We start from the raw sequence: 143,384 nt of genomic DNA, 5'->3' as shown, positions 1-143,384 counted from the left end.
CTTAACTCCGAATCCTCTTTCTTGTAAGGAGCACCCACCGGCACTGTTCTCCCGCCCGCTGTCCAGATTAGCAGTTCTTCACATGTCCCTGCAGTGACCACAGAAACACAGCTAGTCAGTTATTTCTTTTTGTCAGAGAGTGTGATGTCAGGGGGCAGCCCACCAGACCACCCTCACTCCTGACACCAGCTGCAAGTTCAGGGTCCCCAAGACCACACTGAGGTGAAACAGCTGCCTAGGAAGACTCACAGAACCTACTGGAAGCTCTCACATTCACGATCCCGGTTTAGGATTCAAATAAAGTAAGGTTCAAAGACACAAATTAAAATCAGCTGAGAGAAGAGGCACCTAAGGCAGAGTCTGGGAACGTTCCAGACTCAGAGGGCCAGGCTGTTCTCTCCTGGTCCGTCCGGGGCCGCATCCCTTTCCCAGCAACGACATGGGCTGACCACCCGTTGCGCTGCCCACCAGGAAGGCTCCCTCATGCTGGGGTGTCTCGTCTTATTCAGGCCCCACGGCGGCAGCCCACGCGGCTGACCTCAGTGTCCAGCAACTCTGGAAGTTGAGCTGACACCATGTGACTCAAAGCTCCTACCATAAATAACACGGTTCGGCGATCTGGCACGGCCCAAACCTCAGTCACACAGGGACACGCCTATCGGGCATGGCTTTGCGAGGGCTTAGAGCCGAGGGCAGCGGGCGCGCCTCTCTTTGGCAAGGTTAAATTATTCGCTACGTGGAGAATTTAAGGAAAATTCAAGGTTTTTTTCCAAGAATATATTTTCTGACGTAGGATATCTAGGAGCCCAACTCCAGCCACGGGGCCAGCGTGTGAACATCATTTTCCAAGCACATTGTTCCTTCAGAAAATATGATTTAAAAAGGAACTAGAGCTGGTTCAGAAGTCAGCCAAGAACTACAGTGTGAGCACAGGTTAGCATCCAACCCCACAGGCCCCAACGTGCAATTAGAGCTATTTCTTGCGACCAGATTAGAGACTCTAACTACGGAGGCAGAGTTTAGAGTGTCCATAGCCCGGGAGCCCGTCCAATAACTCGATTCCGGGGTCAGGCCTCTCCTACGGGGTGGCCCGCAGCCCCGTCTTCATCTTCCTTCTCCCACCTGGCCCTCCAGGGTCTTCTGGCTCCTTCTCTTCGTCGCTTTGACTGCCAAGGAAGCATGTGGTCTGTCCACCTGAAACTCCAGGTTTCGGTCCATTCGGACCATTTACCAGCGTGCTGAAATCTCAGAGGCTTCCATCCTATCCCAGTTATTTCACTTATCAGGTCTTTGGGTTGAAAGCAGCAGCAACTTAATTGTAATTAATCTGAGGAAAGGTTCTGGACACAGAGAACAGGGACACTACGTGGCTTCTGTGGCACAAACCGCCCCCCGTCCCCGGGCGCATCACTCTGTTACAGCAGCTCTGGCAAACTAATACACAGACGAAGTAAGTACTTCTTGTCATTTGAGGCTCATGTTTTATGGGTGCCTCGTCTGACTGGTCGAAGACCTGTAGCACTTTAAAAGAAGTGTCTCTTTTGCATGTGCAACTGCAGTCTCTTACATTTCATTGTCATGCATCAGCCTACACCTGTCGGTGTTTCTGTTCACATCACAGGTGTTATCCTGTGTGGCAGATAAATACAGCTACCACGAAACCCTAGACTCATTAGCCATGCATCAGGAATAAAGATCTTAATTTCAAATATTGTTCTTTACAGACCCAGAGCTCTATTTGATTCTTCTAATAGATTCCAATTTTATGCCAAAATACTCTATCTTTTTATTCACTTTGACCACCTTTTCTTTGATGTTTTTTAACCTATTAATCATGGTAATTTTGGACTCCTTACCTAATATATTATATAGGTCTATCACCTCTAAGTCCTTCTTTATTTTTTTTTTTTTAATCTCTTGATTACTAGTCACTTTTCCTGCTTACTTTCATGTCTAATCCTTGTTTATTACATGCTGGACATTTTAAGTGATACATTGCAGACTCTCTAAAGTATGTTATCTTCTTCCAGAGAGCGTTAAGTTTTTATCTAGCAGGTCAGGAAGTTTCTGGAGGATCAGCCTGATCCTCCCACTGCTGGGTTTAGTCTCCGTCAGGGTGGGTTTGTTCACTTTTGCCCTTCCTCCAAGCATCCAGCCCCTACGCCCCAGAGCTGCAAAACCACGGAAACTGCTAATTATGTATTTCAGCCTCCCTGCATGTTTTCCTCTGCTCCATCTCTCGCAGTCTCCCCCTGTGAGTGTGCAGTTTTATGAGTCAGCCGAAGGCCCACCGTAAATTTTTATGTAGGATTTGGGGGCCCTTCTGCAGTTCTCTCCTCTCCGATACACTCCCTTCAGATCCCAGTCACTATGGCAACTCCACATACAGTCCTTGTCTCCTTTCACAGCAAAAAATGCTGTCCTCTGCTTGGACGCTGGTGCCCCAGACAGCGGTCTGGAAATCGCAGGGGGCAGAAATCAGGGCAAACATAGAACACAGCTCCCCTTAGCTCAGAGGTCTCAGCCTCCCGTGGGCTACTGCCCGTGTCCTATAAATAACTATTTTCTACATTTTTCCGCATTTATCTATGTTTTGGTGGAAGGGAAATTATCTAACAAGCTCGTTAATCATGGCCAAAATTGAAAGTCTCAAATACAGTGTTCCGCCCTCATGATTTATTTCTCTGCTTTTCCATACCCCCCCCCTTTCCTCTTGTATCTTAGAACTATTGATATAACACAATAAAGGCGTATTTTCAGTAGATAACTTCACAGATAACCACGATCCTCCTAGAAGAAGCATCAGCAGCCATCGCCCCTGGGCACGAAATCTCTAGAACAGTGCCAGCAGGCATTCCAGTCCGTGAACACACACGCGTCTGGGTCTCTCACCCTCTGGGGACGCTGTGGAAGAAACATGCCTTCTAAACCCGCTTCCCAGCCGCCAGCTGACTCAAAGGCCACCTCATGGAAAGACAGAACGAGGCCACGGGTGAAGACGTGCTCTCCATACAACGCTTGGTGGAGGCGCAAAGCTGGCATCGGGTGAAGCTGCAGGTGCGGGGCTGGCGGGATCCCCGCAGTTGCCCGGCCCTTGCTATCCCTTTGCAAAGGCGCACTTTGGCCAGGCCCAGCCAATACGCTTCAGTTTGTTCCAGGAAAATGACTCTGCTTATTGACACCGTGCTGTGGTGGAAATTATGCATAACTGTTTCCATAATTACAGGCCCACGCTCCATGGATGTGAAGCAGAAGTGTTTTCGCGGCTCCGGGGCGGAAGCCTTCGCAGCTACAGGCTCGAGTCCTGCCCGTGCTCAGCTCCCTGTCTTTCCCGTTCGCCCAGAGCAGAGGTGCGGCGACCGACGTCGGGATGGGCCCCCCAAGGCTTCTGCGGCGAGGCTCCAGGAAGAAGGAAACCTGGGGCCAGGCCCATCCCTCGCCTGCTGCGAGCCATGCAGTCTTATGTCAGGCGTTTCATCCACAGCTCTGTTGACGTCACAGGTGTGTTATTAAAAAACTGTACAATTGTTAGACCCTCCAAGGTGCTGCGAAGCAAGACACTGAATAAACAGAGGATGTTTGCTTCGCCAAATGGCAGCATCTCAGCACCCAGAAGAAAGATGCCAAGCCGCCTGCTAAGGTTGTCCATGATCCGACGCCAACTGCCTCAAGACAAACGGTGTAACATCCTCGCTCCCCACCCCCAGTCTTCAGCATGGTCAGCTTAACACCCCCACTCCCCTAAGCGTACCTGCGTCTTTAGGTCTTCTTGCCCTTGCTCATGTCTTCGCTCCGCCAGCAAGATCTCTGCCTTCCACGCTCCGCCTTTGTTTTCGGGTCCTGTCTCCCCTGCTCCCTCCACCCTCACTCCCTCCAGGGAGACCCAGCCTAGCGTTCAAGCTCCGGTTTCATTAACAGAGCAGCTACTGCTGTTGGGCATTTACAAGGCGCCAGGAGCTCAGCGGAATGCTTTACATGACGTACTCTGCCTAGTTCTTCCAACATCGGCCAAGTGGGTTGCCTGAAGCCGGCGGGTTGAGGGAACACAAGCAAAGCTCAGAGCTTGCTCAGATCACAGAGCTAGAAATGAAGCCCACGCCTGTCTCTGTGTCACGCTGATGTGACCACCCACGAAAATGCGCTGCCACTGTTACTAACTGTCCACGGGGACTCTCGACTCCATACTACGGCAATTCCTCCCAGTCCAAGCCAAGGTCCCCCACGGTTCAGAGCCTGACATTTGTAATAGTGTCCTGGCTGCTGTTTGTTTTATATTCTGTTTGAATGTGTTATATTTTGAATGAATGTGTTTTGTTTCTTTCCCTAAGAGTATGATAAGCCTATTAAAGACACAGCATCCTGCAAACACATACAAACACTGGTCTTACTTTACAGTCGTGAGTATGTTTTTGCTTCCTCCTTATCACCTTGCGTATTTTTATGTCCAGTAATCTAGCCCAGCCAGTAAGTTGTTCCCATTTGTCAAGAGTCCAAATGCAGGGGGTTCGGTGACAGAGCATGAGGTGGAGCAGGCCACCACAGGCGCAATGAGAGGCAACATACTATGTCCAGGGCAGCAGGCTGTGATTCTGAAGTTGATAAGAGCTATCAGAACTTAAACAAAGCATTCCTTTTTTGTAACATAATAGAATGTTTGCCAAAAATATTAATATAAGACGGCATTCTGTATACAAATGAGTCATAATATATCCAAATCAACTACTGGTAGTTACTAATAGAAGTAAGTAGCGGTTACTTCTTTGTACAGAATATGTTTCCATATGCCATAACGCAAAGGTAGAATCAAGGATAAAATAAATTAACATTGTATTTTACATCTCAAGAATAAGGAACATCGGATCCATTCATGCAGAGCGATGTGGTAGATTAAGAAAACTATTTAGAAAATGCAGGAGGAAAAGCACCCTAGTCAGATAAACTTAGAAAATAAAGGGGAAATCTTTAGAGCTTGAATGAAGTAGGTCATTCCTTGAGGGGCAAGAGCGAATTATATAAGCGAGCGCTTACTGACAAAATGAAGTCAAACCCGAAGCCTGAAGATAATGACTGGCCCCCGGGGGACCCCGGTCCTGCGGGGACTCCTAGGGTTCCGACCGCAGTGAGGTTTTTCTCAAACGCAAGAGGAGCAAAGGTCTCACAGGGTTGCCTCCCGGTAGGTATGAAATTTCTCCAGGGCTCATTTTTCTCATTCCAAATTACTTGGCTCAGAACGCACAGCTCTCATCTGGCACCACGGGAACGGAATATGAAAGGAAATAAATTAGAGCGGCCAGCCACTCACTGGGCAGTGCCCTGGCCGGGGAGCCCACGCCACCCTCCAGTGACCGGCGTCGCGGGGGAGGAGGACTACGGCCGCTCGGTGATGCAGGCGTCAGCTCTGCGGGTCACTGCACACGGTCCACTGTTTCAGGGCGTGGGAGCCTACGGGGAATCCTTCCCTTGTTTACGAGTTTCTGTCCCCTGTGCAGACTGAGATAACACCCTCGTTCTTTCCTTCAAAAGGCTCCAGGATGACTGGTGAAAAGGCCCTTCCAGGAGCCAGGGCGCCAAGGTGTTTTGAATAACAAATCATTTCTTTGAAGTCTGCATCTGGCTACTACCCGGAACCTCAGCGGGCTTTCCTGACGTCCTCGGGCGCCTGGGAACCCCCAGGCTTCGCGGCCCCAGGCTCCCACCAGCGGCTGGCCTCTCCGGAGCCCACGGTTCTCCAGCCATGTGACTGTGCCATCAACTGCGTTGCGTAAAAGCGGCTGCAGGTACTGCGTCCAAGAGCCCGCGTTCAAATCTCAGTTCTGCCTTTCGTGAGCCTTGTGACCTTGGACAAACCAGGCATCTGTCGAACCTCAGCAACTTTCTCTGTAAAGGGAAAATAGCACCTGCCTGCGCGCATGCGCCGGACCACGGCGAGGCTCCCGCGAACGGGCCGCGCGGGGGCCATGCGCCCCGCCCCTGCGGCAGCTCCCGCGGCCTCCTCCCCGCCCCCGCCGGCAGGGGCCGCTGCGAAGACCTTTGCTCGTTTCCTTCCAGTCTTTTCCTGGACCATGTGTACATGTGTTTATGGACGTGTATAGATTTACTTTTTAAAGTATAGGTATTTTAGAGTGATATACGATACTTCCATATATCATGACATATGTGCCCGTAGGTTTATAAATGTTCTTCCAAAACATGGTCAGTAACAGCTTAATATAAATCCATCATATATCATACATGTATGAGGTATGATGTATACATGTGTGCATTTTCATGTTATCAAAATTATTTCCCAACATGGTGAATGTGCCTGCATTAAAATTAAGGTGGTTAACAATTCTACCTCATGCATGAGCTATTAGTTATTGGATCATTTGCTCTTTTTAACTCAGTAAGAATATTCATTTCCAGTTGGGTTTTTTGTTGTTGTTGTTGTTCTTTCGTTTCGTTTTGTTGTTTTTCTTGGTGAGGTGACTGGGTTTATTTGCCATCATAAACAAGATTGCGGTGAACATCTCTGTGATCTTCTCATGAGTCTCCAAGTCCGTGAAGGAGGCTTCTAGACCTGGCATCACTGGGTTTAAGTTCAGACCTCCCTAAGGCCCTCACTGACCCATGATCAGATTCTGTTCCTGAGCACCGTGCTGTTTAGACAAAGTGGGAGAAGGTCAATACTTATGGCAGCCACCTCATGAACAACTATTTTAATCATTAGCAGTCTCACAGGCAAAAACAGAACGTCTCTTCATTGCTTCATGATTATGAGCGAGTTGAAAATTTGGCGTGTTTATTGATTTTAGTTGCTCTGTCATGAATTCTCGCTTCCTGTCTTTGCTCCACTCTCAATATTTTCTTTATTGATTCGTAAGCATTATTTACACTTTAAGAAATTAATTTTTCAAGCTTGCTCGCTCTCTCGCTCTCTCTCTCTCTGCCTGTCTGCAATATGAGGGCAGAGCAAGCAGGCACCGTCTGCTTGAGCTCTCTCACTGGAATCCAGCCAAGCCGGTGCCCTGACCTTGGACTTCCAGTCCCCAGAACTAGGATAAAGTAAAGTCTTGTTCTTTAAGTCACCCGGCGATAGTTGGGGCAACCAGAACAGACTAACAGGATAAACTTCAGGGTCCTGCTGCGCACGGGCTTCCCCGATTAACCCCGGCAGCCACGACGCCCACAAGGAGAGTTCAGATCCGGTGAGGCCTGCAGACTTTCACACTCGTGCCCGGGGTGAGATGAGCTCCGCTTATGTGGCTTAAATGCTTTCTGAAATAATTGGCTGCAATAGAATTCTTGTTGTGTACACACCTCTTCCAAGGATGTTCTCGCTGATGTGCCCCACGTGGCTGACCCATCGTAACACGCATACACGGCACGGTCCGCCCCTACGCTGAGGGAAGATGGTTGTATCCAAATTCAAGACACCTCAGCTTTTATTCTGAACACAGTATTAAGAGGGGGAGATTTGATCACTGATATTCATGCACTTAACAAGTATCATTGCTCACCTATTAGATGCCAAGCTCTATGTTGAGTATTAAACAATAGTCTAAATAAACAGTTCCTGCCCTCTCGGAACCTGCCATCTAGTCTGGTGGATGGGCCCACCTCTTTTCTATAAGCAAGTATGGAAAACTACTTTTATATGCTTAAAAATAGATCTGCATGCAGCTTCATTCTGAGCCACAGGGAAGCAGTTAAGTGGCTCGCTCTTAACGCCTCCCTTTGATTTCCATCTCCGAAGTGTGTTGTCTCCTTCTCTCTCTCTCCCCCCACCCCCTTTCCCCCCATCTCTCTCCCCACTACCTGGAGGAAAGATCCCCCCAGGTGACTGCTTCCGTATTCAACTACAGAAGAGAATACTGAAGAGACAAGTGTTCGCTGTGCTTTAGCCAGAAGATCCTAAGAGTCCGCGGCCGATCGCTGCCGAGACCGATGCACGTCTGGCCCATCTGTGTGGCGGTCACCGCCTTCATCACCCAACCCTGAGTCCCCCGCGTGCAAGAGGCCTTGCTACGCAGCAGCGCCGTCATTTTATATTCGCGAATCCGGCAGAAGGTACCCGGCGTCCCGGGGTCCTGGCCGGACAGTACTGAGGGTAGCACAAGCCGACTGGGCGGAGGGGGCCGCTGGAGGCTCGTTCCCTGCTGAGGCCTGCGGCACAGCCAACAGGGCAAGGACAGGGACGGGGCCCTTGTTTCTAAGGGCCGACATCCTAGGCAACCTTCGTCGAGTCTTTGGCAGTTTGTACATCATTTTTCTTCTCTAAAATGGGAATAATGAAAGTTTCTCATCCCTAGATGTCCTGCTAAAAGTCTTGGAATTTTCAGAAGGAAGATCAGGCCATTTGAATCTTGTCAATATATTGTACCTTAAAATATGAGTATATTTATTTCAACAAAATAAAAGCTATAAATTATCGAACACTTGCTGAGTGTCATATCCTTTATTAAATTCTGTCTTATCCTAAATACAACCCTATGAGTGGATATTATTATTCTCTCTCTTGCACAGGCTAGAAAATCAAGGCATAAAGAGGACACACAGCCAGCAAACACTGGAGTCATGATTTTTACCAACACTTATTAGGACACAATGTTGCCTCTCTGGGTTTTCATTAGGGGCTTCCCCATATCCCCAGCCCCGATGCCAGCGCCCCCCACCCCCCGACCTGTTAGCGCTGCCCTAGAAGCAGACAGAGGTCACCCACTGCATCACACAGAAGCAACTGGATGAAGCTGTGTGGCACGTTGCTTGGAGTTAGACCGTGCGCTTCCGGTCACTCCTGCGGGGGCCTGGGCAATTTATCGGGCCTTTCCGCGTTTTATTTTCTCATCTGTAAAACAGACGTGATAGTAACAACATTGATTGCAGGGTTATCGTAAGTATTAAGTGAGATAAGCCCCATTAAGCACTCAGTGTCTATCATTTATGTCGGTGGCTTGTGTTAACACACGAAGACTGTGTCTTTTTAAGCTTTGTGTTCTCTGCCCTTACTTCATGCCTGGCTGCCGGCGGGTTCTCAGGAACTGTCTGATAAATCAATGAGTATAAGGTAGGCCGTGGGTCATTAACATGGGTCATTAACTGGGCCTACACCAGACCCAGGTTTATAGTAAACGTGAAGTTTGAGAGGTGACCAAGGTCAGCTACTCAGTCACCCAAAGGAGAGGTAGGAGATGCAGGCAGGGCAAACACGACCCTGAGGTGCAGAGCAAGATCAAGGTTAAGGTGGCAGAAGCTTAAGGAAGGACGCAGGGCACAGGAAGGCGGGGGTGCTGGTCCCCATAGCCAAAGCTGACTTGTCCGCCCTTCCGTCTGTGAACAAACATTGCTGGGCACTTTCTCTGTGTCCAGATCTGTGCGAGGCTCTGACACTGCAATAAAGAAGACCATTACAAGAACCTATTTTTCTCATTTTCTTGTCAAGTTCATTGCCTTATCACACTTATTTGAACTGCAAAGAAAGTTGCTACTGGAGTAGTTAGAGGGGGTCTCTCCTGCCTTAATGTTTATGTTTATATATTCATGGGACGGGTTGCCTTTTGCAGAATTTGTTCCCTACCAAAAACATAGAGAAGCGTCTTCCTAAGTCAGGAGCTCACCTCACTCCCTCTGAAAATACAGAAGGGGCACAGGGACAGACAGGGTGAGCAGGGGAAAGGGTCTGAGAAGAGGTATCTTCGGGGAAATGTAAGCTGAGAGCCTCCTCCCTACTGCCCATGGCAGGGGTGGGGGGTGGGGTCCAGCATCCCCTCTTTTCTCCCGCCCCCCGCCCCAGGGACTTCAGTGAGACCACTTGAAGAACTAGGTTTCCCTTTCCACAGACGCGCACAGAAGACAAAGAGCTGACTCGCACCAGCCAAGGGGAACCGTGGCCGCTCCTTCGCGGGCGGCCCTGCTGGGATCGAGCTGTCCTCCTGCAGTTCTATTGGGACAAGGGCCAAGGGAACATTTCTGGTGGATGGGATGCAAGTCCCTCAGTAGAGCGAGCTGGCGTGGTGTCCGAGCGGTCCCCTCGAGGCAGAGCCCCGGGGGGGCAACGGAATCCCCGGAAAAGAAGCAAGAAGTTACTTGGTTCCTGGGGACGGCCAAAGGGAGCTACCGGGGACCTGCAAGGACACAGAAATGGATCGGACAAGGACAACACACCTAAGAATGAGAGGTCCCGGGGAGGAGGGTCCCAGAAGAACTCACAAAAAGGCCCACCAGACAGAAAACTCTCTTAGAAACGTGCCCCGCCAGGACAGCCAGTGGATGACCTTCTCTATCCCCATTTCCTCTTGCCCTTTCACACCTCAGCAGGGTCAGGGACGAGCTCGAGGACCGGGATGAGAGGATGATGCAGGAGGAGGAAGCGGAGAGCAGAAAAAGATAAAAGCCTGCCCTGTCCTGCCTGTCACGCCAATCAACAGAGACCCGAGTTGGAAAAGGGAAAAACAGCTGATCCAGAACCCGGTTCACTTTGTAGAAACATCTTAGACTTGGCAACTCGGATTCTTTCACTGACACTAGGTAGTAGGTTTGCATCTTAAAAGAGATGGTAGGATGCGCTCACGCCTGAGTGGGAGCAGGAACACCGGGGAAGCTGCCCAAGGTCTGATTTGGCATCAAGGGACCATTACTCTCCCTGGACATCTGAAATAGGACTGAGGGGGACAACAGTAAAGTTACATTTCAATAATAATAATAAAGTTGCATGTCATGAGGCACGTGTTTCCACAAAGGCCTGAATCTCGTGATTAATCCATCTCGATCTCTCTCTCTCTTCCTTCCGTTTTCCTCCCTCCTTTCGTCTCTCCTGTCTGCACGCCTTTTTGTATGTCAAAGAAATTGAAAATAATTGTATTATAACATGCCAAGATAGGTAAATAACGTCCTCAACACAATCTAATTGGTCGCCTCTCTTAGTCAGCACCTTATGGCAAAGGGCAGATCTCACACCCAAAGCTCTGAGCCTAGAGAGAGCCTTGTACATTGTAGGTGCTCCATGAATACAAACTGTCACTGCTTTAAACAACGCTCCTTGGGCACTGCCAAGGGACAAGTCACCCTGAGCATCACTCCTTTTTTCTTTTTACACTTTGATCTGCCTATGCGACCTACAAAGAAATGTATTGTATTATGCATTCCTCTGTGATTCATACTTTTTGTTTGCAGATACCAAGCCCCATCCCAATCATTAAAAATAATAAATCACACTTGTACATTCCAAACTCTGAAGAAAGTTAAATATTGACAAATTTCTGCATGGCAGATAAAGAACAATTCATTGAGACGGGATCTAAAAGAATGATTCTTTATACATCTTTTTGAAAAACCTACCAGAAACTTGGCCTGAACATCATAGCAATAATTCATCTGACCGTAATGTTATCGCTGCTTTTAACTTCCTCAGATCCATGCAAGAATAAAACATAGCATGATCAACAAGAGCTGCTGGTCAAACAAATTTTCTTCTGGAGGCTAAACTTTTCCTACTGCCGATTGCAATCCCTTAGAAGACATAGTAGGCGGAGCAGAAATTGTTTCCCTTTTCCCTCTGCCCTTCCCTTCTCCAAAGTCAAACGGTAAAACATGTTGGAATTTTAGGCATCTAATGTTACCAGAAAATCCTAAATTTTCTGGATTCTTATGAAAACATGCACCCATGAAATCAAATACCCAAATGCTATGAACAATTTTATGAATCTTTGTGGTCTCCAAAGTACTTCCCTTATTCGTCAACTCTGCAAAAGCTGCCCGGTCTCCCTGAGCGAGGCTCTATCATCCTTAATTTATAGATCTGGAAACTGAAACACCAGGTCAACCGACTAATAGGGCTGGGTTATAACTCCAATCTTAGACTTCAGAACCCAAACCCTTTGTGCATTTCAGTAATTCATGCTTCTTTGGCCTCTTTAAAGAAAATACTTCCCGAGCCCTGGCTGGTGTGGCTCAATGTGTTGAGTGCCAGCTTGCAAACCAAAGGGTCACTGGTTTGATTCCCAGTCGGGGCACGTGCCTGGGTTGTGGGCCAGGTCCCCAGTAGGGGGCACGCGAGAGGCAACCACACATGGGTGCTTCTCCCCCTCTCTTTCTCCTTTCCTTCCCCTCTCTCTAAAAATAAATCTTTTTTAAAAAAAGAAAGAAAGAAAATACTTCCTGCTCTTGCCTGACAGTTGGTCACCCGTACGCAAGCAGAGCGATCCAACAGCCAGGACACCCGAGGAGGGCAGAGGCCCTGGTTCCTCTTTCATGGTCCCCGGACAGCCAGGAGAGACAGTCAATACTCGCTCGGGCTTTCCGGTTTCCTCGTGTGAAACAGGCCTTCGGGGAAGGCAGTGAGCATGGGAAGGGAGCTGTGGGGGTGGAAGGGGTAGCAGGTGGCGAGGGAACTTGAAAGGAAGAGAGCCGACTTGAGCATTTCCCGGAGTGTGGGTCAGCACAGACCTCAGCAGACAGCATGAGCAAATTCAGGGAGGCCATGAAGACGTGACCGGGAGATGGAGCAGAACACCCACAAGCATCTATCACTCCCTGCGACTCTAGCATCTGGCGGGGCTGGGCAGCTCCATACGCGGAGCCTGTCAATCAGTCAACAGCTCTGGGTGGACTCCCACCCTGGGCTGAGCAGGAGCCGGTGCAGGTGGGCTTATCTGGGAGGATAAGGGGTGGGAAGACGAAGCGGAAACATGCATGAGGGGCTTTGAGCTCTTTAAGGATAAACACCAATACTCTCAGGTGCCATCCACAATGTCTGTTTATGGTTCTAGATGAGAGAATTTAATTGTATATTATAAGTGAGCATGTTTTGCTTACCCCTGTGGAAACAGGGGCTGATAAACCAGCCTCGCCAGGTAGGCACAGTTGGTAATATCACTCTCACTAGAACACCAAGTTTTTTTTCTCAGACAGCTTTGTTTGCTGTCTCTCTGTGCAATACCTTAAATATTGCTCACCTTGAGCAGGCGCATGTGAGCTACGTCCCTCCTTCCCCCCCGCCCCCGCGACCTCCATTGAAGAGCCCCAGCCATGAACTTGTCTTCTTCCCTTATTAGTGACTTTTATTTCAACTGTCTTTCCCTTCCTGTTTATACTCACACCGTTCAACAGATACGCCCACAGTCAAAGAAGCTTAAGAAATTTTAAAAATTTGAACTCACAAACATAATAATCATGGGTGACGTTTCTCAAATAGTTCATTAATTGGCAAAAGATTAACAGAGTCTTGTAAATAAATATTTTTCCAAAGTGCATTTATATTTTTAAAGCATATTACCAAGTACTTTTCCAATTACCTAACATGTGGTTCATGGATATTATCTTCCTTTAAAGGACAGTTATGTAGGGAAAAAACAACGGAAGCCAAATTAATTCTCAACATCGTATGCATGTGTTTTCTATCACGCTGGCCTCCGCAACGCGATACAATGGATGCCACTAGATGAGCCCATGGCTTTCATGAAAGTGGGAGCGATATTATAATTTGAACTTCACCACAAAGATCATTCCCGGCTCTAATTACTTCTTGGCGTGGGGTGGTTTTGCATTTCCTCAGCATGCGGATAAGCCTGGCGATAGACACAGTTGGGGACTTGGACCGTTTTAACACCGCACTCCACAGAAAGGCCACTCAGCTCTGGCCGCCCATCAAAGTCCCAAGTAAGTCTTTACGAAACCAACACTGGGGGAAGCTTCGAACAGTCATTTCCTTTCTGCAGGGAATAACGTCTTGCTCCTAGAACTCTGTCCGCATACAAACTCCAAGTCACTTTTAATCCGCCACTCTCCCCGGAGCACGCCTCTCCTTCTGAGGCGCAGCGAGCTGGCAGAGAAACGGCGGTCCTCGCTCCGCCAGGCCCTGCCACCCCGCCCGGGGAAGCCCAGGCTGAAGGGCTTTTGCGGGACAAGCCCACAAGGACCAAGCCTGGCAAGGGCGTGCCAGCCCATTTCCCTGTGTTGGCGAAAGAGGAAGTTACTATCCTTGCAAATATTTTAAAATCTGTGCCTACTGTGGAGCCCGCGCTTCTTTCCCCAAAAGACTCAGAAAGGAACGATCGGGGTGCTTTGAATAAACTGAGTGTTAGGCCCGGGTGAGAACACTGTCCACCCTGAGTCTCCGCAGAAGTGATTTAGGGCCCCCCCAAAGGCAAAGGCGGGGGAATGTAGCAGAACACGTGGCCCATCACACACGTACACATACAGGCACGTGTGTACACGCACATACGCCTACAGCCAATGTAGCACACTCCTATTCATCTTTTAATTTTGAACTTTTATATATGAGTTCCTTTGGAAAAAAGATTATGCTGTCAAGAAAAAGAAATTGATTCCAGTTCAATCCCCTTATTTCATAAACAAGAAAACTAAGGTCTAAAGAGAGGGAGTGACGTTCCCAAACTGCAGCAATAACAAGCAAGCGAGGGCTGGAATCCCAGCCGGACAGAGACCTAGCCTCTTGTTAGTACTCTGTTCTTTTTCTTCACCTCAGCCAGTCAAAAGTTCACCAAATGTGTCCACCTCTGTGACCGACATTGCTTAACCAAAAGAAGGCAAAGGTACTATCATGCTATTAATTCCACCAAGCATATAGGTTGACTCAATGAAAATCAATAAAATTGAAGTTTCCTGTCTCACACATTTTTTGAAACCCTCCCAAAGCCCAAGGCAGAGTCTTCCTTTCCACCTTCCTCCCGATCGAGGGCACTTGAGTCCAGACGGGGGCCTCGCAGACGTGCAGCCCGGCACGCCTGCCCGGGCGATGTGAGTCAGCGGCCCAAGCGTGACCCAGACCCAGAGCAGATCTGTTTCCTGAATACGTTTCTGAAAAGTAAGCTTTTGAGGAGGAGGGATGGCTTAGGAAAACGATTACAGGACTAAGGCTTAGGAAAACAAAATCATATTTTTAGTTCATCCATATTGTCTGCCAATACGTTTTCTGAGCGCGGAAAAGAAAAGAACCTGCAGAAGTAAGCCCTGCATTCGGCGCCTATTTTTTTTTTCCTGGTGACTTTTGCCTCTTTGAGCAAAGAGCAGACATTTTGAAAGCCTTGTAGGGTAGAGGAAGAAACCTTCTCCAGTGAAACACCCCATATTTTGGGTTGTGATACCAAAGGGCTAAGACCTAAGAATAAAGATAAGCCAGAAATAGTTCAACCTTTGCTAGGACTGAAACACAGTTTCATATCATCTACTGTCTATAATTAGGAGATGATCTGGGGTTGCTAGTGTTCCTAGGCTCTTGCCAAAAAAAGAAAAAAAAGAAAAAGAAAAAGAGAAACCCTACAATTAATAAGACCTGGGATAACTATCATATGCTTCACATTAACTTCATAGTGTTTCATTACACATTGTTTAGCACAATCAAAAGTCAACAGACAATGGGATGAAAAACCAAGAGAATTAAGAGGACAGATTAGAGCTTTGGGAGATCAGATAATGAAGATTTTACAACCCAAACGTAAGCCTTCATTTATACTTCCAAAAAGACAGAAACAACCTTAAAAATTTTAACCAAGAAATGGAAACTTCAAAGCAAACCGAAACTCAGCACATAAAAAATACAAGAATTGATCATAAAAACTCAATGGATGAATCTAAAACTGATGATACAAAAATGAGGACAGAATTCGGACAGAATTCATGAACTAGAAGCAAAACTGGAATAACGCCATCAACGTGAAACCCAGAGGAAGAAAACACAGGAGGGAGGGCGGGAGAGGGGGCTACGGGGTCGGGGGTGGGGGGTGGAGTCTAACTACTTGGAGCTGAAGTCCCCGGAGAACACAGAGTAAAGTGGCAGAAAGGAGGAATCCCACCGCTGCCGAGGAAGTCACACGAGGGGAAAATAAAATGACAGAATTCTCAGCCATACCCCAAGGACTGTATAACTAGCCTAGCTGCCCTTTGCCAGAATTCAGAAGCGAACTGTGACAGTTATTCTCCTTAGTAAACAATTAACTAAAATAAATGAGTATTGAAGTGCATGATAGTTATATTGTTTTACTGTTTAGTCTTTCAATGTATTTTATATTTTTTCTTTAGTGCTTTTAAATAACATGTTTATTAGCCTCCCAAAATCCAAGGCAAACAGTATTGTACAGTTGCATGAGGCGAGCTTTTAAATACAAGTTCAGTTCCAAGGAACAAGACTCAGCAAATATTTGACATACTCTTCAAATAGTCTTATCAGACTCACTGTGACCAAGAGGTAGTTGAACTCTTGGGAGTTTTCGCCCAATGACGTGGCACTGGGTAATCAATTAGGAATAAAGGAAATACCAGGGAGAATTTTAAGCTGTAAAGTATATTCGAATTTCACAAAGATTCTCTCCCAAAAGCTTTTGATAAAAATGTTGCCATTCCCAAGCATTGCAGAAAGATGTCTCCTATAGAAGCCAATTAACCTGAGGCCCATTTGGATTCTACTTCATATCATATAAAATAAAACTGATTAGACTGGTAACTAGCAGCTCAGGCTCTTGAGGTTCAAGGAAATTGATGATAAATTGCTTAACTCATCGAACAATGAATGTCTCTGGCAACCTGCTGGGGGCCAAAGTCACCTGAAAGGATTCATTTACTTCTAAAAGGTGAGTCATTCACTACCCGCCCACTAGTCGAATTGGGTCAATACTGGTAAAACTTTTCCAATACTGTCTTAGTCATTTTCACTCCGCAACTGAGAGGAAGAAAAATCGATTTGATATACAGTGCTTCTAAATAATTGTGCTTTATCAAGCTTGACGAATTGTGCTCAAAACACACACACACACACACACACACACACACAAATGAGATTTCTTCACAATTCCAACACATTGTAAAAAGTCCCAGGATTCCACAACACAACTGGGTCCACCTGTCAACAGCAACAAGGGGTCCTTTTAGAGCATGTGGAACAGCCACTGTTGTGAAGAGGATGAAATTTAATGCTGAAATTATAGAGGCAACTCCATGATAACAATGATTTAGAAAATGATTCTCTTTCAGAAGCTGAACTATTTCTTGAAGGCCTGTCAGAGATCAAAGGGGAAAGAAAGTAGAATTCAGAACAAAGGAAAAACAAATAGCAAAGCTGGCCGCCAAGCGAAGTTTACACAGGACCGGCAGAGAGGAGATCAACAACGCCGCGACTAGGATTCCAGACGAGGTGCGGAAGTTGGAACAAAAGTCAAGCCAAGGAAGCAAAGCAGCCCCATTCAGAGTCTTCCCCACATCGGCACGAAACTGTCAGGTGAGCGAGGCTGTAGGGCAATCTGTCTCCTTCATGAAAGGACAACTGACTGGCAGCCTTGGTCTTTGGACAATGCCAATGTGGGTCACGAGGTCACTCTGCTGCTGTCAATCAAGAGGCCAGGTCTAGCCCTTAGACGTGGGCGGGACGATGTTTTCAGTGTTAGTTCTGTGGTTTTTGTGGAGCAGAATCCCTCCTTTGGTGCGGCGCTTTCTCAGTTGACAAAGGTGACCTGGCCAAGGTAAAGGGTAGACAAAGCAGGCGATGAGCAGCAGCATTTGCTGGGCTCCAGGGGACAGACTCGCTACAGCAAGCACCTGGTGCCGGTCTCCTGAGTGAAGGCGAGGAGAAGGGGGAACCACTCCCACGTCAGGGACACTGCGCAGGCGTCAGTTAGTAGAGGTCACCGAGTTCCACCGGTCCCCACGGCAGGGCCCCTTCTCTGCGGCTGCCTCCATCGGTGGGCCCCCACCCCCAACTCGAGCACGTTCAGGAAAGAGAGCTGGCAAATTCTCAAGATTGCCCATTCTACTTGTTCTTCTTTTTCTGTTTTTAATTTGGATAAGGAGTACAGTCACAGGCATAAATGGTTGACATTATAAAGACACTGGTAAAAGGCCCCCCTCCCGTCCCCCTGCCCAGTTCCACATGCCCGCCCCCAGCACCTCTGGGCCCCGCCCGGCATCGAAGGATCATCGTTCGAAAGTTCTGGGCTATTCTTCTAGGGATTTTACTCTGCAAAAGTGAAGGCAAATGTGTTTGTTCCAGTCCCACTTTTAAAGAATTCCACCTCTTAGAAAATACGTATTTGCTAGGATTCTAAGTGGCTTCCTGTTGCGAACAGAAAAGTTACAGCAATCATATCTGAAGACATGAAGCAGTGTTACCCTTGAACGTGTATGAGTTTGCTCACCGCACCGCACTCATTATAGATATTGCACCACATTCTTCTTATAACAATCCTGCCATGCTGGTACTATTTCCCCTTTATAAAGGCAATAAACCCTTGACACAGAAAAACCAGCAAATTGCAATACAGGTTAGCAAGACCGTCCTGTGGTCTCCAACTTCTTCCCTAATGCTCAGATCCACCCTGGTGGCTCACTCTCCTTCCTAAATTTTGCCACGACACCTGGGAGGGGACCACCTCTCGAGGACCTGACCTCACAGCGCCTTATCCCCCAGTGGAAAGAGCACAGACGTGGAGCCAGGCCAGTCAGGACTCACATCGAGTTTCCCCGCTCGCTCGCTCAGGGAACCTAGGCCCTCTCCTCACCTCTCTGAAAGCGAGAAGCGGGGGGGGGGGGACACAAAATGGGAGAAAGCGGACAGATTTTTGCAACCAAAACTGTAGGATTCTCAACCGTAAGCGAGCTCTCAACTCTGTTGCAATGGGACCATGTTAAAAAGTCCACTGGTGATCGATCCAAACCATTGTCATTTGTATTTGTTCTTACCTCGCGTCTCTCCCCGTCGTGATCCTACATGAACGTCAGATAAAGTCAGGAAGGCAAGTGTGGCAGAAGAGGAGACCGGTATTTGGTCTCTACCCCTGGCTCCTGACACAGGGCTCCGGAAACCCCTGGGACTTCCTGGGCAACAAAAGAAGGGCGGCAGCTGTCCTTTTGGAGCAGGTCCCTTAATGACAGATTCTCTGATTTTCCCTCGTCTGAGAGAGCCCCGATTTCCCCTCCACTCCTTCAAAAATGAACCACAATGACCACGTGACCAGCCAGCAGCTACATTGCGAGGCATGAATCCCGAGAAACGAGGACTTCTGGTCACAAAGACACCTGGACACAAACGTGGACAGCAGTTTCGCTGGTGATGGCCACAAGCCGGACGCACCACGTGGCACGCGGTGTGCCAGGCTGTACACTGGAGCCTCTTAGATCTTGCCTCCCACGTTCTCCCCACCTGAAAAATGACACGTTTGAGGGCAAAGGTCTCATATACCTGCGATGTGTGTCTAGAGTGTGAAAGAATGGCAGCTCTGCAGCCAGGCCATGTGGGCCGGGTGGTACGTGGTAGCTGGCAGGCCTGGGACAAGGGCCGGACGATTCCGTGTGGTTACGTCCTCACCTGGAATAACAATGACGATGAGGCACCCACCTGCGGAGCCCTTGGCACGGCTCCTGGCACACAGCAGGCTCACACCCCCAGCACCTGGCCCTCGGGCGCCGCCGGAGCCTGCCAGGTGCTCTCCTAACTGCTTGTTGAACGAATGAGTGTGGGAATAAAGGAATTATGAAGACTTTGAAATATTTCCCCCACCGCTGTTTAAGCCGTTGCCTTCCTTCTCTCCCTATCACTATAACCCTCACCAGGGCTGAATACGACCATTGCAGCCGAGTGCCCTGCGCCCTGCTTGGTGAAGCGCTTGTGTTTCCAACAAGCAGGACGCTTACTGTAAAGATGCTATAAAACGTCAGCACAGGAACCTCCTAGTAAACCCTGAGTGTGTCCCTAGGGGGCGCACCTGAGCCAGTGACAGAGGGGGCGCCGCCATTTCGACCCCTCCTCTCTAACCCCTTCCACCCCCCCCAGCCCCGGCCACCTCGTGCCCTTGAAGCTCCGGAGCTCACACGCCCGCGGCGGCCTCTCCACCTCCTCCAGCACACGGGTGCTCCTTCCCGCCCGAAGTCCCACTTCCCGGGGCCCCAGCCCCAGCTGCTGTAAATGAGACCAACCCTGTGCCGGAGCTGACACCTCTTCTTCTGCATATACCCTGTCAAGCGACGTGAGCACGTGTCATTCCCGGTTGGAGTTCATAAACCCCAGCCAAGAACTGGACCTCCTCCCTCCAATGGCCGCCACCAGACGGGGCGCGCAGGAGCTCTCCGGAACAGTGACCCGACGGGGCATAAACCTGACTTCCTTTTCAAAAAGTAAAAGCCTTTACTCTAAAAAGGAGTATACGTGTATTAATCCTGTAATTGAATCAAATAATTCTTAGCGCGAGGATACCACCCTCAAAGGACATGAATCTACTAAGCAGTTTTACTTACTTAATTTTCCACCTGGTGAAGTTTTCTGACAAGACTTTGGCAGGCGTTTCTAAATAGATATTTCCATCAGACTATTTCCACCTCTTTAATAGGCTAGGTCCTCTCTCATTAATAACTCCTCGCCGCCCAGTACGGGCCTGTGCAAGATTAGGGTCCCTTCCCCTGGCTGCCTTGAACGCTTAACCCTATGGCACACCCACCCCTATCTTACTGATTCCTCATCTCTCCACCACTCGAGCCGCAGAAATATAATCAAAGCCTTTGTTTTCTCTTTCCTTACATATTCGATATCAAGTCTGATCGTGTGAACACATTTTTTCAGTTGCAACCTGAGCAAATCCCACAGGCTTCCCCACCTCCTACTGCACAACCTCCAGCCCTGGGCCAGTTTCAGGTTCCCAAACTGCCACACAGCGGAGGCTGCTGACCGGCAGGTGGCTGGGGCCTCTCGGGACCTCTGAGCAAGGAAGTCGAAGCCTCTTGGGTTCATCAGTCTCTCTGGTTGCGGGGGGATCCTCAGGGGTGCTTCCAAGACTTCACCCTCAATATTCTTAGTGAAAGGGATTGTTCTATTTTCACTTATACTCTTCCCATATCAAAAGGCCAACACTACACTTTCCATGTTTAGAATCATTTTTTCTCTCATGGCTCAGGCTTTACGGCTCAGCCATGCATGGCGTCTGGCTCCTTTTGCTTTTAGGATGACGTTTCCACCCAGACCTGTACAAACAGTTCCAAATGCCCCGCGTCCCACCAGACAAGTCCAGCCAGAGCCCTGGAAGGAGCGAAGCCCAAGGTCAAGCTGACAGCGCCCTGCCTGTTAGGGCTGCGTGAAGAGAGGGGATGGAAGAGACGGTTGCGTTGAGCCCTTTTGTAGAATCTGACATTTCAAAAGAAAACATCTCAAAACAGGGATACCTTAGCCCGAGGAAAGGAAGGCCTCAGAGCAAAGCGTCCAGCTCGGGCGCAGCAGGGGAAGAAATGTTTTCAGAGATTTTCCCTGCACGTCGCTCTGTGAAGTCCCTGCCAGAGGCGGCCTCCTGCGGAAGCCCAGGCCTTGCTTGCCGGCACACGCGGAGGCTCCGAAGGGCCAGGGGCCCGGCAGGGAGCCGCGGCCCTGCCCTCGGCAGCCTGGGATGCTCAGCCACCTGCAGCTGGCAGCTCGCCCGCCGCCACCCCCGGCCGGAACCTGCACACAGGTTTCCTGCGGGAATGCGAGGATCCAAAACCACCCTGACATTTATGCTTTGCCGCTGATTTCCTCCAACAATCAGCCCACTGTTTTTCGGTCCGCCCTCGAGTTTCTTTCATTTCCATCCAAGCTTCCTTTTTGAAATAAAAGCTATTTCCAACCTGACTGCTTTTGCGTTCTACCTGAGCGGATTTGTGGAAATGCTTCCTCCAGATCTATTTTATGTTCAAAGCCATCCCCAGCTGCTCTCTGGTCGGCTTTTGGAAGCTCCTTTCGCAAGTGCGCAGGCAGCAGGTGCTGGTGCACGCGGCATGGAGTGTGTGTGTTCCGCGCGGGGCAGGAAGACCGGGGCGCAGCCTCCCCGCTCCTCGCACGGGTGTGGAAGTTTCGCTTCATTCACAGACGGAGAAACCTAGGCACCGAGGCGGAGCGATGTGCTCAGCGGGGCGCAGCTCTTAAGGCACAGGGCCCAGGTTCGGGCGCAGGTGTGCCGAGCGCCCCACCCAAAGCGCTCCGCGGGTGGCAGCAGAGCCCCACGCGCGGTCCTCTCCACACCAGGCAGCGTCCGCTGCGAAGGGTCACGGTCCGCTCCCGACACGCCCCGAGGGGGCGCCCTGGAGCCCCACGTGAGAACAGTGTTCCTGCCTTACGTTTGTCTGCAAATAGATGTCCCTGCTGCGTCATCTCATCGGTGTAATTTTTTTTGTTTTTCAGAGGTGCACGGTTCTAGCATTTATGCAAACTTTCTTACCAAGTCCTAGTCTGCCTCTCCTGGAAACTACTCGTTTGGGTGAAATCACTTGGGAATGTTTAGCCAAATTACAGCTATTGTTGAGGTATGAAATCAGGCTGAAAGATTTAAATCTGCAACCTCAACGCGCTCACTTCTGGATGGGAGGCTTCATTGCTACCTTCTGCCGTGAGCTGGGAAATTTCCTTGAGGTCAGATGGCTTGGTCATGACTGATGGTGAGGACAGTGAGCCTTAAAATCTACCGCAGTCTGATAAGCTGTAATGAAATGGGAAATTAATGTCGAAATGAGGTGGTAAACGCCAGTGAGACTTCTTAGGTGAAGGTTCCCTAGAGTCAAATATGTATATAGGACATGCATTGAATTCTGAGCATTTAATTTTCCCCGTGTGCTCTCCTGAATTTTGATTTGTATGTGCAGCTTTGCTAAAGAATTCTACAAAGAAATATTCAACCAGTGAGGTCAACTTATGAACTATCTGTGAAAAAAAAACAACTGAAATGTGTATGTAAGAATATAAATAGCTGAGTCAACACCACCTAGAGAAAACATAGCAGCTACGAACAAAAGCAACTAGGTGATTTTGAAATCTTACAGTCATTTGCAATATGTTACCTGGCTACGATGGCCTCCAAGAGCACCTCACATATAAAGGGCAAAGTGGCCGGGGCCTCAATTCATGTCACCTGCGTTGGGTTGACCATTGTTTAAACAGTTGAGTTCTACAAGCAAATAAAATGAGTTTTACTTAATTTTTAAATTTTTTTCTTTTTTACAGTGGGAGCAGATCTCTAGTATGGCCACACACCGTTCTCAGTAAAAAACACTCCCTGATTTTCTCAAAGTCCGCCATTGGGTGATGTTCTATCATCCTCACAACACGAAACACCAGTTCCTGCTTCTAGTACTAGACCCATTAGCAGCATCTGTCACTGGGTCCTTACTACATATTATCATTATTATTAATCTTTCATGACTGAATATGTGCTACCTGACATGCATGTGATCTGTACACCAACAATAGACTGTGTGGTTCTAGAAACAGGCTGATGATCCATTTTCAGGGTCTCCACAGTGGGTGGGTGCTCAGTGCAGAGCTTCTGACTTACCTCCCACTGTTTTTTTCCATTTTAACCAGGGTTATCTTCTACAATAAATGTGAAATATTCTCTTTAAAATATTCTGGTAATGTGGAAAGTTGAATCAGATCAGATTTTTTTTTTTTTAGTTCCTGTGGGGATCTCTGTATTGAAAATTGATAGGCGTGTCTATCTGGTACTGAGACACTGATGAGAATTGCACAAAATCTAAACATAATATGCAAGAATTATAGAAATAAAATGTAAGAACGGGCCTTGAGAGAGCATCAGACCTGTCTCTCAGACCACCTCTCAGATCATCAGAGAGATGATTATGCCTCATTAAGTAACCTTTTAACCGTGTTTCAAAATGTAGCATACACACTATGTCTAATGTTGCTTTTTATCCACTTATTATAAATATTATATTAATAATTCATTAAAAAGTCCAGTTTATCATTTCAACTGAAATGTTCCGGAGCGTGCTCACCGCTCTGGCGTTGCCAGAGAACACTGCGCTGCACATTTTGTTAATGCTCTGAATCTGCTAGGCAGCGGTTCCTGTCCTGCTCTGGCAGATCTACGCGATGTTCTCTAATTTTAGTATTCCATCTCCCTTCCCATGATCCAATGCCTTTTACATTTTTTTCACTTTGCTATTTTGATACAGAAATTCAGCGGCCATCCAGCATGTTGAATAATTCATAAAGCTAACGCAGGAAGAGATTGACAAGACTCTGTGGACTTTACCAGGAGTTCTGACTTCCTTCCGAGAACAGAGGAGAGGAACATTTATCAATCATAGCAGTGCCACACAAAAAAAGGCAAATCAACTGACAAAAAATGACAATTTTCCAGTTTTTAAAACGTTCCAACCTTTAACAACATAAGATCGTTGAACTTTGAATAAAATCGGAAAGCCTCCTCCTCTCTGCCTCCGTCGCGAACTCACACTCTATCCAACGGACCTTGACCCGCATATTCACGCAAAACCTCACCTGCAGAGGACAGTCCCCAAACCAGCGCTGTGAACGCGTGATAACGCAGATGAAAACTAGCGTTCAACTGGCACCCAAATCCCTAAAGAAAGCCATCACCCTCGAGTCCGGGCACCACGGCTCAGACAGGCTTAGGAACCTCCGCCCGCTAGAAATTTCTGAGGTGGGCCAGAGCCGGGAAGACTTCCACTCTGCGTGAGCCAACCTACCGGGCGCCGGTAAAGAAGGAAATCCGATTTGACAATTGAATTACCAAACCCTTGGCAAACAGAGACAAGGGCGTCTCAGCGGAGGAGAAATCGTGGTCCCCCCCCCACCTCCCCTCCCCCGCTTCCCCCCCAAAAAAATCCCAGCGAGCAGAGGAGGGTGGCATGGAACGGGAACGGGAAAAGAGTGGGGAAAAGGAGTAAGGAACTAGAAACGGGGAAAAGGGAACAGGCCAAGGCCAGGTCTGAGAACGTGGAAGCGGGTAGGACGGCCGGGGGGCAGGTCATTCCGCCCCCCAACTTCCTGAAAGCCCCCAGCCCCGCTCGCCCGCACACGGGCAGGCAGGCGCACAGCAGGCACGCGCCGAGGAGGTTGGGTTGCCGCTGGGCACTGACCACCGCCGTCCGCGCCGCACCCGTGCCGGCCGGAGCCAGAGAGGGCGGCCCAGGGAGGCGGCTGCGGGCCAGCGGGGCAGGGCAGGAGACGGGACGGAGACGGCAGGTCTGCCGCGGGGCCTGGGCGGCGCCGGAGCGCCCGCCAGCCTCTCCGTGCCCAGCACCTGCCTCCTCGGGAGATGGGCATCGTCCCAGGCGCAGGGCGCCACGGGGCCGCCACGACCGTGAGGGTCGGCTGTCCCAAGGCAGAGACGCCTGTCGGAGGCGGGCCCCACCGCTGCCCGCCTCGGGCTTAGTGAGAGAGAGACGAGCAGACGTTTCTCTTCCCCAAGTTTTACTCGGGCTTCTCTTTTAAGCACATCTGCCCAAAACTTACCAATATTGCTAGTTTTTCCTAAGACAAAAGCTAGAACTGAGAGAGTCCCAATATCATTTAAATGATTAAGTTTTTATGTTTCAGTACCCTCCAGTCTGGTGGGAAAGTAAGAGCTAAATAAACTACAGTAGCAATAACTCCCTCCGCCTCCAAAATCCAGATTTTAATGCAAACTGGGGGAGAAATTCCTCAGAGAACATGATCACAGACCACGGGGTCTTTGGGGACAAGGAGGCCTTCCCTGCTTCTCTGAGCAGAACCTGAGCCCTAATATACGAGTAGAGAAGATTCTGGGATCAGGCAGCTCAGTGAAATCAAACGTCTGTGAGGTGTGTGTGAGTGTGTCCAGAGAAAGAAAGAGAGAAGTATAGCAAAATGTTAGCAATTACTGAATGTAGGTGGAAATATATGGGTGTTTGTTATTCTTCCACCGTTTCTGTATGTTTAAAATTTTTTTATAATGTTGAAGAATCCACCTATACAACCTTACTATGTGATAACCTGAGCGTGCCCAGTCAAGTGATTATATTGCACTACAAGTGTTATCTTGTGACCTTTTTACACCAAACATGGACACTTTTCCATGTGAATAAATATATGTTTGCATTGTCCTTTTTAACTGTGCTCTATTGTATGGCTTTGCTTTCACTTTTTTAAACTCATTCTCACCAGCATGTGAGATACGTAAGGAGCTTCCATTTGTTTTTATGTTAAATAATGCAGCGATGAACATCCTACACACGTACCTTTGCTTGTGTGTGGTCATTTTCTTGGACAATCTCTAAAAGCAGACATATGGGGTCAAAGATGCATATTTTACACTGAGAAGCTACGGCTGTGAGGCTGCTCTCCGTACAGTCTGCCTGTGGTCTCTTCCCTCCCACTTCCTCACAGTCTTGCTGGACACCAGTTCTTACTGATCTTAGAAATGTTTTCCACTGATAAGACAGTAAGCGTCCTGCTATTCTGCATTTATTTCATCATTGGTGAGTTTAAACTTTACTTCATGTGTTTATTTATTGGTCTCTTTGTCTTTCGTGTTTCTCCTGGAGTACACATTAGTTCCATATTAATTTTATAAACCTTTTTGTGATACTTCTTTATAGTAAAGCCAGGTATATTTTGTCTTTCAGCTTTGCTTGTAGTGTTTTCTATCATGAAGGTATTTTCACGTTAACTAACCTATGATTTTTTCCTTTAGATGTCATTTTTAGAAAGTCCTTTCTTATCCCTAGATTATAAAAATCACGCTTAAATTTCCTTCCATTCTCACTCTGCTTTTTTTACATGTAAATTATAATCTACGTGGAACTTAATTTGACAGTATATAACCAGACTTTTTGTTTGCCCTGGATTTTCCCCAAACCAAGCAGAGTAAATATTTCTGTCCAGGTTCCTGTCTGGCCCCAAGTGTCCTTCACCAACCCTTCGGGATCATTAACTCCTCATCCTAATTCAGTTTGCTCTCTAGTCCTAAATCCCTTGCCCATGAGGGTCCATTGAATTCCAAAAGCGCTACTGATGCAAATAAATATTCACGCAGCGATATTTTAGGACATCTGTACCCATTTCTGAAGTTCTGAAAAATCATTTCAAAACCACCGCAGACCCTCTGAAGCATTGGCCTTCCTGCCGCCCCACCCCCAGGAAAGGGGCGAAGCGTCCCACTGACTTAGGAAGCGAGCGAAGCACAGGCCAGGTCCTCGGCAGCCAGGAGTTCACCGGAGTCGGCTGCTCCCGGGAGGGACGGCCCGGCCGCCCAGCCGCCCAGGCACCGGCCAGCGAGGAGCGTTTCCTTCACCAAGACCTTTCAGGCACCCTCTGATCACAGGCCTGACGTCAGGAAGACGGGGAAACCTGAAGCCAGAGCTAAAGAGAGAGATTGGTCCCGCCGTGTGACAATCGTCAGTCTCCTGGCTTTACTCAGGTCTCCCCGTCGAGCTCTCCCCATCGCTCAGTGAGGCCCATGGGTCCGGAGTCTGTGTGTTTGGTGAAACTGAAGCGAGAGGAGGCATATCCCTGCACCTTCAGAATTAAGTAGAAGGCCGCTTCTCTTTTTTAAGTAAAAACAGTTAATGAAGTACTATGAAAAACAGATTTCCATGAATCAGGAAGCATACACGTAAGGCATTTGCTGTTTCCCAATCACAGTGGTTCCATTTTCTCTCTCATCTGAAAATCAAGCACCTCAGCGTTTCACACCAGCGAGTCTGTTTTCCTTTGAACCAGCGACGTCAGGCCTAGGGTTAAAAACCGCTCTGTGCTGTTAATCACAATGCCAGCTCCTGGCTTCCCAGCAGGTCATGACCGGTCGCTGCAACCATGCCACCCACTCCCCTCCCCCAGCAACGCCTCCGGGGAGACAGACGTCATTCCTGCGCGTGTGCGTCTCCGGCTGCATGTTTCCCAGTCCCTGGAATGAAGATGAAGTCATCTGGTTAGACAGGTTCATCTCTTCCCAGTCCAGAAAAACCAGGCCAGCCCCTTCCCCAGGACCCCAGCGTGAGCTGCGGTCACTCAGAGATCGCTCGCGGAGCGGCGTGGCCTGGGGAACGGAGCCGGCAGGCAGGAGAGACGTCGCCGCACCCTGCTCGTCTGCTCGAGGAGGTAACCAGTTCAAAGCCTGCGACACTTCAGTGCTCAACCCCTACCGTCTACTTAGAGGCATGGAATACGCCATTCAAGCCAGGGTCTGCTGAGGACAGGAAAACGAGTGTCTAACAGGGTAGCTCGTGACTCTCTTTGGAAACTGAGGCCATCGGGGGGCCCCCTCCTCCCTGTGTACCTGAGCCGTTTTTTCTCTTTGGTCTCTGACTAAGCGGGAGCAGTCCGGGTCATGCTGAAGGACTGGCGGCGACGCGGAGAGAGCTGGGAGGCGCGTACCTGCCGAGGCGCTGCGAACAGCCTCGCGGGGTCCACCCTGCCTCAGACAGACAGCCTGCAAGCGTTGGCATGCCTCCCTGCGCCCGTCTGCCAGCCTCCACACATACTGTTTTGAAAGCACTTCCTCCAACTGCCGCTGAGTTGGCAGGGTGGACCCCGTGCATCACTTTTTCCATTCTCTCAGTCCGCTGCAGCACGCCGCTCTGTTGCCTGTCAACCTGCTGTGCTAGCCCCGAGCCTGCCCTTGGCCTCTGAGGAACTTGGGAGCTGGTGAAAAAGACAACGCCCTGGAAATGGTGCGTGTCATGCAGCCAGGCATCCCAACGCGCCCCACCTGGCCAGCCCACACCCCTGGCCTTGGGCCAGCGGCAGGAAGGGGCAGAGCAGAGGGCATGTGTTTAAACCAGATCCATTTACCCAGCATGCACCGGTCTCTTCACATGCCCCATGCACATGTGGTGCATAGCCAGATCCCCTTCTGGTCCTTGGGAAACCCAGGGGTCGTCTCTCGGGGACACCTCGTGAAATGTCCTTTGCTCCATTCCAAGGCGGGAATTGCAATTTTAGTCACCTTACAAATAGAAAGTGAAATCCACGGTTGTTATGGAGCACCGGCTCTTGGTCCAGCCCCCTCTGGGACACTCAGGATGGTGCAAATGTGGTTCCAGGCATGGCCACTGTCCCGGAGGGACTTAACACGCCGTGACGGAGACAGGACCGCACCCAGAGCCACATGAGAAAAACAGGCAGTAGTAAATTAAATGGTATCTTATTGCTCTACCTGGGTGATAGGGATTTCAAGGAAAGATGTGAGTGTGATGGACATGTTGGGCAATATTTTATGAAGGAGGCTGAACTCAAAGGGTGAATTGATAGTATTTTGCTTGGTAGAGAAAGTCAGGAAGTAAGGAAACTGAATGCATCATAGTGAAAGGCTTTGAGTCAAGGGACAATTGAGTAGGAAGCATCTTTTGCCAAAGAATACATTTATAATTATAATAGCAAGAGTTATCACTTAATGGATGTTTACTATGCATCAAGTACGTAATTATGTCATATATGACATAGCATACGATGGCATTTAATGTGCACAATAAGCCCAGGTGCCATTATTAGCCTCATTTAAAGATAATGAACCTGAAGTTCAAATGGATAGCAGTTTTCCCAACATCAGAGTGAGCAGCTAAATTCAAGCACAGCCCTGTTGGACTCCAGAACCAAGACATTGACCAGCTTTACCCAGACCTCATGTTAGATTAGCATCACTCAGAAAAAGTCCCAAGCATTGCATAGGAACAATGCTGACTCAAAGACCCTACCAAGGCCTTACAGATTTCCTGGCCTGTCATAGGAGAGACACAAATACTTCAGGCCTGCCTCCTTGTGACTCAGCCCAACCTCAACCTCTCACACTGCTCTGCTGGGGACAGAGTCCTGGCCCACTCACAGTGAGGCCGCCTTCCCACATAAACCCCCACGGTGCCCACCACGGATCCATGCGAGTCTGCTCTTGCTCCCGTCACGGTAATTTGTTCATTTATTCAATAAATATTTATTGAGTGTTCATTGTGTGCTCGTCCCTGTTCTGCCACACAAGTGCGATGAGGGAACGACACTCTCTCCTTTTCTCCCCCTGCCTGTCTTTCCCCACCCTCCTCCACAGTGGGCACTGGGGCACGTTGCCTAATCTAATAACAGGAAAGCAATGTATGAAAGGTGATCGGTGTTTGTGAGAGAGGATTGTTGGCTTGGGGGAGTTGCAGTCTAACAACCGCAAGGTTATTCCATAGTTTTCCTAGGACCGAACCCAAAACGAATCCCACAGGCCTTGAATGTGTCTTGGGAGGAGCAGGGCAGAGCCAGGAATGATGGCGGAGGGATGTACATGGGAGCTGGAAGCTGGAGGGCCAGACGGAGACTTCCAGGGTCTACCCGTTTTAGTTCTCCATTGCCACATTAAAAGTCACCTCCAAAACTTTGTGACTTAAAACAACAATAGTCATGTACATGCCTCCGGGTTTCTGGGGCGGGGGCACACACAGGGTGGGGCGGGCTCGAGTCTTGTCTCTGCCCACAGTGTCTGAGCCTCAGCCGAAAGACGCGGCGGTCAGGGGCTGGAACACCCCCACGTGGCTTCTCCAAGTGGCCAGGCCTCCTCACAACGTCGTGGCTGGGTCCCACAGGAAAGCATCATGAGAGAGAGAGAATGAGAGAGAGACAGAGGGGACGGGCCAGGGCCGCATCCCTTAGGACCTCTGCTCAGAGGCCACAGAGCATCGCTTCCGCCACACTTGACCAGGCCCTCCGTTCACAGGACGGGGACCTAAGGCTCACCTCTTGGCAGACCCCCACCCTAGGTCGTGCAAGTCACCCTGTAAGACGAGGGCACATGGAACTGGATAAATGTATCTGTGTGGCCGTCTTTCTAAATTACAGCCTCCATACAACCTATAGCAGACCTGAATGGGCGACCAGATGATTCCGTGTGTCCAGTAACTAGGTGTTTGTTCACTCTCCACTGAACTCTACGGCTGTGGGGCATTTTTTGGTGGTAGACTATGTTCACCTGCCATCCACTGGCCGTATCACGGTGCTGGGTCACTCTGTCATGAGCGTCCCTCCTCTGGAAACCAGGGTCCCAAGCTGGAGTTGGCCAGAAGGGGAACACGTGTGAGATCGTGTGGGTGGAAGTGAAGGAGTGGGCACGGCTCTGGGCACGTCGCTGGAGGGCGACGGAGCGAGGGGCAGCGTGGCCGGGCGGGCCCAGCCCGCCTCTGCTCCCCACCCCCAGCCCCAGCTCTGCGCCCCCTGCAGACCCCCCAGGGTCGGCGCCCGGTTCCTGCCCCCACTCCCGCGTCAGCAGCCAGGCTGACTTCTCAGATTTTCCTACCACGCCAGCGTCTCCACCTGCACGGGCGCTTTGAGAGGAAGGGTGAGTCACTTCTCTCCTCCTCCAGCTTCCCCTCTTTGAAGTTCGCGGCCCCCACAGCCCCCAGGTCTTAAGGTCTGGTGCCCACAACACAGTTCTGCGCTGGGAGCCTTCCCATGGCCCTGCCTCTCTGGCTGGACCGACTCACAGGGCTCCGCATAGAACATCCTGGAAGCGTCTGGATCGGGCAGAGCAACAGATCCATTGCCTGCCTGCCTGCCCGGACGTGTGGACACTGGGGTACAGAAGGGGTTTCTTCACATCATGAGGGCCCATGCCCCGTGGTGGAGGTGGCCCTCGGCCTACAAGGCGCCCCGAGGGAGGCCGGGAAGGCGCTGCACCCCCAGCCCGCGACTGCACAGGTGGGGAGAGGTAGTTCTCTTCTCCTGTTAAAATGCCAGTGCCCTAGAACTGGAGGCCTGCGGAGCAGGAAAACACAGGCTCCTGGGGGCGGAAGTATTTCTTGGCAATGGGCTCATCCAGAACAACACTGCTACTCATCAGCCGTGAGCCCGAAAGGTCACAAAAGCCACACCTTCGTCCACACAGCCATCTAATACCCAAGAGAAACGACACACTCCAGCCCTTGAGGGAAAGGCGCGCCTAACACAACAAGGACAACAGAGAGCGTCTGTGAGAAAGAGCTTCCTCGGCAACGCCAAGAGCACAGAAACAGAGCGGCTTCTGTCCCGAGGCCGGCGTCCCCTGGAGGGACACACTCACCTCCGTCCGCCCGTCTTGCCCACCTGGCCCCCCTGCTTCAGGCCGCACCCCTCGGATCCCTGTCCACAGGCATCAGCTGGAGCTGCCGCCTTCTGGATGTCCCCCTGGCACCCTGTCTCATTGTTCCCTCCTCATAGTAACGTAGCAAGTGTCCGGCACATGCTCAGACCTCAGGCTGGGACCAGAGGAGCTGCGTCTTTGCCCTTCTCCTGCAGAGGTAGAAATGCTCTTCGTTGCAAAATAAAACGTCCAAGGGGTCAGGACCAAGCCTTAGCCTTAGATTTCCTGGAAGCATCCGTGCGCCCCTGAGCCAGGCCCTCGGGCCGTCCTCTGCCCCGGCGGAGCTCCCAGGAGAGGCGAGGCGCCTCTCGCACGGCGGCCTCCCATTCTTCTTGTCTCCTTGCCTTCTCCCCGCAGCCGCAGCTTGGCGGAATTGCCCTGCGACGTGGGCTGGGGGCGGGCGGCATTTGTTACATGAAACCATGCAGGAGAGTGACGCACCTTAGACGTGGGCCTGTCCAAGGGATCAGAACAGAGAAGGTCAAGGATAAAAAAGTCCCAAGTGCTCACACCCACTACTGTTTATCTGCCCTGACGTCCCGCCCGGTCACACACACTCAGCGGCAGCTGTGAGCCTCAGAGCCAAACAATGCCACCCCGACGCCGAGTTCACCGAATGCCCTGGGCGTCCAGGGCCGTAGCGGTGCATGCTCTGCAGCTCAGCTGGCAAGGCAGACCCATGGTCCTCATGAATGTGCAGAATCAAGGGCTGATTTTATGTAACTAGGAACTAAACAGAAGAGGGAGTGGCCGTTCTCAAGGGGGAGGGGGTAATTTGCCCCCCAGGGTATAGTTGGTGAGCTCTGAAGACCTTGTTGGTCACCACGTCCCGAGGGGGGAAGAAGGGCTGCCTCTGGTGCCTGGTGGGGTGCTGCTAGCCCCCCGCCGTGCACGGGGCAGTCCTCCTAACAAATCGTGCCTGGCCCCAAAGGCCAGTGTTTCCCAGAGGAAGAAATCCCAGGCTCCTGCCACCCCTAGAATGAACTCCCATTGTTCCCACCAGCGTGAGCCCTCACACTCAGGGTATCACTTCCAGTCAGACGTGGAGCCCCCCTCGCCTCCCTAAGCCCCGCTCCACCCATGGCACCCACAGATCGCACACGGGAGAAGACGTCAGAAACACCCGCTCGGCGTACAAAGGAGGGAAGCACCTCCGTCCGGGGAAGCGAACCAGGCAGCCCCGGGACGCAACGGGGACACAGAGCCTCCCAGGCCCGGTGCGGTGGCGGCGGGCGTGGCGGCCAGAGCGTTGGGGCTCCGCACACCGGGCAGCAGGCGGGGGAGGGACCGAGGTTCGCCGCCCGAAAGCAGGGGTGAGAGTAAGGTGAGGAAAGCGGCTGCAAGCAGTTCTCAGCAGCAGGAAGCAGGAGGTCCTCGGAGGCAGGAAACGCGCACAGGCCCTTGAGCAGCCGCCAGTGCCTGAACCGGTGGCAGCCTAGGTGTCGCCTTGGGACTGGAAACAAGCCACCAGCGCGGGCCCGGTGCTGGTCTAAGAACTCAGTGACCGTGCTTAAGGTACAAAAAACTTTATCTGCGAGTTCCAAAGCACAGGAAGAAAATTCCCATTTAAAAAGTTACTTATCAAAAGTTCCCTCTAGATCAGTGGATCTCAGTTGGGGACAACTTTGTCCCTGGGGGCGGGAGGCAAGGGGGGGGCATTTTGGCAACGGGGGGAGACACTCCTCGTTGTCTCGGGGGGTGGGGCTCAGGTGCTGCTGGCAGAAGGTAGAAGCCAGGGATGCGGCTAAAAACCTCACGGTGCCCAGGAGAATGAGGAGGGGTTTGGCCCGCAGTGCTGAGAGTGCTGAGCAACCCTGCTCTATATTTGTTTCATAGTTGAAACAAATGCCGAGGAAATTCTGAAGTCCTCAAAGTCCTCAAAGAAGTAACCGAGGCAATAACATTCATTTTAAACAGAGAGAGATTTTGAAACAAGCTCCGGGAAGAGAAGCAAGGGAGTGTAAATGAATGTATTCAAATCTTAGACATGAAAAATACCACCCCTGTTAGCTAACAACTCAAACACGATAAAATCCAGGCAGCACAGGACATTAATAAATTAGTACATAGTATGAATGCCTCACAAAAATTGAGAACAGCTTGATGAAAATGTTTTTTAAACTATGGAAGAGTAATTAAAGGACTTAAATGATCATTGAGAGCCTCCAGCTCCTAACAGTGGTCGCAGGAGGGCCACTCCTGTGTCAGAGGGACACCCCGATGCCACACTCACAGGGGAGGCTGGGCCCAACGGTGTAAATATCAGGAAGGCGGCGCCGACTCACTGAAGGAGCGCTCGGAGCGCAAGCAGGACCAACTACGATAAATGTGTATCTAGACGCTCGGAGTAAATCGGCAGAATACGAACACGGGAAGACAAAACCTTTCCAGAACCTCCAAAGGAGAAAAGAGAATATCCAAAAAGTAACAGCTGTCCATATTTTTTTTTAAATGCTTTCATTGTCAATAGATTTCTCATTAGCAGCAACAGATGCCAGAAAATAATGGAATGATAATCTTCTGACACCTTAGGGAGGATAATGCTCCACCTCAAATTGCCTGCTGGTCAAACAATCTCTCCGGAGTAGGAGCAGGACAGAAACACTTTCAGACCCAACCAGAGCACCCACGGGCTGTACCACAAACGCGCCGCCGCCGCCGCGCCGGGCCTGAGGAGGCCGGAGCCTCGCAGAAGGAGCTCTGGGTCCGAAGGAAACAGGCCCAGGGCGACAAGGTGCACCCAGCCCGGCAGCTCCCGAGAGGACAGCAAAGGGGGTAGGGGGCTGAGCCACTTGACAGGGGTGACCCAGCAGGAACCTGTCAAGGGGCGGAGAGGCAAGGAAGCAAAATGAAAAGAAATCGAGCTTCTCCCCGCAGAGACAGCATACAGCTTTTTGGAGATTGTTTTGGGGCCCAAAACTCCCTGAGAAAATGTTATTATTATTGTTTGCTCTTTCCTATCACAGCAGCCTAGTGGGAAAGAGACCGAGTCAGCTAGAAAAACACAATGCAGCCTTCTGTTCCAGGGGAAGTAGGGGGAAAAAAGGCGGCCCAAGGTTGCCTCCTCTCTGCCCACTCCCAGGGCGTTTCAGACCATTGTCGGGCTGAGCGGCCGCCCCCGGTTGCCATGGCATCGGAGGGAGCTGAATCCTCTGACGAACAAAATTGTTTCCATTTGAGGATGTTCTCACACCCCATCAGGACTGCTTTCAAGAGATCCGTGTCTTTTTAAAATAGAAACGAGACGTATTTTATTGCCTTCTTCTGATGGATGATAGGGCACGTTTGGCTTGTTTAAAAATTAGAAAATGCAGAAAAGTATTTTTAAAATGACATGAAACTGCCCTCTGAGCCCTTTGCCTAAGGACGACCAGGGCTCGCGCTTCGGCATCTTTGTTCCAGCTCCTGCCCCTGTGTGTATTTTCTTATTTCACATGTCAGAACTGAAACCTTATCACAGGTACGTCACAGGCACACTCTACCAGAGCAGGGCTATAAAACCCAGAGGTGCAAACGGAGCTTTAGCATTTTCTTTCATTTCTATCTGGCCCATTCTTATCAAAAGAAAAATTTAATGAGACGGCAGTCTGGTCTTCACGCCCTCAGGAATCTCCCAGGTTGAGGGAGGTGAGTGGCTGTATTAAGAAATGCCCAGCAGGGCCGCGCACTTGTCATTACTTCAGAGCACCGAACAGAGAGTACAGAGAGCTTCGTACCTTGTCCTGGGTCTGCGTGAAGACGATAAATAGTGACGTGCTCTCTGCCGGTGCCAGAGTGTTTTACAGTTAGAAGTTCATTAGCCCATTCATTCTTGCAAAACAGATGCAGATTATCGGACTTGTCTCCCCGGCCAGGAAGCCGGAGGGGGGCAGGGAAGCAGGCGCGAGGACGGTGGCTCCAGCGGAAACGGTCCCGGCATCACACCGAGCGAACGCCGATGAAGCCCCGTGATTTAGTGGATCTGTGGCCTTGGATATGGTATTAAGATCCCCGAAGCGTCCATTTCCTTATCGCTCATAATTTGGATTGAAAAACTACCCAGCCACAGGATGGCACGAAGAATTTAATGAGACGGCATATGGCAAAAAAATGCCTTACTAAGCACTTGACACACAGTCGGCTCCCAGTAAATATTGATACTCTTCTTTTTCAACGGCAACTGAAGCCAACCCTAAAACCTTGCCTCGGATTCGGCAAGCAGGGGTGTTAACATTGTTTACTGCATGAGTGACCCGTGACTCTGCGTTGCTTATCGGTTCTATTGTACGTGAACAAACATTTCCTGGTAGCCCTGCCTCCAGCCCCCTCTTAATGAAAGTTATGTGAGGCGGAAAGTTGTCCAATGACACTTCAGCGTCAGGAAGAACAGGCGTGTCCGTATTCCCATCGGGGTCCTTCTTCCGAATTCCCAGCTCAGGAGAGGAAACGAGTTAATTTGTGCACCATCCGAACCAAACAAGAAGAAAAGGCTTCCCTGGCCGCTATTGAGAAAGCTCCTTAGCTCTTCTACCAGGGCTTCCAGAGTCAAAATCAACAAGAAAAGGAAAAAAATGATGTTTCCGCACGCTCCGTGTCAATGGAAGGATGTTGAGCTTGTGCTGGGAAACCGGGTAAGGAAGCAAAGGCCTCCTCAGAGCCTAATTGTTGATCGTTAACATCCTGGAAGGCGGGGCCAGCCGGGGTTTGCTCAGGAGACTATTGAGGACTGAGTTAATCCAATCATTGGCCAAACCTCCTTAAATACACCTAGCGGGCACCAAAAAACTATTTTTATTTTTTAATATTACCAGGACTGGGCTAATGTCTAATAAATAGTAACCCTGTGGTTTTTTTTAAGTATGGAAATTATATTTATTTATTTACTTATTTAGCATGTTTCCATTAAGGTAACTAAAATCAAAACCACTTGTATAGGTAAATCAATGTAATTGGAAACTGGAACAATTACCCGTGTTTGTGTCTACCCTAACTGCTAACTAACTACTACTACTACTACTACTACTACTACTACTATTTTTGGGGTGGGAGAGAGAGAGAGAGAACAACACACTACTTTTTAACAATTGAAAAATTATTTCATTTCCTCACTGTTGATTGGTCTATTTAGATTTTCCAGTTCTTCATGATTCAGTCTAGGAAGGTGATGTATTTCCAGGATCTTATCTCTTTATTCTGGGTCATTGAATTTGGTGGCATGTAGTCTTTCACAACGTTCCTGTACGAGCTTTTGTATTTCTGTGGTGTCTGTGGTAACTTCTCTTTCATTTCTGATTTTGCTGGAGTCTTTTCTCTATTTTCCTTAGTGAGCCTAGCCAAGGGTTTGTCAAGTTTATTAATCTTTTCAAAGAACCAGCTCTTCGTTGCATAATTTTTTGTGTAGTCTTTTTGTTCTCTGTTTCATTTAATTTTGCTCTAATTTCTTATTTCTCTTGCTAATTTTGGGCGGCTTTTGTTCTCCTTCTTCTAGGTCTTTAAGATGTAATGTTAGGTTGTTTACTTGGGATTTTTCTTGTTTCTTGAGACAGGCCTATAATGATAGCAACTTCCCTCTTATTACTGCTTTCGCTGCATCCCAAGAGTTTTGATGTTATATCGTCATTCTCGTTTGTCTCTACATATCTTTTGATCTCTTCTTTTTTTTCTTCTTCGACCCAGTCATTTTTTGGTAGCATGTTGTTTAACCACATATTTGCGGATTTTTACTTCCTTTCTGCAGTCCATTTCTAATTTCAAAGCATTGTGGTTGGAGAATATGTTTGGCACGCTTTTAACTTCTTAAATTTGTTGAGGCCAGTTTTGTGTCCCAACAAATAGCCCATCCTGGAGAACGTCCCATGGGCACTGGAGAAGAAGGTATAGCCTGGTGCTCTGGGAAGAAAGGCTCTGTGAATGTCCATCACAGTCCCGCGTCTCTCCCAGGCTGCTGAGATCATCCTGGGGTCCCATCTGTCAGTGTCCTTCTACAAACGAGAAAAACAAAACCTAGGAAAGTTTTGTAATTTGGCTAGTACGTAAAGACTTGAACACCAAAATGGAAGTGTTGAGATTTTCTTCCTGGGACAATGGCGAGCCATTGAAAGTTCCTGATCATGCAGGTTATATCATCAGTAAGATGTCTGAGGAAGGTCAGTCAGAAAGTAGTTTGCAGAGTAAACGTAAGGAGGGAGAAACCGTGGGCAGGGAGAAGAAATCAGTATGAGTGTATATATGTTTACTTTATATTTCATATTATAATTGTATGTTTTGCTATTTATTTTGCTGCTTAAATGATTCTAACTTTAGATGACAGGCGTTCCTTCATTTTGACTCCTGTCCCTTTGACATGCTCCGTCCTTTAGTTTTTTGAGCACATCCCTTCTTTCTGGCGCTACAAGACTCTCCAGGCTCACCTTGTGCTTTCCCTCCCCAGCTTTAGAGTCAGCCATTTCTCCAGGGACCCCTGGCTGCTTTTATAGGGACATGGTATTTGGAAACCAAGATGTGTGCCCTGGGAGTTGTGTCTCTCCTGAGATGTCGTTGCTTCTAGATTCTGGGTGGACAGAGCTAGGGGATGTATGTATGTCAACCTATGATGCACACATATCTACATATCAACATCATCAGAGACCAGTGTCATATTACCTACATGGAAACCGTACCAGGTTAAAGCAGGCTTTGTCTTAAAGATATCTGTAGCCAAACTTCGCTAATTCGTAAAGACAAACTAATGGCAGATGAAGCAGGTGGCAACTCTCTACAAAGCACGTTAAAACTCTGTAAATGTCAGTGAGCAACCTGTTTGTCCTGCTTAAAAGTGTCAGGCTCCTCAAACATAAGACGGCAGGACGATTAATTTTAAGCAAAAGTAAATGAAGCGTCTCAGAGTCATTAGCAACCCCCCTCTTTTGTGTATCACGTATCTCACATGGCGTTTTTTCAACTGGCCTTCTGATTTAGGTAAATGATTCCTAAAACATTTGAAAGTTCTATTGCCTTGGATCTTCTTCATTAAATTCAGCCGTACGCTCTCTTAAGTATTTTTCTAAATCTGTTCGCTGAAGTGGAAGCTAGGTGGTTGGTTCTTCCAAGGGCAGGACTTTTTTTACTTTTAATTTCTTTACTTTTCCCTGCAGCTCCAGAGAGTCAGAGGACAATTCTGTGGGCATTTTCAGATATTCAAACATGCAGCCTGCTTTCCCTCCTCTCCCTCAAAGAGAGGAGTTTTTCTTAAGTAGATTACTGATACAGTGATATAAATAAAGTGTATTTTCATGTTCCTGTGACCTCCCTGTCCCATGCCCATGATGTCATATGCAGTTTTGGAACAGCTGCACTGATTATGGACTCTAACCCTCCATCATTTATTAAAATATATTTCTTCTCACTATTGTTTTTGCTCCCTCCCAAAAAAAAGCACAAAATGATAACTGAACCATTCTAAAACGTATCTGTTCCTATAAATATCAAGCAGATTAAAAGTATTTTCAATTTAATGTGAACTTAACTCTTCACCCCACAACCTTTCTAGTGGGAATAACCTATCAATGTTTATGGCAAGCTACCTCTAATGTGGATCCATAAAAGGAACTGCGAGAGGTCCTCTGTCCCCTGACTTCAGGCCCAGAACAACATCACAGGCATGAGGCCTGAGAGCCACCACACAGGGCTCCCCGCATGGAAAGACCCTGTGCTCGGCTACTGCTCAACCGTCTCTGCCTTGAAATTCTCAATAATTTTTGAACAGGGAACCCCTCGTTTTCATTTTGCACTGGACCGTGAAAAGGATGTAGCCAGTCCTGCCAAGATCGTATCGAAATCACCAGTCAAGGCTCGGTAAAGGCTCTCTGGCACTGTGCATGCCTGTCCCTTCTAACGGGACCTATTTTTAGGGTCACAGCCTCCTGAACCAGCCCGCTTCGCTCTGCAGAGACTGCAGATCTATAAATTCCTCTCTCCCTGCTCGTCAGAGAGGAGGGCCAGGGGGCTGGGGGGCAGCCGGGGAGCGGGGTAAGAGTCACAAAGCTTCTTTGCAGTCTTTGTATGCAGCGGGCCCTGTCTGATGGTCCAGATTAAAGAAGAGGCTTTTGACTTCGGGGACCACATCCAGCCATCATGCCCTGTTCCCAAACCCGGCATCAGGAGGCGACAGCCGCGATGAATGAGATTTGGCATCAGCAGATGAGAGTGTCAGCCCTATTTTCACTGCCTTCCAGTTTTTGATCCTGGGATGAATCACTTACACACTAAGGCTCAGTTATTTTTTTAATTTAAATAAAAGAGATAGTGATACCTCTCTGTAAATTTCTGTGCAGATTAGCAAACGGCTATCAAAATATCTACAAACTGTCCCCAAAATATACAAAACTTATATCTGATAAAGAGCTAGTGTCCAAAAGATATAAGGGACTCCTACAACTCAATAGGAAAATAAAAATAAGTAATATAATTAAAAATGGGCAAAGGACTTGAACAGACATCGTCTGGAGAACAGACATTCTCCAAAGAGAACAGGCAACGACCACCAGGTATAAGAAAAGATGCAAATGGAAACGACAATGAGCTACCACCTCACACCTGCGAGGATGGCTAATACAAAACACAGTGAGCACCGGCGAGCACAGGGAGAAATCGGAGCGCTTAGGCGGGGCGCCTGGAGATAGCGCAGGTTCAGTTCCACGGCACCGCGGGGAAGAAACAGCACAACGAAGTGAGGCTCACACGCACACGCACACAAGCCTGATTTATAGATTTGCGTAGATTTTTCCACTGAAAAATAGGCTTTTTAGGCAATGAGCTCTATTTTCAGCAAACATATACAAGTTCATCTGTACAAAATGGCAAAAATTAACTAATTTATTCAATTTTTCAGGGACCGGTACCCTCGTCGTTCATTTCTTTCAACAGAAGGGGCATTGATATTCTGGTGTGTTATTCTGTTAAACCCAAGAAACACAGCAAGTGGCCCCCGAGCCGGGATTCCCGTGCTGGTCTCTCCGGGCTTCCCCGACCGCTCGCTAAGGCGAGTTTCCATGAGCGCGTCGCTCCTTACTCCCTAGCGCCGCACGCAAGTGCCAAATGCCTGAGTTAAGGAGATTATGTTTGCAAGACCTCCAAATCGCATGGGAGCATAAATTCCAGGAAGCAGACTCCCCTTCAAAATAAAAAAGGGTTTTACAACAGGAGGGTCACGCAGTCGGTGGTGACTGGGGTCAGAACGGCTGTGTCACGTCCCTCTTCCCTGAGGGTATTTGCAAGGGGCCCGGAGGCCCAGGCACAAAGCTCCCGTAGGAAAAAAACCAGCCAGGGTCAAGTGGGCTCGGAGCGTGTCTCGGAGGGAGGATGTTTTTTTCTCTTCCTCTATTGTCCTTTGCAGTGCTGGCTAGGTGAACCTTTCCACAGCCACAGAATCTAAGTCAATGCAACACACGTAGCAAGTGACTCATAAATACTTTTCCAAATTGAGTGTGTTGTACTGATTTCTGCTTGCAAGTTTCTATTTTTAAGGCTTCCTATCCTCAACATCTGTTGGTGTATTTGCTGAAAAATAGTTATAAAAGCCATAACATTTCAAGATAAATAAGGTACTTAATATCTAAACCAATAGAAATATGTGTCAAATACTTGATCCCCATGACCCTTCATGGAGAAACATGAGTATGTCCGTCTTAGAAGTTTTTAGCTATTGATTTAAACAAGCAAAAAACTGGGACATGTGGTAGGACAGATTTTTCTAATGCATCCATGAGCAGTGTACATATACATGATATACTATGTAAAAAGAAAGATTAGAAAACAAACTAGAACATGGTCTGTGTTCAATATCATTGCAGAACAAGTCCAAGCCCCTCTGTAAAACCACACATCCTTGGGTGGGTAAGACTTCCAAATTTCTTAAGCCCCCTCCCTTCGGCCTCTTATCACTTCAGAGCCCTTACTCTCCTTGGTCACGTTGCCATCAAAAGTTCGTCACATGTAATGCGTTCTGGCTGAAAAATCCAAAGGGGCTAAGAACAGATTCCAGCACATGGGTTCCTTGCACTTGGAAGACCCATGTTAAATTGCTTGGAAAGGAATAAAGAGGAATGGGGAAAGGACATCCAAAAGAAACCTTGTTCACAATTTTTCCAGAGCTTTTCCCAGAGGCCCCAGCAGGCCCTACAAACCGACGCCTCTCCCTCCTGGCTGCCTGCTCTGGGCTTCCCCTTCAGCTCACCGTTCAAGATAAGAGAAGTGAGAAGGGGGTGTTTCCATCTAAGCTATGCTTATAAATCTTTCCTTCTTCTTGGGAAAAAGGGTATCAACTTTTTAATTTATCATCATGGCTAGAAACACAAAATAATGTGGTTTACTCCATTGAAAAGAATCTAAATCTTCATGTCTCAATATTAAAGAAATCAGGTTAAGAATCGTTTCATGTTATTACCAGCACCAAGTGATGTAACCAAATTCCAAAAGGATGCCGTCACAGACGACATTCGATGTTAAATTGGTTCGGAGCAACTTATCATTGAGTTTCAGTTGATGAAGATCTTAAGTAAACGATCCAGATGCTTAATCAAACTCCAGCATCGAAGCTCACCCTGCCGCGGTCACGTATGCAGGGAAACTCTGACTCAATGGCTTTCTGGTGTGTGTGTCTGACTGTTGACAATGGCCCTTGAGAGAAAATTACATTAAACCAGAGACCAATGTGCCGACGTGTATTACAGCCTTAGAACCAGCCCTCTGAACCTGCCTCAAAAAATTCAGTAGTCTCTAAAATCAGCTAGAGCACTGGTTAAGCCCGTAAGGCTCTGATCTAAAGTCACACTGGGTGATTTTACTTAACGAATCCATTTTCCCAGTACAATTGTCATTGAAATTTAGACTTAGTACTTTCAAGGTTATCTCATCCATCCATTTTATTTTTACAGTCCAAAAAACTGAGACCAGATAAGTGAAGCAACGTGCTCAAATCTCGCAGCATGTTAATGGCAGACCTGGGGCTAGAACTTGGCTCCTGACTCCCAGGTCTGGTGTCCTCTTCACTAGGAAGCGAAGTCCCTTTAAAGCTTATCACACCTGTCTGTGTCCTTCACTAAAAACTGCCCCTGCTCACTTGCCTCAGAATCTACTCAATAGGTCAGAGAAGTAAGAGGCTCAAATACAGATGAGAATCATGGCCACAATAATAAAAATACTTACTCTTTTATTGTTTCTGTAGAGTCTTGCCCACATTTTGGTAAAGGTCACAGAAACTATTTTTTTGACATAGGGAGACTTCCTCCATGAATCTGCAGCACTGGTACAACATCACAGGTTAAACACCAGCAGAGTGCAAGACGAGGGGACGTTGGCTGCCACAAACACGGACCAGCTCACGGCAAAGCCACCCCAGACGGCCACCCCAAGGTGGCCAGGCCTGCGCTTCTGTGCCTGCCTGGCTTCACCGTCTCCTTAAGGGTCTGTGTGTGCATTCATTCACGCTTGGGCTTTTTATGTCTGTGTGTTTTTGCCCATTCCGCAATGCACGTGGAGTTGCCGTGAGATCTTCCTGGAAATCGGTGAGCTAGCCCTAGCTGTCACAGGGCATGTGTCACCGAGCTCAGGGAAGCCATCAAGTGTCTGAAACGCGGTGTCTCTTCCCGAGACCCATTGTTACTGCAGTGCACGCTCTGCCCACCCTGGCTCAGCACTAGGTCCTTCGCAGTCTAGCATCACAGGGGAACTTATTAGAAGTGCGCTCTCCGGCTCTCCCTGGACCTCCCGAATCAGAAATCTGGGCGTCCGTAAGGCCCCTGGAGTCACAGCCACAGGGAGGTCTGAGGCCCACCAGGCAGCCCGCCCCGCGCGGCATACCGCAGGCCGTGGGAGAAGCCTGAGGCGGCACGGGTGTGAGGAGACTAGAAAGTCGGAATCAGCTGCCGTACGGCATTCAGATGATGCTTAGAAGAAAGGTGATCGTTCTAACAGAGAAGTTTAAAATGAAGCCTAAGTATTCCGGGATATTCTGTCCTCCCAAGTGAAGGTATTGAAATGCCATGAAAGTATGATCGTGGCGACAAACAGTTGTTCATTTGGAAAAGTTCTGATGGGCAAATATTCCTACTAATTTAAAACCGCCTGGTGCTTCCACGCCTACTTACTCTAACATCCCTTACCACGCTGATGTTTTGTAGTAACCCCGTGAGACAGCGCTCATTAATTCCATTTTATGGATGAAGAAATTGAGGCTTGAGAAGTTGCCTAAGGTCACAATTAGAAAACATCAAAGCCGGGATTACAATGCAGGGTTCGGATTCAACACAGAGCTTCCCTCTTTTGATCCAAGTTGCCCTGAGGCAGACACAAAAGAAATGTGTGTCCTGTAGTTCTGTCCTCTCAGAGCGGAAAGCTTTGTGAGGAGAAAAGCTGTGAATGAACAGAGTAGGTGATTAATGCTAACTAGCACCTCGTTCTCACGGAAACAAAAGAACAGTGTAGGGAGTTAACGTGGCAGGAATTGAGAAGAGACTCCTATGCGCTGAAGAAAAGCTTCTGGAAAGGTATGGGGGATGGAGTGGGGGAAGAGCACTATGGGACAGTGGGAGGGAAGGAGTCACTCCTCTCAAAGGCTACAAGATAAATTAGAAACGAAGCTTCAAGTCAGGAAACGTAGCCTCTTTAGGAAACAGAAATTAGACTCCTCGGATCCAACCGGGGCCCAGCAGGGCCGCTAACAAACAACCTCAGGTCAGGTGCCTGGGAGGCCTGCGGGAGGAATTTGAGTTTCGTACTTGGTCTACTGCTCAGGTGACCCCCATGCAGACCAGGTCACAGTCACAGCCGCATTTGCATGTCAAGCTTGTCTCTCAGGTACTCAGTCATTGTCCCCAGACCACAGCCTCAAGCCAGGGCAGCTGGATCCGATCTCTCTCCTTTAACCTGGGGCACAAGCACTGAACCCTGATCTCCAGCCATCAGCCCTTCCCGACACCGATGCTGATGGGACCTTCCCCCGCAGGCTCTTCTGAAAATTAAGTGGGTCCATCTATATAAAGACTTTACACACCCTGGTGCAAGCTCTCACTGTATGTTATTGTTACTATTTATTTTACATTCAAGAATGCAAACGAAGGGGTGGAAAACTCCTTAGAGACAGAGCCTCAGCATATTATGCTTTTCAAAACGATTGCTGGCTCTTAGAACCAAAACCTGGTCACTGTCCCTTTCCTGAAGCCCGCTGAGCCCTGTCAAGAGGCAAACACGCGGGCGAGGTAGTCATTAAAGCAGAGAGCAGGTGAGTCAGGATTTCCAGTCCACACGAAGCCATGCATGTTATAAACAGGCCTTTAGAATAGAGCGAGCAAGTCAGGGCAAGGCAAGTTTCATGGAGGAGAAGGAGAGAGAGAAGTGGTTGTAAAAAAAATTCTAGTGTCGTAGGACAGGGACGCGCTCCGTGGCTGAAGGATAAAAGACAACAACTGTAGCGGCTGTGTCTTCCGTCCTGACTTCGGCATAGAAATGCCTCTTCCCATCCCACCTCCCGAACCTCCCTCAGGTTCTGCACATTTGCGTCCACCGGTGACACGCCCAGAGAGTCACGGCAGGCCAGGTCCCTGGGACACCGAGAACCAGGAGAGGGCGGTCCCCCCCCCGCCCGCCCTCTGCGCCCGCAGGTCTGCCTGCATGGTGACACTTCATCACCTGCCGGCAGTGGAACTCCTGGTTCACCCCAGCTGCTCCCTCCCAGCCCGGGCCGCAGCCCCCACCTGGGCCTTGCAGCTCCCATGGTGGCTCCACCTGGAGAAGGTGCGCTGGTGGCAGGACAAAGAGGGGCTGGATGGGGCCCCAACCCTCACGGCCGAAAGCAGTGCTGGGGCACCGGAAGGCAGAGGCGGATTTCCAGGGAGCCACGTGGATGCGGATATTACCCCAAGTCGGCTACGCTAAGGTCGATGTACATCCTGTTTGTTACGCACCCGCGAGGACTGCTTATACAACTCCAGATTTTTAGTCTAATGCCCAGAAAATCCATCATATAGAGAGAGAACTACAAAGAAGGATCACAGAATATATATTATTCTACATCCTGCCTTCTCCATTAATAATAGTGTGTGGACAGCTTTGCATGTGTAAGCCCACCCCACGGAAAGATCTCAACACACAGCTTCTTCCGAGAGCTACATAAAACTCCACTGAAGGGATGCGCAGTCGCGTATTTCACCAGCCTTCTGAAGGACATTCAGGAAGTTTCCAGAATTTTATTAACACACTCAATGTTGTAGATCTGTGCATTATATCTTTGTGAGGTCGTGTGTATGCGATACGTCCGTGCAGTGGATTTACAGGGTCAAGCGGTTCATGCATTGGAAATGTCCATAGATGATGCCAGATTGCCCTTTAACAAAACGGTATCACTTAACCAAAAATTTTTAAAAATGAAGGGGACTAGGATAGGGCAAGAAGTCTTGGCGGGTGCCCACCCAGGGCCACCGTGCTGAGCTGCGCGCACTGTCTTTGAAACCGGCCCCCTTTAAAAATCCCTGTCTCGTAGCACCAGCAATAACCTCAGCAAGGGTTCACCACTTGAAGGCGGGGAGGATTTTAGGAACTTCATCTCCTCCTCTTCCTCCTCCTCAGGAAATGCCAGGCCCTTGGCCCGCTATCACTGAAGTCGATGCAGCCATGGTCGTTTCACTTCCGACCGCCCTCCACTCTCCGCTCTCCGCTCTTACCCACCTGCCGAAAGCGCAGTTGAACCACCAGGCAGCATTCCCAAATCTCCCCCCAGCTCCCAGACAGGTTGTGCATCACAAAAGGAGCAGTATTTTGCGTTGAGAAACCTCGATCTAGGTCATCGCTTCTCTTCTATTTAGAATGTATTTTCCTTCCTGGAGGCTCTGTAGTGACAGGTCGCGACTGTCTTCTCGATCACGTCTCACCGAGTTTCAGCGGCAAAGCTGCCTTGGTAACGAGGAGGGCAACGTTGCCGCCAGGCCCAACTGCGGGGGTCAGCCAGTCGCGCAGAAATCAAGGGGCAAGCCCTGGAGGAACCCCGAACCTCAGCCCGTCCCCTCTGCAGGTCGCCTGCCTGGGTTCCCTGAGAGATCACGGTCCTGCCTCGGTTCTGGGTGCCAGCGCCTGTCCTTGCCTCTCCCCCGGTGGCTCCTCGGGGCTCCCTGCGGATTCCCGTGTCCGGCGCTGTCCGTCCTCCCGCACGCTGGCTGCGGCGCCCGACCGGCGGCACCGCGGGCATGACGGGCGTGCGTTGGCAGCCCCGGTGTCAGAAGGCGTCTTCACTTCCAGGGAAATACCTGTGCGCTGGGAAGGACAGCGCCAAGGAGCCGCTGACCACACGCGGGAGGTGTCCTCCAAGGGACGGGACTGGAAGGGCTAGACTCCCTGGAACCACAGGGTCAGAGCCAGGCAAAATTCGCTCGGCTTTCCATCCGTTGTAATCGTGGCGCATTCCCCGGAGAGCTTCACAGTCACCGATCGCGGGGAGAATTGGCAGAAAATTAATCTCAGCACGGGCGTGCACACTGCAGGGCGAGCAGTAACATTCATTTACTTCTTTCCAGTCCGCAGGCGCTGTCACACACAGCCACCTGCAAGGGCTGCGTCTACCAAACCGTGCGCCCTTCAATGACGCCGCCACCGAGGGCCGGGGCGGGGGCCGGGCTGAGCCCACAAGTGGGAGGCACGCAGCAGAGCACTTGTGATGCGGCACCTTCACCAGCACTGGGAGGGACACCGGTGTGTGGCCACACGCTGCCCGCTGGTCCCAGCTGGGGACGCGACACCCGAACACCCAGAAACTGGGTTTGAGATAGACCTGTCTCCTAGGAAACGTGCTATTAGCAGACTACTATTTTAGGTCCATATTATATTTCTGTGAATACCGGGGGGTCAGGGGGGAGGGAGAAAGGCGGGAAGGTAGGGGTGGGAGAGATGGAAAGAGACCAGCAAAACAGAAAGGACACTTTCACAAGCAAGGTGAAAATAGCGTCGTTTTCTTAGGAAAGCATATAATCGGTGGTTTTCACTTTGCCCAGAAAAGAGACAGAATCCCAAGATTTTAGAGCAGGAAAGGATCTGGGATAGTAGCTGAACCAATTTATTTTCCAAGGAAAAAAAATGTAGATGAATTCCTTTCCCCTCCCCTCCCCGCCCAGCAATCAGCCAGTTAGAAACAGGTTTCCACTGAAGGGGGAGCAGCTGGGCGGGGCCAGCGCAGGAGGCCCTTCCTAGGGAGGACAGAGCTCTTGGTGTCCCGGATCAAGGCTCCAAAGGGGGGGGACAAGGACGCTGGTAGGGCAGATAGCAGGAGGCCAGGCCACTGCCCGCCTCGAGAACACCGGACTGGACTTGGACCTGCCCTGGAAGCCTGCAAGCAAAGAAATGAGGATCCCGGGGTAAAATGAATTCAAAAAGTATAGTCTGATGCCAAACAAAATTGCCGCATGCATTTCTGGGGAGCTGAAACATGGCTCCTGTAAAATGTGGCCATGAGCATGCCTTTTGCCGAACGCCTTTGCTCTGTGTTCTCTTGTGTTAACGTTAAATAAGACACAAATGGAGAGGCGGGGTGGCATCAAGGGTCAGGGTCCTTCAAGCCTTTCCATTTGAATTTAGAGCAATTAAGGGTACAATTAAAAATACGTACTATCTGACGATGAAAGAACGCCGCTTCCCGAACCCTCTGATCATGCCATAGTCTCACACGGCTTCTAAAAATTCCCATCACAGCTGCCTCTGTAGAGAAGTTCACGTTCTGTGCTATTCTTAGCTCTCAGCGAGGGCTCCAGCAGTTGGAGAATTCCGGGGAGTCCTCAACGCCAAATTCCAGGATGGGAGGCCAGTAACGCTGCTTCAGACTTCTCTTTTTAAAATAAATGCATGATTTTAGGTTTTAGTTATCAAAAGAATGCTGCTTTTAAATAGAATGTAGGCTAAAACAACAATTTTTCTATAGCACACCCTTCAAGTAACCATTTTGCTGGAAGTTTACAGTAGGGGTGGAAATGGGGGTGATAAATATATAAATGTAATCTTTTTAAAATAAGCATCAGATTTAATATATGATTCCAGTAACAAACTTTAAAAAAAAAATGGATACTTCCCATAATAAAGCAGCTTGATCAATAAATCTAATAGGCAATAATGAATGCATTTTTCAATTTCAAATTAATGAGTGGATGAATAGTTATTAAGTACCTTCTATGGGCCGGCGCAAAGTGCTTGTGAACAAAACAGACAAAGACCCCAGGCTTCATGGAGCTTGTATTCCCGTGGGGAGAGAGCAAAGACCAAAAGCAGACACGCAAAAGACAGAGAAACCCCATCGTGTGTTAGAAGATGAGAAGCACTATGCAAAAACAGAACAGGGTAGGAAGAGAGGGAGGAAACGCTACTCAGCGCACAACAGGGTGGCCTGGGCGTCCCTCGTGGAGAAGACGACCTTTGAGAACCCTTTCAGCAAGCGAAGGAGCTGGCCACATGGGTGGCGTGGGACTGGCCTTGGAGACAGAGGCCTGTGCCTGGCCCCCGCCTGGAGCGCACTGGCTCACCGAGCGGGAGGGAGAGAGTCAGGGAAGATGGAGGGGTCAGAGGTCCAAGCCCCGCCCACGCGGGGTTTTCTGGCCAAGGTTACTCTCTGCTTTCACACCAAGCGAGCGTGCGTAGCAGAGGAGCGACTTAGACTTCACAACAGGGCATTCTTGTTGGAACAAGTGATAAGGAGCCAAGAAGGAAGCAGGGAGAGCCCTGAGGGGGTTAGAGACAACAGTGGGCTTGTAGGAGGGTGAGAAGAGCAGGTATGACGCCCACTGGTCAGGTCACGTGTACAGGCTCAAGGTCGGACAGGTGAGGTTTTCTGACTGATTGGATGTGGAGCGTGAGAGAGAGGAGATCGGGGTACCTCTAGGAGTTTGGCTCTGAGGAATTAAAAGGGCGGTGTGGCCATCGGCTCTGCGGGAGAAGGAAGTGGAGAGGAAGCACTTGCGGGGGCAAAGGTCAGACGTCCCCTGTTGGATCTGTTACATTTGAGCTTTGGATTAGCTCTTCTGGTGGACCTCGCGAGAAGGCCAAGAAGAGAGGCAACCGTTTCAAAGAGCTTTGCTGCAAAGAACAGCCAAGAAATGGGTGGCCAGTGGCAGAGATGGTGGAGTTGGTAGAAAACTTGGGCTTTTGTTGTTTATTTTAAGATAGGAAATATAATAGTGTTTTTGAATATTGATAGTAACAGTCCAACAAAGTGAAAAGTCGAAGAAGCGGAAGACAGAAGGGAGGTTTGGTGGGGCGATGACCGGCGTGGGTAAGAAGGGGGGAGACCTCGCTCTTGAGTGGGAGGATTAGCTTTCTCTCTAAGGCAAGGGTGTCCAAGCTGCGGCCCGTGGGCCATGTGCAGCCCAGGACAGCGGTGAATGCGGCCCAACGCACAATCGTAAATTTACTGAAAACATTATGAGATTTATTTGTGATTATGTGTCGCAGTGTATTTACTGCATGACCCAAAACAACTCTCCTTCTTCCAGTGTGGCCCAGAGACACCAAAAGGCTGGACACGCCTGTGAGGAGAAACAAGTGCAGGTGGTAGAGGTAACGGTAGATGGGGAAATACGGCCGTTAGGATCTGCAGGATTGTGATTGAGCCTTCAGTTGTGATTGAGGAGGCCAGAGAAGGTACTTGAGGTTTGAGGAGATGTGAAAAAAAATCAACTGGAAGAGTGGGAAAGCCGAAAAAAGAGGAAAGCAATTTCCGGGCAACATTAAACCTGTGAAGCCCACCGGAAGTTGGTAGTCCTCCATTCACGAGGGGGCGAGTCTGTACAACATGCCCAGCGAGAAAACGTTTTGGTTCTTCTCTAGTCCTGTTCCGATTCACGGGGGTGCCTGTGCAGTAACACAGCGATAGATGTGGTGGCTTTGTCGGGGAGAAACACTGAAACCAAAACGGAAAGGGGATGGAGAGCAAGGGAGCGGCTGTACGGATTGTACACGGAGCTTCAGCTCGGTCAAGAGGAAACAGGAGAGCTAGAGGGTGGCATACAGGAAAAAGGTGGAGGGTCCACAGACTGGAGATCGAGGTGGGATCAAAGCGCTGGGATCGTGGTTCTGGAAGGAGCAAGCTAGAAGGTAGGAACGGGGGGTCAGAGGGCGGGAAAAGGTCCCAGAAGGTTGCGACTGTGACTGATACATAAATAATCTTTGTATTTACCCAAGATAATTACTACAGAGAAGAAAAAGAGAGTGTGGCCAGAAGAAAACAAGAAAGGATTAAACACAAAACTATGAAGAGGGTCAGCACCTTTTTAGAAGCGGCTGCTAAATTGCTTCTTTGGGAATTTTATGGGCGTGGAGAAAACGGTGCCGGGGAGAGAAAAGAGCACTGGAAATTCTTCATTTCTCGAAAAGTTCTATCTGCAACTATCTCACCAACTCCAAGTTTATTTGAGTTATAACATTCTTTTAAAACGCCCTCGCTGATCAGTCCCGTGCCCCTCAGTAGGAATTGGATAATTCGGCTCTTCCAGGCCTCTCCTAGCTCTGAACTTGGATCTGTGTGGTGAGGGGTACATATTCTGAGTAGAAAAATGAAAAGATGGAATAAGAAACTTTGAGTGATGTTCAAAATAGCCAAAAAGTGAAAACAGCCCCAACGTCCACCAACTCATGAATAGATAAGCAAAATGTGGTCTAGCCATACAATGAAATATTATCAGGCAATAAAAATATATGAAGTTACAATATAGGCTACAACATGGATGAACTCTGAGAACATTCTGTTGGGTAAAAGGAGTCAGAAACAAAAGGCCGTAGGTTGGAGGGCCCTTCTCCTCTGCAAGGCCCAGAACAGGCAGATCCAGAGAGACAGGAAGTGGACCAGGGCTCGCCTGGGGCTGCGGCCGCAGCGGGCGGGGTGTGAGGGCCAGGGGGCGGGGTTTCTTTCTGCAGGAATAAAAATGCTCAAACGCGGATGGTGGCGAGAGATGCCCAACTCTGCACAGACGAAGAAGTCACTTTAATGGGTGAATTGTGTAGTCTGTGAATTGTGTCTCAATAAAGCTGCTTTTGAAAAAAGGAACTTGGAGTGAGGGCAGATGGGCTGGGGACACGGGGTGGGACACAGTTTCAGAGGAGGCTTGTGGCCCTACCACAGCTGGGAGCCACCCGAATTACTTCTCTTTTCACGGAGCTAAATTCCAAAAACACTGAGGCCACCTCTTAGGTGAGCCATCACAAAGACACTCCACCCCATGCCAACAGTGCCAGGGTAGGTTTAAATATATAGAATTACTAAAAGCAGAGCCACTTTCCATTAGGGGGGAAAAAACTATTCTCTCTCAAATAACTACGGGCACAGCTCAAGTCTGGCTATTAAAGCCATGAGGCTATTTTATTTTTAGCAAGTATCACCCACGACCTGGGGGCAGTTTTTCCCAGTGGTGAGACATTCACTCTGACTCAGAAGGACGCAAGCAAGCTCTCCCCTAGGCTCAACGAGCGGGCTCAGTAAATATTTCTACGGCAGTAGCAAAAAGGTGTGGTTTGTTTAGAAAGAGCAAATAAAAACCAACACAGCATTAGGTAACTTTCAGAGGGCCAGAACTATGAAAGAACTTCAATTCTAAGATCCCTGCGTTCTCAGCTTGGAACAATTCAATCATTATCTCCTGAGAGAGGCCTTCCTTGACGGCTCCGGCAAAGTAGCTGAACACCCACCGGCACTGCCCCCGCTCCCCGCGACTCCGCTGAAAGCCTTGCTTTGTTTTCTCGGCAGCACTTACCACGATCGCAACTGGGCTCATGTGTTTGCTTTTCTCGCGTTTGTTTTTCTGCACTGAAATCTAAGACCCGAAAGGGCAAGGAGAGTGTTCGGCTGCTCAGAACCCTATCGCCAACCCCGCGTACAGAGGGGCCGGCTCATGGTCAATACGCAGCAAATACTGTCTGCCTGCCCGACCTCTACGGGCCACAGCGACCATTCCTTCAAGGCGTATGGCATCGAAGAGGTTCCCACCGTGACCAGAGTTTTCGGTCTCAGGAAACTTTCAGTTGTCATTGGATTCCCAGTGACATGTTTGAATCCAAGACTTTGACACTCAAGTGAGTCATCCTTTCCAACTAACCACGTGGGCACCCCCACGCCACACCAGCCAACGCGCAGGTGACATGTCGAGTGGCGTTCCCTCAGTGGGCCTACCGAGTTCAAGCTGGTTCCTTAAAGAAGGGAGCCCTTCTTCTCTTACATGACTCGACCTCTGAGTACAGCAGGAACGCTTGCTTAATCAAGCTCACCGTCCATTCAGACTGTGGGAAATGGTTTTGCCACTAAACAGACCATGCAAACTGACCTAAACACTTTGAGGGGGTGGCAGGTTAGTGAGGTTCATTTAGGTACGTTTGACCTGAGAATAACGACTCTGTGGTTAAAGGGAAGAAGGGAAAAGGGGAAGGGACAAGATGGGCTCCCTTTAGGTAGCGAGGATGCAGGCAACATCCAAGAGCTCTGTGCACATTCGCAGGAGAGAGCGGAAATGAAAGCGGCCGAGGCGTGGGGTTAATTATGCCCGCTGCTTGAGTGGGAACATTGGCTACACGCCCCAAAGGTATTAGCACTACTTGGTTTGGCGGAAAGAACCAAGAGCCATTGACAGAAATTGGAATGAGAACCGCAATAATATTGCTGTTCGCAACAGGGATTCTCAACTCTCATTCCGATACCTTATCAAAGTGACTTTAGAAGAATCCTTTTTCTGGAGTGCTGAATTTACACTCTGACATTGGAGTAGCCATTGTGTGTTGAAAGATCTTCCCCAGGCCACCCTGGTCCTAGAGAGCCAGGGACGCCCTCAAGGAGGTGGCAGCCATTGCAATTAGCCCTGACCCTTGAGCCCGCCTTGAGGGCCATCTGCCCCTGAGTCAAGTCCGTTCCCATTCCCGCCCATCAGAGGGGCCCTCACACTCCCCTGTTCCTGGGTCGGAATTCCCCGCTCTTCCTCCGGGGGTCTCTGCTGTGCAGGCACCCCGGCCCCTTCTGCTGGGCTCCTCTCTTCCCTGCGCTGCACCCCACACTCAGGGAGCAGGCCCCCGCCTCCCCATCTCAGGGCCTCTCCCCCGGCCCCTGAGCGCAGAGCATTCTGTTGGTTTTCACAGCTCTCACTCGGGATCCGAGGTCAGGCTCCTGCAGGCTGAAGTCGGAGACACGGGTCGTACACACCCGTGTATGTATGGGGAGCGCCCCTCCCCAGTGATAATTCACCGGTCTCCTGAGCCGTGATACGTGGTTTTTCAATAATCTCCTACAGTCAGATGAGCTCCCTGACTACTCAGGGTGTTTCTAGCAGCTTCTGGAGCTGCAGCGGTCTGCCCGCGTGCACACGCCCTGATAGCGCAGCATTCCCAAAGGTGCACAGAGCGGGCTCCCTCCTACCCCGCCCCGCCACCCTGCTCCTGTAAGGCGACACCCAAGTGTTGTGCGAACTTGGCGCCTTTGAAACAAACGGATTGAGAAATTTAAAAGCTCAGCTTAGCAGCTAAAAGCTCTTCTTTGTTTATTACAGAATCTTAGTCAAAGTAGAGAAATGCCATACTGGAAAGGAAGGGAGGAGGGAGAGAGGGAGTGAAGGAGGGAGGGAATGAGGGAGGGAGGGAGGGAAGGAAGGAAGGAAGGAAGGAAGGAAGGAAGGAAGGAAGGAAGGAAGGAAGGGAGGAAGGGAGGGAGGGAGGAAAGAAAGAGGGAGGGAGGGGCTAAAGTCAGAGGTTTGGGCTCCAGTAAATACTGAAAAACCATCACAAAAATCGACCGTGAAGCAGCTAACATTTAGGACTTCTCAGTAGGAGTGGAGTATTTCTCCCAGATAGAGGGAGGTCAGTGGGCTGCCATGTAGTTTCTATTCAATCAGCTGGAACATTTTGCTCTGTAGCATAATGGAGCTTGTAAACGAAACTAAGCTCTGCATTGGTTCCCAAGGGGAAGGTTGTGCAGTTTGCTTTGGTGGAATGTCAAGACGTAAGGGGAAAAAATGAATATCGATAAACAAACGCACAGGACTGCATTGTGGCATTCTTATCTGTGGACAAGCCCTCCTTTATCTTGAGCCCTATGCTGGGGAGTCCCTGCTTCTCCTCTTGGTAAACAACGTGGCATTTGGGGGCTACCGTTCGCAGCAGCCTGTAAGGCCCTCTCCATTTCAGCAGAGGTGAAATGTGCACCCCGTGTGGCTGTGTGGGAAAGGGGAGAAGGCCCCCCGCCACCCCGCCACACAAAGCTCCACACAGGCCAAGCGTTTACGCGGCTCTGCCGGACTGAGCCGACCGCCCTCCGCAGCTCCAGGACGTAACGCTGACTCCCCTCGGCCGTCCCCAAACGCCTTCTCTCGCTTTCTTACACACACAGTTTTGGTAAATTGAAAGAAAGGAAAAGGGATCTGCCCTGCACCCTAAAAGGATCTGCGTTTTATTTCATTCATATCCATTTCCAAGGAGGTATGTAAATAAAGGAGGGAATGAGAATATAGCTCGATAAAAATCTAATGTCAAATGGGCCAACCATAGTCAGTTAATGAAGCCTGGGACAAAATTAACCACAGATAGTCATCTGGCTTGACGTTCCTTCCCCAACTGAATTACTATTGTTCCCCGAGTTAGGGGCCGCCTCGCCGGGGCTGGCTCCTATTGTGGGGCCAGAATGGCTTAGGGTTTCATCTGCAAGAACCTCAAGGTCCATGAGCCACAGAATAGATTGCTCTGTGGAATTTCCCTTAGCAAGAAATTTTCATTGAAATGTTTTTTTTTTTCAATGTCTCTTCTGAAAACATTTTTATATTACAAGGTTAAAATTAGGTATGTACAAAGGAATGTTTTTGTCACTGAGATTTTTGGAAAAAAATGAGTGACGGACAACAGACGTGGGTATGAAGTGGCTGTTATCTCTGTCCCTATTTGTACTAGACCCTAGACCTTCAAATCTCACAGGAAATAAGGACTCTAATTAACCTCCAGCTCTAAGGGAGTTCCTACCGATTTGTTTGTGGCAACTGTATTCTTTGGAACTTAGTGTTCCCTTAAGTTCTCACCCCACCCACACCATTGCATGACTGCGAAATGCAATTCTTTCGGTCTTTGCCCCGGGCACACGTGAAGCAATCTAACTCCTACAGCTCGGATCTCACCGAAAATGAAGAGGAAAGGCGAGAGGGCAGAAGGGAGAGAGAAGGAGAGGAGCCGCGGATGAAACAATGACGTTTTCCTACTGTGCTAAAATAAAGTGCACTTCTAAATACAATGTTTGGGCTTTTTTGTCTTGTTTTCTTCTTCCCCCCCACCTTTAGGCTCCTTTATAAAGCCCGCTCTGAGGCATGTATGTATTCATCGCTGCTCACACCAGGCAAACGTCTCACCAAAGAGAGACCCGTTAAATAGTTTAGCAGTAAACTTTCAGTGGGCTGTCTTCCGAAACCCACGCCTGCAGGCTAGAAGGACAGCGGGCTGAAATCCGACCTGCCGGTAAGCAGAACCACAGGGCCTTCGCTCTTAACAGAGCGGCGGACTGAAGGGCAGACACCCCGACAGCTGGCCCGCTCCCGGCTGTGCCGTGTGAAATCACACAGGAGCAGCCGGCCCGCACCCTCGCTTGTGGGGGGCTGGCTGCCCGGAAGCCAGTCTACTTGATAAGCTGATAGTATATTTCCATCACAACAGAGGGTCAGATCAAGCCTCCCAAGGTCTCCATAGTCAGTCTCATGGAAACACTGCTGGACAGAGAATGGTGCCAATGAGAGAGAGATATGGCTCTCTCTGTTCAAAGCAGTCCGCCTATGCCTCAGTTTCCCCATGTTGGAAATGAACACATCCGATAGCTCCTTGGTTCACAGAGAAGGACGAGACTCTGAACAACGACTACAGTGTTGGGTTATACGTGTAGAAAGATACATTCAGCAAACACGAAAGTACTGAAAGAACTAATAACGTGCCTGCAAGATTTAACAGCCCTTTCTAAGAACTTGACTTTTACAAAAAGATAAATGATAATAATAATAGTGGCCACGTGTTAAGGAAAGTTTATGCTCCATGACCACCTTTACCTAAATAGCCGTTTAACCTTGATCAAAAAATTTTATGGCAGCTGTTGTAACTCTCCGTTTCTCTGAGCTATTAAGTGATTTTTTTTCGAAGTTCGTCCACCCACTATGTGGAAAAGCTGGAATAGAAGCCCATGTCTCTCTGATTCCAAAACCACCTATATTTAGTAACTTTCTAATAGTGGAGAAGCACAATTTTGATGTATGTGAATCAGTTAAGGATCATTAATAAATGTATATAGACAGATATGTTTATAACATGTGTAGGCATATATGTAGGCATATGTATAGTCTCTGCATACCACATATCTTACATAACAAACGGGGGACTTACAAACCTGCCCGTGGACAACGTGGTGAAGATCTCATCCCAGCACCTGCTAAGCAATCTGTACCTGGGAAGGTCAGTCGGTCTGTAACGAGTGAGAAAATCAGAGGCTATGCCTATATACTTTTTCTTTGCTTTCCTACCTCCCACCCAAATCCGTTCTCTTGGTTAATTAACCCCTAGTTGTCTGGATCTAAAAGACTGAAGCTCCCAGCTGCAGTCAGCTGCCCTGTCTGCCAGGATGACGCAGGGGGACTGAGGCCTCCCCCGCCCCGGGCCTGCCTTTGGCGACCCAGCACTTTCACATAGTGTCTACGTGTCTTCTGCCTGCCTCCTGGCATTGCCGCTAACAGGAGTTCATCGTCTCATTCACCTCCGCCTCCAGCACACACTCAGCAGGTGTTCACCCAACGTGTGACGTGCAGACAGAAGGGTGGACGCAGGATTTGGGCTGCCATTTAGTCGTGACGCCTTTTCACAATCCTATCCCCAGTTCCCAAGTTGCGTTCCATGGTACTGTTCTTTGAACCTTCTGAGGGAATACTGGTCTTTGAGATCTAAATATTAGAACTAGTAATTCCCACGTCAAAACTCGGGAATCCAGTAGGTCGTGGAATCAGTTCCTTCTTTACAGGGAGCACAGCTCCTCCATGACCAGCTTCAACTTCCCCACTGGCATTTACACTCCCCATACCGATAGCAGGGCTTTTAGTTTGCTATGCCAACAAGAAACTGAGACTCACACTGAAGGAGAAAGTAAAAGGGAATGCAAACATTTCAGTAACAAAAAGGAGCCCACTCAATATTTCTTCGTGCCAATCTAGGGCAAAAACTTCCAACTGCTCAAATGTGAAGACTTGCAATCAGTTACTCTTTCAACTGAAATCACCGACTTGGGGAGGAAAGGAAGAAATAATTTTTCAAAACAAAAAGCAAAGCAAGCTCAACATTTTCAAGTTCAAAAAGCAGCTGAGTACACACAGAAGCGAGCGGAATGACTCAAACGCCCAGCTTGCGTGCGCAGTCACAACAGGCTGTGTGGACACCATTCCAGAGGCTTTCGAGTTCAGGCACACTCTTTGGCCCAAATATTTTAAATATTCCGTTGAATCAATGGGCTGAAAATGAAAGCATCTGAGGAAGGCATTGCAGTGGAACAGTGTTTCTGAAAACACCCAGCCCCAAACACAATGCAGGGAAGCTTCCTTCCACAGCTAACAAAAGAAGGGAAATGAGTAAGGCAGCTGGTCCGCACAATCGCTCTGGCTCAAAACAAGGCCGTGTAAAGTATAACCTACATGGCGCTCTTGGTCCCGTCTGCGGCGCGCACTGGGCAAGGTACAAACGCCACAAGGTTTACGCGTGCAAGTCACAGGTCGGTGAGAAGAGAATTCATTGTGCTGAGGCACCTGTTGTCCTTGATCTTGATGGAATGATAAATATAGACCGCTCAGCCTCTTACTTTTCCCTGATTTACAGCAATGCTAATGCTGTTTATGATGCTGATTATTTTCACATCCGTTTGTCTGTTGGGGTGGAGGAAATTCAAATATAAGATCCCAAAAATGTTCAATATTAATTTCTTGCTATGTGCACCTGCGGAGAGAAATAAATTATGGAACACTTTCATTTTGTTTGATGGGCACGTAGGGGTATTGTTTGACTGTGAATGTTTGGTTTGTTAATAGGTTATTTTTTATCTGCGGCTGTTTCTATAGGCTATTGGGCAACTGACGCTGTGTTCAGAAAACAGCTGTCTCCTTTCTCTCTAAAAGGTCCCACCGGTTAAGTTAAATACTTTTTAGCCCTACATGCGGCAGTTGTTGGAATTCTAAGAAACTCAGCCTGAAAATACCCTGTGATGTTCAAAGAGAAAGCAGCATGGTTAACCACACACATGCTTCTCGGTGCTAGAAGAATTCTTCCTCGGGGGATGGGGGTGGGGGCTCTCCGTGTGCCTCTGGGGTACTTCACTTATGGAAAAGTCCCTCTAATCTTTAAACAAATTCCTAAGAGGAAAAAAAATGGCTATAGGCTGTGACCTGTCCTTAAAATCTGGGTCACAAATCATCAAAATGATCCAATTTGTTTGCTGTGGGTAAGGTATTATTCTAGGCACGTAATGATATATGTAGTTAAACCTCATGCTATGGTGTCTCATTACAACTAGGAAAAAATAGAGGTAGGATGACACAGTAGACTGAGAGGGAGGCTTTGGGACCAGAAGGTCCTAGGCTTAAATCCTGGCCTCACAGCTTACTGGCTATGTATGTAGCCGCCTGACAGGTTATTTAATCTTTGTGAGCATTGATTTCCAAACCGGTGTAGTAGGTCTGCAAAGCAGCTGACACATACTGGAAAAGCAAACAGAAGATGATAACGATCATCATTCGACAATTATTTATTGAGCGTCCCCTGGGTTCCAGGGCTCTGCTAAGCACTTAGAACACTAACGAAACCTTTTCACGCTGTGGACAGGCTCTCTAGGGAGAGGAGGACAAAAAGAGAGAGAGCAAGAGAGAAAGAAGAGTTGGAAAGGGAGTTAGCACCCACTTTTTTTTAACAGGGTCTGCTTTCAAAAGGACCCTAGAAAAGTCTTTTCCCGTATACACCCTAGAACTATTCACTTCCTGCGTTTGGTTTCCTTCCATTTCCTGCCACTATGTTATTTGGAGTTTATTTCTCAGTGGTTTTCAACCCAAAATCTCTCATCGAAGCTTCCATTTTGTATTTAATTTGGAACCTACCAAGTTCTCGTGCTTCTCTCGGTTATAGCCTCTGCCTGAAAGTTCTTCTGGATTCCTCCTTTATTGATCACTCCCATTGCCATTACCCTTGGGTTTTCAAATATTTATATTAGCACTTTACGTCCTACTCCAATCCTCTGTTCTGCTCTTCACCTAGTCTTGACCTCTGGGTCCAGCCCTCCTAGCGGTTAGGAAGAAGCCTGGGGAAGTTTCCTTACGCAGAACATTGGCAATGTTTTAGACTCTTTCCACGGGCACTCCCATGTCTTGTTCCCTGCCTTCCCACAAGATCATCCCTCCCAGTCTTTCCTATCTGTTCGGAAGAGTTGACAGTTTTATTCTCCTGAAACACGAATTAGATCTTTCACCTCACACTCCCCTAATCCACTTCCCCTAAACATCCAATTCGATGTGCAGGCAGCTACTTCAGTCAGCCTTTCTATCTAACTTCTCCTCTCTGCCCTGAGCAGGACACCCTCCTTTCTGGTCCTCCAGCCCCCTTTACACGTAGCAATGACTTTTCTGCTTTCCAAGCTCTGCTTTCTCGCCCTGACCTGCCTCTCCTTTCACTTGCTGCCTGCGCCCCGCCTCCCTATGGCACACGCGCTCCACTCTCCTGGCCTCAAACAAAGGAGAAGTTAGCCCTTTGTTGTATCAATGACAATGATGGCTGGTTTTCTATTCTTTTGTCCTCTAATTGTTTTGAGCATACATCTTACCTCTCCAACCAGACAGCGTGAGCGCTCTAAGAAAAGGCTCTGTCTCAGAAGCTGTTGTATCACTTAACTCCTAACAGGAGGTCAGGCAATTGACTGTAACTTTTGACTCTTGCCTTGCTCTTTCACATTGGCTGGAAAACAACGAAACATTTAGTAAACTGGGTTTGACAAGATCTTTGAGAGTAGATAGAGCTCTACTCTATACCTGTTTTACAAAGACTGAATTTGGTTGTGAGTATTTTGTGACTGTCAGTTCACTAGATTATCCTGCTCTGCGGGTTATAATACTATATATTTTGTGGTCCTGCTTACTACCAGTGGCATAACAAATTTTACAAATCCAGGTAAGACTTCTTTCCTCAACTCCAAACTCATATATCCAGTTGTCTATTCAGCATCTCCATGTGATAACAGATTGACGTGTCTGAAACTGAGCTCTTGGTATCTGCCGCCTTCTCTGAAAAACAAAACTAAAAACTATTTCACCAATTTCCCTGTCTCAACTGATGGCAACTTCCATCGGCTGAACCCAAGAGTCTTAGAGTTGCCGTGAACCCTCTCTCTCTCTCTCCAACCGCCCATCCGATCTCAGGAAATCCCGTTGATTCTACTTTAAAACAGCCATGGTTCAGCCAGTTCCCGCCGCTCTCATCGTCACCACCTTGGCTCAGGCTGCCCTTATTTCTCAACTGGGTGACTGCAACAGCGCCCTGCCCGGCCGCCCTGCCACCATCGTCGCAAAACATGCTAGGTCATGCCGCTTCTCCGCTCCAAGCCTCTCACTGGCCTCTCACGCCCCACAGAGTGAAGGCCAAAACTCCGCTGAGGGCCCCCACGGCCCTGCATGAACTGAGACCTGTTACATTTCCAACCCCATCACCTGTTCACATTCTCTTCATTCCTCCCGTCCTTCTTCCTAAAATGTGCTATAGAGATAGTCCCCCTCAGGGCCCGTGCACAGGCGTTTCCTGATACGTTCCTGTATCCTCAGGGCCACCTCCCGCCCCCTTCAAGGCCTCGTTCCAGCGCTCCCTTCCCCCTGCCGCTGCCTGATGCCCAACTCTAAACTGCAACGTGCCCCACTAGCGATCTGTTTTCGCCTCCCTTGCTCTATTTTCTTCCCACAGCAGTCATCGCTGCGGCAGTCGCGAGACCGTGCCTCTCAGACACCCAGCACGGAGCGGAATCGGCCAACTGTCCCAGCTGTTGGCTCTGAAATGTATCCCTGCACTTCCATCCAGGCCGCCCCGCGGGGGCTGCTCCGAGCCAATGGCTGAGCGTGGCCGGGGCGTTGAGGCAGGCTCCTTCCTGGGTGACACAGCACCTGGCCGGGGCTGACTGGGACTCTTGAGACTCGCTGCCGCCTTGGCGGTCTCCCTCAGACTGCGCTGCGCAGGAGGCTGTTCGGACCCAGCGCTGCCCGCCTCGCGCCTTCACTCGGGTCAGACTAGCACCGGCTCTGCCTACCACTCCCCCCGATTCCCAGCTCCGGTCTTTTCTCCTAAGTCCCTACGTTCTCTCCTATGGTCGTTCTACTAATAAAATCCAGCACATCAAGCCCACCTAGCATTCGTGCCTAACCATCTTCTCACCTCCTATATTTTGCTTGCTTATGATATTTATCCTTATTGTCTACGAAAACAGAAGTTCCGGCAGAGCAGCTATGCTATTTATTCGTGAATCCCAAACACCTAGCGCAGTGCCTGACACATCGTAAGTGCTCATTAAGGAGATGCAGAGTAAATGAATACCAAAGGCGTTAAAATAATAGCAATTATTAGTGTTCTCAACGAAATAAGTGAATAAACACAGGATGATACCCACGAGTTGCCCCAACTCTGCTCCCTCTTAAATTCCCTGATACTCTTATTTTGTTGAATCCTCCCTTTGACTAGGAAATCCCTAGGTTTTCCCATAGCAGAAATGGGATTTGAGAGGTAAATTGTTTTTAGGAAAAGATCCAGACTAATAATTGGATGAAGGCCCACCCGTTCTGGGCAGCAAATACACAGCTCTGCCTGAGCTATTTATCACTGCTGCTCTCCTGCCTTTCATTGCAGCCAGAATCGGCTGATAAACAAAATCAAACATTTTGAAAGTTTGACTTTTTTTTTTTTAAGCTTGAATAGCCATTCAATAATAATCAAACTTGGCCCACCTTGAGCCCATGCCCCTGCTCCCTGGGCTCCCGGAATGTCTCCAGAGCACGTTGGCGCGAGGACAAGCCCCTCCCGGGGGTGATTCCAGACCAGACACGGCTGCGCTGACCCTTCAGTGCTGTGGCTGGGGTTCCAAGTGACAACGTGCAGAAATCTTTCCCCACAAGAGCCATGAAGTGTATCCAGAGGAGACTCCCGCAAGGTCCCGCCCGGGGGTTTGGAACCCACCTATCGGCGTTCTGGGGGCTACATGGAAGAGGAGGCTGGGGGCCCCTCTTTCTCCCAAACTGCGCTCTAACCCCCGCCGGTGCTCGCCTTGCCCGGGTCCCAGGGGCGGGCCCGCGGCAGGCCTGCCGCATCATCGGACAGTCCGTCTCCAGCCGCGGCCTTGCCGCGGTCAGCTGTGCGAGGTCCCCTCTCCGAGCCTCGGTTCCCTCGTTTTTAAAGCACAGCGCACAGCACCTATTTCCCAGCACCTTGTAAGATAAAGAGGATGTAAATCCTCTTTAACTGCAGAGAGAACTCAGCGCATAGTAGCAATTTGTATTCCTGGTACCAACAAGGTAAGGAAATTAAGCTCTATGTCCAATGATAAGTGTGTCCCTTTAACCTCTTCAGCTGAGGTGTTGGTATGAAGGTGTCTGATAGCATCCAAGCACCTACCAACGAGGTAGGTGGTGGAGAGGAGGTACTTGCTCTAAAACGGAATTAAAGAGATGCAAGGAAAAGAGATCAAAGTCCATTGGGAAGCCCCCCCAGCATCTGCTTGGCACTAAGAGTTCCCAGCGGCTTGGCCCCTTTTCCCTCAAGAGCCACAGTGCTGGGCTGCACACGCTATAGAATGTCTCACCCCACGATCAAAGGCTCACCCTTTCTCTTGCATAACCCGTGAGGTCAAAAGGGGCACCTTCCTGAAAGCCAAGTGTCATTTCTGAACACGGTCCAAGAAAGAGCTGCATTCCACAGAGACCCACGAACTCACTGAGGGTAGTTCTCGACGTCGGCGCCGCAGGCAGCACTGCGGGTGGGCCAAGCCCCTGACCGAGTCACGTTAGCGCCTTGGGTCTCCCCATGACGACGCAAAGATGCCCAAGTTTGAAACACGCGGCGGCGGCGGCGGCGGCGGCGGCGGGAGGGGAGCTCGCGGCCAGCGCCCCCCCCCCACCCCGCCCCCTGCAGTAAGTTCTAAAGAAACACTGAGGCGCGGCGTTAGTGTCTACAGCCCATCAGGGGAAGGGGCACAAGGGCCGGGGCCAGGGGAGATCGTGTCTCTGCGGAGCCTGGAGGAGCAGAGGCAGGTGAACTGCGTGCAAACACGCGCAGACCCCACGGCAGGGGCGGGGGAAGCCCCCAGCGCCGGGCTCCCTGAGCCACCCTGGGACACAATGAACTGGGCAGCGAACAGTTAATAAGCAATGTGCTTCGCTCACTGTGCACATTACAACAAAGGGCTGGCGGCTCCCGGGGGAAAAGGGCTGGTGCGCTGCCGTTGAAACTTGTCAGTCAGCTGGTGCCAGCAGCCCGGCGTGGCCGCCCCGCGCGCCCTGCTCTGCGCATCTGCTCGCAGGCGCGGCGGCGGCGGCGGCGGCGGCGGCTCCTCCCGGCCGCGGGGCAACGAGAGCCCTGCTCCTGCCTCGGCGTCGCCCCGCTCCTCTCGCCGCCGCGGTCCCCGCTGTACGGTCGCTCGCTCGGACTGCCCTCCCCGGCCGCCTGCGCCTGCCCGCTGCAATGGAGGAGGCCGAGCTGCTCAAGGAGAGACTCCAGGCCATCACAGTAAGTGCGCGCACAGCGGGGACTCGCGGACTTGCGGCTCCGCGCCGGCGGCCGCGCTGCCGCTGGCCCCGCCGCCCAGCCCGGCGAGGGTGGGCGCGCGGAGCTGTCATCCCCCGGGGACGCGTCCGGGCCGCTCCCCTCGCCCTGGCTACCCTGGTTCTCGCCCCCCGCCCCCTGGGCTTGCGAACCGGAGCGCAGAGTAAAGGGTCTTGATTTCTGCACAAGCTGTTGCCTACGCTTTCAACAGCCCTCAGACGCTTGTAAGGCGCTTTGGTTGACCTTCTATGTACCTTAGAAACGCAGTTTTCCCTTAAAGTTATATTTCACGGACCTTGGATCAAAAGTCCCCAAACTTGGGAACTTTTTAAAGCAATACACCCAAAAGTGAAAATCTTTTAAAAGGGAGAGAGACAAGAAATAAACTTGAAACTTTTTATTGGTAGTGTGGTGGTAGGTTCCAGAAAGCCTACCAAAATGAAAATAAATCTTGTACCGCAGCTAAGCATTAAAGAAGAGGAAAGTGAGCAAAAGCACGTATCAGCTGCGTTCTCAGGTATCAGCTTCCAGCAAACCCACCAGCCGAGTGAGACGCGGCTGCGGGAATGCAGGGCGCGCGATCCGGCGGATTTGGAAAATATTCCGTTAATACCGGGAAGGCAAATAATGCATTTTTTATGTTTGTTCTGGGAAAGAGTCAAGGCAAGAAATGAATTACTTTCCTTAAATGACCCAGCTTTTTGAACTTAATTTCATTAAATCCTCTCCTTGGCAGTAACCTGAAGTCTGGGGCACAATCATTTATCACTCGCTACAACTTCTGAGGTCATTTTTTTTTTAAGAGGAGAAACTTTGGAAGTCAACATCCCGATTTCACAGCGCTTTCTGTCACCGAAATTAGCTGCCAGAAAGAAATGAGTACTTTTTAAAAACTGGTGCTAAATCGGGGTCCGCAGGGGGACATGTTTCTTTGCTCTTCAGACTCCCATGGCATAAGCAATACTGCTAGTCCCGATCCAGGATTTTTATTAAATGGATACAATGTCTCAGTTCCACCCAGAAAGGACTCAGTACATCGAAATATTTTCCCAGCCAATTGTGAGGCACCAGAAGACTAAGGTTGGCACTTTTCCGTAAGACAATGCTTGTGAAATGCCTCGCTTCTAACCAGCACCGTTCCCTTATCCTGCCGGGAGAACTTCGGTCTGGGCTGCCGCTGGGGTTGCTTCACTCTTTTCTGCTGTGAAATTCGGCCGCGGGTTCGGCTGTCCCGCGTGGGGGGACAGGGACTCGGCCCTGCTCTGTTGGTTTTGGCACTGGCCTTGAGCGTCACAGCTGTTGTCTAAAGGTCACTGTATGCGACCGTGTGAGACGGGTTCCGCTCTCTCCGAGCTTCTGCCTCCGCGTCACCTAAATTAAATGGTGTGCCCCACGAAACACGTGCGGAGCTCCCTGTTGCCCGTCTGGCTTTTGTTTTTGTAAATTGGGGCTGCCCTCGCTGAAGCCCTGGCTCCCGCCAGCGCCCCGTGCACCTCCTACTGAAGCGGCTTGCAGGTCAAGGCAAGCCGACCTGCAGGCACCTGGGGCGCAGGGCACCGTTACTGAGGGCGCCCAGTGCAGGTGGCGATAGAATGAGCCTCCTCGTGCCTTACGAGCAGGCCAGAGAGCACTGGCGTGTGCTTTGGGGGATGATGTTTTAAAATATGACTCTTGGGACTCTTCCATTCGCCTCAGCCTATCCCATTAGGAAGAATTAAGCAAACCTCCACAGTAAGACCATAAAGTAATACTGTCTTGGAAGTAATATGTTTGCAGAAAGGTCATAAGGAAAAAATGGGGAAAAGTTTATGGGAACAAATTTCCACTACCTTAGTCCAGTCCCCAGGCTAAGTCCAGTCCCATTTGTCACCACCTAGAGGAAAACTGGAGCAGTGCTGTATCCATGGAGACAACACATGCCCCCGCCTCCCTCCCGGACACCCTGACAAGGCCAGCTCCCTGCCCCTGCTTACCCAGGAAGCGCCTCAGCTGTTCGCCTGCCCCCGGACACACGCACGCACAGTATCCGGCTTGCGAGGGTATTGCACTTGGGGAAATACTCAAACTCCTCAGAATCTCTGACCCAGGGACGATCTTCTCATTTTAACTCTTTTCCTCCTATTTCCCTACACGAAAACAATTTTTGTGTACATGCTTCACAAACAGAGCCATCAGATAATTGCTCCGTGTTTCCACACACAGCAACTCCTGGATGTCACTTCATTAGAAAGGGGAAAACAAAACAAAACAAAACAAAACCTTTTTTACACTCTAGCATCTATTTGATTTTTATATTAAAATTTATTCTTCCAATTCCTGGCTGTGAAACAAAATAATCTCTACCGTTGAATTTATTCCACCTGGTTTGGAGTCTCCAAACAGTCATTATTTCCACTGCAAGGAACTGGAAAAACAAATGTATGCGCCTGCAACTTGACAGAACCAAGGAGCTGTCTTCTTTTTTTTTTTTTTTTTTAAGGGGAAAAAAAAAGGATTAAACACAGTAAGTAGGTAGAATGGGTCGCTTAGACTCTCGACCCGAAAACCAAATTACTGGGATGGTAAATTGAATTGTAGATTAGTCAGACGTCTTCTCAAAGAGGATGGAGAGAAAGTCAGGAAAGCCCACAGACACGACCGCTCAGAAGGAAGTATGTCAGCGTGGGCCTGCGAATACAGGTCCTATTCTGCGCACTCACCCTCGCGTTCCTCCTTTATTGCCTTCCCCGTGACCCAGGCTTCTCCTGCTGAATGAATGGCCGAGGGGTGTCTCAGCCTAAGAGTCCAGTTTCCAGCTACTACTGCTTCAAACTGGTGAAATAGTACTTTGATTAGAAAGTCTCTTGAGGCTCTTTTCAAATCAGTACATAGTTGAACAAATAGCTGATTTTTGTACAAAAGGAGAGCTACAGACGGAGCCCAGTACTCTGAAATTGACTTTTAATAATAGTGGAACCGATGAACCAACGTGCCCGGTGCCCTCGGGAGCAGTGCGCTGAAGGACCCGCAGAGTTGGGGGTAGACTCCTCTGTGGAATCACATGCGGCCCCCACCAAAGAACAGGGAAAAGGCCCAGGTGAATTCCCCTGAGAAATAAAAGGTCCCATAAAGATGAGTCATTTCCCATAGGCCCTTCGACATCCTCCCATGCAAGGAACTTATCCCCATTCCTCCTGTGTTAGAAAATCCTGTTACTCAATAACAGAGGAAGACTCGAACCAGGAAACCCCTGGATCTTAAACTGGCTCGCCTCTCAAAACTGGTATGTTTGAGGGGCTAAGATCAGAAGAAGTCTGAGCCCTTGGATTGATTCTCAGAGAACAGATCAGCTGGGGGGAGAGGGGTAAGAATCTAGCCGGCATTTTAATTCTCATCAAGGCTTAGCTTTAACTGGTAGGATGTGTGTTATCAAGTCATTCTCTCATCCCTTTATTCAATTATTGGGTATTGGGCAGCTGCGACGTCCCAGCCTTATGTGTTTACATGAGAAGAAGAGGAATCAGGGGACTCGTGAGTGTCGGCAAGGACAGGAGGGGCGTGTCACCTACAGCGGCGTGGCCAGGATGCGCCTCAGAGAAAGGGTGACACTGAGCGTGGACGGGGAGGAGGTGAGCCCTGGCAAAACTCAGGCAATCGCAACAATCACAACAATCACAAGAACGAGCACCTGCCTAGGAGCGACGCCATTGGAAGGCAGCCACAGAAAGAAAGGGCTGACGCTGGAATTTGAGAACGGAGCCAGATTTGCCGGCCAAAGCCGCGCGTGACGCGAAGTGAGAAGGAGCTCACATTTCCCGGCCCCGGTCCCTGCTTCTTTCCTCTCCCAACGAATAGAGAATTTTTTTCTAGGCTTGTGAACATAGGCGCTTAGGGGGCAGAAAGTTGTTACATAAAACAGAAACCTACCCAGTACAAAGACCAATGTTAAAACAATAACATCAACACACGCAGGTCTGAGGTATTTCTTTAGCCCGGGGGGGCCTCGTCACTGGTCACTCCAGCTCTCGCCTCACGTCTGGTGTATCCCCACCTGGGATCTTCTCGCAGTTCGTAAGACAGGGGGTGACCTCAAAGCAGGACCCACAATCCAACTCGTGGGGACACAGGAAACTAGAGGAGGAGCCTCGTTCAAAACTCATTCAGAATTTCAAGATGGGGGCAGCAGAGCATTAAACTAAGTGCCCCGGGCCCTTCTGAGCACGGAGCCTTGTAGGACATCACGGGTCCCAGGCCCGGGGATCTGGCCCACTTGCCTTTCCCAGGCCGGCCACTTTACGTGTTCCCCTCTTCGCTCCACCTGTACAAACGCGAGAGCAAAAACAGGAGCAAGGCCGCCTGGCTCCTGAGTAGAGGTGGACATTGGTGTGTGTTTGGGCCATGGCCCCCCTGCGTGCTGTATGGACGTCTCCGAGCAGCAGCATCACGCACCTCCGGTCCAGCACACCTCGTGGTTAAGACAGTTACAGGAAGGACTCCCAGTCTGTCACAAACGTCTCCAGAGCCTCACGCAAAGATGGCACCAGGGCCGGGAGGAGTCTTCCGAATAGAGAAGTCCTGGGCCAGGATGTTCGAACAATAATGCCTCCGCCCAATTTTCCACCGTGCTGTCCTGGGATGACATGTTTCCTCCAGAGGAGGAAAGGTTTCTTCCAACAAATGCGCTCGGCCGCACCGTTGCCAAGCATAATAGCCCACCCACGGAGCAGGCCACGTAAGGAGGCAAAATAATGGTGAGAGCTGATTAAGGAAACCGCTGTTTGATAACAGGGCAAGGTTTTTCCAGTGTGCTGCATGGTGATAATGCTGCTCTGCCAAGCCCTGCACCCACAAGGGTCCCCGTGAACTTTCTGAACGCCACTGGTGGTCAGAGGAAGAGCCGCCTCTGTAGAAACCTGGCGTGGGAAACACGTGGGCCCAAGCGCCTGAGTCTCGTGAGCACCCAAGCACGTGCAGCCTGGCCCGGGGCTCACACACCCCGTCTCCAGCCTCAACGGACAGAGCGGCTCCCACAATAAACTAAGGATAGTTTGATTCTAGTTAAGACTAGTTTAATAAAATAAAGTATTTAAATGTTAATAGGAACGTTCTCCTTTATCTAAGTGGCCATGGGGTCACCTTGGGACGATGTGCTGCCTGCAGCTGCTCACCAGGGGCCTGGGAGGCACGGGGGACACTCGCCTCGGACATCCGAGGGGCAGCCTGGGCGAGCGCCACACTTACAGTCTGTACGTAAGGCCCCAGTGACGTGGAGCCACGTAAGATAGAACCAGGTCACCCTCGGAAGCTCTGGATGCAAATCGGAACCGGGTCCTGGGTTGAGCACCAAGTTTTCAATGTGGGACCATGTTGGCGAGTGATGTAAGGTAACGCACATGTTAAAAATCAGCCCCTTCAAAATCAGCGCGTGCTAACCAATCTAGGCTCTAAAGGACACCCCGTGAGCAAAAGAATTCTCAGATTAAAAATAATAATAACAGCACCTATTCATACATAGGATTTAGGCTTTAAAAGATGAAAACTCCCATGTGAGCACATTTGGATAACCGGTCCTCTGGGTGTTCTCAAACGTAAAAGCCACCATTCCCATTTTCTAGGCAGAAAACCTAAGGCCAAGCAAAACTAAGGACTTGAATCTGTTCTTCTGAGTGTCAGGTCCTCAGCCACAACGTCTCAATCAGTTCTAATGAACGACCTCACCACCGACGTCGCCTCCCTGCCAGAACGCGTCCTCAGACTTCCGGTGTCCACTCTTACGAACAGAGTCCGAAGTGGAGCAAAGAGAAGAAGCTAAGAGGTTCTGGGTGACTTAATGTAACCCAAACCAGTCCTACCCCCCAGCAGCCTCCTCTCCCCTCCCTGCATCAGCCAGGCGGAGCAACAGGGAAGGAGAGAACGCGACACCGTTTTAGAAGCTTCCTTATTGCCGTAACAGGATTGGGACAGAATGAAAGCCACATTGCAGAGCGTCCCCTGGCCTCCGGCTTCTCCCCACCCCCGCTCCGTCACACAACCCCTCACCTCCGGCCAGGGTGTCTTAGCCGAAGAGCTCATGGTTACCTGGCCTGCCAACGGATTTTGTCCCCACTGAAGATGCAGCCCAGTTACCATCCCTTCTTGATTATTCAGGGTCTTGTTTTGTGTTTGTTGTTTATCCTTGTTTGGTTTGGTTGTCACTATTCATTAGAACAAACAAGACAGCATTGACAAAGGAATGAGAGCGTGGAGCACAAACTGGATTCTATTTAGAGACCTGTTCAAATCTTTTGTAAGGTTGGGAAAGACTGAAATTACTGAATAAAATGAGGCATTGAAAATGCATGCCTTTTTAACTCACTCCATTAGTAGTGATAACCACATTCAATCTACTTGGCTAACTCAAGAATGAGGGTCTTGCAAAGCTTTCTTACACTCAGAAATAAAGGAGCGGAGGAAATTACATCTTGCTCAGAGATGCTCACCCAGCTTCTCCTTAAACACATCCAGTGTCAGGCGGGTCAGATGTCCCAAAACACCTGATTCCATCTGAGAACATCGCTCTGTGTGGGGTGTTGACGTCATGTGCCAGAACCTGTTTTCCTTTAACTTCCACCCAAACATCATGACTTTAGCTACGGAGCCATACGGCTTCATTTTCTGATTTTTATCATTTCTCAAATCATAGGCTCATTCTAGACACTTGCCAAAATGTCCGCATCACTCTTAAAATCCAGTGCTGGGCATCGAACAAAACACTCTGGCCAGTACGGAGCCTCTACCGCTATGACGTCCCGTGTTTGGGGACTGTATTTCCACCGACATATTTGGGAAGCACTAAGGTGCGGTAGAAAAAGCACCACTGTTGGAGGTATAGACAATTAAGTTTCACACCGATTCCAACACTGAACCAACCGTAAGACTCAGGAAAGCTAATAAATTCTTAAGCGTCTCTAAAGATCAAAATTAACTTGAAAGTGTCGTAAACTAGTCAGATACACAATGTGTATACAAAAATCACCAGCTTCCTGAAAATCAATAATGACTCATAAAATGTAATGTGAAAATATCCCATTCCTAATAGCTACAAAATAAAAAATGGGTAGAACCTAAAAGGAACCCAGCCATACTAATCAAATGTACAGGATTTATATAATAAAACTTAACTAAGCAATGTATGTTTGAAGAGGCACTGCATTCCTTGAGTTAAAGTATTCCTTGAGTTTGAATACCAAAAAAACCCATCATGTTCCCAAATTTATTTTAAGTTGAATGCAGTGCCAATCAAAATATCTAAGGAAGCTTTCTCATTCACTGCTGCTAGCAGCATGAAATTGCGAAAACAGGACAATTTGGCAACTGGTATTAAAAAAGACCCGCAGAAACTGTTTTATCCTCTGACCTGGAATCTCTTTAGCAAGGAACTTACACCAAGGAGAAATCAGAGGCACACAAAAATGGGTTCCGAAGTGGAAGCAAACTCAATGTCTGAAAAGAGGAGTTAGCTGAATAAATGTAGTGCATATACATGTGTACGGAATAAAGGCATCCAGTAAAAAATAATGTAGAAGACTATTTAATGACATGGTATACATTATGCTTATGATATATTAAAAGAAAAAGGCCAGACTACTAAACTTGAAAAAATTCCAGTTTTATATGCACTATATAATATATCACGCAGATATCAATCATATGCAGGATAACAGTATTAGTTGTCTCTGGATAATGTAATTACTAATAGGGGTGACTTTTTAAATTCCATCAAGGTGTTTAAGTTTTTGTTTGTTTATATCGTTGGTTGGTTAGTTGGTTTTTTGGTTTTGGGGGGGCGGGAATGAGGAGGGATAAGACAATGGCTGAGTTCTTAATTTAGTTTCTTTTGGAATTCAACAAAATTATTCCAAAGTCCAAATGGAAAAATAAACTACTGCTACTAATCAAGACATTTTAGATAAGAACAATAAAGGAAAACTCACCCAATAAAATGTTAATTTACCTCATTGGTGCATTATCTAAACTAGGTAGTATTACTGCCAAAATCAATGATTAAGCTATACAGATAACCTGGAACCAGACCATAATGTACATAAAAATTAGTAAATTATAAAAGTTACTCAATGATAAAATTAGTAAATAAAAAACCCAAATCAATAGGAAAGAATTCTTCAGTAAAAGTTCAGAATAGTTAAAAATTTGGAAACAAAATTAGATCTGATCCTCAGCATTTACCATAAATCAAAGTAAATTCAGCTGGATTAAAGGGTCATTTTAATATTCAAAAAACTGGAAGAAAAAATGAGTGAACAATGACTGTATTTCAGATGATAAAAGGTATTAAAAACAGTTCCTTACTTAAATAATGAGGATAAACATGATGCCTACTTCATGGAGATTTGGGGATGGTTAAATAAATTGACAATTTAGGTGCTTTCAGTAGTCCCTAACACATACAAAGGTCTTGATGAATGTTAGCTATTGATACGACCATCATAACCTTCCTCTGCAGATCTTGAAAAATTCAGCAAAAGAACGAACGTTGGTTTAAAATGTTTTCTTTTTAGCAATTGAATGCTGTCTCTTAGACTCCCCTTGTCTAAATACAGCAGTGTTTAATAATTCATCCTCCCGCTTTGCCAGGGATTAACCAGGATATCCTTTAAATATTCACAATTCGCCTTTTTTTCTGCCTCAAAGAATTTGCTGCTTTCAGTCTCCTGCTGCCTCTTTACTGCACCCATGTTTCCAAGACCAGTTGACAGTGTCTTTCTGTCGTGTCTGCCAATCGCCAGAGTCCCATCCGAGTCTGAGCAGCTGCTTGGGGAGCTCTGTTTCCTCGGGCGCTGTGTGCCCCCTGAGAGCATGTTTCTCCTGACCTCTCCAGCATCAAGGTTATCCTCCTTAATCAAAAACATGGAAGAAAATAGAATGGTTCAAATTATCTGTCATATTAGCATTACACTCTGTGCCTCAGTAGTGGTCTAATTAACGCCTTTATCTTTTTGTCCTCGACAAAAACCTAATCACACATGTTTTGGGACACATACGTACTCTTTGAGGGGGGGGGTCTCTCCGTGTGCCACGTGCTGCACATCTTCCCGGCTCCCTGGACGTCCGCCATATTTACCTGGTTACAAGTGGGTGCCACCTGCTTATCTGCATTCTTGGTTTGGTGAGCTCACTGGGGCCCTCCCAGTCAGTGATAGCACACGATGTGGTTTGGTCTTGTTCGGAGTTGTTCTCTCTTCTTCTCTGAGGTTATTTGTGATTGTGTATCCGCATTTCCATTTTTAAATGGCCAACGCGGCACGATCTACATCTTCCCTCTCACAATGTCTGCCCTTTTTTCAAGGAGTTTTCTTAAAGACCTTTTCCAATAATGTTCAAAATCTACCTTTGTTGAAACCTAGTCAACCTCTAACAAGGCCCTGGGCTTTCCTAGGAATATTGTATTAGCCCATTCCTGTCGTTCAAGGTTACCATTCTTTGCACAACACCAGGAAGCTGCATTGGGGGTAGCATTTGAATTCAAATAAGCAGCATCCAGTTTGGTTCTTTCCAGACCTTGAACAATAAAAATGTCAGGAAGGCTAGTTATAAAGTTATAAGATATCAACTGCTAGCAGAATGAGTCTGAAACCATCTGACTAATTGAATTGGCCCAATTCGACCAAAAGCTATTTGAAATAATATCTTATTGACGGCCACACAAGCTTCCATGTGGGTTCCTTTTTCCCTGTACCCTTAAATGGGGGTGCTTCATGAAGGATTTGCCTTTCACTCTCCTTTTCTTTTCCTAAAAATGTCCCCTGTCATGCTCTGACCAGCTCCTGCCTCAGCGACCCCTTCTAGGACGCCCGCGTCTGATGTCTGTCCACCCAGCGTCCCAGCCGCCTACCAGATCGCTCCACCTGAGCATCCCCAAGACACCTCCTGCTTGGTGGGAACCTGCCAGCCCCTCCCAAGCTTCTTCCTTCTCCAAAGTTCCTGTTTCCATCAGTGATTCTGCTCTCGGACACCCACTAGACCGCTTTCTCTCCTGTATCTGTTTGTCAACAGTTGCAGGTCCTGCCAATTTACCTCCCTGGGGTCTCTGCCATCCACACCCTCTGTTGCCTCTTGTTCCAGTGACTCTGGCCTCATGTGTGAGCTGGGGGCTGGCTGACTACCCCCTTGCGTCCTCGTCCTTCGGTATCTACTACACAGTGAGGGACCTTAAACTTCGTGAAACGCGGTCTTACCTTGGTCATTCCTCTCCCTCTGAGTTCTTCCCTTCCTCTCTACGTCGATGCCTCAATAAACCCCAAACCCCCTGCCTTATCACTCAGCTTTCCCTCTCAGGGATCTGGCCCGATCCTGTCATTCTAAGTTCATTTCCCATGGCTCCCTGAATGGCAACTGGGATTCCAGACTCGCTCTTCCAAATCATGTCCCGCTTTTCTGCTTCCAGACCTTTGCCCATGTTGAGCCCTGGACTTCCACGCCCTTTCTTCCCCATCCCCAGCTCGGCAGCAACCACCCAGCATGCCGCTCTCAGGGGCTACCTCAAAGCCTCCCCCAACCACAGCAGCTGGAAGCAAGCCCTCGGCTCTCCCAGCGCCCTGCCTGGGCCTTAGGAATGAGAGTTACCACTTCGTTTTTTTAGGCTGTTGTTACTCGTACAAATGATTTTTTTTCTTCATGAGAACGTAAGCTCCTTGGCCAAAGTGTCTGCTTTTAAATAACTTGTAAACATTGCAGAACTCCTAACGTCACCTTGAACATAGCATTTGCATATAAGGACCTAAATCTTGGATAAACTAATAGTTAAATAACTCTGGATCAATCTTGCCTTCCTGACAGATTCAGGCATCTTACAATATTGGCTACATCAACATCAATAACATCTCTAGAATGCTCACATTTCTAAGTATTGTGCTTACTTTAATCAAGTGTGTGATTGAATTACTATCATTGGATCATTGATGGTCACACTGGTTTTGTAGTTGTACAAGGTAAATAAATTAATCTTCAGAATAAGTAAGAGATGGCCTTTTACAGGATGGGAATTTGAGAGCATCAGCTGCTAACATAGTCTAAGCCAGACAGTGAACAATCTAGACAACTGTTCTCTGAACAAAAAGTCTTCGTTAGGTGAGCACGTAGGAAGTAAACAGAAATACGAGGTATTTGTAATGGTTAACATTATTAAGCACATGATGTGCCAGGTCACGACAGGTGTCTAGGGTTGCTCGGGCTCCTGGGGAACTGTTGGGAAGCTGATGGCATATTGCACATCCATTTGCTTCAGGAGGATTTGAGAAGGAATTAGCCGGCGATGATAACTTTGGGCATAGCCGCCGTAGAGCTAGACACACAACTTACGGTTGACTTACAGTTTATTTTGCCACATTATTTTTCAATAAGGCTTACATTGCTATGAAACTTGGCAGAAGGATAACATGCTGTTGATGAATATCTTATGAGGAAAAAGCATTCCTCTCTTAAAGTAGAACCACATCTCTAACATCATAATGTCGCCTTCTTCACTACCTGGGCGGATCCAAGCAAGGTATCACATTACCACGGAAGGACAAACATTGGTGTTCCTTAGCAACCCTTCTGCGGGCCCGCTGTTGCCCAGACAGTGGAGACACCCTGCCTCCAGCCACAGCAACCCTCACCTTGTCCCGAGTCCCGAGATGAAGCCAGCCCCCGAGGGCTCTGGATGGGGCGGGGAGGCATCACGGGGCCCGGTAGTCCCTGTCACACAGATGAACGCGCCCTTCTCGGGGGACTCTCCGCTGCTCCACGCCAGCAAGCAGGGAGCTAAAACATGCTCCCGGCTCCCGGGAGGCCCGCCGCGGCTGCTGGCTGCAGGGGAAGACCAGGAAGCTCTGAAGGAGCCGGACTAATATCCCACTCCAGAAAATGGTGTTGTGAATTCGCTTAGAGGGGAGAGGCTGCATTCACAGCGGCTGGTTCAGACCCTAGGTCCACGGACACTCCCCACCCCCACCCCCCAGGACTGACGGAATTACAGCTGAGATACAGAACAGTCAACCTGAAGAACAACCTGAAGACTCGCTAAACAGGAGTCTTATAACCAAGGACTTACAGAGCAAGCCACACCGAGACTGCAAGAAAGGGTGGAGGCGTGAAGAGGGCTGTGAATCTCCCACGGGTGGGGGCTGAGATTCACAAGGGATATCTTAGCTGCAGGGGTTCCCCCTGAGAAGTGTGGGGTCTCAGCCCCATGCTGGGACCCCCAGCCAAGAGCACCAGAACCAGGGAGAGGTACCCACACAACATCTGGCCCTCCGTGTGTCCTCTCTGAGAAGGGCCTGTCCAGGCCCTGTGTCCAATTTTTAACTGGATTGTTGGGGGGGGGGGGGTTGGTGCTGAGTTATCTAAGCTCTTTATAAACTTTGGATATTAACCCCTTATCAGATGTATCTTTGGCAACTATGTTCTCCCATTCAGTGGGTTGCCTTCTCATTTTGTTGATGGTTTCCTTTGTTGTGGAAAAACTTTTTAGTGTGGTATAACACCACTAGTTTTTCTTTGGCTTCTCTTGCCCAAGGCAGTCTGTCGGGAAAAAAATATATTACTACAAGAAATGTTTGAGATTTTACTGCCTACATTTTCTTCTATGATTTTTATGGTTTCAAGTCTTACATTGAAGTCTTTTTTTCCATTTGGAGTTTATTCTTATGTAGGAGGTGCCCTAGTCTCATTTTTTTTGCACATACCTGTCCAATTTGCCCAACACTGTTTATTGAAGAGACTGTCTTCACCCCACTGTATGTTCTTTCCTCCTTTGTCAAATAGCAATTGACCATAAAGCTGTGGGTTTATTTCTGGGTTCTCTGTTCTGTTCCATCGATGTCCATGCCTGTTCTTATGCCAGTACCAGGCTCTTTTGATCACTGTGACTTTGTAGTATAGTCCGATATCACTAAGTATCAGATGAATGCAAATTAAAACCACAATGAGATATCACCTCACAGCCGTCAGAATGGCTGGGATCAATAAACCCACAAACAACGAGCGCTGAGAGGACGTGGAGAACGGGGAGCCCTCGTGCCCTGTGGGCGGCAGAGCAGGCTGGCGCAGCCCCCGGGGAAAGCAGTGTGGGGTTGTCTCAGGAAACGAGAAAAGGAACTGCCTGATGGCCCAGAGACTCCGCTTCTGGGACTATATTCCAAGAAACCCAAAACCCCCTAATGTAAAAGAACACGTGCACCGCTCCGTTCGCTGCAGCGTTATTTACAATCGCCAAGGGCTGGACGCAGCCCCGGCGCCGTCCGTGGGTGAGTGGGTGGAACGGCTGCGGCGCATTTCCACAGCGGAACAGAACCCGGCCGTGGAAAGGAAGGGCCTTGCCCCCTCTGCGACGGCGCGGATGGATCTGGAGGCCACTACGCGGGGGCGAGGACCCAGGCAGGGAACGACAAGTGCCCAAAGATCGCACTTCCGTGTGGCCTCCAGTGAACGAAATAGACTAACAAGCAGAACAGAGACAGAGCCCTAGACACAGAGAGGTGACCGGCGGTTCGGGAGGGGGCTTGTGGGACTGGGTGGAAAAGGTGAAGGGTTCAGAAAAAAGCGTATAGACGACAGCGCGGCGGTGACCAGAGGGACAGGGTCGGGCGTGGGCAGAGGAGAGAGAAAAAGGGGGTAAGCGGCGACAGGAGGAGACTTGTCTGGGGCGGTGGACACACGGCACAATACACAGATGATGTGTTACACAGCGGTACACCTGCACCTGTGTGATTTTATTAACCAAGGTCATCCCGATACATCCAGGTATGATTCTAATTAACTAACTAAATTACACGTTTTGGGAGCTCAAGCTTGACTCTTCCTGCCAGTAGAGGTCGCTGTCCCTCCGAGATTCTCCACCAGTGTGATTTTTACGCACACACGCGCGCACACACGCACGCCCCTCCCCCACTCCCCCACCCTAACATTACGCAACAGCGTTATTTCACAACGTGGGCGAGCCGCTGGCCTCTGGAGGTCAGAGGCCAGGGCTTCTGCGACCATCCTACAGCGCAGAGGGCAGCGGCTGACAGGCGACAGAAAGAGCGCGCCCCGATGTCAGCAGTGCCAAGGTGCAGCGACTGGGGCCCTATCACGTCTATCGCTAAAGAAAGACTATGACAGTCTCCATGCCAATAGCGATGCCTCTAACTATTACTTAACATAAGTACAAACTTTTAAGTATCCAAACTGGACAAACGGGAGACACGCCGCCCCGAGGAGCGTGTTCCTGGGAAAAGGCGGAACAGGGGGTGCGCGGGCGACAGGTTTGACGGCAGCAGTGGCTCTCCCTGGCCGCGCCCCCGGCTACCGAGAGGGGCTCTGGGGGCGCGGGGGTGGCCGGGCTGTGTCTGGGACCACTGCAGGGCAGGAGCAGGGTTCGCCAGGGCCAGAGAGCTGCGGGTTTGAGTCTCAGGAGGCGGTGGCGGCCGGGCCTTGACTGCTAGGACACCCGGGGTGACCTCAGGCTCCCAGCTCTCCGGTTGAGGCTGTGGCCGTGTGGCCTGGGCTGGGGGTGGCCTTGCATCAGGGTGGGCAGCAGAGAGGGTGGCGGCGTGTCTTCCCCATAACACCGCTGCCCGAGGGGCAGAAGGGAGAAGCCTGCTCCCTTCCACCCTGCTGGCTAGAAGGTGCCCGCGCTCCGGGCTCGCCCTCCTTCTCCGGGTGCGGGGGGTCCCCACCAGGGCGGCCCAGCAAACCCCGTTTTTCCTTTCTCACATTGTCTGAGAGCCTTCAGTGCGGTCTCCTTGGCACAGGGGTCCGGGCGCTCGTGGGTGGGCGGACACGTGCAGAAGCTCCCTCTGTGCCCAGGGGAAGCAATTCCGACGGTCACCGGGCTCTGTCATGCCCGGGCGGCGGACATTCCAAAGCCCCCGCTTCACAACCCTCTTCTGATTGCCAGGAAAATCCAGCCCTGTGGGGGATGGGGTGCTTGGGTGGGCGCAGGGCGCTCGGCCCTGTTCCCTGCCCCACCGGTGAGCCTGGACCATGGGAGCCGGCGTGCCTCGGCGGAGGCCCGCAGCGAGGCATGGGCTGTGCTTCGGTACCTGCCCGGGTAGCTGCCCGTGGTTGCGGTGCGGCGGGGTCAAGGGTGTCCAGGGGCGATTTGGTTCCCAGGCACTCGAAGATTCGTAAGGGGTAGAGCTTGGCTGATGGTTAGCATCCGAGCGCAAGGACGGCGCGTGGGGGGCTGGCTGCGAGGGAACCTCCGTGCGCGGGGTCCTGCACCTGCCGGGCCACCGTCTGGCGTGCACAGGGAGCTCTGCGTGGCTGGGGAGCCCGCAACTTCCCTCTGCGGGCCCAGGCCCTGGGCTCTGGCGTCGGGGCCTCCGAGGCCTTGACCTCAGTCCTTGACATTTAAAGGGAGCAAATATAGCCATTTCTACCAGGTTCTGGGAAGTAGAGGAAATTGACAGAAGGCCACTCTCTTTCATTATTGTGAATATGAACATAATACACTTGAATGTTCTTTTAAGGAAAAACAATGGATTTACTTTCACTATTAAAGGGGATTCGTGTCTCATTCTTTTGGAGCAGTTGCGGATGCCACCGGTTGCAATTTTGCTCTTACGAAAGTCTGGCGATTCATTCCAGATTTTACATGTTAGCACCGACAACGTTGATTTAACGTGGACCGTCACATAATTTTCAACCTTCATCCATTCATAGGTAGATCGTGTTTTCCACCCTAGTTGAAAACATCCAAGTTCAAAAAACAAAGCGCCCGAAGGCTCTGGGGCCCCCATTCTAGTGCTTCGGCTCCGAGGTTGCTTCCAAGTGATGCAAATCAGTCTCTTCCTGTGAAAGTTTCCCTCCGGAGCCCACCCCGGGGCCGGGATGGGAGACGGCCATAAATCCAACCCATGGGTGGACAACGGATTCCGTCCGGATCCGAGAGGGGGCAGCTGAATGGCGAGGACGCTACATGAACGCTAAGGAGGGAACACCAGGTTTCTGAGGTCAGGGACAGGCTCACGGTCTTGGGACACAGGGGCGTGGCCAGCTGCTGGGCACTGGGGAACGAGATACTGAACACTCCACCCACTGATGATGTTTCTTTCTTCCTTTTTTTTTTTTTTTTGCTCATTCCTTATTTAAGGAATAATCCCCTTATTTAAGGAATGATCCCCAGGTAGTATATGACTTTGAAAACAAATATTCCTGTGGCATAATTTTCTTCTTAAGACAGTTTTCATGCTGGAATGACTCCATCGATACCCAACATATTTCCTGAGGGGGCAGGAGCATTAGGTCGAATGGTCCAAGGCCACTGGGCGTGGATTTCTTACAAGGCGCCTTTTCCCAGCGGCTACAGAATCTCCCACGTCCCGTCTGTAACACCGCCCAGCAGGCGCCGTTCTGGTTGGAGGCTTGCGACCCTCTGGCAAGCCCGCCTTCTGCTGGTACGCCGCAGGCCTGCATGCGTCCATCACCGGCGTGCATCCCTGGCAACTCGGCACGTTGATTAGTTATAACCCGTTTTCACAGCTATTGAAGACGTCTGTTTCTCCTTCTCATGCGCCAAGACCTAATGGATTTCATTAGTTCGTGGGTGGTGGTGACTGGCCTATATCAGTGGTGCTCAGCCGAGACTGAGTCTGCAATGAACGTAAAGGATGACGAGATATTCGGGACTGTCCCCATTTGGGGTACTGCCGCGTCCAGGGGGAGAGGCCAGGGACGCTGCTAAACGTCCTACCACAGGACAGCCCACCACAGCAGAACCATCGGTGTATTTACTGGGATCACATAAAATTTACAGAGAATAAACAATTCGTGGAAAATGACAAGGGGAAGTGACATTGCAGAGGTGTTTATGATGTCACCCTATTCAGTAACATGGTATGAATTGTATTCGTTCAAGTTTATTGTGCCCCTTAGGAATGTTTCACAGTTTTCTTGTTGATATTTTATGTTAAGTTCACTCCAAGGTATTTCAGTTTTTTAGTTTCCACTGTGAATAGGGCTCTTTCTTCCCTTTTATCTTCTAGTTGTGAGTTCTATATTGAGCTCTGTAAATTAATATGGGACTCCATTAATTGTTTCTCTAATTTTTTTAATCTTTTTCATCCAACTTTATTAGCTACTACTGGAATTTAATTCAGTTTAATATTTAAAATGCTAATAATAGTGGAGTTAGTCGACACCCTTTCCACACTAGGCATACTATTTACTTCCGAGCAGAGATTAATATACTTTATCAAGTTAGGGAATTCTTCTTTCATTTCTGTTTGATTAAAAAGAAAGTTGGGTTTTTTTTTAAACAAAAGATGAATTTTGACAAATGTCTTTTAGGAATCTATTGGAATGAAAATATGAGTTTTCCCTTTAAATTTGCCAAGAGGATGAAGTATGTTAATCATAACTCTGTCATTCCTAATACTGAACCATCCTGGCAGTACTGAAAAAAATCTTACATTTGGACAAAGTATATATTTCTTCTGATATATTCTGGATTCTATTTCTAATATGTTATTTAGCTTCCTTTTTTTCTAAATATTCTTGAGAGATAGTAGCCTATTGTTTACTTTGGGGGGGAGTCCCAATTTTTGGTGGGTTTTGATTTCCTTATTATTTTGCCTTCTTAATAAAAGGATTTGGAAGCTTTTGTTCTTGTGAAAAAATTAATCAATTAAAATCCAATATAAACAAGTAAAAACAGTTATTACAGTTTAGTTAATTTATTAAACAGGATTTTGTGTGTTAATGTAGTAATCACCACTTAAACTTAGTTTCTAAAGGAGAAACAAATACTAAGTCTAAACTCCTAACTTACAATAAAATCTCTAGATAGGCAAAAAAAAAACCCCAAAAATCCTGGTTCTGCCATTTATTTGTTGTGAGAGATTGGAATAGTTATTTTACTCCTTAAACTTGCTTTTCCTCTCCTGCGAGATAAAAACTATTACAACGTCTCTTTGTAATTATGACTATTAAGTGAAACAGTGCCTATAAAAACTCACCAAAATGTCTGGCACAGCAAATTTAAAATATTACGAATATTTGCTCAATAACAGCCTCTAGTTCAAGTGGAAAACTGACTCAAGAGTTTTCAGAGTTGTTATTTCTAATGAGCAGATTTTATCCAAGGCAAAGAACTAACTGACCCATGCTTGTTGCCTAGCTAATTTTTTTCCCCAAAAGAGCTGCTTATGGAATTTTAAAAAAATACCACTGATGAAGTCCTATATTCTTCTTCCACAAGAAGACAAACATGACATGAAGTTGGAGAGCAATGTGTTGTTTTCCTTCAACAAATGTACCTGAACTTGCACATCAAAGAAGAGCTTTTATCTTCAAAGGAATCACATCAGGAAGCCATGCGCGTACTTCAGTAACGCTGCCAAGTATTTTTGGAACTCTTCCTTCTAAATTACCCTCCGCGCCTGCTTCAAATTCTTTTAGATGTCTTCATTGGCAACAAACTTTTATACTTTGGGAGTTCCTAATTTTGAAAGCAGATTTAAAACCAACTCTTATAAATAAGAGGGAGGGTAATGTCACATCTGGTTAAAAAAAAAAAAAAAAAAAAAGGAAGTGAGGTCTTTTTGCACAGCTTGCAAACTGTCTCGAGCTATTCCAGAGAGGGAGTCTCTAAAACATTTCAGACCCGTGGAAGCATTACGAGAATTAGAGTGCTGCTTTCTGTGTGATTAACGAGTTACGGGTTTATTTAGTTAATTTTATTAAACAAATACTTATAGAGCACTGTGTATGAGCGCTGTGCTAGGAACTTTCGCATGTATTAGCTCCTTACTGCTCACCTCTTGGGGTAGGTAGTTTTATTACCCACGTTTTACAGATGAGGTGACTAAGGCACAGAGAAATTAAGAATTTCATCCAAGGACACAAAACTGGTCATTGGTGAAGGCAGAAAGTGAACCCAGGCTGTCTAGTACACGTGCGATTTTTTCCAAAAAGTGCAACCCGTGCGCGTTAAGGGCCATGCTGGCCGGGTTCAGGGAGGCACTGCAACTCAAACCCGGCGAAAAACGCCGTCTCTCTCCACGGTGTGTGTGAAACGCGGGGAGAAGCCCTCTCGGTGTCGATAGGTGTCCCCCAACCCCCTTGGCTCTGCGTTCCCACAGCAGGTCACCCAAGGAGATACGAGCCCCCCGTTCTAGCTCCCGGGGTCGGCCCAGTTTTCCCACGTAAACAGGCCTTTTTACAACACTTCGCCTCATGCCGGGCGCAGTCTCTCTCCTCCAAGTTTTCCTCAGGCCTCGTCTGAAGCTCCCTCCTCCAATTCACTCTTCCCAGCGTGCCACTCGTGGCTCCATTTATTTCCTTTCGCGAGTATCTATGTTTTTAATTTGTTTCAAGTACAGTTCACACCCAACACCATCCCGCGTTCGTTTCAGGCGCACAGCGTCGTGGCCGTTCACACACCTCCCACAGCGGCCCCGCCGCGGCACCCCGGGCACCCGCCCGGCCCCACCCCTCCTGAGACCGGCGCCCCAATCCCAGCAGCCGGGCTCCCCCGGCTGAGGCCCCCTGTGACTGTCCTCCAGCCACCCACCTGTACTCCGTATTTCCATCTTGCTAGGCCAACGGGAGAGAGAGGAAAGAGGAAAAAGAAAGGACAGGCCCTAAAGTATTTTTAAGTTCTCTTTGAAAAAGCACCGTATCATTCTCCATCAGCAAAATGCTTTGAATGGCTCGCTCTGCTCTCCTTTGCTTTGAAATAGGAGTTTCCAAAGCGGCTTCGTACCAATGCCAAGAGCCTGTCGCTGGTCAGCCTCTCGCTAATGACAGCAATGCCAAGGAAACGTTTTTAAGCAAATTGAAAAAAACAATGACTATGCCGGAACTTTTTCATTTCAGGATAAAAGAAAAATACAGGAAGAAATCTCACAGAAGCGGCTGAAAGTAGAGGAAGAAAAACTGAAGCACCAGCATTTGAAGGTAAGCACATGTTCCATTTCATGTCAACGATTCCGTGCGCAGACAGCCTGATGTCGCGCAAATTCCACCAGGAAACTCAGACATAGTCCTACTAACACCCCAACTGCCACAAGGGAGGCCAACAGGCTGGTGATAGTCACGTAGGACAGGAATACCTTTGGGCAAACATGTAGAGAATTGAAAATACTTACAACTTGTTATCCCTTATTACTGGATTTCCTCATTTTCTTGGATGAACTTGAGAATTCAGCCTTGACAGTTTGGCCCAGAACAGCCTTGCCTGACATGCCAGGGGGCAGATCCAGCTAGGAAGTGCCTTTTAAAATCAATGAAAGGCCATCCTTTCCCCAAGGGACGCAGAACAGACGCTGTCTGGCCCGGCCCAAGAGGCTGGTGTTTAAAAGCTCGGCACTGTGGAGCCGATGTTTTGGGGTGTTGTTTTATTTCGTTTTGACAGACATGAGATCATAACCAAAAATAAAGCTCCATTTTAAAATCGGGCTTCCCATCTCCCACGGGTGTGGTCGTGTTACAATGAAAGCACATTGATGGAGCTTCCACACTTTCTTACGCGGCTCAGTCACCGGATGCAGCCACATGACTAACAGCCTCCGTGTGAATGGGCCACAGCGGGACATCGCTTGCGTGGCAGGTCTTCTATCCACGGATGTAAGGAACCCTCAATGAAGCCACGCCGTACACGCGTACGGCCCACAAACTGGGGCGAAGCTGGCTGAGTTCAGCTAAACCATCTTTCCAATGGATCCCGGAACCTCCTCTGAACAGAAACCTAAGGGACCAGTTAGCTTGTTTTCTGGTTCTGTTTGTATCTTTGCTCCTGTGCAAACTGACATTTCCAGGGTCTGACACATCCTCTCAAAGCACAGGAGGCCAACTGTCTTCACAATGTCACACTGAATTTACACGAGTCGTAGACATGGACAAGAAATGCAGTGTGTGCTCCTGAGAAAAGCAACAAAATAACAACAAATTTTACCAAGTTATTTCCATGCCACTCAACTGAAGTCAAAGCTCCCCGCCCAGGGGGCTGGCAGGGGCTGTAACCCCCTTCGACAGGAACTATCTGTCCTCTTTACTGGGTGTTAGCTATCGTCCTAGTCCATCAAATAAAAGTAAATGAAAAGCAAGGTAAATCTTAAAAGGCTGACAGGCTAAGATTTCCTTGGCACCTCTGACCTCAGGAGATAGCTCCTGACCTTTGGGGATGACATTTACCGAGGGAAACAAGCACTGGGATAAAGAACTTCTGGCCGCAGCACGGCTGTCCCCAGGCACCCCGTTTGTCCCAATGGACCACGTGAACCCGGAAAGGCCGCTGCAAATGTGACACCCAGGGACGAGGCCACTCCCCAGCCTGGCTGTCTTCCAGCCGTGCCCTGGGCCTCCGACGGCTCCAGGCTCCCCGCCCCCCGCTCCACAGGGCCGCCCAGGCTTCCTCTGATCACAACATCACAGCATGTTGATTTGTAATCTGCATCCTAGCTTTAAGTTATTTGAAAATCACTGCCTTAAAATAACCATCCTTTGGGAATTACCTAGCACGATCAACCTTAATTTTTTTTTTTTTTTAATTCAGAGACATTTACATGCCAGCAGTATTAATTCTAGCATCTGTTGAAAAGAAACAAAAATTCCTCTTACTTGATCCCATTTATGGTGTGAGAGAAAGAAGTCCCAGATAATAAAGAAAAGTTTCTATTCTCCTCACCGTTGTAGACGCAGTGAACTGTCAATGAATGATTATTGAACAGATGATTTACAATAACGCATTAAATAGCCACAGCACTTTCCTTCAGGAACAAAAGGAGAAATGCAGACTCTTTGAAAATAATATCCAACTGTTTCTACTTGAGACATGAACAGGATGCTAGCTAAGTACCCCCAGAATTCACAAGTCTCTCATTTACTCTAAGTCCTCAGGCTCAGGTCCAGGAATCAAACTCTTTCATGTGAACTTAAGAGGGTTTTCTTTCCATATGATGAAACATAAATCTTTTCTGCTTTGTTGAAGTTGACAAAACTTCCACTCACCAATATTTAAACAGATCAGTGAATTTTGTGCAGCATGTTATTGGGAAAAGAGGAGAGATGAACTTAGGGATCAAGAACCAGGAAGGTTCTCAGAAGAAAGCAGAGGACACCCTGGCCAGGTGGCTCAGTTGGTTGGAGCATCGTCCCATGCACCGAAAGTCTGCAGGTTCAATTCCCGGTCAGGGGACATACCTGGGTTGCAGGTTCAACACCCCCGTTGAGGCATATACGGGAAGCAAACAATTGATGTTTCTCTCTCACATCGATTTCTCTCCCCCGCTTCCTCTCTCTATAAAATCAATTAAAACATATCCTTAGGTGAGGATTTGAAAAAGAAGAAGAAAGCAGCAGTACTGAGTAGGCAAAACAATGTTGGCCACACAGCCTGAGACTAACGTTGAATTGGTTTAAGATACAATAGCGATCTCTTGTTTCGTCCACCATTCCAATGATCCCCTCAAAGGATTTTTCTGGGGAGCAGTAGCTGTATAGTGTCACTGGGATGAATATCAAATGGCTTCAGGGAGCTTCTTACTTTGAGGTCACAAGACATAACCCATCAGCCAAAGAAATAACCATAAAGCCCCAATGAGAAGGTCCCTTCGTAACTCCGTGAAGATGCAGTAAACATGCAGCGTGTACCTGTAAGCACATGATGCTGTGTGACTTTGAAGGGATCCCCCTGGGGAGTGAGGACCAGATGGGGGGGCAGGGGGACTAGATCTTCATAGAGAAGGAGGGGCCTGAGCCAGAACTTGAAGGAGAAGCAGGATTTGGAGCCATCAAAACTGGCTTATGAAGAAAGTCAAGGAGGGTACAAAGAACAAAAATGCTGTAGATGTATTCAGGCAAGGCAATGAGAGAACATAATTTTTCTTCAGTGGGTCCACTGAAGTACATAGACTTGAAAGCTGTCAGAGATTTTGGAATTGTTGACCAATTTAAGAAAATACCCTTATGTTTCCTGAAACCAGAAAAAGGCCTTGCGAGAGAAATGGCTTCTCGACGGGGTCAGCAGCGGGAAAGAGCAAGAAGAGATGAAGAGGCAAAACCAGCAAGACCAGCACCAGATCCGGCTTCTGGAACAGAGCATCCTCAGGTACGGCCTCCCTGCGACGCTCCGCAACCACCTTGACTGCGACTTTGTCCCCACGTCGCGTGTGTAGGAGCCTTTCTCATTTCTAGGGACACAACCAGATCTCCCATTTGGATTTCTAAGAAAAACGAGGGAAACACACCAGAAGGAAGCGATAGAAATTTTAGATGCATTGCAACACAAGAGTTATTTTGAGAGTACACGTTGGTGACTTGCCCATAGCTCTCTGAGCCTGTGTCCTCATCTACAAAATGACAGAGCCACTCCCACCTTTCAAAGTTATTGAGATTAAAAGCATAGATATGGAGCTAGAAGCCCCTTCCTGAACTGTGGCAGGGCACCAAAAAGCAGCCCTACTCTGCCCCAAACCCTACTCTTGCCTTCGGACAGGAGACAGTTCTACAGGCTTGGGCACCGTGCCCCACTCCACTGCACCTCCCCCAGGTCCAGTCACACCCACAGCATTTTGGGAGAGAAGACACGTAGGGACACTTCACTCACATTTTCTCTCGTCCACGTCCCCCCCGATCGTCTGGTCCCAGGCAGTGGCCCCACCTCCCCACGCACATCCCAGCCCGTCGGACATCATCCGTGCTGAGTCGGCACGTCTGCTGGGACAAAGTCTTTCACCTGCCTCGGTGTACGATGAGGCGATGGGAAGGAGCACAGCTGGACAGCTCAACTCTAAGATGGGATTGTTAGTATTATCACAAAATAGAGACGCACGAGAGAAAGAGGTAGGGCCATGTCAGAATCGCTTTCAACCTGCTTGTGGAAGCAAGCAAGGTGGGATTTCTTGTGGTACAACAACACTTTAAAGGCTACACACCTTTGAAACATGGGTTGCTTTCAACACTTCGCTTGCGGCGCATCTGTTCTCTTTAGCGAGGACTGCAGGAAAAGACCCGCGGGACCAAAGTGCCTGGTGGCTGTGCTGGACCACCAACACAGATCCCATGGGGCTAACACTGACCACGGGGAAAACAGCGGCCTTTTCTCCAACCGATATTATTTCACATACTTGTATATTTAATAGCTAAAATCACTGACCGTTCATCCTTACTGAGATGTTTTGTAAATTAACAATTCTTAAGACAGGACATCTTGTCATTGAAATGTTTACGTCTCTAACCCCCTCCGCAGTTGGCTCAAAAATAGGAAGTGAATCTGCATAGTTTTTAACAAATATTTTAGAAACTAATGCCGTAAATCAGCTTGATGATTTGGAAGACTTGCTTCTTCATCAGATGACTCTTAGCAAGAGCTCCTTACCCAAGTCCGGCTTAGCTGCGGACAGCTTCGCTCATTCCCCGACACGGAGCCTTATTCTGGAGGAGTCTGCGTTACATCCCTGTAAACGCCCTGCTCGGCACAATTCCTCCTCGCTCCCCTGAGGACCCCTCCCAGGGCTCTTTCCACAGATGGAAGAGAAAGGGCCTGTCTGCAGAGAGAGCCCTAGGAGAGATCCCGGGGCAGCGAGGAGGTATCCATGCCGTTGAGCACCGAATGGTAATTGCACTTGAACTCCATTCCAAGCTTGAGCTGTGCTCTGAACAGTCCCAGGGAATGGACTCCACTCCACTGACTGCCTCCGGACCTTGACTGAACGCTCAGGGGAGCATGGAAGCTTCTAGTAGCATTGACAGTGGCTTGCCTTGTTAGAGCTTCTATATAACAGGGGGGAAAAAAAAGAGGAGGAAGAAGAGGAGAACATGTACTTTCCGGCCACAGTGGCCTCCAGGCCCTTTTTATATCTGTCGTCTCATTCAATCTTCCTGACCCCGGGAGGCAGTTGTCCTCACCTTCCCTTTTTGCAGAGAGATCAAAGCACTTGCCCGTTAGGACGTGGCGGGTCAGAGGCAAACTCCGGGGACTTCCCCGCCACGCTGCCTGCGCCACGACCGCGCACGAGCCTCCCAGGAAATCCTTTCCCCAGGAGCTCCCCCCACACTTGGGGTCCTCCGTGCCCCCCTTTGCTGAGTTACCAATGACACGTCTGCTTCTCACCCAAGTCCCGGCACCTCGCTACGACTTTATCTCAGATGCTCACGTGTCCCTAACTCATCACGGCTCCTTTCGAACAGCAAAGGATAACAATTGCCAGTGGAAAGAACAGCAACAGCAATGGGTCTTTTCAGGTGGCATCATGCAGTTTACGAAGCACTCGCCCTGGGGTTAAGCCTCTTCGCACACCTCCATCCCGCGGACAGGGACATGCACCCAGCGGGGATGAGGGACAGGTCGCGGAGCCAGTAGCAGGGAACCCGGGGCCCCCAAGCCTGTCAGGTCCCATGCTCTCCCGCGACCCCACCGAACGGGAGCAGTAGGAATGGGCGCTCTGGTAAAGTAAGACCCTCACACCTATGAGGACGCTGCTTCAAGGAAGGGTCCCTATGAGGTGCACTTGCAGTTTGTCAAGAACTTGCATTGTTGTGCCCCATGAAGGCATGCTTATCTCCATAAAAATGCGCTAGGGACAGAATGTCCCAAAGCAACATGCAAGGACAGGAAATATCTGTGCCTTGTCCCTGGGACGCAGCCTCCGCCACTGCCCAGAATTACAGAAACCTGTTGCCCAAGGAGCTTCAGCTGACAACCGAGCCTTCTCTTCCCAGATATTTCTAAGGCTGCTCAGTGATCAGGGGCACATTTTTAAATTCAGCCTCGCTCCGAGACAGCTACCCATGGCTCTGAAGCGGCTCCTGTGGCCAGCCAAACACAGCACTGTGTTTCCCGGGTCGCTCGGAGAGGCCCCGAGCCACCGAGGAAGGATCTGGAACCCGCAGCATCATTTATATGTCGCCTGACTCAGTGCCCGCCCAGGAGTGATGTTCGCCGTGCGCCAGGCCTCTCCGCTGGAGGATAACTTTTTAACAGGAGCATCCAAACAGTTACGTGGCTGGTAACTCAGACCTGAGCGGAGCCAGGCTTGGCCCGAGAAGCTTCCCTTCCTTCGACGTTCACGGTTTTCAGAGTTGGACTCCACGTCCGGCCTTTGACATGCGGACCCCTGCCCTGCCACCAGAGAGCATAAGCCCAGCCATGTTCTTCCCTCCCCTTGGGCCTTGGTTTCTTTGTCGGTGACAGGGGCACAATGACGGCCACGTCGCAGGGCTGCTGTGAGTGAAGCAGCTTCCAGAGGGCCTGGCACAGGGCAGGTGCCCAAAGAAACACGTTAGATGCCAGTCCCTCTCAGGAGTAAGAAGCCGCTACTAAGGACCCTGCTTACGGCAGCACTTCTGCCTTTTGGCCAGGCTGTCGTTTCTTTAGGGGACACAGAAAATCCCTTCCTTTGAGTAAACTGCGATTACCCCCCAAGGAGAATCTGGAAGGGATTGATAGGTTCTCCTATGGCTTGAAGACTAAATCGCTAATGATGGGAGGTCATCATGTTGACCGCGTGTCTTACATGCTCCCCGTGTGTCCGTTCACCGAACTCTCCTGACCGCCTCAGGTGGCAGGTAACATGTCAACATGAAAAACTGACATTTTTAGAGGCGAACTTGCCCCTAGTCATACAACTAAAAAAATGAAGAGCCAGGATTTAAAATCTGATTAGAAGTCTTTATCATAAAAATAAATTGTGCCTCTTCTACTGCAGAAAACGTTTACAAAAGGTAAATCCTGCACACGCGACGGTTTTACGGCACCGATTTGCTGATGTCCAGTCCGCGTTCTGGTTTCACGCCTGTGTGCACCGCTTTGGAAAGACGTTCCTGTGGGGCCTGGGCAGCTCCCTGACTCACACGTAGCCTTTAGGTAAAGCGTGTCTGCTTATTTATCCTCTCGCCTTTTCTTTCAAAGAGAGGCAGCATTTCTGAAAATACGTGGGCTTTTGTGCTATTTGTCTCTGAGTCACGTTCTTAGCTTTGGAACAGTATTAGTGGGTTGCCCGGCCTCCTGGTTAATGCCTTAGAAGGAAATGTTCCCAGGAGGAAAACATCTCCTTCTGAATCACGTCGCTTAAAAACAGCTTCCGTTTGCCCCCCACGTGAGCCCTGCGCTACTGGGACCGCCGAGCGCAGACCCAGGTGCAAGTTGAGCAGGGGCCTCGGCCCAAACACCCAAGTGCACCATGGACATGTCCACAGGGGCTGCGCCGTTCACCCCGGGCCCCTCTCTCCTCTGCAGCGGCCCTGCAGCCCCGAAGCTGCCTTGCCTCGGGCTCCCTCCAGACCCTACTGCTTCTCCCCCCGTGTCCACAGACCTCTGACTTCGACTGGACACCCAGGGCGCTTGACAGGCATGTCAGAAGCAGAAAATGTAACAAGGTTACCTTGCCAAGGAGAACGGTGCAAAGCCACGGCATTCTCTTTGAGAAGGGTTATCGGCTTACACTGAAACGCTCTCTAGTAAGGAGTTTTAAAATATCCCTAAGCACCCTCCTGAGCCTCTGCCCTCCTTTGATGCACTTTCATTGGAATACAGACAGTTAGCAACCGCCTTCCGCATACAGCATTAGCAGGAAGATGCATGTGATGCACAATTTCCACGCAGGTGTGTGTCACGAGAAAAGAGGAGGAGGGGCGTGATAGCAGCCTGGCCACCCAGGAACCTCGGGCGATCCCTCCACGCGTGGTGGGGGGGGACGGGGCACTGGAAGGCGCATCCTGCTCCACAGCATAGAAAGCGATCACCCACCCAGCAGCTCTGAAGGCGGCCGGCAAGCCTCCGCTTCCCAAAGGGGCCCAAAGCCCTGGCGCTGAACTGCAAAGGCAGAAGGATCGTGCTGCTGGCTATGGTTTAGCAAACTGTCCATCGCTCTTGTTTCTGCCGTTGTGGAACCCCCACCTGACGCTCCCGCCTGCCTGTGCAAGACAGTTGTGCCTTAATGAACCAATGTCTCCTCAAACAGGGAGAGGCATGCTGCATGAAAAAGACCCATTCTCGAGGCCTCTGCCTTCCTGCTCGGCCCAGCAGCCACGGCCAACGCCGCGCTGTAGGCGCAGGGACAAGCTGCTGTTCTGTGACGGCGTGAGAGGGAAGAGACAGGAAAGAAAGGCAAAAAGGGAGAAAAAAATCTCCACCATTTGTTTCCTCCTCTTAAAGTTGCTGTTGCCTAGAAACACTGAAGAAATTAATCTGAGGCAATTACATGAGTCAAAATCATTCCAAACATGTTTTTCACTCTCCATATTTAACTCATTGGTTTACCAGATTTACAGTAACTCATCTGTTGTTGTTTTTAATTTCCCAGATATTCTGATTATTTTTAATTTAGGAGCTTTCTTTAATTCAACAAAAGGAGCTAAGTAAACCCAATTTCCAGAGAAAAAGGGAAGAAATCTATCCACCAACACCCCAGAAATGCCTAATACAATGCCTAGCACATAGTAGGAACATGACTACACAGCTTAATAAATGAACGAATGAAAAGACAGATGACCACATGGGCGGATAGACCTGATAATACCACCGACGCAGGGGGCCCGGTGAGACTAGACAATGACTTGAACATTAATGAACGAAAAAGAAGAGTCTTGGAATTCTACTTAAAACAAAAAAAAGAATAAACCCTCCACTCTCCTGAGTCAAGGGCAAAGTCACATGGCAGCAGTGCCCGGGTTGCGAGGCAACCGTTGACGCACATTCTAGCCTCTCCCCGCCACTGGCTTCTCCCGCCCTCCCCCCCACCCCCCACGGCTCCTGTTATTTCCTTATCCCCGCCACTCAGCAATCTCTCTTCCATACCTTCCCGTCTCATTTACATGCTAGTAGAAATAACTTTAAATGGTTACCCAGAATAAGCCCTCCCCCTCCCACAGTAACAGGCTAAAGGTAGATTAGAATAACTTCTGAGAGTCCTCCCCCTCCCCTACTTCAAGGCAATAACAACAGCTACCCTTTGTGGAGCACATATTACGGGCTCAGCCTTCTGCTGAGAATTGTAATTCTCTGAGGAAGTGTAATTAGCCTCATTTTACACCAGAGGACACGGAAGTCGAGCCACGGGTCACATGTTGATCTTCCTGGCTCCACACCCCCCCCCCCCACGCCTGCCGTGTTATTCTTGATCCACTTCAATGAACATTTATTGAGGATCTGCCACATGTTAAGTCTTTGGTCTTCTAGAGGAGACTTGAGAATCATAAGCTTCCCAAAACAATTTTTATTTGTTTTTATCTCTCTTTAGACCCTTTAAGTTTTCTAAGTGCTTTTACATTAATTATCTCGTTCAAAACAGTAGTGGCAACGTGAAACACAAATGTAAGACCCTGGCAGGGATGACCTAGATCTTTGGTGCCTTAATGTGCATAAGGAACGAAGGAGAAGCTGAACAATGCAGGAAGTGGGGGCTGGGGACAGGGTTGGTGTCAGTGACCCATCCTCTACGTCAGGTCACAAAGAAAGAAAGTTCAAGGGCAAAGACACATTGTATGAGAGAAACGGCCTTTGCTGCTTAGGACGCAGGCTTCCTCATCCCCTGGGAGAGTTCATGGCTAAATTTACCAGCTCAGAAGGCTTCCCTACCACCCTCGCATCGCGCCTCATCTACCACAAGGCAGAAGTCACTCAGATCATCGAGACCACCTAAGGCTAACTCGTCCTTGTTGGTTATCCATGCTACATTCAAGCTGGAATTCGTATTTCTTGGTCTTCACATAATAGAGGCCTGTTCTTGGAATCCAATGCGAACAATTAACACTAGAAGCAAAGCCAAAATGAAGTGGCTAGAAAGTAGCAAATACAGTGGATGCCCTGTTAATCCTGATAGAGCAAATGGGAAGGGTTTCAAGGCACAAAGCCGGAAATTATGTCGAATAGAGTCGATGGCTAGAGACACCATTGAATACGCTGTGTCATTTCATTATGTGACTATAAGTAGTTTATTCACTACAAATATTTTCCCCCACAACTTATTTTTAAAAAATAATAAAGCTTCCCAAACTCAAGGATAAGGACATCTGTAGTTAGCTTGACATGTCCTGGCTACGGCAGTACTGGAAGGCCACTTGGGGAAACTCAAGTCACCTATGTCGAAGGCGACTGGCACTACTATTACAACCATCTAGCTCGTATTAAGTGTTGGGCATATGCTGCGTGGCTCTCTACAGGCTCTAATTAAAAACCGCACACCCAGCCTCCGACCCCCCCAAAGCACTCGAGGAGCCTGAAACGAACCAATTCGCCACGCCAGCCTCCAGGGTGCGCGTTTGTTTGCGTTCATTTGAAAACTACATTTGCGACGTGCACAGCCGAGTGCCTCATGCCTTGCAAACCAGTTTGGTTCCTTCATTTTCATGGCCCATGAAACCCTTCACTTACCCAATATTATTCTGATTAAGAAGGTTTGCTTTTCTCCTAAATCTCTCTTCTGACATCACCTGTCTACACGACAGCCAATCGCGATAGCGTCATCTGCCCACAAGGTAATGACTAACGTTTTCCGCCTCCTGGCGGGTGACGCCATCCACCTGTGCGAAAGGTCCGCCCACGTAGCCGGCAATTCTGCCGCTTCCCTAACCGCCTGTTCTGCTCCCTACGGTCCGGGCAGACACAGGCCCGGCTCCACCGCATCCTTAGGTTAGCACGCTGCTCCCCGCTGTCCTGAAGCCGCCGAGGTGCACCGCTGCCGTGCGCGTGAACGGTCAGGATTAGACGCACTGGATCGGGCTCGGGGCAAGCTTCGCGTCCGCTGTGCACCGAGGGCCCTTTGATTCTCGGGCGGGCTCGCGGTGGCACGGACCACCTGCACCGGGGGGTTCCATCTTCCTCAGCATCGTAGCCACGCCTTGGGGCAAGGGCTGGTGGCGAGGCGGTTCTTGTCCTTCATCGGGGCACGGAAGCATTCTGTGTCCTTTGCCATGTCCTTTTATTTCAGGTGGTGACTCAAACGTGCCTGACATGTAGTAAGTGCTTAATGAGCATTTGTTAAATGTTTGATGAAATTTATCGGACCTGTTTAAATAATAATAATAATAATAATAAAGCAAACAAAACAGCCTAAATTCTACTAGAGGATATACTCTCAATTTTACTGAGAAAATAGTTTGATATGACCTTTAGCCAAATCATCTATAAAGATGAACTACGTCTGTGTGGGACTCATTAGTAATACCCTATCTGTCCATAACATGTGACCGACATGCTTCCGTCGGGATTACCTGAGTAAAGACATCAGCTGCGTGTGCTGAATGGCATCCGCTGTGATTCCAGAGCACGCGCGTCAAGGAACAGCTCTGTGATCTGCTAACCACACCATTTCTCACTGCAGACTTGAGCCATTCAATACTAACTAGCTCATGTCAATACAACCACGTGGGGTGATAGATCGTTTAGAAACATGTAAATTCTTTAACCTCCAGGACCAGAGACCGATTTATTTTTCTATTTTTACTGGCTAACTACCCCAAGATATGAGTGAGTCATTAATTCTGCAAACCAGGGGCGGGGAAAAATGATGAGAAAGCTCTCAGAGTCGGTCGCACTCCGGCGCGCCCGTGTAAGGCTGTGCCGTGGTCAGTGTGCTGGTCTTGATGCTTTCCCAGAGCCTCGAACAAGGTGAGAACGCGTCACACGCATCACAGTCCCGGCCGCGGGTCGTTCAGGGGCAGGCGGGCGGCAGCGTCGCGTGAGATGGTGAGAGACGTGGTTTCTGTCTGTCCTGCTGCTTCGCTCGTCGGAGGTGAGGCCCTTGGCTGTGGGTCACAGGCAGCTCCCCCGGCCACCTCCGCATTCCAGCGCAGGAAGGGGGCGATAAACGGAGGACAAGCAGCTCTATTTTAAGGATACGACCTGAGCGTTGCAGAGGCTGCTCCTGCTAATGTCCCTTGGCCAGGATTTAAAGCATGGCACCATTTAAATGCAAGGGGGGCTGGGAAACGTAGTCTGTGGGCAGGAGACACGTAAAACCCCAGGAGTTCTTACCGAAAGGAACAGGAGAAATGGGTTGGAGGCAGTGAGCAGTACCAGGTTGTCAAACAGACTAGCATATTCTCTCATTTATGAAATGGATAACATTTATTAAATAAACACCACCCCCATGGATGTTATAAAAATACATTCTGATAAGGCCAGAGCACAGGTTTGGTTTTCTGTCTAGAACAGGGTTTTCCAGGATAGGCTGTCCCGGAGGCTCTATCAGCGCCCTGCTTGGTCTAGATTCGTTGATACTGAAATTGAAGATCAGACCCCCACATGGCCCCGGTCGGCCTTCTCTTCCTCCCCAGCAGGCTAGGAAGGGCAGGGGCAGGTCGTCATTATAGCCAGAGGCTTACAAACGTGACCTCATTTGCCTCCTCAAGAAAACCCTCCGTGAATCCTATTATTAGTCCCCAGATGAGAGAACTAAAGCTTGGAGGGGCTCAATAATTAAGCCAGGTGTGTCAGCTTTGATACGGGCTTCCTTCCTGTTTCCGTGGGAGGACTGGAGGGAAAAAGTGGACCTTCACACACACAGAAATCACAGGATATCGGTAAACCACCAGCCTCTTCCTGGTCTCCCGAGACTCAGGGGGCAAGAAAGGAAAGCAACTCTCCACCAGGCAGGCCTGCCTTTTGGCGTCTCTGGGCCACACTGGAAGAAGAGCTGTCTTGGGCTACCCATTAAATACACTGCAACACGTAATCACAAAAAATCTCATCATGTTTTAAGTAAATTTACGGTTTTGTGTTGGGCCGCATTCACAGCCATCCTAGGCTGCATGCGGACCGCGGGCCATAGGTTGGACACCCCTTTGTCCAGCCCGAAGGAGGGGCCGCTGCCCGCCACTCCAGACCAAATTCACCACCTGCTGGGGACAAACACATGCCAAGGGCCTGTGAGTCCTGTGGGAGGGGCAGGGGTGTCCCCACCCATTGCCTTCTACCAGCTGGCCTCAGAGCGCCTCGGGGGCGGCACGGCCTGGGCCCAGCGCCCGCTGACTCAGGCCATCCCGAGACGCACTGCCGGGCCCTCTCTGGGCGGAGTCCTGGCCTTTCATGAGAGAGCTTGGGCTCCCGAGACACAACTAGTTCCCCAGTCCCTTCAAAGTGCCTAGCGAAACCAGTCATAAACTTCATTGCAAACGTAGCGCTGGTAATTACATCCAAAGCGCACTATTATCATCCAGCTGCATTAGCCGGCTTTATATTTAATTCCCAAAGCTTCTTACTTTGAACAACAGTCATGTGTCCAGGCAAAAAGGCCTCCCCACAAAGCGGCTCTCATTCAGGAAACCGCCGGCTCTCCGAAGAAGACCGTTCTGAGGACGGCGATCAAAACCCAAACTGAAGGAGCCAGAGGAGAAACAGACAGGCCCGGACTTCCGTCCGGGGTGGGCCGACCAGCCCAACCAAGCGGGGCGCTTCCCGGTCCAACCAAATCCCCCTCACACGGGTCGGGACAGAGTGGCCCTTTCACAGGCACTGAGTCCGCACCTTGACGTGTGGGCGGAGCCCAGATAGCACTTCCTTCCTCCCTTTATCATCATAAAAAGAAAGAAGTCTTTTTCTACTGCTGAGCAAAAAGGATGCTGTGTCTGGACTCATCAGGACCCACCGTGGCTAATTAGGAAGGAGTGAAGGGCTCAGACTCCGAAGGCCAAGACTTGATTTCCAGTTCCGTCGGCCGCAGGTGCACAGGCCCCAGACCAGGTGCCTCTGTCCAGCCCGCTCATCTGTCAAACGAAACCATTCGCAGTTCTCGCAGGGCTTGTAAGGGCTCATTAGGCCAGCGCCTGGTACAGTGTGAACGCTCCATACATGTTACATGTTGCTAGGACTGCTAACAAGGGGTGCTGTGTAATAGGACGTAAACTGTTGCATTTTTTTTTCCGCCTGGGTCCCACGCTGTTTGGCCCCTAATGGCAAACTCCATCCAGTGGTTTCAGTCTTTGTTAACTTCGCCAAAAATTGAAAGAGATAAGCGGACCCTTTGCAGCAGAAAAATGGCCTGAAATAGCCCCTTCTTGGCGCATCCGGCATTCGTGTTCTGTCCTATTTCTGAGGCAAAAAAATTGCCTGTCGGAATTGGATCGGGGACATTATCTCGTGGTGACGAAGGGACGGCATTACCGGAGCAGTGCCTGAAATGAAAGCTGCTGCTTTCAGCTGGGGCACTCCGGAAAATAACCCTCTTTTCCCCCAGCAAATAGGCCAGAAGAAAGACTTCAATAATGGATGGCATCACGAATCCATTGTCCTGTTCTCTGCTTATCGAAATCGGCCCATGCCTCCTGCACAGCATCTCCCAGACGGTGGGGGGCGGGGGGGGGGGAACGCGCTCATCCATCGTCCCCATCGAACGGCCCCGGGCGGAGGCCGCGGGAGGGTTACTTTCCTCTCCTTACCGCCTGGTTCTCGCCAAGCTGAATCAGCATTTCCAGGAACTCAATGCCCACTTGGAAAGATAACACCTTCTAAAGACGGGGGCAGCAGCAACTCTGAAATCCGAACCCGTCGGCAGAGAGGTGAGCAGGCGAAGGTTAGAGAGCTGTCCTCCCCCGACCCCCCCCCCCGAAGTCCCCGTGTCTGTGTACCCAAAACTAAAGTTTTAAATATACGCACATATGTGAATGTGTGGGTGCGCATGTGCATGTATATATAGATGTATAGAGATACATTGTGTGTGCGTATATACACACACACACACACTTGCAGGAGCTGGCAAACTACAGCCCAGGATCAAACCTAGCCCCGGCCTGTTTTTGTATAGCCACCAGCTAGAACTGGGTTTTATGTTAGTAAAGCATTATGAAAGGAAACATTTTTTAAAAGATGAATATGCCACAGAGGCCGGATGCGGCCTGCAAAGCCTATGGTGCTCGGCACGGGCCCTTCCCCAGGGAGGCCGCCTCGTCTCGTCCTCCCACAAGAACGGAAACGCCCTGTTCTCTATCCTACCCCCACGCCTGGAGGGCGCCCGGTGCAGAGTACATGCTGATTGTGAACGAATGAATGAAGACAATGAGGCCCAGCAAGCTCGGGCGACTTGTCTGGGGTCGCCTAGGAAAGCGGCGGATGAACCGGATTCAAATCCATGTTCACCTGGGTCCACAGTGGAGCCTGAGGCGCGGGAGCTGCTTGCAGCAACGACTTGCACCTTCTCGTGTTCCACGTAAAGGCTCCCCATGACAAGGTCTCCAACACACACGGGGACAGGGACACGGCATATTGCAGAGAACCTTGAACACTGGCACCGTGATATCATTTACATCTGACGTCAACCGTAGCCAATGTGCTTTCATATACTTCAGCTCCACTCGGCTTCCCCAGCTTTCTGAATAAAGTAAAGCAGCTACCATATTCTCATACACATCGCAGAACCCAGAGCCAGGGAGGTTCCGGGAATCGGCGCTCGCGAACAGCCAGTAGCCGAAACAGAATAATCCAGATTTATCACTTTGGGCACAGGACTTTCCACTCTACCAGCCAGCACATGTTCCCACCGCTCTATTACCGCTGTGTTACCATGGATACGAGGGATTTTAATAGAATGGCCGTTACACCTCGGTAACTCCTGAGAAACCAGAGGTACTGCTTGTTACTTGCAGGAGGAAAACCTCCTCCACTATAAACGGGCACCTGCCAATGACCGGAGGCGGCCGCCATCGGAACGTCGAAACCGAAGCAACGAGTAGGACAAAGCCAAGAATCCAAGTCCGGGGACTTCAGTGGGGTGACAACCACACGAGCTGCCAGGTCCCTGGCCGTCCTGAGGAAGGAAGCCGAGGAAACCGACAGACACCTTCGCTGGCGCTGACCCCGCAGCGGCCGCCCCCAGACCAGCTGCTGCCCCTCGTCAGCCGTCCGCGCGGGCAGCTGACTTGGGAGCTTAAGAGCATTTGGCTGAGAAAGGACGGGCGTGTCGCAGCTGCCAGGGGCCGGCCTGGCTACGTGCACAGGTGCTCAGCTCTGAAGGTTTTTCCACAGGACGCCTGTCCGGGTGCCGCATCCGGCAGCGAACCTGAATCTGATGTGTGGCTGTACACGGGTCAGGGGACCCACTCAGGATGTTCGCAGCGGTCCCACCTCAGATGTCCCGGTCTCTGTGTCCCTGTAAGTTCCCTTGCACTTTGTCAGGTCACAGGTGCCCGTTTTTTCCCCAGCGTTTATTTTCTATAAACAGCAGCCGCTGAGGCTACCATCCCGGGTCGTGTCCACTGTTCATCTCTTCGCCCTACTCACCACAATACGGCGCAGCTCTTAGGAAACTGTGAAGTTAAAAGCAAGTGACGTTCTCGTTGTGGGGACATGCAGGGTCTTTAAGTGTTAAATAGCTGTGATTATTAAATCGACTTTAATAATCTGATGTTGTAAAGTGTTGATTGGCTAGAAAAAACTGTAGTCATGTTTTTTCCACATGACTTACATGGAGACGTGGGTAAGAAACATGGGTGAACTACAGATGCACCATTCCTTTGATTCAACTTTAAACTTAAGTCTCTTCATAGAAGAAATTTCTCTACTTCATTTGGAAGTAACATTAGTATTTGCAATGAAGAAAATGGGGCAAGGGTCAAATACTTTACCTAAGAATTCCTTTTATCCAGAAAAAAACGTTTTTAACTTGAATTGAGAATTGTGAAATCCAAGTCAGGCACTAGGTACCTTCTACGTGCTCGATGTGATGTATGGTGTGATGCTGTATTCCTAGGAGGCAGAGGGATGCTTGCATGCAATAGTCCAAGGAAGGTTTATACAAAGGGAAGATATATTTGAGAACTCTGCATTTCTACTGTCTGAAGCAATAAAAAGTATACCTTTTCGTTGTCAGACTGGAGAGAGAGATCCAAGACCTTGAAAAGGCTGAACTGCAAATCTCAACTAACGAAGAGGCAATTTTAAAGAAACTGAAATCAATTGAGAGGACAACAGAAGACATAATAAGGGTGAGCATTAACCCATCTTAAAACCATGACTCCCCCTCGCAGTGAGTCCACACATGGTATATAATTCTTCAGAATAGATCCACATTTAGAATGTATTTTTTTAAACTGTATTAATCATAAAGAATTCTTTTTTCTTATAGTCTGTGAAGGTGGAAAAGGAAGAAATGACAAGAGGTATGTTTCTGAGCATTGTAGTCTATGTCTAACGAAGATATTTTTTGATAAGCCCACTGAAATTTTTCCAACATTATAAATATATCCTAGATGTATTTTGAATCAATATTAATTTTACAGAGTCGATTGAAGACATCTATGCTAATATCCCCGACCTTCCAAAATCCTACATACCGTCCAGATTAAGGAAGGAAAGAAATGATGGAACAGAAGACGATGAACAAGATAGAAAAGGTATATGAGTAATCCGTCTCCAAAGGCAGGTTCTCGAGTTCAGATTTTACAATGCCCAATATTAGCAACTTGCTATGACATCCTGTGCTTCCGGGGTAAGCAACGGTCCAGACTGCAAACTCCAAGAGGAGTGTGAGCCACCGGCAGAGGTGGGGGTACCTCCACGTGGTGAAAACTTAGGGGAACTCCCGTCTGTGGTTTCACCGGGCTGCTGGTCTACCTGCACAGCAAGGCGGTAACTTAACAAAACGTGCGCCCTGTGCTAGGCCTTTACTGGCAGTAATGCACGTGCCTCCCTCACTAAAGAGAAGATCTGGTTCCTCCCGCTGAGTCATGTAAAAGAGTAGAAATCTGTCTCATTGGATTTCTTGATGACAAAGAACGTTTCTTTGGGTCTGCAGTGAAACCATCCATTTCTCTTCTCCGATCCTCCCCAATTCCCACTGATTTCAGACATCCTGACCTAAAAACCAGTGTCATCCCAGGGCTGGTCACTACGTAGTTAATGAATAGAATCAGAAATTAAAAGCTAGACATCTCCCACGAGAACCCGCAAAGGGGACCTTCATATAAAAATAAACCCTGTGAATGCTGGCTAGTTTACAAGAGAAAAATTGAACTAAAATCAAAGATCAAATTTGTCTCTCGGCAGCTTTGTACGCCATGGAAATCAAAGTCAAGAAGGACCCGAAGACGGGCGAAAGCACAGTCCTGTCCTCAATCCCGCTCCCGTCCGATGACTTCAGGGGCACCGGAGTCAAAGTCTACGATGACGGGCGGAAGTCGGTGTACGCCGTGAGCTCTAACCACCGGGCCGCCACCAACGGCACCGACGGCCTTGCCCCGGTGGAGGTTGAGGAGCTCTTAAGGCAGGCTTCGGAGAGGAACTCTGCCTCCCCCACCGAGTACCACGAGCCCGTCTACGCCAATCCGTTTTGCAGGCCCACGACTCCGCAGCGAGAGCGGGCAGCCCCTGGCCCGAGCTTTCAGGAGAGGATGCAGGCTAAAGCGAATGGACTGCGGAGCGCTGGGAGCGCACCCACCCCACACGTGGACAACGGGCTTCCCGCGGACCGAGGCAACCGCTGGGGTCACGCCAGTCCCGCTCGGCCAGTCCCGCACCCCCGAGCGGCGGCTCCGCAGGCCGAGGCCACGCCACCCCACGCCCTGCAGAGGTGGACGACTCCCTGGGAAGAGCCAGAGGGGATGCGGGACAGGGGCGCGCCCTCCCCCAAGGCGATGCTGAGTCCCATAGAAGCGCTCGCGGGGGCGTCGGAAGGCCAGCGCCCCCCTCCCGCTTGCCAGGGGTATGAGGAAGATGTCAGATACAATATCGTCCATTCCCTGCCTCCGGACGTGGACGGGGCCGAGCCCGTGACGATGATTTTCATGGGGTACCAGCAGGCGGAAGACGATGAAGAGGAAAAGAGGCTTCTGACGGGGTACGACGGCGTCATCCACGCTGAGCTGGTTGTGATCGACGAGGAGGAGGAGGGGGGGCCGGGAGAGGAGGAGAAACCACCCCCCCACCCCGCCGCCCCCCGCAGCCGGGGCAGCCAGCCCGCCAAACCAACGCCGCTTCCTAGAAAGAGAGCAGAAGGCACCCCCCGCGAAAACGCGCCCCATCCACCTCCTCACAAAAACTCCATTTCCCTGCAAGAGCAAGAAGAAAGCTTGGGCAGCCCCGCCCGCCAGTCCCCCCAGGCTGTTCAGGGCGCTGGGGACGGAACGGAGGACCCGTCCCTGACAGGTAATAAACGCGGCCAGGCTTGCCGCTGCTGTCTAGTCATGTGACCGTCCTGTCTCTGGGTTGCCCGCGAACCCTCCTGCTTTCAGCTTTCTGACCACCCCGTAGACTAACATGCACTAAGATTTATCATTAACGCTGATTCTGTTGTCACCGTAAGTGACTCAGTCAATTCAAACGATAAGGGAAAATTATTCTTTTAAATCGTTGCCTTAAATGGCATGTTGCACTGACTGGCAGTAGTAACTTGAAATTCGTCTTCTGACACGGTGACGTACTGTGTCCGAGTGTATGGGGGTCACTAGTGAGTTGGATCGTCAGGATCGTACCTTTTCCCCCCAGAGTCTGATGCCGGCCCCTCTGTGACTTAAACTTCCTGCGTAAGCTAACAAATTGCCTTACTTTTGCAAGAAAGAACGAGACGCAGATTTTATTTTCAGTGTAGTATTTTATTACTTGGCTATATCTTGTTTTTCTCTACTTTCATAGCTTTTTTTATCCTTATTTCCTTAGTTTTTCTATATTTTAAAATAGAATGTCAATGTATGTATTGTACATTATCTATAACATTTCATTTTGCATAGTCTTCTCTAACTCAGCGAATTTATATTTTCTATTTTCTATATATTTGCATTTCTCACTCCCTATAAAATTTTATAGCTATCTATCTTTCTTAGCATCGAATGGAAAATAACGCTTTTTTCTACGAAAGTGATCATTCTCCAATTTTAGATTCCTTGTTAGCACGGGAAGAATGTATTCCACTCATCATTTATAAGGACTAAATAAGAATCTGACCATATCAGTGATAATAGCTATGCTTACAAGACATAGTCAGATTACCCAGACATTTAGGTACTGGACATAGGACAGGGACGGTCATTTTAAATGTCTCTCACAGAGGAATTCTCAGTAAAACAGCAGTCGCCACAAGGCCAGGAGCAGACGCTGGCGGTCCTATGGAAGCGCACCACTCCTGCGTGGCTCCAAAGGTCTCCTCCTCTGCACCCAGAAACCTGGCCTTTGTTCACCAAAAGTGCAATAAAATGGGTCCGTTCCCCTCTTTTATGTAGTTAAATGAGGCCTACTGATTGTAAACTTAATTATCGGAAGAGTTTCTGGCCTCTCGGTGAGTGGACACTTACATAATCTTCCTAAAACCAAGTCGAATGGTGCGTCCCCTACAAGAAACCTGCTGAGGCTAAACAACTCTCTCTGCTCTGAGAATGAGCTGTTTGTTGAGCAGGCTTCGCACCTTCCATTCAGAAGAGTTAGGGGAACGCACCGGGCAAGGGTGCAGCAACAGCGGTGCCCACCCCAAAACCTCCCGACTGCGAACCTGGGTGGCAGCTGCTCCTGACCACCCTGGTCCCCTCACCCCTACCATGTCAACACATTGACCTCATAGAAAAAGACAGGAAGTGACTCACGTTTCCGGAAAACACTAATCATGGCACCGAGCGGAAATAATGAAAACAGGAAGACGTCTTCCAGACAAAGTAACAATACAAGGTTCCGCACTATCACACAGAGCATCTCATAAACAGCTTGCTCGGAATTCCTTCCCTGTCCTCCTGATACCGTTTTCTATTGCTGTTCTCCAGTTCAGTCCATGGGTTACAGAGCTGATAGGTTTTCAATGGGTTGTTAAATAAGTGCACCATATGACACACGCCCTCAGGGGGCCATCTCTCTGTATCGGAGAATATACAGAGAATATCAATGTCACAAGCACCAAGTAGATGAAGCTTCTCCCCACAAGCCCCCCCAAAACGCTGTTGTTGGTACTTGAAAATCCACCCCTTCAGTCAATTCCTTTATTTATGGACTAGGTCCCCTGCTAAACGTAACTATCTCTGGAAGGTATAAGAGTTCAGAGCTGTTTCTCTCTGAGTGTAGATGTTCAGAAAGCCTTAGCTAACAGAAGTTTTTAACTTGGCAAAGAGCGTGAAAGAGGAAGAAGGGTGGAAAAGGTGGAGGCCAGAGAACCTGGAGACAATGCTTTTCTGTCAGAACTATGAACAGGGTAAGACACCACAGGAACAGTTAGGCAACGCCATGTCTACCTGCTAATGGAGTCATGAGGAGTCATGATCTAGGATACAGCTCAATGCCGACGCCACAGCAGGGAGCGGCCCCGGCAGGCTTTTGCTGGGACGTCTCTACTATCCACCCCCCAAGCTGGCTTCTCTGGCGTCCTTGTCCACTGATCCTGGTACTTCTTCAGCTCTGTTTGCCCCTCTTCGAGGTGCAGTGGCAGGTCAGTGGGAAGAAGCGGAGACCCTCAGCTCTGGGGGCTCCCATGCCGTCGGTGCCAATACTGCCAACCAGGGCCGCCCTGGGAGCCAAGAGATGCGGAGCAGCAGGAGGCGTGTGTTCCTCCTCTGCGCTCCCGCCACCGGCCCCGAGTCTGAGCTGCTGTGGGGAGGGCAGGGAGAGCAGAGAGGAGCAGGAAGCAGGAGGAACAGGGAGAGCCGGTAGCCAGGTCCGCAGCTGCTGCGCCCAGGGCCTTCCCGTTGCCTGCACGCTGGCCCCGCGCCGGTGCTTGCGCCTGCACCGTCAACTCCCGCAGGTGCGGAGATGGGATTGGCAAGAATACTAATGAGCTAGAACCCACTTCCCCCTGAAGAAATAGGACAGTGAGAACGGGGACCACGTTGCCCCACTCCTAAGTATACCCATGTCCAAGGTGCCCTTTAAGAACGTCATTGAATGTCACTTACATTGTGTCCACTCTACTCATTTTCCTCATCTTTATAGAAATAGGGTCCTTCTAGTTCTCACCCTGCTTCTGCCCCAAGTTAACTATAACTTGTCATGTCTACTGCCATTCTGTGCTACTAAAACAATGCTCACGTCGTTGGATAGAACCCTATGAGAAGGTCCTTTAAAATGAAACTTGCCCCTGCTCCCCTTTCCGCTATGGGCAAGATGGAGGCCGTGAGATCCCAGAGGAGAAGGTACGAAGCCTGGCTTCCGCCCCGGTCCGGCTTCCGCCCCGGTCCGCCTCCCGCTGTGGATGGACGGGGCTCTCAGCCATCCGCGCCCAACACCTCCCAGCGACTGACAACACCCTCGCACCTAAATGCAAGGGACCATTCTTGACCCTGCCCGCCAGAAGGGATCCTGCCCCCTCAAGTCCCGAGGGGAGTATGACTCTTCTGTTTCATTTAGACGAACACATCGCATGTCAGTAGAGCAACAAGAAAAATGACCTTGGTCTCCTTTCAGAACTGGACCCCATTCTTTGTCCTATTCCTGAACAAGAGCTTCCTGGCGATGCGGTCATTTCGTCTGTTAATAGACAACGAATAACATATGGCTGAGAAATGAGAGACCGTGCCTTCCCTTTTGTATTCTCTGAACCACAGCTTTGCGGTCGGGTGAACAGAGACGTAGCGATCGGGGCCTTGCAAGCTTCTCAGCCTCTGGGACCGTGACTGAGGCAGCGGTACTCGGAAGCCCTGACACTCCATGCCAGACCATGACAGGGGTGTCGTGAATTCTAAATCGACGTTTTTAAAAATCAGTTTCCACAGCCAGTATATCCTTAGCGGTAGAATATACTCAAATATATATATATATATTTGAATTTCAAATTTGCTGTTTGAAAACACTTCTATCTCGACAAAGACATTTTATAATTACTCCAGCTTTAATTACTGGTTCACATTGTTTCCTTATATAGATTTCTGTTCTTGTCATTCTTTATCCAAGGATGGCACCCCTCGGTCTAACGAAGTCTGAGGAGTTAAAAGATAACCTAACCATGAACCAGGGTCTGAGTCGGTGCTTGTTCTTGGTGGTGTGTAGCTCAGGAACAGGCACCGGACACAGGCATGGACCAGAACAGAATTTCTCTGTGGCTCATAGTGAAACGGTGCACTAATCCTAAATTTTCCCAACTTATGCCGTGTTTGTGCTACTAATTTTTCTAATCTTTAGAGAAATAGGTTCCTTCTAGTTCTGAACCTGCTTCTGTCCTAAGTTAATCATAGCTTATTATTTCTACTATCTTTTTGTGCTACTAAAACAATGCTCACATTGTTGGACAAAATCATCCGAGGTATGTTTCAAACTTTCCTGCATTCTATGAAATGGCCATTTAGAGTGAACATGAAGGCTTTTTATAACTACTTTTTTTTTTCTTTAATTCGCAGCTTTAAGGATGAGAATGGCAAAGCTGGGGAAAAAAGTTATCTGAGAGGCGTACCGTCTACGTAAACATCCTCTGGAGAAGAAACTAAGAAATGTTTGCAACTTTCTCTGCTGGATATTTTGGGGGGTTTTTTTTGAGATCCCCCCAAATTATAATTATACCCATATTAAGCCATGTGAATAAGCAGTAGTTACTATTTGTAAAAAAAGAAAATTGCAAAAAAAGCTGGGGAGAACAAACACTTAACTTTTCCAGTTACTTGATATGATTCAGTGGGGGAACCAGCCTATTTTTATTGTATTGATACCAAAGCATTTCTAATAAGAGCTTGTTAAATTTAAGAATAAAGTTATTTAAAATAGTCTGACTGTAGTCTATTAAGTGATGCTGCAATTGTGCTGATACAAATGAGAGATCACAGGAAGCCGCTGCCCCTCATCCCAGAAATATCCGTCTTCAACGTGGACATGTAAGTGCAGCCTCCCTAACCGACAGAGCCGGAAGACCCCACGTCCTCCCGCCGAGCACCTGCTCCACGGATGCGGCGGCGACTTCCACATCCCAAAGGCGTGTGCAATAATTATCCTCATATTTTGGGACTGGATTTGGAGTAGCTTGATAGAGTCCATGACTTTACAGATGATAACTGGCATGTTCATTCTTCTCGCGATATCACCCTTTCTTCCACTCGGTTCCATGGGAACCCTGGTTTGGTGACTGATTATGACCTAAGGTTGTTGCACGGACCACTTCCCATATTCTCAAGGGACACAAATCTGGTCTAAGGTTTGACCAATTGCAGTAAACAAGTTAGGATCCTAAAATTAAAACGTAGTAAGACTGTATACAGCGTGTTACTCCTATGTGTTCTCGCCAGGACCTGAAACCCTAATTTGAAGGATCCCCTGATGCCAAGTCCCTCCCACTCCCCCCAAGCAACCCTCCAAACCCACTCCCACACACCCCCCACCCTGGGTCGGGCCGGTGCCCATTAGCCAGGTCCTGCCGGCCTCCCGGTGACCTTCCCTGGTCGGTCTCTAGGAGGAAAGAGCTCCTCCGCTGGCCTGGAATGTTCTGGAAAATCTAGAGAGTCAAATTTCAGAAGCACTTTCATGCAAACACCCCAACCCCAGGTCCCAGGATCCCCTTCCTTCCCTTTCATGCCTCTGACTTCAGCAGAGGTGGCTTGTCAAAACTGCATTCTGGCCCTCGCTGTGTGGCTCAGTTAGTTGGAGCCTTGCCCCCATACACCAGAACGTTACAGGTTTGATCTCCAGTCAGAGCACGTACCTGGATTGCAGGTTCTATCCTTGGCCGGGGTGCATGTGGGAGGCAATTGACTGATGTTTCTCTTTCTCTCTCTCTCTCTCTCTCTCTTTCTCTATTTCTCTTAAATCAATAAATAGATCCTCGCATGAGGATTTAAGGAAAAACCTTCGCATTCTCTGTCAGCTCTGCCACCCTTGAGAGTAAAGCATTGGTCTGGGGGACTTTTTTGGACGCAGCATTAGATCACTGCCCCACGCCTAGGTGGTCACTGGACGAACGAGTGAGTATGTGCTCAGAAGGGGAAGGTGTAGTCGCCAGGGGGGCGCTGTGAAGCCCCAGCTGACTGCGGCGTGCGCCAGAAGGCAGCCGGCAGACGCTGGAGCCTCCGGGCCAGGCCTTGGGCCGCACAGCCAGGCGAGGGAGGCGGGAGCTGCCGGGAAACTGGCCGCCAGGCGGGCAGAGGGGGCTGTCGGTCAGGGCCGCTGAGGGGACGGTGGGCCGTGCACCCGCCCGCTGGCCGCTGCGCTGAGGGGGAAGGAGAGCCGGAAAGGGGAGTGAGGCGCCCTGGTGACGGGGTCAGGGTCGCAAAGAAGGACAAAGAAGGGCGGGTCTGATGGTGTAAACAACGCAGATCGCGGCAGCAGCAGTAACACGGCGGGGTCCCCCATTTCACTCCCCCACTCTACCTTTATCCTTCAACGTGCACGGGGACATGGAAGCGACCCAAACTCAAACCTGTCTCCATCGAACACGAGGCACCTGTTGTCTGTACACAGCTCTCACCTTGTCCCTGAAATAAGAAGACACAGGATCCCAAGAGGCCTTGTAACCACAGCTAACCCTATAAAACATTATTTTTAAGGACAATTTTAGATGAACAGAAAAATGGAGAGGATACTCTGAGGTTCCCGAAGGCCATGCCCTGTTTTCTCCCTTGTTAACATCTTACATTAGTATGGGACATGTTATAATTAAGGAAACAGTAGGGATGCATCATCATTAACGAGGTCTCTCAGTTTACCCCGATTTCCTCGGTCTGTACCCACTGACTTGTTTCCTGTATCAGCAGCCCCCACCCAGACCCCTTTACTTTCGGTGGCTCTGTCTCCTTGGGCTCCTCTTGGCTGTGACTGCTTTTCAGGCTTTCGTTGTTTTTGGTAACTTTGGCAGCTTTGAGAATTACTTGTAATGAATTTTGCAGGCTGTCCCTCTATTGCAAGTTGTCTGCTGTTTCTGTCAAGATTAGACCGGGGCCAGGAGTTTGGGGCGGGCAAGACCGCGGCGGTAAAGTACTTCCAGCACTTCCAAGGACGTTTCCCTCGGGTGCTGACCTTGAGCGCCTGGCTAGTGCGGTGCCTAGTGGGCTGCACCACCGTAAAATTATCCTTTTTCCCCTTTCTGTATCGTATGCTGTGGACGGAAGTCACCACACAAAACCCTCACACCCACAATGTCTACATAAACTATTTCAAGTCCTTCTGCACAGGAGACTTGTCTATTCTCCCTTGTTTATGCAATTATTAATTTAAATCAGTACAGACCCATCAGTGTTTATTTTATCCCTGAGTTATAACCCAACACAACTCATTGTTCGAATTGTTCCTGCCTTGGCCACCGAAAGCTTTCGATCGGCCCCTACGCACCTTTGACAGACACCCATAAATGTCTCGGCGTGAGACCCTTCCATTTCATTAGATCTTCTTCAGCTCCCGCCAACCATGCTTTGAGGTTTTTGGTGTGCAAGTCTCACACTTCATTGGATCAATGCATTCCGATTTTCTTCTCTTCGATGCTATGCTGAATGGAATTTTCTTCATTTCACTTTCCACATTGTGCACTGCTAGTGTTTGGAAATGCTGTTGATTTTTTATATATTGATTTTATACCTTACAGCCTTGCTGAGCTCATTTATTACTTGTAATAGTTGTTTACTGGATTCTTTAAGCTTTTCTGCCATCCATGAAAAGGGATAGTTTTACTTCGTTTCAAGTTGGATGCCATTTCTTCCTTTTTCTTGCCTACTTGCCCTGCGAAGGTCTCCAATGCAATGTTGATGCCAAGCAGCAAGAACAGACAAACCCTTGTACAGTTTCCAGTCTTAAGGTTAAAGTGGTCAGTAGACTCCATTACCATCAAGTGTGATACTAGCTGTAGGTTTTCCCTGGATGCCTTTGACCACGTTGAGGAAATCTCCTCCTGTTCTACACTTGAGTGCTTTTATCACAAATGGCTACCCCTCCTTAATTCTGTCAGCGTTTTCTTCATGTGCTTCAAAGTCTGTTATTTGGCACATATTTATGACTGCAATGTATTCTCGATAAATTAATGCTTTAGTCATTAAGAAAGGTCTCTGTCCCTGATGATACTCTTCAGCCGGAAATGAACTATCTAGGAGAGATGCAGACATTTCAGCTTCCTCATGCTCACTGTTTCCTGGAATACCTTTTTTCATTCGTCTACTTTCAACCTATCTGCCCCTTTATATTTAAATCACATTGTGGATTTTACTTTTGTATCAGCTCGACTTCTGCCTTCTTGTTCAACGTTTAATACAATGAACATGGTGGAGTTCTGGTTCACCATTTTATTCTTTGTTCTCTATGTAGCCCCTGTTTTATGCTCCTTTATTTTTCCTTTATTGCCTTTTTAATTAAATTATTTAAAGAATTTTAGAATTCCATGTTAATTTCTGATTGGCTGCGCACGCGCACACACACACACCCTTACTTTTCCCCCCCAGGAACGGCAATACACATCCTTAATTTTTCACACTAGAACTTAGAGCTTTTCACTTAGAACTAGCACTGCATCGCTTTACAGAGCTCGCAGCCACCGTGCGACTGTGGGGTCCACCCTCCCTTCCCATCTTCATGCCCACCTGTTGAATGTGTTAGAGCCACATACGTTATCAACCCGCAAAGCAATGCAGACTTTTTTTTTTTTTGCATAAAATCAATATATTTATTATAAAGAATTTATGTAGGAAAATACCAAAAAAAGGACCAGTTATCTACCATTTTCAGTGTTCTTTACTCCTTTGAGGATCCCTGGACCCATTTATATCACTTTTCTTCAGTCTGAAGACCCTCCTTTCTCATAGAGCATGCGCGCAGGCAACGAAGTCTTAGATGCCTTTCACCACAAAATGTCTTCATACTCGCTCTCACTCTTGAAGGCTGTTTTTTCTTTATATAGAATTCTTGTTGTCTTTTTTCTCTGTCAGCACTTTAAAGATGCTATTCCCCTGTCTTTGGCCTCCACAGATCCCTGAGAAATCAGATGTCGTAACGTAATATTTGTAATGTTTGTATACATGTATAATGTTCCGTTTTTCTTTCTCCTTTCAAGATTTGCTCTGTATTTTTTGCCTTCAAAAGTTTGATCATGGCCCTGGCTGGGTGGCTAAGTTGGTTGGAGCATCGTCCTGTACACCAAGAGGATGCAGGTCCTATTACCGGTCAGGGCACACACCTAGGCTGCGGGTTCAATCCACAGTGTGGGTGCCAATGGGAGGCAACCAATCGATGGGTCTCTCTTGCATCGATGTTTCTCTTGCCTTCCCTTTCTCTCTAAAATCAATAAACATGTCCTCAGGTCAGGATCTTTTTTAAAAACTCATTTAAAAAATGTTTGACTATGATTTTCAATAAGCGTGACTATCTTCCAATTTCCTGCTTGAGATGTTTTCCTGCAACATGAATCAGTAAAATTATCAATTTTTATCAAATTTTGGGGGGTTTCTAGTCATTATATCCAGAGATTCTCCTTTCCTTCTGAGATAATAAAAAACGTTATCTAGCAGGTCTTGGAGGTTCAATTATTTTTCAAAATTTTTTCTTTCATCTCTTCAAATAGATCATTTCTATTGATATATCTTCAAATCCACTGGCTCTTTTTTCTGTCCTCTCCCTGCTAATATGAATTCTATCCAGTGAATGCTTTCAAATATTTTTTCCAGCTCTCCAATCCAGCTCTCCAAAATGGGCCTATTGTATCATTTCCATTCCTATGCATCCTTTAATGCACAGCAAGCGTAGGCTCAGCCACGTGGAGCTGGAGGCAGATGAGCTGGGACCCCTCTCTGGCATTTTCCGTCCCAGACGTCCTCGGGCCCCACCCCCGCCCCGGCAGCTGCCGGTGGCCCGGCCACGGGTCCCCTGGCTGCCGACTATTGTCCCCTGCTGCCCAGCACCCCACACAGCTCTCCACCACTGCCCTGGCGCGAACACCCAGAGGCGGGCACCTCACACCCTGTCCCTCCTGATGTGGCCTGCGCACCAGGGCCGTCCCGCTCTGGCCACTTGCAGGGGACACCAGGCAGCTTTTTTGAAGGTGACATTAGTTTTCTGGAGGAGAGTCCACTGGACAAGGTCTTAGCCATTATCAGATTCAGGGAATTCCTATCCCACGAGTGTGATGGCCATATATTTTATTTGTGTCTGGCGGGGAATCAAAAAATGTGTTTAGATCCTTACGGGAAACAAGGAATACAACACAATTTCCTTTACGTGTGAATGAGACAGCACAGGTACACTTCTAAAGACACGCTCTACAAACTTGGAGGACTCTTTCTCCCCTAAAGCAGAGGTATATGACCAGGCAGAGCACGAAATTACATTCTTTTCTTTGATAACAAAATAAAAAGCTAAACGGATAACATGTTTAGGGCCAGCAAGCCCCACACACACACACCAGATCTTTCCGCCCAAAAATATAATCCAAGAGCATTAATAAGACCAGTATTTGTTTACTGAGGTGAAATTCGCATAACAAAAAAATAACAATTTAAACTGAACCATCCAGTGGCATTTCTTACATTTGCAATACTGTGCAACCACCGCTTCTATCTCCAAAACATTCCCATCACCCCCAAACACGACGGCACCGCCTTCACGCAACGCTCCCCTTCCCGTCCTCCCTGTACCCGAGCCCTTGGCAGCCAGCACTCTGCTTGTCTCCCTGTCGCTGAATTTCATGTAAATGGAACCGTATCATGTGACCTTTTGTGTCTGACTTCTTTCACGTCGCGTGATGTTTTGAGGGCTCATCCACATGACCGCGCGCACCAACACCTCATCCCTCACTACAGCTGAGTAACACACCACGGCGCGCGTGTGCACCACGATTAGCTTGTGCAGTCATCTGTTCGTGGACACGGGATCTGTTTCCTTCCTGTGGTTATCGTGAAGAATAGTGTTTCTACAGACAGCAAATCTGTTCTGTATTTTTCAATGGTAGTAAAATACACACAACACAAAATGTACCACTTGAACCACTTTTCAGTGCGCCATTCAGCGCTCTAAGCGCCACCCGTGGCGTGGAGCACACCACCGTCCGTCCCCAGAACCGGATCGGCAGCCGGCCCTCCCCCAGCCCCAGCTCAGCACCATTCTGCTCACAACCCCTGCGGGCTGGACTGGTCAAGGTACCCCGAATAAATTAAACCGAACAACAGCTGTCCTTTAGTGTCTGGCTTTTTCACTAAACGTCATGACTACAAAGTGAACATCGAATTTCATTATGAAAATAAAAAATACACGTGGTTCTATGTAAAAACTGCTGCAGTCTCACACTCTGATCAACGTGGACCGCAGACACACAGGGCCTCCGGTCGGGGGCCCACGGCCGCCCCGCCAGACGGGCCACGCAGGCGAGTGACTTGCAAACCTGCAGGACGGTCAGAAACGGGAGGGAGCGTGTGGGACACAGACCGCACCAAGGACCCAAGGGCAAGGGGCATCTTGAGCCCAGCACGCCAGCTCTGGCCAGGCAGCAAGGAAGCGAAAGGGCACCGCGGGGCGGTGGCCACCAGCGACCTGGCCCAGAGATGTCCCAGCGGGGGCTGGGCCGGGAGGGGAGGCAGGACGTGGCAGGGCACAGCGGGGTCCCTGACCAGATGAGGACGGAGCTCAGACGCAGCCCCTCCTTCAGTCCCGTCCACAGGGGTCACCTTAACCAAGGGCCTCTGTGTCTCGGCTGCTCCGCGGGACCGGAAAGATAAACAGACGCTCGGCCAAGAGCCGCGGGGCCGGAGAGCTGCCGGGGGCGCCGGCTGCGTCTGTCCTTCCCGCTGCGCCGTGGCCCGGGCAGGATGTGCGGCAACACTAGTCGCTGCGCACACATCGCGGCCAAAACCCTGACGAAAGCCACGGGCGCGTGAAAGCGAAGGGTTCGTTTCCTCAGTCACTCAGGCCCCCAGCTACCTGTGCCCTTCCGAGGATGCCACAGGCCAGACACCGGGGAACAAAAAAGCCCCTACTATGCATGCTCCCCTAGCCACACTCTCCCAGAATTGGTCTCATTTTTTTCCCCAGAAAACATACTTATTTTTATTTCATAGAAGCACTCGTCTTTAAGACACTTACGATTTTAAATGCCTGATATAAAGGCATTTAACAATCACTCCTATCAAAAGAAATTCGTTTAAAAAAAAAAAAACTACCCAGATTGCTTACTACAAAAACAGAAAGAAAAACTGAGATAAGTAAAGAATAGGCATTTTCAGTTTGGGGATATCAACCACCCATAAGCAGAAGAATCTTAATTTGGTATTATTGAAAAGGTTTGGTCCATTAAAGTTAAATAACAAAGACTTCTTTGGACAACTCCCTGTCAATGGATGATATATCACACAGGGCCAACAGAGGAATCAGTGAAAAAGAAGAAGTTCGAATATCTCCGCCTCCGCACTGGAAATGCAACCAGCTCACGCGTTTAAAAACAAACTAACCCAGGCCTGTCTCCTCCAAAGAGTTCTTCCTCGTCACATATGGAATATAATTAATTTATTGAGAGAAATATAGTAGCCATTAAAGCCCCTTAGACTGAAAACCAGAGGAAAATACTTTCACATACATTTAATTTTCTATGCTAAAAAAAAATTTTAACGTACATTCAGAAATTTAGACTGTAAGTAGCCTGGCACTTACTTCAACAGAACATGAACACAGGAAATTCACATCTCAGCCCAAAGCTGCTGGAGAAACAGCAACATCAGGAAGAACACAAACTTCCCCATCATTTTACCCAGGAAAAGATAACGTGTATGTGGCTGAAGCTGTTCTCACCCAAAAGAAAGGTCCTTGGGCCGCCAACCAGAAATTAGAACATAATCAGAACACCTTAAGAAATAAAATGTTAAAAATAAAATAAAGTAAAATGGGCCTCCCTACACTTTTATTTTAAGAACGTCCACTTCTGCTTGTTTGCTTTGCCTAAGATAGTTGCATTCATTCGTTTGGAATGCAAAGGGAAGTATGAAACTATTGTTACAAATAATCGCCATTAGAAAACACATAATAACAATGGTCCTTAATTTCAGTTTCTAACCCATAATCCCGACCCCCCCCCCAAAAAAAGGCACAATTTTATTTTCAAATAAAGTTTGAGTGAGTGTATTTATTTTAAGGCACACACTGTCCCCTGACGTTTCCTGAGCTCTGACAATGAACCTCAGGACGAGGAGCAGCGCAAAGCAGAACGTCGGTATTATGGCGCCACCCACTGGCCTGAAGTCCTCATAGCAGGTGTGAGACCCAGCCACATAACCAGTTGTTGCAATAAGGAAATAAACACTGATTATTCTCATTCATCAGCGCATCATGAACTTCTGGCAGAACAGAACCGCCCATATCTTATTACCACAAAGAAATAGGGTAATTTAGATATGTCCACAAGGGTGAATTTTATTAATTTTGAAATGCAAGTTGACAATCTCCAAAGGCTATGGGACTCAAATTTTATATGTCAAAACAATGGACGCATAAAATGCTGCTTCAGCTCTGTTGCTGAATATATAAAAACAGCTTTGAAGAGGAAGATGCACACTCCCATTTCATAACTCAGAAAGAAATGATCATCTCCATAAGATGTTTAAATGTTAACAAAACCTGCCATGGGATCGGCCCCATTTCCACCTTTACCAGAGAAGAAAACAGAGAGAGCAAGGGATGTTCTCCCAAAAATGGACTGGAAAACATAGTTTCCCAAAAAGTCCTTAAAAAAAGACCATTGAGATACGCTAGTAAAAACAGACGCGGACTTCGAAGTACCACAGCACTTTCGGAGCCCGGGGCATATTTACTCTATTCTTTTCTCCTAGTGCCATCCTTTGTTTTCCAAACAGTCCTGTTCACATCCTTCAATGCTCACACTCTTAAGGACTCAGCGTGGAAATACTGGAGGGTCGCTTCTCCTGGACGGTCCCTTCGGGACCCAGAATGACACGTGAAGGCTGAACTGACACCCCTGTGTAGTCCAGAGGGGCCTGCTGAGCGCCGACCTCTAAAGACCAGACTTCAGAGCCGCGGAGACGCGCGCTGCTCTTCCAGGTTAGAGTCCCCGGGTCCGCCCGGGGCGGTTGGCGGGCCAGGGCTCCTCGGGCTTGGTGGCCGTGATCACCTGGTGGGCGGCGGCGAGGCCTCTGCGTGCTCACAGACGGCTGATGGCGGCCAGGAATATGATGAGGAAGGTGACGTTCCCGCAGACGTAGATCACTAACACCGCCTTTTTAAAAGCGTGGCCCTGGAAGACGAGTTGACGTATGAAAGAAAGAAACTACCACCACGGGGGCTTTTGTCAATGAGTAAAGAGAAGGACTTACTTCCGCATCAGCGATGGTGAACGGCTCAATGATCTGAATCCGGGTATCATCCAGTATCTCAACTGTCAAGAACAAAAACGTCAGTTTGTAAGGCCAGCGGGTGTGCAGGGAAACGTATCAAGACAATGCCCCGACGTGCAGAGTTTGCCGATTATGTTCTCCCATCTCAAGCTACCAAATGTTGCAAAGTTCTCCGTATTACAGGTTCTCACCAGCTGGGACCAGTGGTTAACACGTACCCTCTAGCCAATAAACACCGCATCAGACTCCGATAACAGCACAAGTTTTAAATACAACTCAGGGGTCAGCAAAAGCCCTTGGATTCCTATCAGGAACCAACAGCAGCAGGGTTCATTGACTCTCATTGAAAAGCCACTCAAGCTCCTAATGTCACAGCATACACACTAGACAACAAAGAGGTTTTGTTTTCAGAAGGCCACCTGTACTTGTCACTTGGGGGTGGGGCGGTGCTCAAAGGACATACAGGACATTTGGGCCAGGGCGCAAGGCAGTTGAAAGTATCGCCCGTTCTCTGTTAACGTCTCCAGCCCGAGCGGCCCCAGGCAGAGCGCCCGGCCCGGGACGAAGGCCGACCAGGCCGCTCGCGCAAAGCCAGGCCTTCCCGTCCGGCTCCCTAAGGAGAGGGCTGCACCTGAGGCATTGACTACAAGGCAACCTAAGGGCCAGCGCACGGGACACCGGTCAGACAGGGGGAGCCTGTCGGCCGCTCTGCCCTGTGCCACCTTGGGGCACCCCTACTTCCTCCACTTCAGGGTTCGGTCCCTCCAGCATTCGGGGCCCCGCACCCCGGCTCCGAGCCCGACCAGTGTGCACAGTGAGGCGCTGGCAGAGGAGGCTGCCCCCCAAAGCCCAGAGTCACCCCCCCTGTATTCCACTCACAACCTCTATCACGAGCCAACATAGCAGAGGAGGGCTGGAAATGTCCAGTTTTTACCACGGACTGAGCAATCACGACAGAAATGTTTAATGAGCGCCCAGGTAAAAGTCAACCATGAGTAGGAAGAAATTAACCATATTCCTCTGGTTTATACGAAGGTGACCCTGCGTTGCATGGCTCCTTCAGCAGGTTACCTTTCTGAGAGAGTCGATAAGCGTGTATCTCCAGGACGATCTCAGTCCCCACGTGCCAAGCGACAAACCCCAGCATCGTATAGGTTTTCCAGGGGCCAGGGAGACTTAGCCCCGGTAGATCCATCCCCAGGAACATCGCTGCCACTGCGTGTATAAGAAATTGTATATATAGAGTCACATATATAAACGTGAATGTGTCTACGTGTGCGTATTCTACCAAGTAAAACATAATTCAAACCGTTTATGAGAGGAATTCAATTAATATTGAAGACCAAATATTTAGTGTACTCTTTGTTTCCTAGTCTTATTTTTAGAGTAGAAAGTGTAAGATGGGAAATTACAACTATGCTCTACCGATTCCTTGGAAAGAAGCACCCGCACTTGGCAGAGAGTCCACCGCACTGGAAGCAGGGAAACGAGCGTGGGATCCACGCAGGGCTGTGCCCCCCAACCACAGGGCCCCGGCGATGGGCGCGTGGGGCAGCAGGTGCCACCTCCGCTGGGGGCCACCTGAGGCATCAAACTCTACTGGAAAGCGCCCCTGACTGGTGCCAACACCCCTCCCCGGAAGGCGCCGTCCTGGGGGAAACATCTGGAGACCGAAAGCCGGGCCCCCCTGCCCCAGCCCATGTCAGCCCAGCTCACAAATGACCCTCAACCTGAGCTGCTTAAAGAATTGGCTGCCAACATAGTTGATTCGGCTGGCGGGGTGGGGTGGGGGGGGTCTTAAAAGCAGAGTTTTAAAGTCCATTTGAAAATCTTAAGCTTAAAACTGAAGTGATGACTTAGACAGTTACCCCTAGAAAGGACTTCCTGCATCTCAGTGTTTAAGGCTGACTTCTCCTTAACAACCAACCTCCCCATTCACTAATGCACCTAAAAACTATTCACGCCGGAGTGGCACCGCTGCGCCCGGCAACGGCACAGGACAGGGCGGGTCCGGGTCACTCACCTGCTACGATTCGAGCAGCCGTTCCCATCCCCCAGTGAGCCCAGTTAAACAGGCGTCTTCTGCCAAAATAAAGGGGCAGTCAGGATGCTCAGAAGAGACAGAACTACAATTATCTCCCAAGGGAATAGAAAGCCTGCAATTCCTCTTACAGCCTAGGAGCTAGCTGTGTGAAATGCACCCTAAAGCCTTCAGCTCACCCGGGCTGGCGTGGCCCAGCGGGTGGGGGCCCGGCCTGCGACGCCAGCCTGATACCCGGTCAGGGCACGGGTGCCTGGGCGGCGGGCTGGGCCCACTTGGGGACGTGTGGGAGGCAGCCAATCAATGCTTCTCCCCTTCTCTTTTGCTCTCCCTTCCCCTCTCTCTAAAAATAAATAAATAAAATCTTTTAAAAAATAATACAGCCCTTCAAGTAAATAGGACTTATCCCTGAATTCCGTAAAATGCCAAACGCCTCCCGGGAGAGGGGGAGTCGCCCGCCCGGGGCCCCGCAGGGAGGGCGGTGCCGCAGACCGGCTGTGCGTACCTGGGGTGGTGCCGAGGGGGCCGGAAGCCGGCCAGCAGGGCCTGCAGGGCGGCCATGGTCATCAGAGTGCAGCCCAGGTAGGGGTGACAGCCTGCATGCTGCACGGGGTGGGGGGACACCGCATCGCGTGAACGCTCACAGGCTGAACCCCCACGTTTATTACAGTGCGCACGCGTGCGTTCTTAATGTTTTCTTAAACACGAGGCAATGATGATGGTGACGATGACGATGACAGGCCCCAGTCACCAAGCGCCCACTGCACCGAAGGCACACGCCGCACACACGTTACCTCTCATGCTCCCGGGGACGCGTCCCACTTGGTGGTGCATAACCCGTTTTTACAAATGGGCAGCTGAGGTTCCGAGGCACCAAACGCCGCGTCCAAGGCTGCACGGCGTGGACGCGGTCCCCGCGAGACCACACGCGGGGCGCTGCCGCCCTCCCGTCGGGGGGTCGGGCAGACGGCCACCAACGCCGCCACAGACATCGGCCGCCCCCCCAGGCCAGGACGCGTCGAGAGCAACCACCCCAGTGTATTGGGAGGATTTGCTGGGGCCCCGGTGTGCCTCAGAGCTCTGGTGGCCAAGGCCAAAGCTGAGAGGTCAATTTTTGCGCGCAACAGAAGCAGAGGCTCTGAGCCCAGCACCGCGCTCGTTCTGGATGAGCCTTATTCATGCACTCAGTAAACATCCACTGAGCACCCAGAATCTGCCCCAGGTGCGTCAGGCGCACGGGTTTCGCACACTGGTGCGGGAGGCGGGCAGAGGAAAGGCATAATAAACAAACTACGTGGCAGGACATATGGAAACAACAGAGCAGGGCGGGTGCTGTGAGAGGCCGTCCTGCGCGAAGACTAGGAGGGGGTGCGGGTGGAGGGGGTGACCGAGGCAGCGAGTCCTCGCAAGCCCCCAGCAGCAGCCTGCCTGGCAGCTGGTGGGGGGGGGGGCGCGCAGCGCAGGAGGGCGGGGCGATGGGCTGGTGCGGGGTCGGGGGGTAGGTCAGAGAGTCACTGGGGGCCCAGTCGGGGAGGCTGTTGGACAGACTCGACCTATAACTTTGAATAAAGCCGAGACATTAAAAAAACCAGTCTGAGGCACAGGCACGACATGACCGGATTTACGCTGTTTAAAAACCATGCCGCCGTCTTGGCGCCCATGGCGACAGTCTGGACAGCGGGGGCTGGCGCTGAGACCCACGGAGGTGTATCCCTGGCGGGGAGAGGCACTGGGGCCGGTGGATCCCCTCCTGGGCCAGAGGCGGGGCGCGCAAGAGCGCAGAGCTCAGGGCGCGGCCGCGCTGTAGCCCTGGAGGGGAGGTGCCGCCAGCTACCGGAGGTGGCGGCCGGGGAGGAAAGGCCAGGAGCCCCGCCGGGACGCACCGAGGATGAGGCGCTGAGGCGGGCTCACGTCCCGGGGCACTGCGGCGCGTGCGTCTCAAGCCAGGCGCGAGGTCTGAGCTGGAGGTAAACTCTTGGGGCTCGGCCTCAGTTTCTTCATTTGTGACGCGGGATTACTCTCACAACCACTTCCTCGGGGGTTTTACATGCGATACTAACGCCTCGCAGGGCCGGTCCCACGGTAGGACGGTAGGACGGCACCGAATGCTAGCTCAGCGGACGTCACAGTGTCCACGAAGGAGACCCACCCCCAGCCCTGGCGCCCGCGCCTCCGGTGGCAGCGCACGTGGCGCTCCCGCCTCTCTGCGGCGGGGAACTCACCGCAGCTACCGGGCGTCCGCAGCGCCTGCCGCAGCCTCGCCCCGCATTTCATCCCCGAGCAACCTGCGCGGACACACGCACCCCGTCCCTGCCCCCGCCAGTGTGAAACCGTCTTCAGGTGATTCAAAGAGAGAGGGGTACACGCGGAAAGAGCCTCTCGCCCGCCATCGGAGATCACAACAGACTCGCCTTTGACTTCGAAGTGCACACACGCAAAACACACCCAGTTTACGGTGCTTACCCGGCTCCAGCCTCCCCGGTAGAGGAAGGGCAGGACAAAAGCGATGCCGGTGATGGCCAACGCGGTGAGCATGAGCGTTCGGTGCACCTGCAAGGGGGAGGGACAGGGCAAGAGGACCGTTACCTGTCAGAGGAAGGAGCGGGCGCTGCCGTGGGGATGAGATCGCGGGTGAGACTCCCTGCAGGACCGCCTTTGACCGACACGTGACCGGCCTGTGGTCGGTGCAAAGCCCGAGCACAGCGCCGACCTCCATGGACAGCCGTGCGCTCCACCCTCCCCCGCACGGCGCGCTCGCTCCCGCCAGCCCGCCGGGCGCCGACCCGGGGAGCGGTATTTTTCCCACAGGCGGACGTGTGCTTTCTAGCTCAGCACATCCTCACTGTCCTTCCACTGTCCGTCAAAAGCCTGCACTCTGACCCGTGAAAGGTCAGGTTCGCTTTGCTTTGTCGGGCGGGCGCTGACTGACTCTGCTCAGGTAACTATTGAGAGGCCGCGCCTCCTCCCACGCCAAGGGGCAACGGGAAGAGAAACGCTTCTTGTTCCCACTCGCACCCGCAGGCGACTGAGCGGGCCTGACGCTGGCCGGCCCGCCGTTTGTCCAACCTGCCCTGCCGCCTCCCTCCGCCCCGCTGTACTCAGCGCCCCCGGACACAGACGTTGGGGGCCGAAGTTCTCGTGACCAGGGACACACAGGCCCCCCACGCCGGCCTTGGTAAAGCCACCTGTGTTCCGGCCTGTAGCAGGTGCCTGTGCCCATTCTCAACTGGTTAGGAAACCAAAGGGCAAAAGAGAAGCAATTGCTAGGATTCCGAACAGCAGCAGCGGTACCGCAGGCACACACGGGAAGGAGACCCATGTCCTCCACGTGTCTTCGTGTCGCCATGTGCTAATACCATGGATTCGCAGTGACGTTGTTCTCCCACCTACCTGAAACCAAGCCGATTCACCAAAGAGAGGATTTGACAACACAGGCTTGAAGAACCGGGCGACGATGACGCCTACGCTAACGGTAGTCATCCAGGCCACCAACATCAGGGCGCCTACGGGTCGGAAAACACCACGGGTGACATCACCGACCAATCGAGCTGCTTCTAAACAACCACGCTGAAGGCTCAGGAAAGGCCCCCAAACAGCAGAGCACGTCCACCCGACCCCAGCGTGACGTCGATCGCCCCGTATGCCCGAGCATTGCTGGCACCACGGTGCTGCGAGCCGCGAGCCCGTCCCGAGCGCCTGCCGAGCGCCAGGCGCTGCCCCTAAGGGCTCTCCCGGCGCCAATGTACTTCCCCGTCACAACGGTCCTGTGGAGCGGTTATCGCTCCGGTGGTGCCGGACGGGAAACCAAGGCGCCGGGGAGCGATGGGAGCCCCCCCTCGGCGGCCCACGTTGGGACCCCCCCCTCCGGCCTGGCTGGAGGCGCTGTGCACCCAACCATTCCGCTGATGCAGCCTGCGGGGACCGCGGGAGCCCCGCCTGCCGCACCCCGAAAGCCCGAAGGAAACAAGTGCCTTATTTCTGGATCCAGTTACTTGCAAACTGGAGCAAATTAACAATAATAAAATTTAAAGGTATTTTCAAGTTCAACTATGGTAACATTCATTGAAACTCTACTAGAAGAGATCACTCTGGAGAATATAAAGACAATACACCAAATGAGGAACGTTTCCCCCCAAAACTAATATTTTGTAATAGCATAGTATACACTACATTATTCCCTACTTTTAAGTCCCATCTTTTCAACAATAGGTGGGGCTACTTTTCAGAGAACCAGCATCACCTGCAGAGCCAGACAGAGCAGGTCAGAGCCTTGTTCTCAGGCCACTGCTCTTCCAACGTGGTCCCTGCCATCATGTAAGTACCAGACACCTACGTGCAGACCGAGCACGTTGAACACCCTCAAGTACTTGCGCACCGATCATTCTCCAACAACCACCTGGGTCTTGGAAACCACGCTGCTACTGGAAAATCAAAATCACAAACTACTCTTTTATCAGCATTTACCATAATAACCGACAGAATTAAGGTCTCGTAAAAGTTAAATTAAATAACCCAGGGACATTCAGTTGGAAACCATGAGGACACTTTTTGAAGCAACAGGTGCCTTCAAAGCTCCACTGGCGCTCTGCACTCCAGCCGAGGTTAAAGCCACTGAATGATCCCTCGTCTCTGTTTTTAGTGAGAATTAGCAAACACTAAGGCGAACACTGCTACCTGCGATGGTGGACGGCTACCCAGAGGAGGTCTGTGAACGCCTGGGGAATCATGCTTACCACCATTCCTAACCCAGCCTCGCCGAGTCAGCTGGCAAATTGGCCCCAGAATCAAAGCACGGCCACCCCGGCAGCTCACTCACCATGCGCCTTCAGAAGGAGCGGAGACCGGGACCCTCCCACGTCCTCCGGGTGATCCGTCACGTCATATTTGCCGTCCGTAATCAGCGGTTGCTGGGAATGCCTATAAATTCGGCCTGAAATTATACAAAGGAGGGGAAAAGATGAAGAAGAATTAGTTCCTCAGAAGAGAGAGAAAGAATGGAAAGACAGCATCCCAACATGGAGACAAAGTTTCTTAAAATACCAAAAAAGAAGTATCAACAGAGATGCCATTCATTTACAAAAGCAACATAAATACAGATGCAAGGTCTCATGGCCTTACTGAAAACAAACTTAAAGAAATACCAATAATTTAGCCAACCAAGGCATGAATCAAAGTGAGGACTGAGAATATAAAAATGATGCTGAAAGACCCACAAACAATGTTTAGCCAAAATACTTACTGTTACTAGGATGGAAAATCATTAAAAATGTCAAGTATAATTCTGGAAAGAGAATACATTTTTAAAAATCTAGACTCCTAGACTGAACTAACAGAAATTGGGCCTTGGAGAAAGACAGAAACATGTGCATGCCATGTTATTTGTTATGTGGTCAATTCGGACTGGGTTTGACTAATAAGCCAAAATCTCAAAGAAAAGTGATGTAAACAATTTGAGAACAGATTATTATGTATAAATCTAAATCCGTGAATGTATAGTTATTCCAATTAATTTGTATGTGTATGTATGTGTGTATGTGACAATCTACCCCACCGAAATATTCACCTTTTACCCAAAGATATATGTACAAGAATGTTCACAGAAACATTTTTTATGCTAGCCAGAAGAAATTTAAACAAGATAAATGGACATTAGGAAAATAAGTAAATAAATTATGGAACATACATTATTTTTAGAATATAATGCAAGTGTCAAAAAGAATAAAAATAATTAAGAAATTTGATATATATAGATATATATATATGTGAATGTCCCAAACAAAAATACATATCAGACCACAGAGTACATGGTAATAATTTCCAGAAAAGAAAGAATTTCACAGAAAACAAGTTATATTATCTATCCAAAATGCAACAAAACCAAAAATTACCAACAAAAAGGTAGAAAAAATGGTCCACCTAGACATTTACAAAACTATTTTTCTAAATAGCTCTTGGGCTAAATAGGGAATCAAAACTAAATCACAGGTCTTCTTAGCTGTGAGTAACAATGAAGACACTTCATCTCAAACCCCATGGGATGCAATCAAGGGCCTATTCAACAAGTTTTTATCATCTAAAAGCATTTCCTAAAAAAAAGACTTAAAAGCCCTGACTGACTGAGGTAGTCATTTAATTCAAGATGCATTTAGAGCAACAAAATATATCCTAGGAAATCAGAAAGAAAGACTGATTAAAAATAAAGGTAGAAATTAACACACTAATAAGTCTATGTCTAAAAATCTGAAAAATCAAGTCTATAGAAAGCCAATAAAGTCGTCTGAGTTTTTGGCAACTCTGACCACTAGACAAAAAGAAATACCACAAACAGTGTTAGAAACGAAAGGGGCAACATGCCTGCTGACGTAGGAAATAGTTTCTAAAATTACATGAAAATTCCATTCTTATGCTTTTAAGCAGAATGCAACCTGTAAGGGGTCCAGACACACATAACCTAGGTAACAGAAGAGAGCACGGCTTAGGAGGTCACTGCTCTGCCCCCCAAAACTAGGAAGCTGGGAAGGAGTTCCCCGGAGAAGTGATGCCCAGGTTTGTTCTCCTGAGGACTGGTTTGGTTTGGTTTTTTTGCTTTCCATTCCACCAGTTTAAAAAAATGAGTCTGTGCTCGATATATGTATATTTATGTATGCACAGGACATGTGCAGTATGTATTTATATGCGTATAGCAAATATAATTACATATAGACATAATATATACTATATATGGTATATATGTATAGTACATGAATAAGCTGTTATGTAATGTATTCTACAACAACTTTACGAACATTGTAAAACACATTAAAATAGAATTTTTAAAATGAGATCAGATATATCGCAAGAGAAAGTTCTGGCGTTGCCCCCGTGTCCCTGGCCGCCTCACAGTGCACGTCGTCGTGGGAGAGCTCTGTCCCACAGCAGTGAGGTGCCACACTGCAGCACACGCAGCCGCCGCCGCAGGCGGCAGACTCCACGCACCGCCGGGAGGGACCGGTGGGCCCGGGGTGGGGTTCGGGGACCTGCACTTTGACAGTTGCGCCAGGAGGCTCTGAAGCAGGTCGTGTGAGCCCCACACTTCAGGAGACACCGTCAAAGGCAAGTCCGGGAGCAGCATTACCTCCAGAGAGGTAAGTCGCTGGAGACTACCTGGGCGTTTCCCGCAGCTCTTCCAAACATCGTTAGCCAAGACCTCGAACAAAATCTAATTTTTCCCATTCATACGTGTTGCTTTGCCGCCCGGGTAGTCTTCTGAAGGATAAAACAACTTCCAGCATAAAACGACTCAAGGCTGCAGCTGGCATGGGATCCACTCGGGAAGATGGGGCCCGGGGACAGCCGGGTGCCGGGAAGCCCTGACGGGAGGCGCTGCAGCGGGGGACCCAGGGACCCGGAGCCGCTCTGCCCCAACCCTCCGCCCTCTCCATCTCCCTGGAGAAAGCTCAGATCCAAGGAGAGGAGATTCACACGGGACGGGTAACCCACAGGAGCCCCCAAGTCCCTGCGTCTAGCGCCCCTGCAAGGGATCTGCCAACGTTACTGCACGCAGGGAGGTCCCGCAATACGGCTTTTCTCACCACGTGTCTCTAGTTCTTCCTGGGCTGAGCGCTGTTTACCAGCCAGAAATCACTTCTGTCATATGCATGGTGCCTTCTAACATAGCTGACACTACCCTTATCTACTTTCTAGGGAAACAAAGCTTGAAGATCAACCAAGGTCAACATGGAAGGCAAAACGGAAAACGGTTTTGATAAATCTTTACCCACAAGTGTATATATCTTAAAAATAAGCAATTACAGTAGCCACTCCAAAAATAGGGGGGAAGGGAGAAGAGAAGAGAAAAATGTCTCACAAGGCAGTTTTTATCAATGTACCGCACTTACCTTCCTCAGCTGCACCGGAAGCTAGAAATACGTAGTAGCTTGTGTTGAGATCAAATCTATTCTCTGCCCCACGAAGGGTAATGTTTCTTCTGAAAGAACATTGCATAACACCATCCTCCAGCCTCCAAGCCATATCCTCAAGAGTATCCTACAAACACACACAGCGGGTCTTCTCAGCACTTTCCAAAGCATCGCTGAAAATAAGATGTGGCCAAAATCCCAACACGTCCCACTTCCTTTCCCTAAGATCCCGCGGCACATGTTTCGTCTGCAGTGCCATTGTTTCACCACTTCCTCTTTGAAGAGTACAAGAGACATTGTCTCCCAGTTTATTTGTCTTTATCCCACTTGGCAAAAGAATTATTTTTACTTTGAGTCAAAACCCCGCAGTTCCCCTATGCAGGTGAGAAACTTTAGCAGATATAAAACTCCATCTGGCCGCTAACAATCACAAACCCTGAAGAAACAGTTGGCAAATAAAACCCTAGTGGCCAAAACATATGGTGCAACCAGGGAGAGGCTCCGCCCACCTGTGGGCACCCGCCCCCGGGGGGGAGCAGGCGCAGCACGCGCCCTCTCACTAGGTCACAGCTCCTGCTCCCCCGGAGCTCACTTGCTGGTCGACCGCCCTTGTGAAAAAGACATGTCTCCACCTTTGGCACAGATGCCAACAAGGGCCACTTAAGACAACTGCCCATGGCCCGGGACCCGGCCCCACCGTAGGCACCCCTGTTTGTTGCTTATTCTTGCATCACTAACGTGAGCCTCTTCTTTAAAAATCTGCGCACAAGCTGCTGACAAGGGTCGCCGCTTTGACCATCTCAGCAAGCCATCCGTTATTTCTCGTAAGATGCAATGAAAGACATTTACGCGGCACAAGCAAGAATTCATCTTTTCCCCGAAGAGAAACTTGTCTTGTGCTTCCTGAAGCACAGAAAAGGGGACTTGTTGCTCAAAGGGCACCGAGTTGCAGTTATGTGGGATGAGTAAGCCTCGAGATCGATCGTGCAACGCGGTGACTACCATTAATAATACTGTAGTGAATCCTGGAAATTTGGTAAGAGAGTAGATTTCAGGTGCTCTCACTGCAAAAAAACGGTAAGCGTATGAGAAGATGGATATGTTAATTAGCTTGACTGCAGTAATCGTTTCACTATGTATATCAAAACATCATGTTGCACACCTTAAATATATATATAAATTGTATATATGTATAGTAAAACAATAAAAATAAAGTGCGGAGTATTATAAGGGAGGACCCTGCAGCCGGGCCTCCTCAGGTACTGCTGCAGACAGGCCGCTTCGCGCAGACGCGGCGCGGGTCAGCCCCGTTCCCCGCAGGGGGCGGGCCCGGCGGAGGGTCCCAGAACTCCCGCACCTACCCAGGAGTCCATCACAGGGTGGCTCCGCCCCGTCAGGTGGGAGGGTCGGATGTGCACCGTCTGCTCTTCGAGAACGCACAGGTAAGCATCATCGTCGCCCTGGAAACCAATTGCAAATGAGAAAAGTGTACAGGAATTTCAACATTTTATTTTGTTTAAGTCCTTAATAAAATCAAATAGTATTTGATATTTTTAAAACATCATTTACTGACAGTCTTACATGATACTATGAATTCTAGAGAACTGGCTGTCCAATTTATGAATCAAAATGATTTTATTATTATATTAAAGCAATATAATTTCAGTATAAAAATTAGGCTAAACGAGGCATACACCCGTTTATGCCTTCATGAGCCCATCACCAGTATGAATGCTCTCATATACATTCATCCAAATCTATTTATACCTGTTTTTCTCTCCAAATAAGAAAATACACAGTTTTGCTACTTTTTAAATTTATTATGAACATTGTTCTGGATATTTGTAAATCAATATCCATGCCTTACAAATTTTCATGACTGGAAGTGCCCTGCATTATATTGGGTTTGGGGAGTAACTTTTAAGATGGAAGACCCTGTAATCAAATACTGCTTAGAAGGTACACAGTCCAGGTCAGTGTGGCAGGCTGAGGCCAGAACATCCGCGCTCCAGGTGGCGTTGTCTGGCAGCCTAAGTCCTGCATATCCCTTCATCTCTACTATTCCCTGGCTCTAAAAGCTGCATCTTCTTTAAACTGACTACCAAAGGGCAAACTGCATCTCCACAGTGCATGGTATCCCTTTAAGGTACAAATGTATAGTCTAGATTTTAAATCATTGCGTATAGTTTTGGTTCTTTCACCTATTCCAAATAACAAGGTATTTTATGGGCTTTAGTCACTAAGCTTCATAAACAAGATCCCAGAACAGCCAGGTAAAGTAAATTCTGCCATTCTAACGTGTTTTAGTTGGACTTTTAGAAGTTCCATTTTTGAGAACCCTCTAGTGCATAACCTTAGCAAAGTGATTATTCCCTGCTATGCATCTTATGTTCAACTCAGAATCAGCCCAACTCAAGGTGCGAAACTTGGAGTCGCTGTGAACTAAGCCAGCATTTCAGGAAAGAAGGTGCACAGACCAAACTCAGCGTAGAGCCTGCCTCTGCGCAGGCCGCAGGCCAAGGATGGTGTTTACGTGCCCAAATGTTTTTCTCTGAATTAAAAACAGAAGAACATTGTTTCGTGAAAGGTAAACATATATGAAATCCAAATCTCAGCATCCATTAATAAAGCTTTATTGGAACACAACAGGCCTGCTAATGCCTCTGGCTGCTTGAGCCCCACCACAACGGAGCCAAATAGCTGCCACCAGGACCGCATGGCTCATAGATCCTACCGCTAGTGTCTGGACCTCTACAGAAGAAGTTCTCAGCTCTAATTTAAACAAATTGTGTGTCTTCTAGAATGGCTATCATCAATGAACCATAGAATTCTTTTATACGTGCGTCACAGATCAACCTATACACACACTCACACACAGAAAGCACACGTGGAGAGCGAGCGAGCAAATGAGAGGGAGGGGAGGGTAAAGTGGCAACTGTAGGGGAAAGGCTTCCTGGCATTTGCTGTAATGTTCTTTCAACCTTCATGTGCGTTTAAAACTCCTCAAAACAAAAGCTGGGGGTGGGTCAGAGAAAGAAGGACCTGAGAGGCGCACAGAAAGGAGGAATCTAAGTGGCAACACAAGCTTCCCTGGACGCCAGAGAAGGCGGCGGCAGCGGGGAACGAGACAGTCTACAAGTTGCCCAGACAGCATCCGAACAGAAGCAAGACGTCAATGAGGGCAGCCGCTTTTTTATTACTGTTGATCACCAAGAACTGGGGGACGCAGAGGACGTTAGAGAGGGAGCGAGCACATCCAGTTCTAGGGAAGACGGTTTGTGGCGGCCAGCCACACACTCATCTGGACCAGAGCAGCCAGCCATCCCAGGCTAGAGTGCAGAGAGGTCAGGCCTGGGAACCTTCTAGAATCTGAATGCTGAGAAACTGTTTATAGAACAAGACGATACTGGGCAGCGAAGGGAAGAGAACAGAAGTTACTATACTGTATACTTGATATACTTGATGTCATTTTTTAAAATATCTGAGATGAGGATGATGTATAGTCTTTGGAAGTCAGTTAAAATTCAGATACTAGCAAGTCATTACTAACAAAAATATGAGGAATTATACTTTTCATCCACTTTAATGATGCAGCCTGACATCAAAACAATTGCTATTGTTAATTTACAAGCCTGATTGAAAAAAGGTATAATTTAGGTTATTTAATCAGTATTCAAGACATATTTTCAGTATTTAAATTTACATTTCATACTGGAAAGACCCAGCAAATCACAAAAATATCCTAAAAATTTAAAAATAACTAAAAATAGAAATAACCACTTTAAAAATATTTTCAAGGATGATTTACTTAGGCTAACAGGTGTACAGATAATTTGAATCATTAAATAGGACTGCTCTGTGAATCAAATGCACCTGTATATAATTAAGCCTTTTTCCTAAACACTTTTGATGAGTACTACACCAGAAACATAAGTAAGATAAACACTCCCTGAATTAGATAGCGTGCAGACAACTGGTCTACCCGCAGGCTCTGCACCACCCGACGCGAAGCAACACTAGAGTCTCTTCCTCCTGCCCACAGATTTCGTCCCCTAATGCAGGAAGCGAGGAAGTGGCAGGGGAGTTTCTTCTATAAGTGACTAGGACACACACCTAGATGAGGACTGTGCCATAGAAACGAACCTTAATAAGACCACACACGTGTTCACCGGGCACCGCTGTTAAACCTATTGGACTCATCACACGGCTGCCTCCACAGCCAGCTCTGCCCCTTTCCCTGTCTCTCCTTCTTGCTCTAAAGCACCCTGCCCCCCACCATTTAACTTTAACCCAGCCTCATCGTCCGCCTGGCGCACCAGACGTGGCTTTTTTGCCAGGACTGAGAACACCCAAAAGCGCAGGCCGCAGTTCTGCCGGCAGGTACCAGAGGGAACTGTGCGCCAGGTTTTGAACAACTGCACCGTCCTCTGAGCGAGTACAATATTTCCCACAAAATCAACTTTGAAGGGGAAAGAGTCATAATTTCTTACACGTTTTTAAAAGTATATGACATATCTTATATCTGGTAGGTGTAAGTATATCATTTGTTTAATGAAAGAAGTCGAGCGCATCCTAGAACTACGCAATAAAATATAGAGGTCATATGCATAGACGGCAATGTTCCCGCAATCAGAAAGTCACGTCTGGCCTCCTGGAAAACTCAGCGGCCGCACTCAGAGACCGGCCCGGTCAGAGTGCACGTGGAGGGGACGCGCCGTCCTCCCACCTCACAGCCTGGGGGCCCCTTTGCCTTTTCCGAAGTGCGAATCCCTAAAGAAGTGGCGCAAAGTTTAAAACCTGATGGAATGAAAACCCTCGAGAACAGACTCTGCGCCCTCGCTGATGTGCGGGTGAGAGGTCTCCATCTGAGCACATCCCCACCCCTCAGTGCCAACTCTGCTTGAACAGGTCCCAGCCACCCTACTCTTGGTGGCTGTCCCACGGAAATCAGGACGCCACGGCACCCGCAGCACAAGGCTGCGGCCGCAGAAAAACTGTGGGAGCCCGCAGCACCCACTGCGCAGGGAGAGGGGCATCAGCCGCACACACGGCCGCCTCCTGCAGCTCAGCCAAAGGCACCACCCAGGAAGAGCACACTTATGCCTGACACCCGGGCCTAAGTCCCTGCTTGGGAAATGCGCCCGTGACTACCAGAGCGAGGACAGGAGCTCAGCCCACGGCTGCGGGGCAGCCACGTGAGAAAACCACGAGGGGCTGGAAAGCATCGCGGACAGCACGAGACCCCATGCAAAGCAACTTTTTTTAACTACTCTTCCTGCTTTATTACAGAGGGACAGACAGGCAGCGATGGACACAAGGAAAAAGAAGCAAGTCCACTGGAAATAAAATGATCTCCCTCACGTTCCTCAGGACGGCCTGCTCTTTGACATACGCAGTCACCCGGCTGTCTCGAGCAGGGAACACTCGAAGCCGTCGGCCTTCGAATCTGCTCTCAGTGACTCTGCCCTGCCCTTCCCATCCCCCCTGAAGTGCGATAACTTGGCTCTGGAACAAACAGCTAAACCACCACCGACTGGAGCGCACTGCAGTGTCTCTGATGCCACTGCCACTCGTGTACGTGAGAGGTACCAACCATCCATCTGTCGCGGGAAAACGCAAAGGACAGGTAGCCTTTGCTGGGACCGCTCAGTTCAACCACCACTGACTGGTCATCTCGTGTGAAGGACAGGAAGACGCAGGCTCGCTCCTTCTCCGGGTCACAGGCCGCAGGACTCCGAACACAGAACTTCTTGTTCCCGCAGTCCGAGGCACTGAACTAGAAAAATGACAGGGCAGAAAGTCTTCATTCTCAAACAGGCAGCTCCCTTCCAAGGACAGGTTTTAACAAGCCGACCTCCTCATAATAGGATTCAAGGAAGGGAACAGAAGACACATCCCAGATGGGCAATGAGCGGGGCAGCCGCGAGGTCGTGAACTTCTAAACTCAGTTCATTTTAATTAAATTTTGGAAGGCACGGTCGTTGGACTGTAATTATGCACAAGTATTAAGGTCCCTTTAATACACAAAATATTTCACTTTAATTATGTTCCCAAGCAAAGCAAAGTTTCTGGTAAATTCTGAGAAACCTCTTAAGGAATATTTAAGTCCACATTGGCATTCTCGCTGAGAGGGCACCCTCGGGTTTTCAGAGGTGGAATTTTAAAAACCAAATGAGCAAAACCTTTGCAAAACTTTATATTTAGATGCTGGATTCTGCTTCTGGAATTTGGCTCAAGTTCGGTATTAAAATAACGTAAGAGGAAAGGCGTCCTACGTAGCTCCTATGTACATACATCGCCACTCCAAACAGGAGGAACAGCTTAGCGGGAAGCAACAAGAGCCATGTGTAAGGACTGAATTCAGGGCGTCTCAGTCCGGCAGAGAAGAGGAGGAGAATCGGAAACGCTGGCTGGACAACCTGGCAGAGAAAAGGAGCAGGCGTCTCGTGTGTCGCGACAGCACGTTTCAGGAGACAGCTAAACGTTACTTCTGGTTACGTTACTTCATGTAACCAGATTTAACAGGGACCGAAAAGAAAACACTCATTTCTTCTTCTATTCCACCAGGACTTCTGGCCACCAAACGTGGCGGGCGGGCTTTCCCCACAGTAAGCAATTCTGCCAGTCCCTGTGGCCACCGGCTGGGTGTCCTGCGATTCGGTTCCGCTCGGACAGTATCGACCTGAAGTCAGTGCCAGACCCACAGGCGACAGGCTCGCCCCGCAAGGCAGCCCCGCTCCGAGGCCCCTCCCAAGCCCCGGGCTGTCCCCTGTGCCTCGGACAAACCAGAGGCCCCTGCAGTCCCCTCCTTGGGTTTGACCATTTACTGAGACGGCTCACAGGAGTCAGGAAACAGCCGACACACGAGATTCCAGTTTGCTGTGAGGGGACACAACCCAGGGCCAGCCGGGGGGAAGCGGCGCAAGGGCACCCGTCGGGGGTGGGGTGCCGAGCGTCGCGCCACTTGGGCCCCACCGGCCGGCGCCCTGGGAGCTGGCTCACTGGCCCAGGAGGGCTCTGAAACCCGCACTTTTTAGGTTTTCATGGAGATTTCATGGGGTGGCCAGTCCCAAGCATCTCTCCTTGGTTGGTCTTTCTGGTGATGCCCCGTCCAGGAGCCACCCAAAGCCCCCTCGTTAGAACGAGGCCTGTTCCTGTCAACCCAGAAATCCCAGGAGACCGCGGCACTCTGTGCCCGACACGCCTGTCACTCAGGGATTTCAGGGGTCAGAAGCTCTGTGTCGCAAACCAGGGTCACAGACTAGCAGGAGCGAGGGCAGACACCAACACCTGTGTACATTTCAGGCCATTTCCCAGAAACATGAGGAGCAGGCAGAGGAGGAGGCAAACGAGCCACCGGGACCAGGCGGCTGGGGTGGCCTCTGCCCTCTCCCCGGCTCCACCCTGTGGGCTGAAGGGCCCCCCACCGTCGGCCCGCGGCAGGGGCCGGACAGAACAGACCCGCAGGCTCCTCCCGCCCTGCACGGGCCGCGATCCGGGCTCGGCGTGACCCTCTCCGCCTGAGAGGCTGGGCACCGGGCGCCGACATGCAACGAAAGCGCTGAGAGCCACCGCCTTTTTTCCGAACACAGGGAAAAACCACCACCTTGTCAACAGATTCCTCCTGGGAAGCACAGGTCCAGCCTGGCTGTTTCTTCCCCTAACGCGGCTTTTCAATCAATAAACATGAGGCCTAAATAAACTAAGAAGTAGTGCAAATAATAGATCGAAATATATGGTCAAACAAGAGGGCAATATTAATAATATAATTAAATCTAAGTCTCAAATTTGTAAAAGGTAGAAGAAAAAGAAAACAAAAAGACATTGCATAGAAGCACAAGTGTTCTACTTGGTCTTCCCTAAAAGAACAGAGAGTTATAAAAAGATAAAGGAAGGAAAACAAAAAAGGAACTAATATTTATTGAATAACCATTTAGTGTCGGGCAGTTAGAAAACTTCTATTTCACTATATTGTTTAATTCTCATAGTAATACTACCTAAGAGTTAGATATTATTCTCATTTTATAGGCAAAGAAACTGACACTTTCAGAATTAAGTACTTTGTCCAAAGTCACATGCAAAGTAGACAAGTCAGGATTCAAGCTCAAGTTTTTTCTTTTGGCTGTGATAACCTGCTTTAAGACATTTTTCATTACATCAGCTTTGGAAGTAACAAGCCTAATTTATCAGAACTGCCTTCAAGAAACACGAATTCACTCCGCTTCATGAGATCTGTTTCCTCGGTTGGTGGAGACTCTTGCAGGAGCTCCTAGGCTCCCGCCGGGGAACTCCCCGGGGCTCGCGGGCTTCCTGAACGGAGGCGGAGCCCCGAATCTTGCCTGATTGCCGCTTAAGCTCCAAGCTCAGGCTCCATGCTTGATGTTTGGTGGTGGAAAGAAGGGGGTGGGGGCGGGAGGGATACGCAGGGAGGGAGGGAGCGAGCTCTTGCTGCGGCTTCCTCAGAGTTATTTCCAGAAGAAAACAAACTACTGCAGGCAGGGACCACGTGCCAATGCCACGACCATGCCTTGAACATGCAGGGTCTTGTACCCCGTTCACTCCGACTTTCAGAGTTCCCACGGGTACCCCGAAATGCTGCCACCCAGCTCGGTGCCGCCACCTCTGCACACGTCACCAAGCGCAGACGATGATTTCCAGGGAGGCCCCTGTTCCAGGCTGCATGCGGTAGAGCCGTCAAAGGTTACTTACCGGTGTGGTTAAGTGGGAGACTGGAGGGAAGGTTGACAAAGGTGCTCCCGTAGCCTCAGGTGTTGAAAAAGGAAGTGCGTTTGGCTGTGAAATTACAGGACTAGGAATCTTCACCCAGTAGGTTTTATACTTCTCAACAACCGTGACTCTGAAATGCAGTACCAGGAGGTTAGCCAGAGCCCGGGGTGGGCCGAGGGCCACCACCACAATCGAATCGAAGCTTTAAAGGGAAGAAAGGGAATGAAGTAGGGACGCAGGACTCGGTAGTGCTAACAAACCTCTGATGACTCCCTCCCCGCCCCCGCCTCTCCCCCTCTCCTCTCTTCTTTGTCTTCTTTTGACGGCATATCCCCAAAGCCAGACCCAAAGATGAAACCTCACAGATTCCCCCCGCCGTGTAAAGACTACACTACTGCTCATTCGTCTCGCGGTGCTCGGTTCAGAGGGCACAGGTGGCAGACCACCAGAGCCAGAGGCTACGCAGAGGCTGCAGAAGCCACCATCAGCTGTGAGGGGGTGACACCCCCTTCTTCACAGGTCACACGACCCACAGGGGCACAGCTGTGTTACCGAGCGCTGGGGCCCGCGCACCAAGCGGAGCGGGAAACAGAGCCGTGTCGGGAGGGCGATTCCGCAGAGCCCCTCAGGAACCATTCATCGTGTGACGTGACCACATCCTATTAGGATTAGGGGACACGTGCTCTGACAACCTAACCGGCAACTTACAACGCTGCACAAAAGCCACCCGAATTTCAGGACCGCTTTCTTTTTTTCACATGCTCACACCAAGACGGGAGCAAATCTACAGAAGTTGCAGCCCGGCACCCTGCACCCTCCAGGATTATCGACAGCTCGGCGTGCGCGCGTCTATGAGGTGCCTCCTGGGAAGGGGCCGGCGCCGGGCGCAGGCCGGTGGAAAGACAAACAGAACAGGCAACACAGCCGCTTGCAGCCCCCGGGGCCCGCAGTGCTCCACTGAGCCTCTCCAGGGCAGGCGAATGCCCAACAGGCACGAAAACGTGATCCAGACCATGACTGAGTCGATTATACCAGCTATAAAGCTGCTCACTCTTCTTTCTACTCACAGAAACTGTACGTGATTTGGGGCACTCTGTGGAGCATTCCAGTAGACCTCAATTTTTGTTTTTTTGTGTGGATTTGTGTGGCTCACAGCTGATCCCTGAAATAAAATGGAAAAGGGCTATCCATCAGTCACACGGTAGCTGGGCAGGGCTGGAACTTCTGCCGTCTGGGAAAGGAATTCGTTATCACATGACCTTGACATTCTGGTAAGGGCTATTTTATTTAGAACCGGGACTCTCGTAGTCCTGTCGGCCGGCTAAGGCCAGATGAGCCGCTGGCTCTGTGAATAAGTTAGAGTCAGCAGAAATTTAAGACCTACAGAGAGTTACGAACACTGGGTGCGTTCATGCTGTATAGGCCCGCTTGTTATCTCACTTATGCTATAAATTTGGATTCCTTCCCTGAACGCACACAAGTGGTACACAGAGGATGCAACAAAAGGAAAAATTCCTGGCTCCAAAAACGCCGTAATTATACTTCAGTGATTGCTTTCTCGTGAACAGTCTCATCTCCCGCGCTCACCCGCCCCGCCGACTCCTACGCCCTCTGTGCGGCCCAGCTGTGGGGCGTCCTCCTCCAAGGCGCCGGCTCGCCATGCCCTCGGGCGCGTGTGGGGCACCCCAGCCCTGCGTCCCCGTCCTGGGGGGGCATCGAACGAAGTTATCGCATTGCTCCACTCCAGTGTCTGCCCCACCCATGTTCTCCCCGTGGGCGCACGTCACATGTCCACGTGCTTTACTGACGTGAGGGCTCCAAGTTCTTCAAGGGACAAGAGCGAGTCTTGCTCAGCCCGTGACCCTCGCAGCCAAGACAGTTTCTGGCGTAATAAATGGTATTACACGAATGAATGACAAAAATTAGATTTCTGTCCCTCCCTCGAACTCTATTGTCAACACTTACACCCTTCAAAAATCAATATAATCAGAGTCAAAATTATATAAAATATCAAGAGCTGTGCACTTGTCAAGCCACTGCCCGGCCCGCCTTCAGATGCTGATGCGTACGCACAATGCCAGCAGTAACAGGAGGGCGCGCTGGAGCCCTGCGAGCCTCCTTAGATGCCTGCAGCACGTGCGTAATGCCGCTGTTTGCCTTGCAAACGCCACCCTGTTGGGAAGAGACCCGTGGAAACCGACAGAAATCCGTCTCAAAAGGAACACAAACCTGGACATCTGCACAAGTCAGGAGCTGTGACACTTGACTGTCAACCAGCGTGAAGGAGCCAACAGGAGGGCCGTTCAAATCCTCCGCGTTCCGTGCCTCCAAGAGGAAGCCTCTGAACTCCGGCCCCGACAGCGTGACTGAGACACAGACAAGGAGACGGGGTGAGCGGTTTGGCAACGTCCCGAAAGGAAACGGTTTAGAGGAGGCAGGTTGGAGCCAGAATCAGGTGTTCATGCCCAAAACTCAAAACTGCCCCCGGGGCAGGAGACAGTAGGAAGCCCCCTCTAGACAAAGCTCTGAGCTAGGTCCCCCGACCTCGCTCCCGGAGACGGTCATAGCCAGGTCGCAGGGGACACAGGGCAGCGGTGGCCAGGGGCTGGCCCGTTTGAGAGCAGTTTGGAAAGTGCGGGATGAAAGCAAGTGCTTGTTTCTTTGCTGCGAATCCTGAGGTTCTCTAACAGCCTTCCATGCAGTGTGAAACTCTAAGAGGTACGGTATACACCGCACGAAGTGCATTTTGCGTACACTCTTTCGGCTCAGAGTATCCACTCATAGTTTGCATTTCTGGAGCTGCAGAAAATGGAGTTTTCCAAACATTATTATAGATGTACCTTCAACCGCCAGCCTACATTTTGCCAAAAGAATCAGGATAATATAAGAGATTACATTGCAAGAAAAAAGAGAAGCGTTCAAAAAAAGGGGGGAAGAGGAAGATAAGGGTTTATTCTATCTTAAACCGGGTAAAATCAACTTTATTTTCTTTTCTGTTGAGTTCGTAATATTGTTAATGAAGACATCTTAAATACGATTAAAAAAGAACCTAAAACCCGCCCCGCGTCGGGAGGAGACGCGCTACCGCAGTAACCGTCACCCGCAGCCGCTAAGCACAGAAGCGGGAGGTGAAGACTGAGAGGATGGGCATTTAACCAACGGCGGTGAAGGGATGGAACTGGAATCGCGTGACTCCAACAGTAACAAAATTCAATTTGCAGTAAAAGGGTGAAACTGAAAACAGAAAGAGCGAACCCAGCCCGGTACCTTTGACGTGATCCCCCGGCGTGAAGGTCGCCTGGCTCACTGCAAGGCTGTGCACAGGATCGGGGTGGGGGGTGTGGCCGTGCCGAGGAATCATATCGTGACAGGACTCAGTGACTTTTCCCCCGGGGTAATTAGCCACAAGAGAGACGTGCAACAGGAGGAGAGCGGCGCGAGCCATGAGTCCGGGCCCCGCCATCTCAGGAAGAAGAGGAAAAGGACATTCTTTTTCAGGTGGAATTAAAATGAAATGTGTGAGCTCCCATAGCTCAGGACAGCAGCTCTAGAGAGCCACTCGCTGTCAGTGATCAGCTGACCAAATTCCCAAACACGCGGCACAAAAGAATAGGGCAGGCAAGCTCTGCAGCAAGCTCGGAGCTGGACGTGCCTCTCTGCCCTACCAATAGCCAACTGCGAGGCTTTAAGCAAACCTCCTTAAAGCCTCCACGCCCTTACGTGAATAAGGAGAAGACGCAGGCCATCCTTTCGATGGCATGTTTTCTAATCCTAACTCAAGGATGTTATCGTCACTACAGATGTTAGAGAGAGAGGAAGGAGTTGAGAGAAAGAGAGAAGAGTATCAACGTGAGAGAGAAATGTTGATCGGTTGCCTCCCGTCCGTGGCCCAGCCTGGACAGGCCCTGAAACCTCTCGGTGAGTGGGACAGACCTGCAACTGGCTGAGCCGCCCGGCGAGGGCGGATCCCATTTTCCTTGCACAACCGGTGACCCGTCTGTGGGCAAATTCCTGGAGGCAGAAAATGTGTCCCACACTGATCCTGTTTCACAACAGCCAGCAGCCCACATGGAAGGCAGCCCTGGTGTGGCTTGTCAGAACTCATCCCTTTAAACGAAACCATCTTTGAAAGCCCAGCTCCTCGTCGGCAGTAAAGCCCACAGGCAGATTCCCGTCTCCCCCGCCCGTTCCCTTTTATTTTTAATCCAGAAGAGAAAGAAAATTTCTGAACAGAAACGTTGAGCTATGCAAAGAAATACTTGTGGTCACTCATTTACAAGTTGAAAACCCCCCACTGCCCCTCAGGCAGCAGGACAGGATGCAAACAACTAAGGGCAGAGGCTCTGGGAAAATCCAAGGCACCGCCGGGGTGGGGGTGGGTGGAAGCTAAGACTTCTACCTTAAAAGACACTTTAAAGACCAAGTAAGGCTCCAAGTAACCTCCCTACAGGCAGTTATATCCTTCTGCTAAATGTCAAAGAGAGTTCCCATAGTTTGAAATTTAAAAAGAAAGAAAAGCTATGCCTCAATAAAGCCGCTGCTCTTCAGGATCCCAAACGGCTCTACCTAGAATCGCCCTCTCCTGGGGATTAAAGCTTCTCAGTCAAAGTCACAGGGACAAGCTCTCCCCGCACTCCTTAGAGAGCACGCGAGAGCTGGGTCCACGCGCCAGGGTGCAGTTTGCTAATCAAGCTGCCGTCCTGTGTCCGCGTCTGCCCGCGGTCAGCCCTGTGCTGTCACGTAGCTGGATTCAATTTTTAAATGCTTTGCAAAGAGCTCTGACACCAAAATGTAAAGACACACTTACCTTGGGGAGCGAGGCGGCGGCCCGACTTCCGGCTTCGTTACAACTTGTATCACATTTCAACAGCGGGGTGGAGCCGTTTATCCCGCCAGCAGAGGGAACTTCTCCCAAGCCAAGCAGCCGAACCTGATTTGCAAGTCGGGCGCTGGGTATTGTTATAGGGCTCCGCTTCCAGAGAACTGAGTGCTCTGTTTTACGCAAAGGAACGATTTTTGCCAACTGGTGATTGCTTTCCCGAGAAAATTATGTTTTTGTCTTCAATTACGAAAGCATTTGAAAACATCCTGTAAAATGCTAAGACCCAACAAAAGAACCTACTTGCAATTAGATAGGGTTGCCAGACTTAGCAAATTAAAATAAAAGGTACCTGATTAAATTTGAATTGGCGCACACTTACCCTAAAAAAGGATTCAAAGGTACCCTGGGTGTCCTGTATTTTGTCTGGCAGCCTTCTCTAGGAATTCACAGTAAATACGACAGCAAACTATTTTAATTAACTACAAAAGACATAACAGAATCAGATTGCATAAAACAGATACTTTTGAAAGTGTGCATAGCGTAGAGCAAAAGAATTATTTTATTTTGGAATATGTGTGCTGAAATTTAGGAGCGTTGCTTCTTTTTTAAGCCTTTAATCTTGAGTTTCACAAGATTCTTTTGCAAAAATAAAAAAAAAAAATAGCACTACGAAAGGGCACTGTATCTGAAAAGGTTACACACTCGGCTTCTAACGGTGCCCAGCACGTGGGGACTGGAAGACTGACCCTCACACGCGCCTGGGTCACTGCTGACAGCAGTAAATTCTCATAGCCATTTTTTTTTCTTTTTTCTTAAAGTGTATTTTATTGAGCAGCTAAGAGAGGGGAAAACACCACGACTTTAATCTTTCTCCTTAAGAACTAGTCCAAATTAACAAAAGCCCCTCCTGCAGGATTTTTGAGGGAGGCTTCAAAGAAAAGTGAGCCAAGGCTGTTTGCTCCCTGACGGCTCCTCGGACCCCAAAGAGATAAACGCGAACTCGGCTGGTCCTCGCCCCGCATGCAGAGCCGCAAGTGGCCACGGAGCTTCAGCAGCAATAATAGACCCTTTCCAGGAAGAGTCCCCAAGAAGCGGACATTGTGAGCCAAAAGCACAGGTTAAAAAAAAAAAAAAAAAGTCCATAAAACAAATAATTATCAGAAAAGGTGATCATGACCTTTCGTCCTAAAGGGCCCTCAGGACACAGCGCGGCCTAAGGGGGCACCGAACAGTGCCCGTTAGCGCCACCCGGGCCCCTCCCCCGCCCGGCTCCCCTTTCCCTGCGGGTGCCCTCCCCCCTCCCTCCCAGGCTCCGGCCGCCAGCCTCCGTCCCCGCGGCTCGGCTGCTGTGTGTCAGCTGCCAGAGAGGAAACCGAAGGTATTAGCACGGTCAGTGCCGCCTGGGCCCTGAGAAGCTGACCCTCCCGGACCACGGGAACTCTGTGCGACATTTACGCAGAAGGATATAACTGCCTGTAGGGAGGTTACTTGGAGCCTTACTTGGTCTTTAAAGTGTCTTTTAAGGTAGAAGTCTTAGCTTCCACCCACCCCCACCCCGGCGGTGCCTTGGATTTTCCCAGAGCCTCTTCCCTTAGTTGTTTGCATCCTGTCCTGCCGCCTGAGAAGCAGTGGGGGGTTTTCAACTTGTAAATGAGTGATCACAAGTATTTCTTCGCATAGCTCAACGTTTCTGCTCAGAAATTTTCTGTTTCCTCCTAATGCGGGGGGGGGGGGGGGGAGGCGGGGGTCGGGGAGAGACCTGAGCCCTGACCTTGGAGCCTGCAGACAGGTCGCTCTGGCCTCTGAGTTAGCAGCCCTCAAACACTTTGACCTCAGAGCCCCTCGCAGCTCTTAACCATGATAGTAAGCCCCCAAGAGACTTTGTTTATGTGGGTAATATATATCGATATCTATTGTGTTAAAAATTAAAACAGAAATGTTTTCATTATAACTCACCAATTCATTTTTAAATGAAAAATGGACTCATTGCGTGTTAACATAATATTTTTTCACTCTGGTTTTTGTGATTGTTTTAAAAAGTAAGAAGTTAGTGAGAAGAGCAGCATTGTTTAAATTTTTGTGTATCTCTTTACTGCCTGGCTTAATGTAAGACAGCTGACTTCCCGGATCCGCTTCTTTCTCGATCTGCTGCTGTGTCATAGAGCACATGTCGCCCCTGGAAAAACCCCGCTGTACACTCACGAGAGACTAAAAATGAATAAGGCAAATAA

General features: G+C 49.5%; 2 protein-coding genes across 2 annotated transcripts; one reads left to right on the top strand and one right to left on the bottom strand.

Annotated features, from left to right (window-relative positions):
• The first annotated feature begins 64,130 nt into the window (after positions 1-64,130).
• On the top strand, positions 64,131-108,331 carry PALMD (palmdelphin). The gene is made up of 8 exons (XM_054564983.1): positions 64,131-64,562; positions 84,420-84,500; positions 87,527-87,651; positions 101,345-101,459; positions 101,600-101,633; positions 101,754-101,867; positions 102,520-103,617; positions 107,775-108,331. The coding sequence occupies exons 1-8, from the start codon at positions 64,518-64,520 to the stop codon at positions 107,816-107,818; spliced, it is 1,656 nt and encodes a 551-aa protein (XP_054420958.1). The 5' UTR covers positions 64,131-64,517; the 3' UTR covers positions 107,819-108,331.
• Positions 108,332-116,408: 8,077 nt separating this feature from the next.
• FRRS1 (ferric chelate reductase 1) lies at positions 116,409-141,314 on the bottom strand. The gene is made up of 16 exons (XM_054565043.1): positions 141,139-141,314; positions 139,599-139,794; positions 138,561-138,697; positions 137,399-137,493; positions 136,314-136,461; positions 133,198-133,380; positions 128,966-129,064; positions 127,584-127,731; positions 124,523-124,636; positions 123,097-123,209; positions 122,170-122,256; positions 120,212-120,309; positions 119,689-119,747; positions 118,737-118,880; positions 117,645-117,706; positions 116,409-117,565 (listed from the first exon to the last, which is right to left on the bottom strand). The coding sequence occupies exons 2-16, from the start codon at positions 139,792-139,794 to the stop codon at positions 117,473-117,475; spliced, it is 1,776 nt and encodes a 591-aa protein (XP_054421018.1). The 5' UTR covers positions 141,139-141,314; the 3' UTR covers positions 116,409-117,472.
• Positions 141,315-143,384: the final 2,070 nt, after the last annotated feature.

This window comes from Pteronotus mesoamericanus, unplaced genomic scaffold (genome assembly GCF_021234165.1).
Source record: "Pteronotus mesoamericanus isolate MK-2021 breed Mesoamerican mustached bat unplaced genomic scaffold, CSHL_Meso_final scaffold_99, whole genome shotgun sequence".
NCBI classification, from domain to species: domain Eukaryota; kingdom Metazoa; phylum Chordata; class Mammalia; order Chiroptera; family Mormoopidae; genus Pteronotus; species Pteronotus mesoamericanus.
The sequence above is the reverse complement of the archived record's forward strand: the minus strand, read 5'-3'. Positions and strand labels throughout refer to the sequence as shown.

Bases quoted from the DNA above. Each gene is read 5' to 3' on its own strand.
- PALMD (XM_054564983.1), top strand. From the start codon at position 64,518: ATGGAGGAGGCCGAGCTGCTCAAGGAGAGACTCCAGGCCATCACA. The intron at 84,501-87,526 runs GTAAGCACATGT...TCCTGAAACCAG, and splicing joins TGAAGCACCAGCATTTGAAG to AAAAAGGCCTTGCGAGAGAA. The intron at 87,652-101,344 runs GTACGGCCTCCC...TTTCGTTGTCAG, and splicing joins CTGGAACAGAGCATCCTCAG to ACTGGAGAGAGAGATCCAAG.
- FRRS1 (XM_054565043.1), bottom strand. From the start codon at position 139,794: ATGGCGGGGCCCGGACTCATGGCTCGCGCCGCTCTCCTCCTGTTGCAC. The intron at 127,732-128,965 runs GTAGGTGCGGGA...GTGTGTTTGTAG, and splicing joins ACCCTGTGATGGACTCCTGG to GATACTCTTGAGGATATGGC. The intron at 124,637-127,583 runs GTAAGTGCGGTA...GTATAATTTCAG, and splicing joins TTCCGGTGCAGCTGAGGAAG to GCCGAATTTATAGGCATTCC.